Source organism: Micromys minutus (assembly GCF_963924665.1).
Source record: "Micromys minutus genome assembly, chromosome: 3".
Lineage (NCBI taxonomy): Eukaryota > Metazoa > Chordata > Mammalia > Rodentia > Muridae > Micromys > Micromys minutus.
Window position 1 is genome coordinate 29,965,214 of NC_137972.1, and position 144,179 is coordinate 30,109,392.

General features: G+C 40.5%; 3 protein-coding genes across 6 annotated transcripts in view; 1 reads left to right on the forward strand and 2 right to left on the reverse strand.

Moving 5' to 3' along the window:
• Positions 1-1,390: 1,390 nt before the first annotated feature.
• Positions 1,391-52,689, reverse strand: ZFAND4 (zinc finger AN1-type containing 4; the record flags this gene model as incomplete). The annotated part of the gene is made up of 9 exons (XM_080914084.1): positions 1,391-1,890; positions 2,845-2,962; positions 12,452-12,506; positions 12,992-14,161; positions 22,070-22,217; positions 39,093-39,279; positions 41,245-41,312; positions 42,346-42,421; positions 52,428-52,689. 9 exons carry the CDS (start codon positions 52,687-52,689, stop codon positions 1,755-1,757), a joined length of 2,220 nt encoding a protein of 739 aa, XP_080770210.1. The 3' UTR covers positions 1,391-1,754.
• A 7,424-nt stretch (positions 52,690-60,113) lies between these two features.
• Positions 60,114-108,309, reverse strand: WASHC2C (WASH complex subunit 2C). 4 transcript variants are annotated; one of them, XM_080914261.1, is made up of 31 exons: positions 108,217-108,309; positions 107,329-107,451; positions 106,559-106,723; positions 100,228-100,290; positions 98,237-98,410; positions 96,624-96,717; positions 95,774-95,835; positions 94,628-94,675; positions 94,013-94,120; positions 93,116-93,197; positions 91,670-91,726; positions 91,212-91,324; positions 90,742-90,799; positions 88,289-88,351; positions 87,262-87,444; positions 85,492-85,619; positions 83,534-83,620; positions 80,243-80,344; positions 78,395-78,526; positions 76,099-76,274; positions 73,746-73,848; positions 72,324-72,476; positions 70,645-70,827; positions 66,904-67,032; positions 66,719-66,799; positions 66,060-66,158; positions 65,102-65,164; positions 64,541-64,753; positions 62,123-62,737; positions 60,869-61,046; positions 60,114-60,441 (listed from the first exon to the last, which is right to left on the reverse strand). In XM_080914261.1, exons 2-31 carry the CDS (start codon positions 107,449-107,451, stop codon positions 60,302-60,304), a joined length of 3,975 nt encoding a protein of 1,324 aa, XP_080770387.1. In that variant the 5' UTR covers positions 108,217-108,309; the 3' UTR covers positions 60,114-60,301. The 4 variants fall into 4 exon arrangements, with proteins under 4 accessions (XP_080770387.1, XP_080770386.1, XP_080770388.1 ...); XM_080914260.1 differs by lacking the exon at positions 108,217-108,309 and adding an exon at positions 107,532-107,615; XM_080914262.1 differs by lacking the exons at positions 100,228-100,290; positions 108,217-108,309 and adding an exon at positions 107,532-107,615.
• A 17,056-nt stretch (positions 108,310-125,365) lies between these two features.
• Positions 125,366-144,179, forward strand: part of TMCC1 (transmembrane and coiled-coil domain family 1) — a 180,599-nt gene continuing 161,785 nt past the window's right edge. The window contains exon 1 of the mRNA XM_080913656.1: positions 125,366-125,454. The gene's annotated coding sequence lies outside the window, so the exon portion shown is untranslated. The remainder of the gene's footprint in view (positions 125,455-144,179) is intronic.

Sequence of the window (144,179 nt, forward strand, 5' to 3'; positions counted from 1 at the left end):
AAATAGAATATAAGATGTTATACTTCTTTTTTTTTTCAAGTAAACGCATCAAAATCTGTGAAAATGTAATTATACAATTAAAATAGTATAGTATATATACCATGATAACCATTGAATAAAATTAGTTTACTGAGAATAATTCTCAATTGTGAATAACACCGTCACTTCTTAATAATTTAAGCATGCTTGGCATAAAATCTTCAGACCCCAGTTTTCTTCTTCATCTTCTCATCTCCTACCTGTCTCACTGTCACTGAAGAGCAACCTATTGGTGCAGGTCACTTGACAGACACTCATGCACCATCCACACAAAGCATGTCTTTAGCAGAGTGTTAACTTAAGCCTATAATCCTAGCACAAGAAACTGAGGCTTAAAGGCTGCTGCAAAATCAAAGGCTTACCTGGGCTACAAAGGAAGTCAAAGATAGCCTGGGCTACATTCTGAAATCCTATCTCAACAAAACAAAACACAAAAGCATACCCTCTACCTTTAATTTAAAGGCTCCTTCCTCTATTACACTTTAATTTTTTTTTTTTTTACCATTCTCTTTAAGACGTGTATTTTACTATAGGTCTGATGGCATCTCTGTGCATAGATATTCAGTCTCTTATAAGAAATGAGAGAAGCATATCAAGAGTTCTCCAGGCAACTCTCAGTGGAGTAGGTGGTCTATGATGCATCAAAATGAGCTTTGGGAGGCCCTCAAGGAGACCAGGATGCAACCACTAGCTCAACCACCTGACAGCTGTGGCCTCACATTCAATATTAGCTTCACTGGCCCTCCAAAGTCCTGAATAGGAAATTCATTATACTTAAGAACAAAGTCCTTAGACCTTAAAATAATACTTTTTATACTGCCAGTCATTTCCCCAAGTATAATAAATCACTTATTTACCTAAGTACTTTATAAAAGAAAATGTATTATAAATAATCAAATAAAGTCATAGTGAAGTTGAATATTTATTTGAATTTCCCCCATAAAAGCATTCAATATGTAAGAAAAATAAACCAAATTTGTGAGACTTTTAAAAATATATATAGCCATTTTTGAAAAGTGAAAAGTTAGATTCTATTTCAAATGGCAACAAGGAAGACACTGTTATTTTAAAAATACCATTTAAAAAGTAGTATTTTTTTAAAAAAATGAATACTATATTAACATGATGTGTTCTCTATAGAATGGATACATGTATGAATGCCAATCTGAATATAGAAGAAATATATGTGTTAAAAATCACACTGGAAAAACAAATGTTCTTTTAAAAAGAACTTGCTAGTAAACCTCATAAACTTTCACATGCAGGATTTTTTTAAAATCCTGTTTATCCCATCCCCACAAGAAAAGAAAGAAGGACAAACTGTACTCAGTTTGAACAGAGCCATCATGGAGCCACCCACTGCTGTACAAGACAGAAGCCTAGTTATGCGGCCGACAGTAACTTCCTAAAGTGCATCTTTGAGGATCTGTCTAATAAATAATTCCAATCTCAAATATAAAATACTTAACACAGACATGCAATAACAAAACTAAATCATTATAGTGTAAAGTTTTTAAACTACTTTTAAAACTTTTGATTCACCAAAGAATAAAGACATCAATACAGTAGGCATTTTCAGTCTCCAACAGTGCACACTGTGTGCGCTTGTTATTTGGCAAATCTTTTGGAGTCGAACAAAAATAATGCAGTCTAAACAATATTTCTCTGTCAATATAATCGATTCCTCAGGCAAAGCAGTAAAGCGCAGAGAAGACTTAGATTTTGGGAAGTTTTGGTGCGTTGACCACAGGGTTTGCCTCCTGCAAGTATCTCCTCCCTGCACTTTTGTAGTCATAAGTGCAGCCGTGAGCTTCTGCATAGCGATGAGATGCACAGAAGTTGTTTCCACATCTAAAGCACAAAAAGAAAAAAACAAAACTTTATGTGAACAGTCACATATCCACGGAGGGCTCATCTCTTTAGCTTGACTTCAGGTAGTCGAACAAAGCCCTCTGGATCTCCTTAGCAATTTCTGTACCAACACTTTCCTTCCATACACTAGTATAAAGCTCCCCCCACAAAGAATAAGATAATTGTTAATTAATGATACCTATGTATGTTATTGAGGTAAAAAACAAACATCTCTTACATTAGAAAATTTGAATTCTAAGAAATTAATTAATTCTCATGAGGAAATTGGGTGATATAGAAATTAGCTATGTAAAGCTGGACATGGTGGTTTGTGCTTTTAATCCCAGCAGGAGGCAGAAGCAGAACTTTGTGAATTTGGGCCAGTCTGGTATACATAGCAAGATCCAGGCCAGCCAGGGCAAATCATCAAATTCTGTATCAAAACAAAACAAAAAACAAACAAAATCAACCAACCAAACAAAAACCCTACAAACCAACACAAAGCCATGCCATGAGAAAATTTAAAACACATGACGAGCAACAAAATAAATTATTTTTATGTGAACTGAATAAAGGCCACAATTCTTTTTAATGTTTGTCCTCACACATATGTTTTGAAATAACTGTACCAAATGTTAAAATATATAGTAAACTAATTGCCAGTTGGGTTCAGTTGTATTCAGTTTACAAAAGAAGAAGAGGGCTCTTCCAAGCAATATTAAAATGAATCAACTGGCCTAAATGTCCTAGTTCTGTGACTGTGGAGTGTCTACTTAAGCGTTTTAGAAAGTGATGCGTTTATCTATCTCTAGCCAATTAGGAATTCTTCTGAGGGCTGTTGTTAGAACATCATCTGGATGTTATTAATAGCCATTTAAACTTGTTTTATTCTGCATTATACCATGCTGAGTCCCCACAGAGAAAGCCTCTCAGCTTCTCCAGCTGGCCACTTGCCTGCATTCAAAGCTAGAGGCCAGTCCTGTTTTCTTTCCACAAAGAAAACAATGTTTCGTTATTTTCTTCTTTGTTTGAAGAGGGGCTTTCACAGGTGGAAGGTGATGCGTGCTTTCTCCTGTTTAGAGAAAGAACACCTTATTAATACAAGCATAAAATTGTACTTTTGAAAAGCCACTAAGTATAACATTCCTGTCTTAGTATCAATAGATACAAATTTAATTTATAATATTTATATCTAAAATAATTTATGAAATAAAGTGACAGCAAATGTTTTTGTGTGTCATGTTTCTAACACAGAATTGGACACTTCTTGTACAAACCAATACCATTCTGATTACCCCTGAGGGTAATTGACTTAAATACAGCTCAGCAAACATTGAAGAGAATTATGAAAAATTCTATGTGCTGAACACTCTTGAATTAACATAATCATTTGGTTTGTAAATATAAGGAAGCACCAGAATATCATGTTACTGATCTTTGACACAACAGAGAGTAAATTTCACAACAAATAAACAAGCCATTTATTTGTTTCAAAACTTTGGTTACTTGTAAAATAAAAGAATAAAGGCCTTAGCATGTAAAGACAACCTGAATTCAGTAACTACCACCTAGGTGGTAGAAAGAAAAACCTCATCCCACAACTTTCTGACTTCTACTCTGGCATACGCCTCCCCCTATTTCTCAGAGACAAAAAAGGCAAAGATGGCCTAGCCCCATTCTTCCCTGTTAAGAGGGAGGTTGGAGGTAAGAGGGGCTAGATATGATTGTATTTCACTGTATATACACATGAAAATCTCAAAAATAAACAAAAAATTATTTAAAAGAGATGCTAACACAATGTTTATAAGTGCTTTAAATGTAAATTCCATTTACATATATTAGAAAGCCTGTGAACATTTTATTTTATTTTACTGTTGTTTTGTTTATTTTATGAGTCAGGGTTTCTCTACATAGTCCTGGCTGCTTTGGAACTTACTATGTAGACCAGGCTGGCCTTGAACTTAGATATCTAATTACTTCTGCTTCTCAAGAGCTTGGATTGAAGGTGTGTGCCACCATGCTTAGCTGTCTCTGAACATTTTAAATGTGTTATAATTATATAAAATATAGTATCAATAGTTAGTGAATATATTTAGCTTAATTCTATAGTACTAGCTCTCCAAATATATTTACTAAATTCTATACCATTGTAACAATTTGACATTTTGGCTTAAAAACAGGAGCATATATATTCCTTATAATGAAAGAAGTAAATCATTAATTGCCAAGTTACATAGTTTTAAAATGATCCAAAGTGTTAATTAATGGTAGGTCTTAAGCAGAGAGGCTCAGAGCTGCTGTCCATAGCTGCTAAATGGAGCAATACAAGAGCACAGAGATGGGTGGCAGTATTGAACTGGGCAGGGCACTTTCCATGCTGCGTATTCTACATCACTGACAAGGGGGTAATATTGATTTGGTAATTAAAGTTTTGTGAGATCTTTTATGGGTTCATATTTTGGATTTTCGATTAGTGGATGTTTTGCCTTTTCTTTTTTAAGAACACAGACTGTGTGGCTATAAGCCTTAGCATAATAAAACTGTTTTATTACCTGTCTAAAAGGCACTCCTAAGTTTTACACAAAGCTAGAAACACAAAATGAAATCAACCAACTGAATGACCTGTGATCTAGTTACTGTAAACTGCTTCCTCAAATGCCACTGGAAATACCAAAACCATTTCCATTCTGTTAACAAAATAATCTCTAATTCTTAAAAAAGGAGGGGATTGCTTAATGGTAGAGCATATGCTAAGCCTTCTTATGACCCCATATTCAATCTCCAGCTCTCAGATGAGATAAAGAGACTCTTAGGCAGGACTCGGGAATCTATTACAGAATGGCAAATGAGAGCTAACTGACTAGTGACTGCTTTGAACCTCAGGCTTATATGTTCTTTCCTAACTGACTGTTGATATCACTTGGTTCAGCACAGGCACATGCTCATCTTTTCTTTCTTTTGGAATGCTTAGCTCTGGATTTTTCAGCTTTTTACATTCAAGTGCTTCTTGAATGTTCACAGACAAAACACACCTGTAACAAATAGGAGGCACAAGACAGAATGGCAGTTCCCTCTGTAACAAGTCTCTGTGGATGCTTCTGGCCATCGAGTGATAAACTATGCATTCATTAGTCGTCTGTTCAATGCTAGAAGCCATTACTAATATGTGCCATTCTGGGATTCTTTTAGTTGGTATTGACAGTAAGCATTCCCCCAGATAAAACAGCATCCATAATTCTCTCCTCTAGTAAAATGATACTTGTCCTGTAGGACATTATCAAATATTTACCCCTCTCAAGATTGTCTCATCCATGTGCTGAACATGGACAAAGTGGAACAACATTCCAGTGCTGAGTTGCTTTTCCCAATAGGTTGAAAGATATTTGGAATAGCTAACTCCTTTCATGTTTCCTAGCTAATATTTGATCTCATGCAATAATCACTCACCCAACAGAAATCCAATGATAAATTAATGTTCCAAATGCAAGCTTGATAGCTTTCTGAAGCTGATGCTAGAGCTACAACAATGGGGAAATCTGTAAGGGATGCCTGATGGTGAAGAAAACAAGCTAAAGAACTTATAATTTACTTAAAGATAAACAGATTCTCCTAGGTGCCTAGGATGACAGCATTATTGTTCTGGAAGGAAAGAGCAGCAGATATCACAGACTCTACTCTGAGAAATCATGGGTTGTTGGCAGCTCTTGATGCCTTAAACACAAATTAGATCAAACAAAAATGCTATACAGGGAGAGAAAGGATTGTTACAAACAATACAGAAGAAGCAGATTTTAAATAAAGGGGTTGGGATACAGCCTAGTGGTATAAAGTACTTGCCTGGAATGTTCAAGGCCTTAGCTTTGATCCCCACCACTGCAAAATAAACCAAATCCTAGCCAAGGAGAAAACAAAGCAAATAAAAACAAAACACCATCTATAATAATATACTGCCCCATAATTAAAGAAAAGAGATATAGGATATAATATGGTGGTGAACCATGTGCTTAGCAGAAACAAGACCCTGAGTTAGGTCTCAGCTTCATGCAGGGAGTAAAAGGGGATTGAGGGCAGAGATGATGAAAGACAAAAATCATGTAGGAGTCCCACAGCACCCTGCTGGGTCTGACCTCAGCAGCAGCAGCAGCAGCATCAGAAGAGCAGCAAGGAGATGGAAGGAGGCAATGGTGCTGGGAGCATAGGCAAGAAGGCAAGCATGACAACAGCCCAACACCAGAGACTGAAGATGCAGGCAGGACAGATCTGAGTGTGTGTTGAGGAAAAGTAACATCTCTAACATAAAAGGAAGACACAGATAGTAACTAACCACAACAGTCATACTGTCATCAACATGTGAAACAATGGAATAGAATAATGGATCTCATAAATACAGCATTACATCATATATGGTCAAACAAATTTCAAGAGGACTGTCAAGACCACTCAATGGGAAACAAATGGAGATTATAACAACTGCAAGAGAGTAAAACTGATACTCTGTGAGTGAGTCTGTCCACATTTTTCAGCCACACAGCTCTGCTTGCATTGTGTGCTAGTTTGTAGCCCTGAACACCAGGTATTAGCTCCACCAAGTCAAACCTTTCTGCCAGGGACACAGGCCAGGTACACGGGAGAGACAGGAACCAATCACTAACAACAAGACCACATATAATCACAGACAACAAGATGGCAAGAGGAAAGCAAAATATCTTACCACAGGGAAACCAAGACAACCTGGCAACACCAGAACCCAGCTCTCCCATCACAGCAAACAGCAGAATGCCAAACACTCCAGAAAAAGAAGACTCAGACCCAAAATCATACCTCAAGATGATGATAGAGATGCTTAAACAAGAACGGGAGGAAAAGCATAACAAAATAGAAGCTTTTAAAGAGGAAACAAGAAAAATACTCAAAGAAATCAAAGAACTAGAGGAAAACAGAACCAAAGAGATGAAGGAATGGAAGAAGGATCTTAAAATGGAAATGGAAACAATAAAGAAAACACTAAAAGAGACAACCCTAGAAATAGAAAACTTAAAAAAGAAATCAGGAGTCACAGATGCAAGCATCTCCAGCAGACTACAAGAGATGGAAGAGAGAATCTCGGAGACTGAAGACAACATTGAAAACATAGATAAAACAGTCAGAGAATATGCAAAAAACAAAAAGCTCCTAACCCAAAATGTCCAGGAGATCCAGGACACAATGAGAAGACCAAACCTAAGGATAAAAGGAATAGAAGAGGGTGAAGAATATCAACTAAGAGGCACAGTAAATATCTTCAACAAAATCATAGAAGAAAATTTCCCTACCCTTAAGAATGAGATAACCAGGAGCATAAAAGAAGCCTACAGAACTCCAAATAGAGTGGACCAGGAAAGAAATTCCTCCCGACACATAATAGTGAAAACGCCAAGTACCCAAAGCAAAGAAAGAATACTAAAAGCAGTAAGGGAAAAAGGTCATGTAACATATAAAGGCAGACCAATCAGAATCATACCCGACTTCTCAACAGAGACTATGAAACCTAGAAGAGCCTGGACAGACATCATGCAAACCCTAAGAGAACACAAGTGTCAGGCCAAGCTGCTATACCCAGCAAAACTCTCAATCATCGTAGATGGAGAGACCAAGATATTCCAAGACAAAACTAAATTTACACAATATCTGACCACAAACCCAGCACTACAATGAATGATAGGTGGAAAACCCAATACAAGGAGGGAAACTACATCCTAGAAAAAAACAAGAAAATACCTAAGCAAGAAAACCAAAAGAAGAATTCTACCTCTAAAAGCAAAAATAGCAGGAAACAGCAACCACTATTCCTTAATATCTGTTAACATAAATGGACTCAATTCCCCAATAAAAAGATATAGGCTATCAGACTGGATACATAAACAGTATCCAGCATTTTGCTGCATACAGGAAACTCATCTCAGAGACAAAGACATACACTATCTCAAAATGAAAGGTTGGGGAAAAAACCTTTCAAGCAAAGGGCCCCAAGAAGCAAGCTGGAGTGGCCATTCTAATATCAAATAAAGCAGATTTTCAACCAAAAGTTATCAAAAAAGATAAGGAAGGACACTTTTTACTCATTACAGGGAAAATTTGTCAGGAGGAACTCTCAATCCTTAACATATATGCTCAAAATACAAGAGTACCCATATTCATAAAAGAAACCCTACTAAAGCTCAAAAAATACATTGCACCCCACACAATAATAGTGGGAGACCTCAACACCCCACTCTTATCAATGGACAGATCATGGAAATGGAAACTGAACAAGGACACAGTGAAACTAGTAGAGGTTATTAACCAATTGGAATTAATAGACATCTACAGAACATATCATCCTAAAACAAAAGAATGCACCTTCTTCTCAGCACCTCACAGCACCTTTTCCAAATTTGACCATATAATCGGTCACAAAACAAGCCTCAATAGATATAAGAAGATTGAAATACTCCCATGCATCCTTTCAGATCACCATGGTCTAACGCTGGTCTTTTATAACAAAGACAACAAAAAACCCATATACACATGGAAACTAAACAATGCTCTATTAAACGATAGCATGGTCAAATAAGAACTAAGGAAAGAAATTAAGGATTTTATACAATTTAATGAAAACAAAAAGACAACATACCCAAACCTATGGGATGCAATGAAAGCAGTACTGAGAGGAAAACTCATAGCTCTGAGTCCTTCAAAAAGAAAATGGAGAAAGCATACACTAGCAACTTGACAGCACAGTTGAAAGCTCTAGAACAAAAGGAAGCAGATACACCCAAGAGGAGTAGATGGCAAGAAATAATCAAACTCAGAGCAGAAATTGACCAAATAGAAACAAAAAGAACCATCCAAAGAATCAACAAAACCAAGAGCTGGTTCTTTGAGAAAATTAACAAGATTGATAAACCCTCAGCCAGACTAGTTAACTAGAGGGCAAAAAGAGAGTATCCAAATTAACACAATCAGAAATGAAAGTGGAGACATAACAACTGAAACTGAGGAAATTCAAGAAATCATCAGATCATACTACAAAAGCCTATACTCAACAAAGCTGGAAAATCTGGAGGAAATGGATGAATTCCTAAACAGATACCAAGATACTAAAGTTAAACCAGGACCAGGTAAACCATCTAAATAATCCCATAACACCTAAAGAAATAGCAGTCATCAAAAGCCTCCCAACCAAAAACAGCCCAGGTCCAGATCGGTTCAGTGCAGAATTTTACCAGACATTTATTGATGACCTAATACCAATACTCTCCAAACTATTCCACAAAATAGACTCAGATGTAACACTACCTAACTCATATTTCGAGGCCACAATAACCCTCATTCCTAAACCACACAAAGACCCTACAAGGAAAGAGAACTTATAAAAGAACCAATCTCACTTATGAACATTGATGCAAAAATACTCAACAAAATCCTTGCAAACCGAATCCAAGAACACATCAAAACGATCATTCACCATCACCAAGTAGGCTTCATCCCTGGAATGCAGGGATGGTTTAATATATAGAAATCCATCAACATAATCAACCATATAAACAAACTCAAAAAAAAAAAAAACCATATAGTCATCTCACTAGATTCTGAGAAAGCATTTGACAAAATTCAACACCCCTTCATGTTAAAAGTCTTAGTAAGAACAGGAATCCAAGGCCCATACCTAAACATAATAAAAGCAATATACAGCAAACCAATAGCCAACATCAAACTTAACTGTGAGAAACTTGAAGCAATCCCACTAAAATCAGGGACTAGGCAAGGCTGCCCACTCTCCTCCTACCTATTCAACATAGTACTGGAAGTCCTGGCTGAAGCAATTAGACAGTGAAAGGAAATCAAAGGGATACAAATTGGAAAGGAAGAAGTAAAAACATCACTGTTTCCAGATGACATGATAGTGTACGTAAGTGACCCCAAAAATTCCACCAGAGAACTTCTACAGCTGATAAACAAGTTCAGTAAAGTGGCTGGATATAAAATTAACTCAAACAAATCAGTAGCCTTCCTCTACTCAAAGGACAAACATGCGGAGAAAGAAATTAGGGAAAGAAGAAGAAAGACCAAAGTGTGAATGCTTAATTCCTTCTTAGAAGAGGGAAACAAAATACTCAGGAGGAAATATAGGGACAAAGTGTGGAGCAGAGACTGAAAGAAAGGCCATCCAGAGACTGCCCCACCTGGGGACCCATCCCATATACAGTCACCAAACACAGACAATATTGCAGATGCCAAGAAGTGCTTGCAGACAAGAGCCTGATTTACATGTCTTCTGAGAGGCTCTGCAAGAACATGACAAATATAGATGCGGATGCTCTCAGCCAACCACTGGACTGAGAACGGGGTCCCCAGTGGAAAAGTTAGAGAAAGGACTGAGGAGCTGAAGGAGTCTGTTCTGAAGGAAGAACAACAATATCAATCAATCTGACCCCTCAGAGCTCTCAGGGACTAAACCAACAACCAAAGAGGACACATGGAGTGACCCATGGCTCCAGCTGCATATGTAGCAGAGGATGGCATTGTCTGGGGTCAATGGGAGGAGAGGCCCTCAGTCCTGTGAAGGCTCATTGCCCCAGTGTAGGTGAATGCCAGGGCAGGGAGGCCAGGAGGGAGTGGGTTGGTGGGAGTGGGGGGAGAGAACCCTCCTAGAAGCAGGGAGAAGGGGGGGGCAGAATGAAAGATTCCAGAGGGAAAACTGGGAAAGGGGATAACATTTAAAATTTAAATTAAAAAAATCCAATAAAAGAAAAAAAAGATTTTTATAGTTTTGTATTCTAGTAAAAGAATACAAAAAAAGCCATTGGCAAAATCCAACATCCCCTGGACTAAAGATACCAGAGACTTGCCTCAACAATAAAGGCAATTTACAGGAAGCCCACAGCCAACATTAATCTTTAAAAATATTCAAAACTAAACAGTAAATAATTAAACAATTTTACTTTTGCCACACATACCCAAAACAATTGAAGGTACACTTGCTGCATTCATAGTACAGCAGTATTATGACAGCTAACATGTGGAACCCACCCATGTGTGCACCGTCTGTGAGTGGATAAGCAATCTTTAGTCTACGTGAACAACATGGTGTTTTGAGCTTTACAAAGGAATTCTGACACATGTGATAACATAAATGAACACTGAAGATCTCAGCAGTAAAATACACCACCCAAGAAGACAAATATTACATATGAGGCACTTAAGTCATAAACTGTGGAGATAAGAAATAAAATAACAATTGTCAGAGACTATAGGTGGGTAAAAAACAGATGGTAAATTTTGTGGTGCTGTGGTTACCTTTGTTTTGACACCTTTAGGACACGCTCTCACTACAATCTCCAAACTACTTTTTAAAGGCCTAAGCCCATGTAATCCTCCTGCCTCAATTTCTCAGTCTCATCCTACCCAGGAGTTACAACTATAGGTACATGCCAGCCAGCTTGCCCACCGAGAAGTTAAATAGCCAATGAATTAAAACCTTTGGTCTGGCAAAATGAAGAGCTACAGAGAACTGGTAATGGATGCGGTCATCGCTGCCCAACATGTGACTGTATGTAATGCTGTGAAGGTACACATTTAAAAATGACTAAAATCCGTAATTGGTGGTACATGCATGGAATGCAGTATCTGATAGATTAAGGCAGGATTTCGGGATAGCCTAAGACACACAGTAGGACTATGTCTCAAAAACACAGATGTTGAACAGGACCTAGTAGCACAGAGGCAGAAACAAACCAATGGAAGTTCAAGGGCATCCATGCAATGAGTTAGAAACCAGCCTAGGCTGCACAGGCCCTGTCTCAAACAACAACAAAAATACATCCTTAAGAAGACTTTTTATGTGCGCTTTAACACAATGAAAAACCTTTAAAAATGTAAAGAAATGTGTCAGAACTTTATACCCTCAGGCCTCACAAAGGAAAAGAAAGCAAATCCTATGTGTCTCTTTAAAAAAACAAAACAAAACCCAAAAAGGTCTACAACATGGCAAACGTTTTTAAAACTCCAGAGCACAGAGAGCACACCTTGGGTGAGTTTACTGCCACTGGTCTGGGTATTAAAACACAGAAGAGGTTTTAAAGTCTTGCTTCCTTCCAGGCATTTTCAGTGTGCTATCACTGCAAGAAGAATGTGTGTTTGAACCACTTCTGCTACTGGGTATAGAAAGAGCTGGGCCCAGATAGTATCCTTGTCTTTGTTCAGAAATACTAAGTTCATCAAAAAAGTCTTTACCAGTCCACCTTGACATCAGCCCAAATCTTAAATGCTCCTCGGGGCCCACACAAGCAGCCCATTGTGGCTTTACAAGGGCCAGCCCCTAGTGAAAGGTTTAATTTTCTACAATGTCTTTTCAGAGACCACAGCCCTCCCAAACACGAAATACCAATTTGATATTGCTTGTTTCCCTGGCAGTCAAATCACAAATTGTTCTCTGGAATGAATCATTTGCAGGCATTTACCCTGTGCATGCATACCACAGAAAATGCACTTTCTCCCTCCCCTTGAAAACTCAACTGTGGTAGGCAGTGCCCTGGCTTACCTATTCTCTTCCCGGCTGCTGAGTTACTTCCACTCTTTCCGACACCGAGGGCAGACTACAATTAAAACACAGAACACCTGCTGAGGTGAGTCAAGGCAGAACCAGTCACTGCGCAACAAGTGCTTTAGGATTCTATTACTGAAATGCAGATGAGCACCCATTATATATTATGTGCTCTATTTTTGTTTAAATTAACTTGGAATCTGATCTTACTTCTGTGCTTACTGTTTATCAGTAAAAGGATAGCATTTGGTGGCTTAGGTAAGAGTCTGGATACTGGAAAAATCCTTAGTGAAATTAGGTAAAACTGACAAATACAGAGTAACAGTGAACACGGCAGTAAAGCCTGTAATTAACTCCAGCTCTCAGGAGCTGGAAGAGGACCAGAATTCAAGGTCATCCACTAAGTCCCAGGCCAGCCTAAGCATTTTAGTGAAATTTATGGAACATCAATTCAATTGTAAGCATTTTTATTTTCATAAGTAAACACTTTGAAATAGTCCGTACACAACTAACTAGAACTGAAAAGAGAATACTTACTAGAAAAAAATCTGTAGGTTCTGACTGGGGAGAACTTTTCCTACTGTTTTCATCCTGAAAATGCTGCAAGTTTTTAGACAACCCAATTCCAGAGGACCGAAGCCTGCCTGCCCCGCGTGTGCTCTGCAAACTGTCCCTGCTTGCACTCGGTGCCAGTGAAGCCAAAAAGGCATTATTGTTTACACAGCCAACAGGCTCTTTGGAAGCTTTATTAGCCATTTCTGTAATATCTCGGGCTTCCACTTTAGAAATAACGTCAGATCTTTTCCCAGGCGAATCGACTTTAACACCACGGAAGCGAGCAGTCCTAGAGAAAGAAGAATCTGCTATGGTTCGAATGTCCAATTCCCGCAGGGTTTGTGAAGTGGATGCTGAGGGGTTGCCTGACTCAAAACATTTCGACTGTCTCTGTGGCTTCACCAGAGAACTATGTAGTGACACTGGTGCAGCACAGAGAAGAGGTGATAGGAGTCTGTTCTTGTGAGAGCTTGGCTCTCGGTGGTTAAGAACTGCATTGTCTCCTGGGTCACTGCTCAGCACTCTTGCCGCATGGCTCAGAGGCTGTTCTGCTGCCCTCAGTCCTGCATCACCTTTAGTGAGTGGGAACTCTGGTGTTACCTTCCCTAACCCTTCTACACCACTGCTTGACTCCGCACCATTTCCTTCTGCAAATGGAGCAAAAGGACCTACTTCTGGCAGGAGCAACTCATCAGCTACACATTCTTCTGACCGTGGAAATAAGACAACATCATCCTCATTATTAGATGACAGGTTTCCTGGAAGGTGCTTGGTCCTCCTAGGCAGGGATGATCCAAGATGAAGAACAGAATCTGCAAGCTCTTTGTCATTTTCCAGTTCTAAATGGGCCAACTGAGGAAGCAGTCTGATACTGCTCGTGGAGTGAGACAGCATGTTAATCTCCCAATTATCATCATCCTTCAGCAGCTCACTCCTGAGAGATGACACTGGTCTATCGGCAGGAGCCTGAGCTGCAGGACTTGTGCCTGTGTTCCTGGATGTTTCAGGGAGATATGCATTCCCAGAAGGTAAACAAGACTGCCCAATCTGAGGGAGGACTCTTAACAATCTGTGCCGGGCTGCTGCTGCAGAACTGCTGGATGGCCGAGGAGCTAGAGGTGGGCGAGCTTTTACCTTGACAACTTTCTTAGGCTACAAGAAAAGAGTGCACATGTAATTCCTCAACACAGTTGTTTCCATACATCAGCAATAATCAGTGGAGAAAATGTTACTTACCATATTGCCATTCTGTTACCTCAATTTATAGTGCTCAAAAAAGCTGGGTGTGTGTGGTGTCACACCTGTAATGCTAGCACTTGGGAGGCTGAAGCAAGATGTCTGTCATGAGTTTGAGGCCAGCCTGCCTAGTTTACAGAATCCATTCCATGCCAACCAAGGCCACAAGATGAGTCGTCTTCTCAAAACAAGACAACAACGAGATGCTTTAAAATATTAAAAATCTAAAAATTATGATTGAGAAGGATTTGTTATATTACTTTATTGAGCTTAATTTTTGAAGGTGTTAAATAAAAATAATTACTCTATTTTCCTCACAATTAGTTCTTTCCAAGGCTTTTATTAAAATGTTGATTATGTAATATGGCATTCTTCCTAGTAAGCTGACTGTGGGGAAGTATGGAACTCAGCAAAAAAGCTGACCAGACTAATGTGTGACTTTTAAAGGCTGTCCTGTCTGTCTGACAGTTTCTGTGGACTTATAGTTCAGGAAGGGCTCCCACCCCAACATCACAGGACTAGTTGCACCTCTGCTACTTCCCCAACCAAAATGGTTTATACTTGATATCTCCTTTTCTTCTCAGTCTGAAATATACAGATACATACCAGGCAAAGGGTGCATATAGGAACAAGAAAAGATCCTTTTTCTAAAATGGAAAAGAATCCCTCATGTAGGGTTGCTAACAGAGTCCCCTGAGATGAGATCTCACATGTGTTATCACAGCTTCCTGATAGAGAACTCAGGCCTGTCTTGTGATGACGTTGGGAGTAGCGTCTATGATGCCTGTGCCTGCTTTGCCTGGATTTGGATCCACTTGCTCTCCCCCTGTTGATTTTGCTTTTGTTTCCTTTTGCCAGACTATGTGTCTTAGTCACAGCACAACTGCAAACTATATATATGCACCTAAAGAGTCAGCGAACCAGGGACCGGATGTGCCCTACCCTGACACAACGTTTACATATAAGTTATAGTGGAAAGGGTGAAGTTGAGAGCTCAAGAGAGGAGCCTTAGCTCATAAGCACAGGAATGGTCAGCAGACAGGATGGAAGTCTGGTGACACTCCAGCAGCCTGGCCTGTAAGAAATACACACTGAAAACTCAGGCCCATTTGAGAAAAGGAGAGCTGCGGCAGCTGCAGAGGATGGAGGTTCTCAGAAAAGTACGCTGGCTCTTGCAACCACATTTACTCTGAAGTCATTGTCTTGCAAATCTACAGCTATATATTTACAAAAAAAAATTTTTTTTAACTGAGATTGCTTTCTAGGCCTTAGAAGTCAACAATTGTTGCCAAAATCTAAATTACAACATAGCCTCCCAAATAAACACAGAACTGAATCTGAGAAGTGTGGTAATTAGAAAAAGAATGGCTCTCACAGGTTCATAGATGTGAATGCTTAGAGAGCAGCACTATCAGCAGACGTGGCACTCTTGCAGTAGGTGTAGCCTTGTTAGAGGAGGTCTTGTTGGAGCCCACTTAGGTCAGCTCTGAGGTTTTAAAAGCTCAAGCCAGATCCAGTATTCCTCCCTCTTCCTGCTGCCTACTAATCCAGACGTAGAACTCTCAACTTCTCCAGCACCATGTGTGCCTCTGTGGCACACTTTCCATGATGATGACAATGAACTAAACCCAATTAAAGGCTTTCTTTTATAAGAGTTGCCATGGTCATGGTGCTGCTTCACAGTGATGAAACACTGACTAAGACAGAAAAAGGCGTAACATTATAAAAATAAGGTAATTTACAAAGGATAGGGTGTACTAGCAAGATGCCTTTTCAACTGCAGCATAAAAAGCAAGGCTTAAACGTTTCTTATCTGAATAAACCATCACTTGATGAAATATAGAAATGGTTGTTCCAAGTGCTCTTTAAATTCTCACTTTTTTTTCTTAAGTTTTATAATTCTGAAAATTCAGTACTTACAAATCTAACCTTTCTTTCCTTTCCTTGGAATTTACTAAGATATGCACCTAACTAAAAATTATGAGGAAAGTTTTTAAAGACTCTTACCAGCCATGGCATAAACACTAAAACATCAGGGATACAAAGAAGAAATTTATTTATGTTACATTTTCTTTAAAAGTAGAACTGCTGCTCATCTAAACAATGGAGGCAGAACAGAGAAAAGAGAAAGCCAAGAAATTTTCTGGCAGTCATTTAGCTAGCATGCAGGAAGCAAAATGTGTCAGGTCTGGGGCTGACATCAGAAAAGCAAACGTTAAAGATTCACTCCAGAAGCTGGGTGGTGGTAGTACATGCCTTTAATGAGGATCTCTGTGAGTTCAAGGCTATCCTGGTCTACAGAACCCAAGACAGCTAAAGCTACACAGAGAAACCCTGCCTTGAAAAAAATAATAAAACCAACCAACCAATCAACCAACCAGCAAGCAGTCCAGGACAGCAAGCATCACTCTCTGAGCTCTATGATTAGCACAAGACTGCTTCAGATACTTGTCACATCACATAGCAGATGCTCTCTTGAGATGAACAGACCTGTCATGTGTTTTCATGAATTACAGTTCTCATTCCAGAAGAAACCAAACTGACAGAAAAGAGGAATCATCTAATCTCCAAGCAACCAACCTATAGGGCAGACCTTATTTTTATGCTGATGTTAGAAAACTATCTTTTGAATATATATTGGACACACATGGAAAATATCAGATCTCTAAACATCATATTAAAAGCAATGACTACATGAAATTCTTGGGAAATGGATGAAACTAGAAAATATCCTTAGTGAGGTAACCCAACCACAAAAGAACACACATGGTGCACTCACTGGTAAGTGGTTATCATCCTAAAAGTGCAGAATAACCAAGAAACAATTCACAGACCTTATGAAGATCAAAAAGAAGAAAGACCAAAATGTGGATATTTCAGTCCTTCTTAGAAGGAAGAACAAAATACTCACGGGAGGAAATACAGGGACAAAGTATGGAACAGGGACTGAAAAAAAAAAAAAAAAAAAAAAAGGCCATCCAGAGACCGTCCCACTTGGGGACCCATCCCACATGCAGCTACCAAACCCAGTCATTATTGCTGATGCCAAGAAGTGCTCTCTGCCAGAGCCTTACTGATACAGATGATGATGCATGCAGCTAACCATCTGACTGAGCATAGAGACCCAAATGGAAAAGCTAGAAAAAGGACTGAAGGAGCTAAAAGGGTTTGCAACCCCATGGGAAGAACAACAATATCAACCAACCAAATCCCTCAGAGCTCCCAGGGACTAAAACACTAACCAGTGAGTACATATAGAGAGATCTATGGTTCCAGCTGCATAAATAGCAGAGGATGGCACTGTCTGGCATCAATAGAAAGACAAGGCTTTGGTCCTTCGAAGGCTCATTTCCCCATTGTAAAGGAATGCCAGGGTGATGAGGTAGGAGTGGGTGGTTGGGAGTGGGAGCATCTTCATGGAAGCAAGGGGGAGGGAAGGAGACATTTGAAATGTAAATACATAAAATATCCAATAAAAAATCTAAACATCAGAACTTTAAATAATATTGTCTGATTTCCATGCAATTAAACTAAAAATTAAACACAATGAAAAGTCAAAAAAAAAAAAAAAAAAAAAGTTCAGCCACCAAAAGTTACCTAAATCTACTCAACCACTTTGGGAATAACAAGTAAATTCTAAACTGGTAAATTGAAAATATTACCAATTGCTATAATGTCTCTACTGACATATTGTATAAAGAATACAATTTTGGGTGACATTTATGTCAAATATCAATTATATCTAATCATAGTGTAACTCAGATGATTCAAAACTGATGGCTTATACTCCTTAAATATTTAATATAACTGTAGTACCTACTGCTGAGCCACCAGGCTCCAATGGACAAGTCCAAACTTATGGGTCATAGATAGCCCTGATTAAACTCAGGAGTTACAACACAAGACATATGGAGGAGAGATCTGTGGGGAGGAGGAAGATTGGACATGAATGGTAGGGAAATAAGGGAGGGTTATTATGTATTGTGTACATATCCCAAATTCTCTAAGAATAAATTGTAAGTGTGTTGTGTGAGTGTGTGTATGTGCATGTGTGTCTATGTGAGTGTATGTGTGAGTATGAATGTATGTGCATGTGTGCCTGTGTGTGTGTGTGTGTGTGTGTGTGTGTGTGTGAAGCTGAAGTCCCAAAGCAGTATTTGTACCTAAGCCAATTCACAAGTCCACTGATAGGTGAGTGAATGAACAAAACATGGTACATACATGCAGTCTAAAAAGAAAGCAGATTCTGATGTGCTGTACCATGTATGAACCTTGGAGATGTCATACTAATTGAATAATATAACCACATGTATTCTATTTCCCTTATTACGGTATCTACAGTAGACAAATGCATAAAAGTGGGAAATAGAATGGTACTTGCCTGAGGTTAAAGAGAAGGGTACTAGGAAGTTGGTCTTAAGAAATATCAACATTGTTTGAAAACAAAGGCAAAGTTCTGAAGACTAATTAAGCAAAGATAAAAACATACTTGTTAACACCAATAACAGGGTTACATTTGAAGACAATTAAAAGCTCACATGGTTGCACACTCCCATAGTACTGACAGATAAGAAATAGAAAGAAGAGGTTTATGAGTTCAAGACCAGCTTTAACTATATATTAAGTTTGAGGCTAGTCTAGGTTATGTGAGACTCTGTCAACTAAATAAATAACTAAATAAGATGAACAGTAAATATTATACATTTTACCATTATTTAAAATAAAAATAACTTAAAATACTAATTAGGTGATAGTATCCTCTCTGTAAAATTTATTCAATTTTTGCTGTATGACAGAAAAGAAAATTGAAAATCACCTCCCTCTGATTAAAAAAAAAAAAAAAAAACTCCTAAGAAAAATATTTAGAAACTAAAAGAAAAGTCATGACCAAGAGTGGGTCATGTCAACAATGCAAAATTATTTCATATTCCTAAAAGTCACTCATCCTGCATTACCAGAATTGTCTTAGCCAATGTGTGATCTATTTTGATTTCTCTTTCTGTTTCTTCTTTGACCTATGAGTTACTCAAAAGTGTTTTATTTTGAAATATATTTTTCTAGGTATCTATTATTGATTTCCAGTTTTATTTTTGTAAATAAGAGCATTTTTAATCTTTCTGAAATTTACTAAATTTTATTTTTGTATAAAATATTGTACTTTATTTTTTGTCTTTTTTTTCTTTCTCCATTTCTTTTGATAAATGTTTTAATGTATTCCCTTAAAAAGTAGTGTGTGTTCTGTTGCTGGGTGAAGTGTTGTGCAAATGCCAGCTACATCCAGTGAGTTGATAATGGTCCTCAGGTCCTCTCAGAAACCTTTCCAATCCTCTGTTCTGCCAGTCATGCTAAGAGTGGCCTCTTTAGAGAGAAGCATGCATTTCTTGTAGGTTTTGCTCATATATTTCACAATTCTATTACTACATAAATAAAAATTATCATATAACTTTCTGTTCAACTGTTCATCATATGATTAAAAAGTAAGATCTTTATACATACTTATCTCAAAAATCAAATGAATTATAGATCTAAACTAGAAAGAGATGATCATCTAAAACTCTTGGAGAAAACCATGAAAGCATTGTCTTCAAGACCTGTGACAGGGAAGTATGTCATAAAAATTATTAAATACTAATCATAGAAGCAAAACTGCTAAACTGTAATACACTAAAATTAACAATACTAATCAAAAATAAGTCAAAAAGTAAACCACATAGTATTATAAACTACAAGCCATCCATCTGACAGAGCCCTTATGACACATAAATGTATGTGTGCTGGTTGCTTTGAGATGTGTCTCATGTCACCCAGACTACATTCACTACATTCCAGCCTGCTACACTGAGGCTGACTCTGAACTCAGATGCTCCCGACTTCACCTCCCAAGGCCAGGGATTAATTACATGAGCATGTTATCAAATTTAGCTCCATAGTATACTTTTAAATGTCTATAAACCAATAAACAAAAGCAAGGTAACCTAATTTTAAAATGAGCAAAATATGTGGCAATGCACAAGAAAGAATTTTAACCAAAGAGTCAACATATTTAAGTAAACATTATTCATAAGAAAAATGAAATACAAACCACTAAAGGATTCTAAGAATGGTTGAGATGAAAACAGTGATGACTGTAAGTGTTGGCAAGGATAGGGCTCAAACTGGAGCTCTCCTGTTATTGAGGGAGTCTGACCTGCTTATAAACCTATGCAAACCATTACTGTAACTTTTGTTTGTCTGTTTTGAGATGGGGTCTTACTATGTAGCCTAAACTGGCATAGAACTTCTTTAGGCAGGCTAACCTAGAATGCATGATCTCCTCCCTACACCACACAAAGGATGCTGTGACACCCGCTCATCAAGTACCTGGATATATGGCATGAAACAGGTTCTCTTTCCTATGACTCTAAAACATAAAGTGCAAGTGTCCATCAAAAAATGTATGTATATGCATGCTTCAAGTGGTTCTGTTAATAAAAGTAATAACTCTGTCACCTGAATGCTTATCATAGGAAAGAAAAACAAAAAGGAAACTCACAGTGTAGTTTAAATAATATCTAAAATAAATTTAAAATAATTTTTACATTTTATATGGAAGAAAAATAGGCCAGAATTATATAAAAGTTTGTATTGTCTATGTTTTTATTTATATAAAGTTTTATACCAGACAAAACTTAGTTGTGGAAATATATATTAAAAATAGTCTTTATTTAGGAAAGATTATGAGGAAATTTTTTACAGAAAGAGACTGCGGAACGAGTTGTGGCCATGCATACTTTTAATCCCAGCGCTCACAAGGCAGAGGCAGGAGGATCTCTGTGAGTTTGAGGCCAGCCAGCACTATATATTGAGTTCCAGAACTGCCAGGCAAACACATTAATAGCCTACCTCAAACAAACAACGGAAGAAAAAAAGAAAAAAGGAACTACTTTGTGTTATGTCTAAATAAGTGCATTTAACTTTAAAAATTCATCAAGCAGAGCCTAAATTTTACTATTATTTTGGGGAGGTGATTTGCCATCATAGGCATGGAGTGGTCAGAGTACATCAGTCAGAAGTCAGTTCTCTCCTCCTAAGGTTGCAGGCTCGTGTGGCAAGTGCCCTAACTTGCTGATCCATCTGCCAGGCTCCAAACACTCCTTTAGAAGTTGTGTGTTTTATATGGTGAGGCACTAACAAAATGCAAAGAAGGCAAGGAACAGTGCTGCTGTGTGGGGTGGGGGAGAGGGCAGAAATGAGGAGACAGACAGACAAACTTACATCCAGTAACAAAAACAACTGTCAAGAATGTGAAAGACTAAAGTCTCATGCTGGAATGTGGGTTTTTCACTTTGGGACTACTTTAGAAAAACGGCAGTTTCTACTAAAGCTAAACTGGTAAATATCCTCTAGGCATGGGGGGCATACACCTATAATCCAAACACTCAGGAGACTAAGGCAGGAGGATTGCTGGGAGTTCATGGCAGGTCTGGGTTGTATACTAAGATCTGGACCAGCCTAGGCTGTGGTGTGCCTTTCTCAGTGTCTGTGATCGTGACGTCACACTTTACAAGTAATGACTGAAAGATGAATCTGTCTGTTAGTGCCCTTTCCATAGTACAGCTATGACATTTTAAGGACGAATTATGTTAAATGTGTATTAACCTTTTCAGGTGTGTTACAAGACTAAAAATCTCAATATTCATTTGTCACATCTTAATAAATAAGTTGAGGCCAGAAACGTGAAATGAGTAATATTTTATAGTTTCCACAGTTACCAGCAGACCTCAGTGCTGTGAGCCCTGCCAGTATAAGCGAGAGAAAAGCTTGGCCAAGAGCCAACAGCTTCACCTTTTTGCTGAGATTCATGTTCTCCATCTTAGCCTTCAGCAGCTTCATCTTATTCATAGTTATTGAATTTTCAATGATTTGTTGCCCAGAAGGAGAAGGCTCAGCTTCTTCATCCTCATCTGTATACAAATTATACACAGAACCACCACTGCAAGGGAAACAATAAGTACTTAAAACATGCTTGGTACCCACTGAGCACTAAAAGCCCTATGTACAGTAGCAGCTATAGATCCTCCCAGCTGGGAAACACTAACTTTATTTTATCATTGTAAATGATAAAAGTAAATTTCAAAGCATTTCTTTGCCCAAACTGGCCTCAAATGTGGTACTCAGCTGAGGATGGCCTTGCTCTCTGTTCTGATACTCCTGCCTCCACTTTCTGCTTGCTGGGATTACAGGTGCATGCCACCCACACCAAGTTTTATCTAGTTCTAAGGACTGAATTTAGGGTTCTGTGTGTGCTAGGTAAGTGTGCTATGTATCAAGTTACATATCCAGCACATTCAAAACACATTTTGAAGGTTAGGGACACTGGTCAATGGGTAAATTGCTTGCCTTGCAAATACAAGTACTCAAGTTCAGTTCCCCAAACCAAAGGTATCTAACTGGCTTGTTTGCAATCTGAGCACCGGAAGGCAGAGACAGGCAGATACCTGAAGCTGATCCACTGGTCTACCCTGCCCATAGCGCTTTAAGCCAATTAAAGATTCTATCTCTAAAAAAGAGGATGGACAGCTCCTGAAGGACAAACCTGAGTTCTACTTGTGGTCTCTGCATACAAGGGCACACACAAACCTACACACACACACACACACACACACACACACACACACACACACACTTAGGAGAAAACAACTGGGAAAGTGCTGCACCATCACTTAACTGCTAAGCTGCTCCAAGGTCAGTGCAGCGCATCACGGCACTGCTGACTCTGCTCTGAGTGCTTGCTCTCCCAGGCACACCTCACAGACTCTGTCTTTACAAAAACATACAAGGTAGATATCACATTCCCTTTTACAAATGGAAACTGCAAGTAACAAGTTAACTGATGGACCAACAACATGGTTCAGGGGGAAAGGAGCTTGCCCCTAATCCTGATCACTTGAGGTCAATCCAAGCACTCATCAGGTGGAAAGAGATCTCCAGAAGTATGCAGTGGCATGCACATCCCTACCCCCAGCACTAATGAGTGAAATGTGAACAGGTAAAGCCCAAAGTGGTGATGCAACCTTTAAGCCTGGCACTCAAGAGGTGGAAGCAGGAAAGGCCAGGCTAATCTATCTATACTGAGCTTGAAGCCAGCCAAGGCTACATAGTGAGACTGTCTAAAAAAATAGTTTACAAATAATATTTCTATTTAGTCTTTGTATTTCAATGTAATTTGATCCTTTTCAATACTGCCCCCCCCAACTCCTCCCAAATCATCACTCAACTCCCTATACATCCAACTTCATGTTCTCCCACTCTCAAAAAACAAACAAAAGCCATGGAGCCCAGATTGGGTTAGACTACCTGGGAGTGTGGTTAATATACATGTTTGGGTTAGCCTACACGGGAGTGTGGTTAATATACATGTTTGGGTTAGCCTACACGGGAGTGTGGTTAATATACATGTTTGGGTTAGCCTACACGGGAGTGTGGTTAATATGTGTCCTTCCACTGTAGGAAATGAATTTTTCCCTCTCCCAGAAGCTACTTGCTGTGACTAACTCCTTGGCTAGGGTGGGTCTTTGAAATGAAATGCACATATCTAAAGTGCAAAAGCTAATACTCACAAATGAGGGAGACCATACAGTGTTTTTCCTTCTGGGTACAGGTTACCTGACCCAGAATGTTTCCAGTTTCATCCATTCATCTGAAAATTTCATGGCTTCATTTTTGTTAACATGAATAATATTTCATTCTATAAGTGTACATTGTCATTATCCATTAATCAGTTGCTGGACAACTAGACTGTTTCCAATTGCAGGCTATTATACAAAAGTCAGTGAATTTAGATGTCTCTGTAGTAAGATGTATATGCTCACAAACTGTAGAGCTGGACTTTGCAGTAAAGCTATTTACCACAAACTAACTCCCTGCTGACTGGTCTCCTAGTGGCTGTACTAATTTGCATGCCTACAAGATGTGAATGTGTTCCCCTTTTCCTGCTTCTATTCTTATTTGTTTTGTTAAACTTGACCATTCCAACTGAGAAAGGATGAAATCTCAGTGTAGATTAGTGTTTCCCTGATGGCTAAGGATGTTGAACACTTTTCATCTATTGAGAACTCTCATTGGATTAATATCTCATTTAACTGCAATATTTCATTTAACTTGTAAATGTTTAGGGTTGTTGCTTTTCATCCTACAACTTTCAGATGTGTAATTGTTAAAGAATTTTTCCCTCTTGTGGGTTGCCCCTTCAAACATGGTGTCCTCTGCTGTACAGAAGTTTTTGTTTATGAGGCTCCATTTAGTCACTCTGTCTTAATGCCTGTGCAGTCAGGGTCTGGTTCAGAAAGCCCTTTCCTGTGCCTTTACGTTCAACCCTGCTCCCTTTTCCTTTTATCAGGTTCAGGATACCAGGTCTTACATTTAAGTACTTGGTCCATTTGAAACCCAGCTTTGTACAGGCTGAGAGAAAGATGTAGTTTCATTCTGACATACAACTATGCAGTTTGACCAGCACTATTTGTTAAAGATGCTCTTTTCACCAATGTGCATTTTTGGCTTCAATGTAAAATATCAACTATTCTTGGATGTCTGGAGGTCTTAGATTCGATTCTTTTGATCAGTGCCTCTTTAATTAAAAAAATGTTTTTGTGACTATGGATGCTCTAGCTGACTGTCTGTGTACCACATGCATGCAGTGTCCTTGGAGGTCGAAAGAAAATGATGGATCACCTGGAACAGATGGTTGTTGAGCTACTATACAGGTGCAGAGAATCAAATCCCTCCCTTCCTCTCTGCCAATACCATTCTGATTTTATTACTGTAGCTCTGTAGTAAAGTTAAAATCAGCAAGAATGATACTTCTGTCACTCTTTTATTATTCAGGGTTGCCTTAGCTATGGTGGAGCTTTTGTCTATTTACTGTTATATGAAACTTATTTTTTAATTTCTGCAAAATTGTGTTGGAAGTTTGAAGAGCATTGCAATGAATCTCTAGGTTGCTTTTGGTAGGATGGTCCCTTTCACACTATTAATACTACCAATCAATAAGTACGAGAGATCTTTCTGTCTTTCCGGGGTTTTCATTCTTTCTTCAATGTCTTACAGTTCTTATTAAACAAGTATTTCATTTGCTTAGTTATTCCATGATGTGTGTGTGCATGCTATTGTGAAAGCTGGTTTCAGTCTAAGTATCTTTGTCATTTGTACATAGAGCAGCTATTGATCTTTGTGTGTTGTGGGTCCTGCTATATTGTTGAATGTATTAGCATCTGTAGACATTTTCTGGTGAGTCTTTGGGGTCTTTTACTTATGAAATTATATCTTCTGTAAACAAGGATGCTCTGACTTCTTCCTTTCTTGTCTGTATCTCCTTCAGTTGCCTTATTCTACTTAATAGGCAACAGTGATTTTAGTGGAAATGCCGTGTTTAGAATGATGTTGGCTGTGGGGCTGTTGTAAACTATTGATTTACATATGTTGAACCAACCTGCACATCTAGAATGAAGCTAACTTGATCATTATGGATAATATTTTTTGATGTGTTCTTAGATTCTGTTTGTATCTATATAAAAGATACTGGTCTGTAACTTTTTTTTTTAATCTGTTAAGTAACTGATCTTTGTATCAGCGTACTAGTGACTTCATAAACAGAATTTGGAAGTATTCCTTCAGTTTTTATTTTGCAGAATAATTTGAGATGCCTTGGTGTTAATTCTTCTTTGAAAAGGTCTTATACAAAACTACTGAATCTACCTGTCCCTGCATAGTTTTTGTTGGGAGATTTTAAACTAAAGCTTCATCTCACATTATGACTGTTTATATTATTTACTTCATCTAAAGTATTTCTAACGATTTATTTATTTTATGTATGTACATATGTTTGTAAGTACACAGTTGCTGTCCTCAGACACACCAGAAGAGGGCATCGGATCCCACTACAGATGGTTGTGAGCCACCATGTGGTTGCTGGGACTTGTAAGGTTGTATATATCTAAAAATTTATCCATTTCTTTAAGGTTATCCAGTTTTGTGGAATAAAGATTTTTTTTTAATTATGGCATTATAGTTCTCTAAATTTCCTAACTGAATATTGCAACATCTCCCTTTTCATCTATGATTTTATGAATTTACACCTCTCCTTCTGTTAATTTGGCTAAAGAACCATTGGTATTTATTTTTGTTTATTTTCAAGACAGGGTTTCTCTGTTTAACAGTCCAGTTTGTCTGTCTGCCTCTGCCTGTCTCTGCCTCATGAGTGCTAGAATCAAAGGTGTATACCACTATGTCCAACCCTATATTTTTTCAAAGAACCAACTCTTTCTTTTTTTTTTTTTTTTTTTTTTTTTTTTTTGGTATTTTAAAAATGTTTTGATTTCATCCCAAGTTTGAGAATTTCTTCCCATCTGATTTTTGAGGGTGTTGATTCTTCTTGTTTCCTAAAGGTTTCAAGTGTATAAGATGTTAATGAGATCACTCCAATTAAAAAAATTGTAAGTGTTTTGTCTACACATATGCATGTGCACCACATGCATGTCTGCTGCTGAGTGTTGGGTCCCCTGAAAATGAAGGCATTGGGGGAAATTCATTCTTTAGTGTTTGAGTGTAATGTTTTCTAGATCCACTTGATTTATGATATTTAACTGCAGTTTATCTGTTTTTTTTGTCTGGATGACCTGTCTACTGGTGATCGTTGGATATCGATACTATCAATATGGACACTATTACTGTATTGAGGTAAATCTGTGGTTTTATTTCTAAAGGTGTTTATTAAGTTAGATGCTCCTGTGTTTTGTACACAAATGTTTATAACTATAATAGCCTCTTGGTGGATCCGTATTAAAGAGTATGCAGTGTCCTCTGTCTTTTCTGACTAGGGTTGGTCTCAGATCTACTTTGTCAGCTAGTACAATAGCTGCTCCTGCTTGAGATTCTGTCTTCCATCCTTCAACCCTAAAATGCTGTCTGTCCTTAATGTAAGGAGTGTTTTGTGGAGGAAACAAAGAGGGATCCTGTTTTATAATTCTCTTAAGTTTGTGGGGGGCTGGGGGTAGGGGAACAATTAAAATCCAGAGTTATTATTAGGCAGTGTTTGTGGTGTTTATGTGGATATGGTCTCACCTTTGTTATTACCCCAACAGCTGAATGATGGTTTGGTGTCCTGTTTAGTATTTTTTATTTTTATTTTTATTTTTAGTATTTAGTGTTTTAGTATTTGTCAACTTGAGGCAGGCTAGAGTTACCTGTAAAGAGGGAACTTCAACTGAGAAAGTGCCTCCACCAGATTTGCCTGTGGGCATTTACTTGATCAATGATTTATGTGGGAGGGCACAGCTCATTGTAAGCTGTGCCACCACTGGGCAGTTGGTCTTTGGTACTATAAGAAAGCACATTGAAAAAGCCATAAGGAACAAGCTAGTAATCAGTGTTCCTCCGTGGATTCTGCTTCAGTTCTGCCTTGAGTTCCTGCACCAACTTCCCTCAGGGATAGATTGTGATCTCTGAATTGTAGGCTAAAATAAACCCTTTCCTTCCCAAGTGCTTTTAGTTATGGTGTTTGATCACAGCAATAAAAACCCTAACTAAGACATTGTGTTTTCAGTCTTGGGACCCCTCTGGGATTCCAGATGAGACTCCACATGGTCCAACAGGAGCAGTGGGTAGGGAGAGAACTGGGTTTGGATTATTCTGTAGATTGTCCTGAAGCTGTTTGTATTTTAATGTTAATTCCACTTCCCCAAGAAGGGCTGCCAAGTCATATGACTCCAACTGAACCTTCCCATTTTAATTAGTAAAATAAGGGAAAGCCAGTGACTGGGCAGGGCAAGGGAGGTGGAGAGAGCTGAGAGGCCTGAGGAGGTCAGAGGACAAAGGGGGAAGGTCATGGCTACATGGAGCATCTCAAGGACCAGCTAGACCCAGGTGATATTGATTGGCATTAAAAAGCTATGAACATTAAGGATTTTACAGATTTAATATAGAAAGGCAGTTAGCATATTTGTCTATTTGATGCAATCTTGTTGTGTAGAGGGTTTATGGATTGAGAGTTGAATATATAAACCCGTATGAAAAGCTACTGGGCTATAGAGTTGTATTTGTGGAATTTTGGAATACAGAAACACCCCAGGACAGAGGCAGAGAACAGGCGGTAGAAAACCGCCAAGGGAAGGCAGTTTCGTGGCCAAGTTGGGCCACAGTGGCAACTAGACGTGACACCAGAGGTGTGTGGGGTTCCAAACTAAAATCAGACCTGAGGAGTGAGACCTCAGGGCCTATAGAGAGTTAAAGCCATTTTATTTTTTTAATATTTACTGCAACATTGTCCCTAACTGTATTTCTGGGTTGGGATCCAGAACAGTAGGTTGGAGGCTAGGAACTGAGGCCCTAGGACTTCCGTCCTTAAATTTCCAGTTCAGATTCCACATTTGAATTTCCAACAGTCTCAGATCTAGCACTGGTGGCGGGGGGGGGGGGTGACAATATGGGGGCTGGCGCAGAACTTGAAATGAAGTTTTGATTCAAACTCCAGCTCAGACTTCAAGCAGCCTCAGATCTACAGGGTATATTAGAGTGGCTGATTGTGTGAATAGAGTGGGGAGGGGAGCATAAAGTGGAGAAGAGCAAGGGAGAGGATGACCCATGCAGACACAGACAATGACTTCCAATGTGTTTAAGTAGGACCTGGGTCTGTTTCACCAGGGCACAGGGTGGGCAGGCTGGCTCACAGAAGGGGAAGGTGAAATGATGCTGAGTACCTAACTAAAGTTTTGATTCCAACTTGAGTTCAGTCCCCAAGGAGCTCCAGATTGGCAGCAGTGGGTTAAGAAGTTGAGGCAGAAGGATTTCTATGAGTTCAAGGCCAGCCTGGTTTACAAAAGAGTACTAAAACAGCCAAGGCTACAAAGTGACCCTTAAACTAGTTTTAAGAAATAAGAGGTTAAGTCATTTGTCTCAAGACCAGAAAGACAGTAGGTATTGGTCACTAGATCCAAAGAGCCAACCTGTCTACTTCCAAAAGCTGTTACTCCCTGTTACAGCATCATGCATGACAATGCATGACAAGATCAATATACATGACAACTTCTGTCTCTATGTCCACAAACCTGAAAATGCAGAAACATGAAGATTCCCATCAGATTACCTTGTGAAGTCAGAAGGAATGATTCTGCATGCTCTAGTCTTGATCATCATGAAATATTTATTTTTTCAAATTATTTTTATTAGAAATTTTCTGCATTTATATTTCAGATGTTATCCCTTTCCCACAATCCCATCCTTCTCCCCCTCCCATTGCCTCAATGAAGGTGCTCCCTTTCCCAACCACCCTCTCCTACCTACCTTGACACCTTGGTATTCCCCTACACTGGGAAAATGAGCCTTCCGTGGACCAAAGGCCTCTCCTCGTACTGATGTCAGAAAATGCTATCCTCTGATGCATATGTACCTTGGGTCATAGATCTTTCCATGCAAACTCATTGGTTGGTGTTTTAGTCCCTGGAGGCTGTAGTGGGTTTGGATAGTTGATAATGTTGTTCTTCCCATGGGGTTGCAGACCCTTTCAGCTCCTTCAGTCCTTTCTCTAGCTTCTTCATTGGGGTCCTTATGTTCAGTCTGACAGTTAGCTGCAAGCATCCTCCTCTGTATCAGTGTAGCTCTGGCAGAGCCTCTGAGAAGGCATCCACATTAGGTTCTTGCCAGGAAGCACTACTTGGCATCGGCAATAGTGATTGGGTTTATTGGGTGCATATGTGGTGTATTCCCCGGTGAGACAGTCTCTGGATGATCTTTTCTCCAATCCCTGCTCCTCTTTTTGTCCCTTTATTTCCTCCCATGAACATTTTGTTCTTCCAAGAAAGACTGAGGCATCCACTTTCTGGCCTTCCTTCTCTTTGAGCCTCATAAAAGTTCTGTGGATGGTTCCCTGGTTATTCCAAGCTTTTTGGGCTAGTATCTACTTATAAGTGAGTACATACTATGAGTGTTCTTTTGTGACTGGGTTACTTCATTCAGGATGATAACTTCAAGTTCCATCCATTTGCCTAGGAATTTGATGAAGTCATTGTTTTTGATAGTTGACTAGTACTCCATTATGTATATGTACCACAATTTCTGAATCCAATTCCTCTATTGAAGGACATCTGGGTTCCTTCCAGCTTCTGGCTATTATAAATAAGGCTGCTATGAACATGGTAGAGCATGTGTCCTCGGTATATGTTGGGGCTTCCTTTGGATATATGCCCAAGAGTGGTATAGTTGGGTCCAATTTTCTGAGAAACTGCCAGACTGATTTCCAGAGTGGTTGTACCAGTTTACACTCTGACCAGCAGTGAAGGAGTGTTCCTCTTTCTCTGCATCATTGCCAGCATCTGCTGTCACCTGAGATTTTGAACTTATCCATTCTGACTGGTGTGAGGTTGTTTCGATTTGCGTTTCCCTGATGACTAGGGATGTTGAGCATTTCTTTAGGTGCTTGTCAGCCATTCTATATTCCTCAGTTGAGACTTCTTTGTTTAGCTCTTTACTCCATTTTTAATAGGATTATTTGATTCTCTAGAGTCTAACTTTTTAAGTTCTTTGTATATATTAGATACTAGCCCCCTATCAGATATAGGATTGGTAAAGATCTTTTCCCAATCTGTTGGTTGCTGTTTTATCCTTTTGACAGTGTCCTTTGCCTTACAGAAGCTTTGCAAAAATATTTCAATTCTAAATATTTCTCTGTGCACTATGGTTTTAACTTTACCCCTTAAGAAATAGATCTAAGATGTTTCTAATACAATTTATGGTCTCAAAAAAACACACTCTTCTGTGGAATGTATATACTAAGAGAAATATTTTATCGGACACATTTTAGAGCATAAACTTATTTTTAAATTCACTTCATTTTTCAAATTGTCTTTTTGGAGGGAAAAGGATTGGACCACAGTCTCCCTCCCTATGCTGCCTTGGCTGGTCTGTAGTTTAGTATGTAGAACATTTTGAGCTTTTAGCAATCCTTCTGCCTCTGTCTCCCCAGTGCTGAAACTGCAGATGGGAAGCAGAGAAGAGGGATTTCTCCATGTTCAAGGCCAGCCTGGTTGATATAGGGAGTTCTACAGAGTGATGAATGCTGGGATTACCGTGTCTATCATTCTCTTACCAATCACAGACTCCTGAGATCAGCTAGAAGCCAATCATCTATGCTCAATGGGGAAAATCAAACTCGACTAAGATAATATATAATTTACAATTATATTTAATATTCATTTTTAAAGATTTAGATTTTATTTTTATTCATGTTTGGGAGAGGCTATATAACATGTTGGAGGGTATGTATGGAGGCACTGAGTCTCCTGAATGAGTCACAGGTGGTTGTGAGTCACCTGATGTGAATGCTGGCAACTCCATAGTCTTTTAGAATAGTAAGTACTCTTAACCATGGCAGTATCTCTAAAATCCCTATATTTAAATTCCCTAATACTCTCTTGAATTTTAATATATAAGCATTCTCTATACCCTTAATATTATAATTAAATAACAACATATGGACAAATGTAACATTTATTTCAATATGAATATTGTTCATCCCAAAACCAAATTCTAATTTGAGTTTTGCGTTTTAAAGGTAAGATCTGACGCTTTATTTCAGGTTGACCTGGAACTCACTCTGTGGGCCAGCCTGTTCTCAGATTCCCAGTGCTGGGATTACAGACCTGAGCCATTACACTTAACTTCCTCCATGGGGGTTTTAAAAGGCAAGTTATCATTTAACCTTTACAGTGTCTGCTTAGATTTCTCTCTTTTAAAACAAGGAAGCATGATTCCCTAAAATGACTTAAGATAAAAAATTGACATTCTGTATGTGAATGAATCCAATCATTCAGCAAAATATAGCAATGGGTCAATGTTGGCTTGCAACATTTTATGTGGTCTATGAACTAAGTAGTTTTTCACACTATTTTTTCTTATAACTTTGTTTAAAAAAACAGAGATACATGTACAGATTTTTAAAAGAATTTTGGCATAAAACTATATGAATATATTTTTGTCAGTACTTCATTTTTTTAAGGTTTGATAGTATGCATTGAAATCTTACTAGCTACCATGAGCATAAAGTACATGTAAAACAAAACGTAACATGGAAATAGTCAAAGTTTTCTTGGTGTGTAAAGATTAAACATAATGATTTTTAAATACCAAAAGTTGCCACAAGGCTACATTCTTAGCTTTTGAGTTATTAATAATTTAAGGTCTAAGTTTTAAAGGTTCACACTATTAAATAGCTGGGGAAAGATGAAATAACTGTATTTTTAGCACATAAATTTATACAAAATCCAGGTTTCCTGTAGTTAAGATAGAATAGCTAGTCTGTGCACTGCATATCATTCTTCTGCACAACGCTGGAACTAACAACTGTGACAGGCAACACTTAACATTGCACATCAAAGCCTATCAAGCTCCCATCACAGTGACAGTCAGTTATCATGTGTGAATGCTCTACATTGCTATTTGGTTCTCTTTTTGAAACAAGGTCTCACAGTGTAGCCTAGAATTCCCTACCTAGACCAGGTTGGCCTTGAACATGGAGACCTCTTCTCCTGCTTCCCAACTGCAGGTGAGTATCACCGTGCCCAGTGTTATTCTGTAATTTAAAAATATCAGTGTACACCAAAACATGACTTAGAGGCATACACATTACACCAGATAGAACTGAAATCGTTAGATAATATTTTAAAAACTGAATTCCTGTGTTCGAGGCTCTTCCCCAGTTTCTCTTCTATTAGATTCAGTATATCTGGTTTTATGTGGAGGTCCTTGATCCTCTTGGACTTGAGCTTTGTACAAGGAGACAAGGATTGATTGATTTGCATTCTTCTACATGCTAACTGCCAGTTGAACCAGCACCATTTGTTGAAAATGCTGGGCCTTTTTTTTTTCTCCTACTGGATGGCTTTAGCTCCTTTGTCAAAGATCAAGTGACATAGGTGTGTGGGTTCATTTCTGGGTCTTCCATTCTATTCCTCTGACCTACCTGCCTGTCTCTGTACCAATACCACACAGTTTTTATCACAATTGTCCTGTAATATAGCTTGAAGTCAGGGATGGTGATTCCCCTAGAAGTTCTTTTATTATTGAGAATAGTTTTCACTACCCTGGGTTGTTATTCCAAATGAATTTGCAAATTTCTCTATAAAGAATTGAGTTGTAATTTTGATGGGACTGCATTGAATCTGTAGATTGCTTTTGGCAAGATGGTCATTTTTACTGTATTAATCCTGCCAATCCATGAGCATGGAAGACCTTTCTATCTTCTGATATCCTCAATTGTTTTTCTTCAGAGACTTGAAGTTCTTGTCATACAGATCTTTCACTTGCTTGGTTAGGGTCACACCAAGGTATTTCATATTATTTGTGACTATTGTGAAGGGTGTTGTTTCCTCAATTTCCTTCTCAGCCTGTTTATCCTTTGAGTAGAGGAAGGCTACTGATTTGAATTATTTTTATATCCAGCCACTTTGCTGAAGTTGTTTATTAGGTTGAGGAATTCTCTGGTGAAATTTTGGGGTCACTGAGTGGGGGGCATTCTCATAGAGGCAGGATAAGGGGATAGGATAGGGGGATTCTTGAGGGGAAACCAGGAAAAGGGATAACATTTGAAATGTAAGTAAAGAAAATATCCAATTTAAAAAAAGGAAGAAAAAATGGGTTTGTATTTTCTTTATAGGTCTTAGAACAAGGGGCATCCCTCTGGTACTTTAGTCTATGGACTGTGCCCAAATTCTTCTCAGTAATGTGCAGGCTGAAGAAATATTGGACTGGTGTGTACTTGCACATATGAGGTCATTACTTCTCTCTGCTGCTGCTATAGGAATGAATATCCAGGAACTGATCATTGGGCACCCTTAACTGTACTTACTTGAGGATCAGGTGCTAGCTATGGGTTTTTATGACCTCTTTTGTCTAACTCACAGTATTATTATTGGTGTGTGTGTGTGTGTGTGTGTGTGTGTGTGTGTGTGTGTGTAGCGAATGCCATGGTCCACATATTTCGGTTAGGGAACAACTCTGTAACGTCTCTCTAGTCTTCTACCATCATGTGGTCACTGGGGAGCTACTCAGGTTGTCAGGCTTGCATCCTCAGGTGGCAAATACCTTTACCTGCCAAGCCATCCTGCTGGCTCTAATGTCCTCTATTTTTAAAGTAGAGACATTAGGTCCCAGCAGAGATGAATCACAGTAAATAGGATATAATTTCTCTTAATTAAGATGGAAAATGACTCAGCAGTAGATCATCTACACAAAGTGCTCCAAATGTTAGGCTCAGTTCCTAGACCTATCTGGAAAGAGGAGCATGCTAATACAGGCAAACCGGACACAGAAATAGTGAAAAAAGAAGAAAACTACAGTATATGAAATGTCACTACCAACTGGAATGACAGGCTAAATAATACAAAGACAGGACTGTAGAGATGGCGGGTATGTAATAGCACTTGCTGCCAAGTCTGAAAACCTGAGTTCAATATCCAAAACCCACACAGCAGAATTAGCTCCAGTTGTCTTCTGCCCACCATGTATGCACTTGTGCACACACATAAACAAAAATGAAATAAAATTTTAAAAATCTTTTAATGGTAAAATTGCCTAAAAGTTTAAAGAAATAGAAAAGGTCACAAAAAAGTCAGAAAAGTTAAGAAGAAGACTGGGGATATTATTAGCTATTGTTAAAGCAGCTGCCTAGCATGTGCTGAACCCTGGATTCTAACCCAGACAGGAGAAAAATGGAGTAAAAAGGAAACAAGAGAAAGGCAGAAACAAAGTCAATAACAAAAATAAAAAAATAATAAAGTATTAAAAGACAAAGAAAAACATAAAATAAAATACATGCACCAAATAATTAGAAAAATAGTCTCAATAAGAAAGGAAAGTATTGTCTCTATTGAGTGGCTCCAGTCAGCTCTTATCCTGTCTTGTTTAGTTCTGAGAGAGCAACAGCCAAAGGGCCTTTCTGAGGCCTACACAGAGGTGAGAGCAAGGGACTATCTCCCTGAGGAGCTGGGTATGGCAGGCCAGCAATCCAACCAATCAGAACCATCTGCTTCGTTCTTCAAGTTTCTAAGCTAGCAACCGTGTTAATGGGAAAGTGAGTTCTGCAATCTTTTCCTATTACCTACCAAGCACCACTGGCACAGAATTGCAGTATGACAGTCTCCTCTACCAGCAAACTGGCTTTTAAAGCTACTCACTGAGAGCATATTCATGTTTGTATACGTTTTTCAATGTAGAAGGGAACAGTAAAATAAAGGAGTTTTTGTTTTCAAAGCAGAAAGCTGCAGCACAGTTCTCCCTTCTCAAGAATACCACCTTCCTCACAATAACATTGCAATGTGTGCTGGGAAAGCAGGAAGGTTCTCTACCAACAGTCTGTTCTACAGATTTCCAAACAGTGGGGCTGAGACTACCCTTCTGCACCTTGCTGATTCCATGCAGGTGTGCACATGTTTCTGTCTAGGTACCTGCAGATGCTTCTTCCACCTGCTTGCTGCCACAGTGGCGCTGCATGGAGGTTCTGGCTCCCTTTGCTCCAGTCTTCAGTCATGGTTGCTTCATGTCTGTCCACTCCAACTCCTCGTGTTCTCAGTAGCTTCTCAAGAAGCTACTGCCTAATTGTTTTAATTCCAGTTTATGAAGAAGCAGGGAAGTGCTGGGGGCCTCTAGCTGTGACTTTGACCCTCACAGTAACATATATCTGATAAATTCGTGGACCCACCATCCATGTACCACTACAAGAGCAGAATCAGTAGTAAGCTTTACTTTTCTCGTGGGTTTATTGGGCATTACTTGGATGGCTTTTATCTCTGTGTTAGTCAGTTCTCCACTGCTGTGGCAAATGACTGGAGTGATTTAAAAGGAGGAAAGATTTATCTGCTTCTGATTTTACAAGTTTTAATCCATGTACACTTGGCTCTGTTTGTCCCTGGACCATAGTAAGACAAAACATTATGGTGGGAAGCACTTGGCACAGCAGAGTTACTCACCTCATGGCAGCTAAGAAGAAGAGAGAAAGAAGCAAGATCTCAGAGGGTAAGGCTCTTTCTACCAACCCTGAGAACCTAAGCTCAGTCCCCAGGACCCACAGGACTCCGGAGAGAACCAACTCCTACAAGCCATCTGACCTCCACATTCTCCTCTCCTCCTCTCTTTCTGTGTGTACCCCGTCTCTCAAATAATATTTTAAGAGAAAGACAACACAACCAGTGTTACATCTTTCCAAGGCATACCACTCACACCCCATTTTCTCAAGCAGGCCCCATCCACCCCCAATATGCTATCATGTTATAATCATCAAGAGAGAATCTCTATGTCTGAGAGCCTGGGAGTCAATCATTTTCCAAAAGACAATCAACTGATAACCAAACCCCTAAACAGGAGGCTTTGGAAATGTCTCAAATTCAAGCCATAATAATCCTGGTCTTTCTCATTATTTTTGGTGTCCTGTACAGAAAATACACTGTTAGCTTCATGACAATATTTGGGCGAAGTGGTAAACATAAACTGAAAATACAGACTAGCAAGAGGCCCCAGTAGATAAAGGTACTTTCTGTGCAGAACTAACAACCTGAGTTTCATCCCTGTGACCTTTGTAACAGAAAGAACCATCAAGATTCCCTCTGACCTCCACATATATATTCATGGACATTTGTGAGGAAAAAGTGCACACACACACACACACACACAATGTAAATAACAAAACCTTAAATTAACCTGGGGAACCAGTCCTGGTGGCACACACCCATAGTCTAAACACTTGGGAGGAAAAGGAGGATCAGGAATATAGGGCCAGACTCTGCTACATGCTGAGGTCAAAACCATCCTCATCCCCAAAGATGACAAGAAATTAGCTGGAGGAAGACAAAAGTGAGATGTGGAAATGACATTACAAGAAAATGGGAGAAGGTGTATAGAATCATGACATATAAAAATCCCTGGAAATCGGAAGATGACATACCATCAAGGGACTCACATGTGGAAAAACTGCTAAGAAAGAATTCTGCTAGTGATCCAAGGCATTAAGTAATCTTCATTGATTTTTATTGCTAACCCCTCTCTACTTCTAGTCCAAGGCAGATGTCACACTTCTAGTACTAATAAGATCTCAACCTATTATGAAAACAGCTCCCTGCACATCTTTGATCCCAACTTGGGAGGCAGGGGCAATCTGATCTCTGAGTTCAAGGTAAGCCTGGTCTAAGAAGTGAGTTTCAAGACAGAGAAGGCCTCACAGAGAAATGCTGTCTTGAAAACAAAACAAAACAAACAAAAAAATAGAAAAAGAAAGGAAAAGCAAGCAAGCAGCCATTGGTTGTTAGTCAGCCCTCCCAAAGAGCCCAGCCTTTCCCCAACACACTGAACAGAATCTTAGGGGAAACTCTCCTGGTGTCTATAACCAGTACATTCTATCCTTGAGTGTGGGTATGACTGGATCCTACTGGTCCAGCCAACTTAATGTTGCAAAAATAAAGTGATTCTTAAGATGTAATTTAGGCCTCAAATGAGTTTTTTCTGAGTTGATCAAAGGGAAGCTTGATAGAAGCCTCTAGCCAACCAGCAGCCAGGAAAACCCAGCATCCTCAATCATTGAAGTGAAAAGAGATGAATTATATCACACTGAATATGAATGTAAAAGCAGACAAGTCCCTATATATATCTATATCAAAAGTATAGAACACACACTGCCATCTGTCACCTTTAGTATAAGGTGTGGTCATTAACAAAGCAATAGCTATTCTGGTCTCAGACATCTGACCCCAAAACTGTTCTCCAGATCACAAGCTGGGTTTCCATTTGAAAAATGTTGGCAATAGATTTTTATCTCTTTGTGAGCCTAACTTTGGTTACCTTAGTAACTTTCCTCCCTTTGTCTGCTTGGCAAAATGTTCCTCTTCATTTAAAGTCACTTCCCACAGGCCATCCCTAATTCTATGTTTCATAGGAAATGAAGGCCAACTCATCTACCACAGAGATCATATCCTTCTGCAACAATCACCAATAGTATATATAGCACCAGGACCACAGCTAGCACATTAATGCCTCCAGATTAGCTAGTCACTGGCTACAGATGTGCAGTATGTGTTTAATGGCTTAAAAGTGAAGACAGCTGGACAGATGGTTTGAGCAGTCAAGGCACTAGCTGCCAAAGCCTTATTACACAAGTTCAATCCTTAGGACCCACATGATGAAAGTCGAGAACTGACTCCCAAGATGTTCTCTGACTTCCTCACGAAACATGGTACAATCATGCCAATACATTTACACAAGTAAATAATGTAATTAAAAATAAAAACAAAACTGAGAAGAGGGCTCACAGTAAGTTGAGATAAACAGAAACTTAAATCCTCTTGTCCCAACTCCTTCATTTCCCACTGCCTACCTAAGCAATCAGTAGTGTTTTCCTTCTGGTTTTAGAAATAATATACAATTTATCTCCTCTTAATAGTAACAAAATAAAAAAAGGAAGTAAAGAGATTTACCAGTTTTTAAGCCACAGAGTTTAAAATGATACCGACCTTAGGATTAATCCTTCCTGACATGTCATGGTTATGTAATAATATACTACTATCACAAAACTATAATCTAATAGATATTGTCACAAATAAATGGAAACAAACTATTTTTATGAAAAAAATATACTACAAAGAAAATTCAAATTTATAAATTATTTTAAGTATCAGTCATATGAAGGATAAATTCATAATTACTTATCAGGGAAGGGGGTGAGGGAACATGTTAATACACTACATCTACTTCAACAACCCAAGGAACACACAAACGCTTCCTAAGTCTGTTGCATATTCTCCTTTTCTAAGTGAAACATGCAAATAAGGCCTTTTACCTTAAAGATTCAGATAATGGTGTTAAAGTGCCATCTCCCCTATCTACTACACGAAAGAAATTCAGCTGATCTCCTTCCCGGTACACCAAAAATGTAACTTGTTTGTTGCAAGAGGTCTTTTCCCAGACCTCATCTCGACTGGAATCCATGTACTCAGCGAGCTCCCTGAGTGGGTCTTCCACAGGAACTACAAATAGAGAGATTGATAAACACTTTCAATTCATATCACAGTTTTGCATCTTGCTATAGCAACAGAATATATATGCTGAATGTATACAATTACATTGTGCATGTGATAATGCAATATGCTCCAAACAGATTTCTGACATTTTTATTTTTACATAGCAACCCTTGTTAATTTTTAAAGCGTTTAATGAGTTCTGCATTTTCATTATTTCCCCCTTCTTCCCCCTTTCCTCAATTCTTACTATGTCTCTCCTAAATCTTCTCAAATTCATAACTTGTTTTGTGTTATCATGAAAGAAAACATGCATCATTATGTTGCATGCCTAAAGACAGGCTTAACTAAAACCATGAGGTCTTTTAAATTCCTGCACCAGAACATGATTTGTCTATTGCTATTTCAGTTAAACCCCTTTAGCCTTCTGTGCTTTTAAATACCAGTTCCAACAATCAATCACTCAAAGGTATTATAAATCCCATTTACTTAAGATCAGAAAATAATCACAAGAGAGCGTGCATGCATACACACACACACACACACACACACACACACACACACAAAATTAGGAGACACAGTCAAGCAATTAGAGACAAGAGAGAGCTAGGGACAGAATTCACTGGGAGCGTGAATATCTAGCATGCCCAAGGTCCCGGGTTCAGTCTCTACCAGCAAAAGAAAACAACAAAATAATGCAACAGCAACAACAACTTAATCTTTTCGCTTTAAGAATAATTTCTTTCTATAACTGTCCCTTGAAGTATTTAAAAAGGCACAAGAAAGCCCAGGGAAGGACGCTGCTGTGCTAAAACTGCACTGTGTCAAAGAGTCAGTGTGTGTTTCCTGAAAGGCCCCTCTCATGACTCAGTGTCTTAGTCAGGATGTGTGTGTCCAATCAGATTCACAGAGACCTACTGGAGACACCCAACACTCTTCACAACTGGTAGGCTAGTGATAACCAGCTGTGCTCAATTTTCAACCTTGCCTAACCTTCATTACTCATTAACAAAGCTGGAACACAGCAGTGCCCTAAGTGGTGGCACCAACTGAGCAGCAGAGCACACTCCCCTGGTGTGCACAGGCTCAAGGTCCACTTGCCAGCACCAGAAAGAAAAATAAAAGAAAAAGAAACACTAACAGAAAAATGATAAATTTTGAAAGCAATAAAGTCAAAGTATCAAAGATGCCATGGTCTAAATTTAATATCACTACTTCTGAAACATAACATTTTGACTTATTCATTCACAGTCAGAAAAATGTAAACCATAAAATTATATTATCCATAGAGCTTCCTGTCTTCTCTGAGGCACCTATGTGGCCCCAGCTTATTTGTAACTTTCAATCCTCCTGCCTCAGACATGGCCAAGATGGCAGGCAAATACCACAGTAACCAGCACTATTTTCAAAATTAAAGTCTCAATAAATAAAATAAATAAAATAGCCAATAAAAGCTATTCCGAAATCAGCACAGGAGGTGGGTGTTGAGGTTGTCTGTGCATGCATAACTCTTCATAACTCATAGGGAATTTGTCATCTAAAAGCAATATAGTTTAGGATATAATTTTAGAATGAGAAGGGTTTTTTCTTGTGTTGTTTTAGTTGTTATTTTGAGGCAAAGCCTTAACATTTTAATAATTCAATCGTAACCAAAATTATGAAGTATGGAGGTATAATTTGACAAGTGGGAATAAGCCATCAGTGGAATCTATACTCAACTTCCAGTTTGTGGAGAATCAAAAAAGTCTAAAAACCTTCGAAAAACAAGAGTCACAAAGTAGAACTACTGTGTGCATGGCTCTGTGTGGTGGGGTGCAGATGACATGCCCCCAGCTCTTCATGGATTAAAACTTTGTGGCAGCTTCAATAGGAATGGCCCCATAAGCTCTTAGGTTTAAATAATGAGTCATTATCCCTGAAGAATTGTACTAAGTTATGTAAGAATGGTCGTTAGATTGTTAAATGTATGCCTACCTTTTCTAGTACTTATCGGTCCACCACGCATAGCCAATACCAGCTTCAAGGTACAACCTTCTGAAATGCTGTGAATAATTAACACAAAATAAACTAAAATTATCAAATACATTCAGTGTCAAGTGAACCACAAATTATGTGCTGTTTATTAGTGCTATTATATATTTCCTAAAATATAAAAAAGATACAGTAATATGAGTAAATGAAAGATATTAATATATTTGCCCACATGAATTAAAGAAAATTTCTAAGTTCTCATAAGCTTTGTAAAGAGGGGGAGCCCAGCTGGGAGATGGTGGCACATGCTTTTGATCCCAGGCTCCAGAGATAAAGGCAGGCAGATCTCTGAGTCTAAGGCCAGCCTGGTCTACAGAGCAAGTTCCAGGGTAGCTAGAGAGCTACACAGAGAAACCTTGTCTCAAAAATACAAAAAGAAGGACCAAGGGAAAAAAAGCTTAGTCAAAACCTAAAGAACTAGGAAACAGAAAATGTATTCAGCAAAATAAAAATAACATAGAAAATCTAGCAGCTCTCTCAAGTCCTAGTGTTCTTCCGGTTCAGTGCCACTGCTCAGCCTCCTAGTTCCTTTGTCCTGAGAGTAATAAATTACATGGCAGGAAAGAGAAAGGTCAGAAGTCAGAAAGCACATTTGGAACTACTAGTACATACAGTGTCGCCTCATAAAAAGAAAATAGGTCTTAATGAATAAAGCCTCAGTGGTCAGCAACTCTCTCATGCCCAAAACATGTGAAATGGAAAGAAAAGGAACTGGGCCAGGTGAGAATGGCTCAATATTCAAAGAAAAAAACAAAGAGGACAAGAGGTTAACACAATCATGTGAGAAGGCAGGGACCAAGAGTTTGGCATGAACCTAAAGGGTGAACTACAATTATCAGAGAACATAGGTCAGGAACAAAGATGGTATGGAGCCAATACATCTATAAGTCAGATTCATAATGAAACCTGGAATCGAAGAGCTGTCTGCAGAGGCATGAAGAAACCAGCCATGTGGAGTCGTGATACTGAGGACCTAGAAAGAAAACAGTCATGTGCAATCCTAATACTGAGTAGCTAATGCTGCTAATGTGCAGTTACACTCACTTGTAATCATTCAAGCAATAATCATCTTCAAGCTCCATGTTATTCCAAATTAAGTGCTGCTGACAGATGGGAATACCTTGAGGAAAGGTGATAATAAAAAGCATTTAAAATTTCAAATTTCAAACCACCTCTAAAGAGATACATCACAGTTTCATTAGAAAGCTAAGAACACTTATGATTTAAACAAGGGCTCTGGTCCAACAACTGCTTCTTCAAAGTATGGCTGGCACCACTATTATTTATGCTGTGGTCAAGAAAGACAACTTCAAAATGTCTTTTGTAATCTTCATCACTTTTGCCTTTAAAATCTTTCCTTTGCCCTGATTTCTTTAAATACTCATGGTTTGGTATATCATATTCACGTCCATTGCAGTGCTGGTCTATTCCCCAAGAACGTTAGGAGATTCTCAGATTACTGTTCAGTTTGCCATGATGTGGTATATCTGAGTGCTTAAGTATATAATATATGAGACAAAAACTAAGAGATCTGCTCAGAAAGCTGTTTTTTAAAAAAGCATTATAGTCTGGGTGGCTTAAACAATAGAAATGTGTATCTAGTGGCTGTCAAGACTGAGAGCCCATGGATTCAAGATTCCAAATAACTTCATTCTAAGGCCACTTTTCTTGGCATGTAAGCAGTTACTAGTCCACTGTACATTCACATGGCCTTTTCTTACTATGAGAACACTGAAAAAGAACTCTCATGTCTCTTCTTACAAAGATACTATCATGAGAACTGCACCCCTATGAACTCATACCCTAATTTGTCTAATAAGACCTCAATCTATAAATGCCATCAATCAAAGATTAAGGCCTCAACCAAAGAATTATGGGAAAATCTGAGCATGGGAGCACACATAATCCCAGTAGTCATCAGAAAACTAAAGGAGGAAGAGAGTAACTTTGAGGCTACCCTGGGCTATGTATGATATTCCAGGCCACCGTCGGCTAACTCTATAGTGAACACATATCCAAAAGAGATCAGCTGTGGAGACATGAACACTCAGTCATACTGGTGTGTATTTACATATTACAGCTTAAATATGATTCCTTTTTTTGGAGGGGTCTCAGCAAAACTGAACCTGAGACAAGTTTATTGTAAATAATCGAACTTTTTATACCTCTATCAGAAACAAAATGTAACTGTGGTTTCCAGGATCAGAACAATTGTAGTTTCTAGTATACAATGACATTTGCAAACTATACAGAGTACACAAGATTAATGTCTGAGACCAATTGTCCTGTCAAGCCTCTGTGTGCTTCACTGGCTTCTAGGGAACACAGATACAAAAGCGGCCTGAATGCTTCACTGCCTGGAAGAGAGCCCTAATTTCTTAGGAACTGAAAGGCACTAAGTGTCTCGGGAGTCACAGGCTCTCCCCTGAAAAACCTCATGATGCACACCTCTCAAGGCAGCTAGACTAGGTCAACTCTCCAATTCCTGGCAACGGCTTTCAGCTTGGAGTTTTTATGTGACTAATGAGTGTGGAAACAAGTGGGCCTCTGAATTGTTACCTACTTCATGTGCCTTTCCTTGGGCTCTTGTTTTTTTCTGTTTAAATATGATTCTTATATAATTTTAGGCAGATGTATGTTAAAATACATTTACATTTGCATTGAGAATTATGTAAGTGAAATCATTATAACTCTTGGTAGTTGAGAACAGAAATCACAGATCATCTCAAAAGACACAGAAAGGGGCTTTGACAAAGGTCTGCAACTCTTCCTAATACAAGCCCTGAAGAAACTAGGAGCAGAAGGAAGACACCTCAGTATAATAAAGGCTACACACAACATATGCACAGCCAATGTTATGCTAAATGGGGCAAAACTTAAAAGTATTGCTTCTAAAGTCAGGAACAAGACAGGGTGCCCTCTCTTGCTATTCCTAGTCAATATACCAAACAAAGTTTTAGCTACAGTAGTAAGACAAGAAATAAAGGGGATACAAATAAGAAAGGGAGAAGCCAAAGTATTTATTCCTATTTGTAAATGACATGATCCTGTACTTAACTGACCCTAATAACTCATATCGGATACATACTCACAGCAAAGTAACAGAATACAAAATCAAGATACAGTGATCAGCAAATTTCCTATTTATTAGTAAACAAATTTGCTAAGAAAAAGTCAGGAAGAGAAATTCTATTTATAATAGCTCCCCCAAAATAAAAATAAGATGCCTAAAAATATACCTAACCAAGAACACAAAAGATCTTAATAAAATAAAAAACTAAGGTAACAAAGGAAACTGAAGACACAAACAGACAGAAAAACTCCCCACACTCATGGGTTGATAGAATCAATATTGTAAAACTGGCTATGTTATCAAAAGCAACCTACAGATTCAATACAATCCCCATTATATATCTGATACTTTGATATAAAAACAATCCTAAAATTCATATGAAATCACCAAAGACCACAAATAGCCAAAGCACTCTTGAGCAAATGTTGAGGTGTCATAATACCTGATTTCAAATTACAGTACAAAGCTGTAATAATATTATTATTAAAAAGTAGGGTGGCCCTGACATAAAAAAGATATTTAGGAGCCAGCAAGATGGCTCAGCAAGTAAGCATTCATGGCTAAGACTGTTGACCTGAGTTCAGTCCTCAAAACCCACATGATGGAAAGAGAGACCTAACTGAAAGAAGAGGAAATGACTTTAAGTGAGGGAGGAGATGGATGGACAGACGGGTAATGAAACCCACATGTCATGAAAGCTGAAGGGAAGAGCTGAGAAGAGGCAGGAGACCAGCAAGGCGGAGGAAAGGCACTAGGAAAGGCAATGATGTAGGTCATCAGGGGTGGAGAGTGAACAGGAGCAGAGTGAGATTATCTATATGTAAGAAAATGTCACATGGAACTCATCATCTTGTATGCTAATTTAAGAAAGCAAAAAAAATTAAAATAATAAAGAGCCTAATTGCTATTTTAATTAGGAAGTCAGAATAATTATACTGTACTTTGAAACTATGAAAATAATTTAACCAATGAATGCTATTTTTAAAAGAAAATCATATGTTAAATAGGGAAGCTAGTACTGATCCTTACATTAATATAAAACTTATTTATTACATTTTTATTTATTGTGTGTCTGCACTCACACCAGTCCACATGTGGAGGTCACAGGGTCACATTCTGGAGTTGGTTCTCTATCATAAAGATCCTAGGGATCAAACTACTCAGGACAAGGCTTGGCAGGTGTCCCTAACTGATGAGTCATGTCACTGGCTGTCAGCTTGACAGAAAGCTAGCACTCTACACAGACATGTATATCAAGGGTCCAGGGACTGGATCAGTGGGTGATAAGAAGGAATGGACTTGGCTGCTGAAACAGCAAACCCACACTCACCAAACCACTCGCTGCTACTTCATAGCACCAAGAAGCAGCAGCCTAAGTTTCATTCATTACTGCTGAATATGTTGATACACTGTTACATGATACAAGCATGGTGTCTTCTAAGAAGGTGACGGAAATAGATACTCTAATTCTGCCTCCATATGATTGAAAAGAAAAGAAAAAGAACATCACTTAGCAAACAATAAAAATAGATCCTAAGTAGGATGAAGAATCTGATTTCCAGGATAATCACATAATAATATTCTAACATACAGTTTCATTAAATAACTGTGAATCATGCAAAGAAATAAATAGAATAGCACATTTATAGAAGAAATTAGTTAACTACTCCTGAAGAAGCACAAACATTCGATTATTAGGCAAATATTGTAAATCATCTATTAAATACACTCAATGACGACTCAGTGCCAGCCAGGTCCCCCAAAGATCAGGAAGACATCCTGTACCCAACCCAGACACCAACTTATTTAGGGCCATATGACGTGCCAGGCTCAAGCAAGAAGGACATTCTGTTTCCAGGGGAGACTGGGAACAGAGCAGGGGGATTACTCTCAATAGCCACACACCTCGGACGCTGCACTGCCAGTTAAGCAACAGCTAAGCCAAGGCTACCTCAGCAACTCGACTGAACTTTTTTTCTTTTAGTTATTCCAGCAGTCACAGGGGGGAAGAAGAGGTGAAAACTTAAGAGTGTTTTGTATCTTCAAATACCCTAATATCTTTAACTCTCACTGCACTGTGATCGTATGCTTACCTTTTGCTTCATGATTATTTTTCTAAGTGGAATTTGCTTGTTTGATATGTATACAATTGTATTTTTCTGTTATGGTGATTGTTTGATGATATATGGTATTAGTATAGAAATTACTAGATATTAAATGCATGTCTTACTAAAAATAAATTTCAATCTTAAAATAAAAGGACCAAAGTAGGTGTATGTGATCAGGTACCAGCTGAGGCTAAAAGAGGGTTTCAAATCCCCTGGAACTGGAGTTACGGATGTGAGCTGCCTAACATGGGTGCTGGCAACTGAACTAAGGTCCTCTGCAAGAGTGGCATGTACTCTTCACCTCTGAGCCATGTCTCCAACCCACCTACCCACCTCCATTTTAAAAGATTCATTTGAGATAAAAGAGCACACTACATCCTTGCATGGACTGCCAGTGTCTTGGAAATAAAAGGGAGATAGTTGGAAAGCAGCTTTCCTAACAGCAGCAACACACTACTAGCTTTATAGGAAACAAAGACTAGGAGGGAATTTTGGAAAACAACAGGAAAGAAACTCCAAATTGTGACTTGAAGGACTGGGTTCTTACTGGGACTTGCTGTTTTCCTAGAGAGGAAGGGTGTAACAGCTGAGGGCTAGAGTCTCTGCTCCAGATGACAGCCTCTAAAATTTGCATTTTATTTTCAATAAAAAAACAGCAGGAAGAGAAAGAAGGAGGAAAAGGGGGAAGGGAAGGAGCAAGAGGGAGGAGTAAGAGAGGAGACAGACTTTAAGGGCTACACCTAAACAGGGCAGGATGGTTCTAGGGAGATCCTTTCTCCTGGAAATTTGGTTGCAGCAGTGGCAGAAGCCATTTAAAAAAAAAAAAAAAAAAAAGCCTGAGCCAGCAGCTAGTCAGCTCTAGAGACAAAGGCCCTATTCTGCTCAACTCACCCTGGGGCCCCAGGACATTTGTCTGAGGACCAAGGATGAGGATAACTTTGAGCCTTAACTGCCCAGCTTCACAAAAGGTAGATATGTGGTCTGAGCTTAGACCTGGTGGACCACTTAGAGCAGGGGTTCTCAATGTGTGGGTTGTGACCCCTTTGAGATAGAATGACCCTTTCACAGGGGTTGCCTAAGATCATTGGAAAGCACAGATATTTACATTATGATGCATAACAGCAGCAAAATTACAGTTATAAAGTAGCAATAAAAGTATTTTTATGGTTTAGTACCACTACAACATGAAGAACTGACCAGTTATGAGTCTCTGCATTAACTAACCACTGCCCACTGCAAAATGAAGTTGCTCTAACTACAGATGACAGCTGTACAAAGCTATAATTATAAACACAATATTTCTAAGGAATTTTGACACAGGCCTACAAGCTCCATAGCGATGGGACTTACAGTATCAGGCATGAACTCCTCCTGTGGTGAGGGCCTCATATCCATTCAGAGAGTGACCACCCTGTCAGTCAGGCCAGAACTGCACCATTGGCCATTTACTGCAGTTCAGCATTTTAGAAGGAAGGGCCCACATCTGGGCAAGTCCAGTCATCAACAGCCCACACCCCCAGTGGCTTGCATAGTAACTTCTGGCACAATGAAGAAGTCCCTAGCTTATTTACAGCTTGATTTCTCAATGCCCTGCTAACAAACTGGGTTGTGTCCTCAGCAACAGAGCACCATCTGGTTCTGGTGGGCAACCAAGAGTTACAGAGTCAAAAAATAAGAGTAACAGTAGTAGTCTGTATTGCTTTGGGCACCTCTGAAAACTTCCTGACCAATAACTTATAAGGAAGAATAAGATATCTGGCACTGGAATTTTTGTTTAATGACCTAAGGCTTCTGGGAATAGCATTAACTACCCATCAAGTGTCGATACCTCTAGGTTCAAACTACTTAAAAAAAAATTATTTACAATCACATTTTTTTTTTTTTTTTTGCTTTTAACTACCTGCCTCTTTTAGTACTAATGTAGATAAATGGAAAGATGAACCAGTTGCAAAATATCCATTACTGTGTGGAAATTACATAATTCTATATAATTACTCTAAAATTGCAAATGATCAACCCAATATAATACCTGTAGATAACCATAGCTGTGCAGTTCTTGTGAGCAATATTAAACCCTGAGCCCTCTTCACCTCAAGTAACTTCATCTTGATTTAAAGGCTACCGGTAACAGGATTTACTTCTCTCTTGTTTTTCTTAAGCCTTCACATGTTCTATTAAGCAACACTTATTTACTTTCCAACATGTCCCATTGTTTTGCCCCAGCTGTACTGAGTGAGGCACACTTGACCCAGGTAACCAAGCCAACTTGCAGGGTTTCCTATGTGAAGCACTTGCCTTATTCTTTCGTAAGAGTGTATTATCAGTAATACAAATATCTTCATTTGTCCTCATCCACTGTCCTTGCACTTGCATTACTATGAATAAAAAGTCTACTGTTAAGTTCAGATCTTGGCTTATAATGCATTCTTTAAGTAAAAGCAGAAGACATTGCTCCTTGGAAAATTAGTTTTACTGGTCAGTTTTTGTCAACTGGACACAAACTAGAGTCATCTGTCAAGAGAGAACCTCAACTGAGAAACTCACTCTATCAGAATAGCAGGGGGAGGCCACTGGCAAAGGTGTAGCCTCAGCAACAATGCAAGCCCCGGGATTGATGGAGTTTTAGAGAAATTGAGGCTTATTACCCCAAGAAGCCAAGAATGGTTATTAGTGAAGATGCAGCTTCAGGAGCTGTGGGGCCCACAATGTCTGTGACTCTTAGAGCACTACCCAGCACAGGGGCAAGTATGGAGTGGAGCCAGGCCGAGCCTAGGAGAGAGGTGTGTGCTGTGTGGGTTATTACAGAGAGCCAGGCCTCGGACTCTGAACTGTTCACACTGTGGGATCTGATTACGTTATGCTCTAACTATAATTGTGCACTGGTTCTTCACTCTTAACATAAGAAAGTATATGCCTTGTTTTTTTTATCTTACAGGAACCCACAGCTGAGAGACTTTGGGTTTTAAAAGAGATTTTGGACTTTTTTTTCAAGACAGAGTTTCTCTGTTTAGCGTAGCCCTGGTTGTTCTGGAACTCCTTGAGACCAGGCTGGCCTCAAATTCACAGAGATCCATCTACCTCTGCACTCCCAGGTGCTGTCATTAAAGATGTGTGCAACCATGCCTAGCCAAAATTTTGGATTTTTTTAAATCTTTTTTTCCTTGTTTTAAATTGTAGACTTTCTTTATTTACATTTCAAATGTTATCCCCTTTCCAGGTTTCCCCTCTGGAATCCCCCTATCCCATCCCCCCTCTTCCTGCCTCTATGAGGGTGCACCTTCCCACCTCCCTGCCTTGGCATTCCCCTACACTGGGACATTGAACCTCCACAGGACCAAGGACCTCTCCTCCCACTGATGCCTGATAAGGCCATCCTCTGCTATATATGTGGCTGGAGCCATGGGTCCCTCCATGTGTACTCGGGGAGGTCTGGTTGGTTGATATTCATGTTTTTCCTATGGGGTTGCAAACCCCTTCAGCTCCTTCAGGCCTTCTCTTAAAAAAAAAATGGATTTTTAAATCAATGGAAAATTTGAAGACTATGGAACTTTCAAAGTTGTAATGTATATTGAAGTTATACTGTATATTATATTGTGATAGTAACATGAGCTCTTGGGGGAAAGATTATGAATTAACAGTAATGTGTTTGTGTGGCAGATTGACAAGGGTTGGACTTGCTGGTTAGTTTTTGCCAACTTAACAGAAACTTAGACATATCTGGGATAAGGGAATCTTAATTGAGGAACTGCCTCCATCAGATCAGCCTGTAAGCACTTGTTTGTTAACAGATGTAGGAGGACATAGCCCAGTTTGGATCCTGCCATTGCTACTCCAGTGGGTCTTACCACACAAGAACGCAAGCTACACAGAAGATTCAAGGCCAAGCTAAGATACACACGACTTTGTCTCAGAAAAGAAAGAAGTGGAGAAGAGGGGAGGACAAGGGAGGGCAGGGGTTTGGGGGAAGGTAGGGGTTTGGGGGGCAGGGATTTGGGGAAGGAACAGCTATTTAAGGAGCAGCAATGCCAAAGCTAAGGGCACAAGGGACACCATGGATCCGGACAGCCCCTTATGCTTCTTGGCACATACTTCTTTCTCAACTCTAGTGCAGTACATTGCACACTCCTGGAAGGTGTGTCCTTTGTAAACCAATGTTCTGGTTAGTAACCTCCTCCAGGAAGTGAGTTAGAAAGTCAAGGTATATCCTTCCTCAAACGTACAGCACATACCACATCAGGTTCTCAGAAGCACATGACACTACCTCCAGACTAAGCATTTTCCCTTGATAAGGAAAATGGGCGTTTTACATTTGGTAATTCATGTAATCCTGAGATCATTTGCAACAGTTGTAACTATCATCATTCCAATTTTGAGATTAAGAAATATTAATTTGAGGTCCAGCAAGGTGTGGTTAGTTAGCATGCAGGAATGTATCAGTGGGTAACAGTGCTTACAGCTTGCTGCTAAAGCCTGACAAGTTTGATCCCCAAGACCTACATAGTAGAAGGAAGGGGTCAGGTCCCTCAATTGTTCTCTGACTTCCATAGGTGCGCTGTGACAAGCACACATGCATGTATGTGTATACACACAAAATAAGTAAAACTGAGTTTAGAGAGTAATGTTAATTTGCTTAATGGATTTGGTGCTTCTGCCCCCTCCCAAACCTATTTACAGGTCCAGTCACCTACTGCCCATCTCTCTGCTTCAGTGCAGTCATCCTAGGTCACCATGTTCTCCTCAACCTATCCTCCACAGAGCCCTTCTACCTTCCCTCCCACCCGGCACTAGTTCTGAACTCATCAAAAGTTACCCAAAGAAAAGCCTTCTGGAGGAACAACCATTTCCTCTCCAGGACTAACTCAAGCACTGTCCCCTCTGTCCTCGCCAGCCAAATCTTGCTAATTGGAGTCTTGAGAGTCTTCCCATGTTAGCTCCAATTGACGTCCAGTGAGGAAGAACAAAGGCCATCCAGAAAAGGATTAAAATTGATTTTTTTCATGAAGACTGTTCTTTTGAAGTCTCCTGCAGAACACAATGACTGTCACTGCCTTTGTTACTTAAAAGAACAGGGATGCATGTGCCATTATTTGTTGTGGCTCTAGACTCAGCCACCCCCTAAAACTACCTTAGGGGAGAGGGACAAAGGAAAAACAAGTATTCAAAAACTCAAATACCCAGAATCTTTGATCTCACACAGATCAAACAATCACACCCACTTTTATCCTTCTGTATTTAAGTTGGCTGGAAAGCAGTTCTAAGTAGAATCTTCATATTACAAACAATCTCCAGTTGACTCTCCCAGCAAAGATCTATTGAGTGTTATATGGAATAATTTAATTTTCTAGCCTAAACTGAACAACTATAAATGGTAATTTTAAATCTGGAAGATTAATTTTAACATAAAGTTACATATCATCCAAAACCCTTGCTATGTTAGAGAAACTTTGAATATATGGAAATGTAACCCTAAACTTTCAGAAAATCTCCACATGGTACAAAAGAATTTACAAAATGGAGTTTAAAAAAAAATTTAAAAAGCAAGTTCCCTAAAAGGAAATAAATTATATTTCCCATTAAAAGCAACTCCAAAATAGTTACAGTACAATCATCCTACCTTGCTAAAAAAAAAAAAAAAAAAAAAAAAAAAAAAACTATTTTGGAATGTTTATTTTATGTTATTAACATGATGCTGGGGATCTGAACCGAGACTATCTGGTGGAGGGTAAGGCAGGAAACAGGAATACCAAGGAGGTGGTTTCTACGCTGAAGCTGATGAAGACATGGTGGGATTCTATTATCCCATCACCCTAATGTCATATGCTTAAGCGCTTACATTTATGTAAAGAAATGTAAAAAAAGGCCTTATGTTTAATCTTCATATTACAGAAACAAAGACTAAAAAACTTATAAGATGCTTAATCCTCATATTGTACAAAGACTAGTACCTTCCAATCTTTGAATTTTTCCTTTCACAGAGATAACAGCTTCAAAGGGTGAAACTCTTAGTTCAAAACATGTTCCAGTTAACGTTTCGATGAAGAGTTCCATGGTGTCATAGAAAGGAAGTTTGAAATAAAATGGTCCCACGTTATCTTCATTGAAAAATGGAGGCTCTTTTCTGTTATCCATTACTTTGACTTTTCTAATTCTTCTGGAATATGTTGCATGCAACTGTATTCCAATTCTACCCAAATCAGCTGTAAACATTGGTAATATGTATCGTTGTTCATGTTTGAGTTTTGTACCTGAAAAACACAAAAATTAGCTTTTAAAATCTGTCTGAAAGCCCATCCTTTATTCAGATTTCCTTAATAACTGGCTCACACTTGTCTTCCAAACCGTCTAAGAACTTACTTAATTGCCTTTACAAACTGTGCCTAGCAGTGAACTTTCTGTGTCTGCCTCTAAGATCACTCCTGAAGTGGACTGACCATGAGGAATAGATATGCTTTTGATTCTTTATAGCACCTTAGAGCTTTGCATTGTTGCAAATATATAGCATATGGTTAACAAACAGTTTTGCTATTATTTAAATTCAAGGTATCAATATGGTTCTGTAAGATTTTCCAAGTGTATGCACAATCTTTCTAAAGTATGTTTCTCTTTTAGGCCATATAAAATTTTAGAGTCTTTGTACATAGTTATACTGGATAAGAAAAATGGTACATCAATAGGCTCCTTTAAATTTTGAGACACTAAATAAATAACCAACAAGTACTTGGGTTTCCAAAGATGATCAGCCATTCTAGCATTAAAAAGAGGTAATTATATAGACACTAGGTGATCTCTGCTCACAAGCACGAAAGACAAACACATCAGACAGAAGCACACGGTAAATCAAGAGTGTAGAACTAGCATCAGGGCTGATACACTAAAAAGCTGTTATTTTGTGAAAACTTTATGTTAGCTTAAACTACACAAATATGTATCTTTTGGAAGAGATGAGGCAATCTTTTTTTCAAAGTAGTTTTGTTGGGATATAATTCATATACCACAAACTGACTAACTTGATAGCTAAAATTCACTTTTAACACAAAAGAGGTCCAGTTACCACAACCACTATTTTCCCAGTGACAGGGACTAGCAAGGGCTTTGAGTCTGACAACTCAGTGTTCTAGCAGTGAGTGAAACCAAAATATTCTTGTACAACATTTACAACATTTTCACCATCCCCAAAACCTTACATCCAATAGTCATCATTCCCAATGTTCCCATTCTGCCTCTAAGTCCAAAGCAACAAGTACTGTAATTTCTTTCTGACACTTACATAAATAAGTGATATAGTATATGGTATTTTGCAACTGGCAGAATTCTACAGCTTTGCAAAATGTCTCCAAAGTTCATCCATGTATCAATACTTCATTCATCTGGTGGATAAATACTATTGGATAAATACTGGATGGAGCTAATATAACTATTGCTATAATGAACAATCAGCTATGATGTGGACAAGTTTTCCTTTCTTGGTGATATATCTCCAGAAGGAAATAGGTATGCTGGGTCACATGGCAACTGTATTAAGCAATTTGTGGAATTAATTATTAAAGTGTTTTTCAAGTAGTTCAAAACCATTTCTTTTTTTAAACAAAAAAAGATTCATTCATTTAATTAATGTATGTGAGTACATTGTAACTGTCTTCAGACACACCAGAAGAGGACATCAAATCCCATTACAGATGGTTGTGAGCCACCATGTGGTTGCTAGGAATTGTACTCAGAACCTCTGGAAGAGCAGACAATGCTCTTAACCACTGATCCATCTCTCCAGCCCAAACCATTTCATAATAAACAAGTAAGGGCACAGATCTCTTCATATCTTTATCAATACTTTTTATTATCTTTTTTATTAAAGCTATCCTAGTGACTACATGGTAGTGCATTATAGTTATGATTTGCACTCTCTTAATGATTCTGAGCACCTTTTATGTGATGATAGGCCCTCTGCACCTCACTCTTGGAGAATATTTGAAGCCTTACCTAGTCTTTATTACTGGCTTATAAGTGTTATGAAAGTGATCTAAATGAAATCACCAAATAATGGGAGAGAAGTTCCAACTGGCCATTTCTTGTCACTAAATGAAGCTTCCAGTACCCGGATTGAGTTACATCTAATTGAGTTGTTGGCCAAAGGGCCCACAGAAACCCCCCAAAAAACCCTGACCAGTATCAAGACTACAGGTTTCACACTGCTGAAAATTACACCTACACAAGTCACCGGACATGGAGCTAGCAAGCTAGTGCCTGCAGAGAGCCTCTATGTTTTAGTGTCTTTGATACAGGAAGGTGCTCTTCATACTATTAAGAGAAACATAAACACCAAGCTAACCACAAACCTTTTCATCTACAATGGTATATATTATCTGCAAGATAGGCTAGGGCAATGGTGGTGCAAAGCTTGTGAGAATAACCAACAACTGTTTTAACTTAAGACTACTCCACAAGATAGAACCCATACCTGACACTGCTTGGGTAACCAAAAACCTAGCCCAAGGGCCTAGGGTAGAGCCAAATAATACCAGTTTTAAAAAGAAGGAAAAACCAACATAGTAATAAAATGACTCCTAATGGCATTCTGCTATACTCATATGAGTGGCTTGCTCAGCTGATCGCATTGAATTGTCATAGTTCTTGCAAAAAACCGGCTGTAAATGTGAGGGGCCTCTTTCCTGACTCCATTCACTGCACTGACCTGTCGGTGCATCTCCCAGTTCTGATTCCTCTAACCTGACTAAGTGGGGATTACCAAACAGCCTTCTTCTAATCTGTGCTTTTCTCAGAGACTGTGTATTAAAATACAAACCATTTCCATATCTACTGACCCTGTAGACTGCACTGTGTCTATTGTGTTCAGACTGTTTCTTAATGGATTCCTTAGGATTGTCTGTGTTTAACCATATACACAAAATAGATAGAAATATCTTTTTCTTCCTCTCCAGTATGTATGCTCCTTAGTTTTCATAGTTAACTTCCCTTAGAACATAGAGTACAGGTTGATTAGAAGTGAGGGAACTGGAAATCTTTGTCTTTTTCTTGATTACAGGAGGACGGAATTGAGCCTTTTATCATTAGATATGTCAGCTGTCAGGTTTCATACATAATTTTATCCAGGTTGAAAAGTTCCTGATTATTCCCACATTGCTTAAGAGTCTGTTTTATTTTTAACCACAAAAAGGAACAGATTTTCTAAGATACTTTTCAGTGTCTATTTAGATAATTATATGGTTTTCATTTGTTTATAACTAATATAGTATATTACATTGATTTATTTTTCTGTATTAAATCATCTTGCATTCCAGAACAAAGTCCCATTTGTGTACATAGTACTCTTTAGGTGGGTAGACAGCTGGACTTGAATAGGAAGTATCTCTTGAGGGTCCTGTGTTTAATCCATTGTTAAGAGATTTCTAAGTGTTTCTTCCCCTTCTTTCTCTTTCCCTCTCCTCCTCTCACCTGCCTTCCAACCAGCCCTTGCACTTTTAAGTCATTGTTTGGTTCTTTTTTTTTAAGGCAGGGTTTCAATGTATAGTTCTAACTATCCTGGAACTCACTCAGACCAGGCTGTCCTCAAACTCAAGAGATCATCTGCTCTGCCTCCCAAGTACAGGGATTAAAGGTGTGTGCGGCCGCCACTTCCATTGTTTGGTTCTTTATGTTTAGACGTGTTAACCTCGTAGAGCCTACAAAGTCAGCACTTTACCTCCAACAGCTGAGCCAGACCAGCAGCCCCACAGTGTTTGCTTTTCCCATCACTCCAGGCCACCGCACAGTTTTGCACTGTAGGTGTTCTGGGGTTTGGCTTCAACTGGCAGTTTCCTAATAACTAGGCTGTGAGCGCAGCTCTCCTTTGAAAATGTAAACTGAACCTATTCTTTCTAGCTCAAGGCCCTACCATGACCTCCACCATCTGTGCAGCCATGCTCAAACTCCTTGGAAAGACTTTTCAACCTACGCATTGCATCTCTCAGCCCATGTTCACTTACCTACACTCCCCTTGCAGGACCTGTGCTCTTCCTGCTTCCAGTCATAGCCCCTGTCTTATTGCTCCTGCTTTGTTCTGCTCTGGTCAACCCCACACACGGCTTCCTGAGAAGCACCTAATCTTTCCAAACACAGCTCCAAGGATAGGGGCATCATACTTCAAGGAGAATGCCTGCTTACAATGCAAAGCTTGGGCAATAACCAGCATGGCCCATCTCCCCAAAGCCTCAGCTCCAACTATCCCACAAAATCTTTTATGCTTACCTATCTTTTGCACCCATATCATATATGATACCCATCAAAACTAACTCTTATGTGTCTGTCACTCATACTGGTAAACTACAAGCATTTTAAGGAAGGGACGATGTCTCTTATCACTACAGCTGTCTGCACATATTAGCAAGAATTAAAGGCTGTTCAATGAAATTCAATTTAAGGGGGCTGGAGAGATGGCCCAGTGGTTAAGAACACTGACTGCTCTTCCAGAGGTCTTGAGTTCAATCCCCAGCAACCACATGGTGGCTCACAACTATCCGTAATGAGATCTGATGCCCTCTTCTGATGTGTCTGAAGATAGCAACAGTGTACTCACATACATAAATAAATAAATCTTAAAAAGAAAGAAGTGAAACAGTGGTTATACTCCAAAACTTTCTGAAGGGATATTGGCTTCCTCTGGAAATCACATTCTGATTCACTACACCAGAATTCATATAAATCACGATAAACATGTGTACACAGATACTTCTGCTGTAGAGGGGAGTTTTCATAGTTCTAATATAAAACATTATGAGGAAGCTTGAGATAGCTAATGCTCCTTTACAAATGGCATCCCAGGAAGGAACGCTGTTGCTGAGAGCACAGTTGTTCTGAGTGGAGTTCCACACATGGACTAATGGGTGACCAGCAGCAGCAGCGGTGTAAGGACTGTGCTGCCAGCGCTGTGGGTCACCTACAAGAGCACTCTGGTAGCAGTGGCACTGTTTGGATTTCACTACCTGCTCGTACTCCATTCAGAGTCAATGTGAAGCTTGCTGACAAGAGTACTTTTCTAGCACATTTTAGGCCCTAGGCTCAATATGCAATTTCATAAAACAAACAAGACAAAAGAAAAAAAAAAAACAGCACTATAGGGAAATACCCACAGGCAACATGCAAATTTTTACAACACACAGATCTGAAAATAGACTAGATAAAGTGACTATAAGTAGAAGGAAATCGGTGTTGCAGTAGGTGCACCATCAGCGGTTCCAGCCAGCGGGATAATTTTCAAACTACAAAAAAGGCCGAGGATGATAACCATAACTGAAAACAATTGTGTCTTATACCTTTCAGCAAAGGAAATCAATGTAACAAGATAAAGTAGGCTGTGCAGGCCAGCTAAACCACAGAATACTACAAGGCCAAGTGGACGCTCAAGTGGGCCAATGACGTAGTGTACTAAAACTGGGTCCACTGAGGATTGCAAGCATCCTCAAAGTGGCCAGTGGCCTGCATCAAAGATAACCGGAAACCAATGAACAACAAAAGCGTATAGTGATAAGTAAATAAAACCATGCTTAAATTGATAAAGTTATCTTAAAAGCTGGAAAAGAAAGATCAAAGTGAATTTCTAACTTTTTTTTTCACCTTTTGAAATTTCTAAAACCAACCAATCACAAAAGCGCAATAACTGCATTCAAGGAATGATTTCAGTACCTTGGCCTTTGCTTCGTTCTCGTCCAGAGGAACTTAGTCACTTAGTTTTAAAATTTTTCCCCCAACATACATATACCCACACTATGTTGCAGCCTTTTAAAAAGGTGACTCTTGTCTTTTTCCAGACGTGTGAAAATCCAGCTACAGACTGGAATCACACTCTCGCCTGGGACTAAGTGCCTGTGTGCTGCCCTGGGACCAGGGGCGAGGCCAGCAGGGACCACACTCAAACCCAAAGTCCGGTCAGCAGTACCCGGAGCCACGGGCGCGACCTGTTTGTCCGTGAGTCCCTAGTAGCGCGGAGGGTGTGACCAGGCTGCAGCTGAGGCGGGCGCACGTCTCCCGCCTGCCGGGGCAGCCGAAGGCGCAGCAGGCCCTTCAGCCGCCCGCCCTCCCGGCCGCGCCCCGCCCCGCCCCACCGCGCCCCTCACCCGCTCGCCCTCCGGTGGTCGCGTCCGCCCGCTCGCTCGCCTGCCCGCAGGCCGATAGGAGTGCGCGCGCCCTAGACGCCAGCCGACGCGGGCCTGCGAAGCCCCGGCCCCGCCCTTTGTGACACCGCTCACCAATCACCGATTGGCGCTGCCGACGCCTTCCAATCAGCTCGCGAGGGGCGGGGCCTAGCCATCGGAGGCTGGCGGTTGCTCGGACGCCAGGGTCGCACGGGCGTTCAGAAAGGTTTGTCGGTTGGAAGAGGCCCGGATGTTGACTATTATTAATGGCAGCACCCGACTGGGGCAAGGCAGGAAACTGGAGACGGGCTACAGTTTCTGGAAAGAGCTCAGCTCCAGAATGGAGGGCCTTGGCTGGGACACTTCTATGGTTCTTTGGGGATAGGAGGGTCCTTGGCATTTGCGATCCCCTCATGGATTTTCCAGAGCCTAGGACACTTAAAAGGATGTCCAGGCTAGTCATCCTTTTTTGTGCTCCACTTTCTCCTAACATTTCTGACTTAATTATGTCATCTGTAAAATGGGAACATTCGCGGTTTGCTCATAAGGATTTGTGACTTTCTGTATGCCTCTTGCATTTAAGCAACTACTGAAGATTATAGGTCACACAGGTCGCACCCTGGCCTCAAATCCCAACATGTTTTTGCTGTGCACAAAGAGCTACTGAAGTGGGAATATAAACTTACTGGCTTCTTACTACACATGCCTTCCATCTAGGTTGGAGCCTATTGCTTCATTCCCTTCAGAGGTGAGGACCGTGAAAGAACCCTGGCCCTGTCCGTCCTCTCCCAGCCTCATCCTCAGACTTGACTAGTCTCCACGGTTTCAGCTACTCAGGACTGAGGTGGAAGGTACAGTGAGGCCCTGGGCTTTTGTCAGCCTCCTGCTCTTAAGGACAGAACCATGACAATAGGAGAATAGTGCCTGCACTGGACATCGTGATTACAAATACCTCGCAGCACAGGCTCTAGCATCTAGTGATGAGCCTAGATTTTTAGCTTCCTTAACATTTCATTACCTCATCGAGTCACATCATCACTGTCCTGCCTACCATTTTAAGGGGCAGACATATAAAAGGGTCTATTCTCCACAAACTTGCAAGTTTAGTGCTGAAACCAACTACAAAGGAGGAAACAAAAGCTAGGAAAGACAAAATTTTGCCTACAATTAAACCATCCCATTTCCAGCAACTCAACTCAGACTTGGGTAGCCTGAATACAGCCAGATAATGTAGCCATGATGGAATGGCTGTGTTCCAATAAAATTTCTTTACAATATCAAAACAGCAGAGGACCACCCAATTCCTCTTAGAAGCCCCATTTTTGGAACTGCGTAAAAAGCTCTTCTCCCTCCTTCACCTGCGTAGACCATCACAGCATTCAGAGCCACCAACAGAGCAAAACCTTCAGGTCTGCTGTCTGACATCTGCCCACACATGAAGCCATAAAGCATTTTCTTCTGGTAGCATGCCCTTCTACACACTCTTACTGAGTAAAAACAAACCACTGTGAAGCGTTTATTTTTTATTTATGATTTTAAGCATAATTAAAATCAATGCAGAAAATATTAACTACATCGGGTAAAAGTAGAAGTGATTGTTTCAATATCTGCTGTAATCAGTGAAGGCAGTGCAGGAGACAGCATCACTAAATGAGGGATAGATGGGAGGGTGGACTGTGAAGGCCCCACATGCTCTACTGGCTTCCAAAGGCATTCAGCGGGTCGTCAAAAATGTTGGACACTTTGTGCTCAGATCTTGGTTCAGATGCTGCCGCAGCAGACTGGCTTTTGGGCTTAGATGCTTTGGCCTGGAGGCCGGAGGAGAAAATATCATCTTTAAAAAGAAACAAAAAGGAAAGTTGTTAAGACAAGCAAGAAAGAAAATGGGAATTTGAGACACATGCACACAAACTGCCAAAGGCCCAATTCTAGTAACACACTATAGAGCACCAATACGGAAGTCAAAGCTCTTGGGGTCTGCTCTCTCGCACTGGACTCTCCTTTCAAAGTCATCAGTGTTGTCAGTCAACAGCTGGGGAACACTAAGATTAATTTCTACTTCAGGTCAAATCTGAGCACCATCCTGAACCTTGATACTCAGCATAGCATACGGTTTCCACGTGAAAATGACTAGTCCACCTATATGCCGCATTCTTAGACTAAGAAGGCAAAGAGAACCTTCTAGGGACGAAGTACAGGAAAGGGCAACGTGAACGGAGGAAGAGACCATGAGCAGTGGCACAGTCGAGATAAACACTCACCTGTGTCGTCGCCAAACATGGACTTGGCTGCAACTTTCTTTTTGGGCTTTTCTTTGGGTTTTACAGTTAAGTCAGCGAAGATATCAATATTATCATCAAATAAGTTGGGTTCCAAAGTTTTCTCCTTCTCTCTTTTTTTTGGAAAAGGTTTAATTGCTTCTGTAGCAAATATATCATCCTAGATAAGTCCAAAAACATTTTTTTTGTAAATAAAAGCATTTTAAAAACTGAAATGGTTCAATAATTTATAGAAATGCACTGACAAGCACAGTCTCCCCTGAGAACTGGAAGACACCGCCCTACTCACTGCACAACTCACGCTCATCTGCTAATGCCAGCCTTGCAGTGAGGTCCTGAGGGCAGCCCGGAGGAAAACGTCCCACTGTACCCTGCCACTCTATACCACACAGTTTTGGTCGGGACATTTTGTGTCATCTGAGATCATCTTAACTACCTGCTGCTTGGTTTGGATCTCATTCCTTGAGATCTCAGGACAGAGCACATGCCCTAGCTACCCTGCCAGCACAGGACCAAGTTCATAAATATCTGCTGAGCAACTGCTATAAAAGCCTTAGCATCAAAACTCTACTAAACAGAGTCCCAGCCAGAACCAGAGCTTAAACACACTAGCAGGGCCAACAGAGGTTATATGTGGCACAGAAGGACATGCCAACAAAGCTGACCACAACACCATTCTAAAAACTGTCTAAAACAGTAAGCAAAAATAATTAAAATCATGTACACACACTATATGATACGACATGATACAATACTATATAAAAACCAAGGGCTGGAGGGATGGTTCAGTGGTTAAGAGCACTGGCTCTTCCAGAGGTCCTAAGTTCAAATCCCATCAACCACATGGTGGATCACAACCATCTGTAATGGGATCTGATGCCCTCTTCTGGTGCGTCTGAAGAGAGCAACAGTGTACTCATATTAAATACATAAAAATCTTTAAAAATCAAGACCCAGGGCTTATGCTTTGGTTCTATACAGCATTTGCCTAACATATACTGGGTTTTGAGCTCTATCCCCAGTACTACAATAACATTTTTAAAGTAATAATTCAACATTTATAAGACGTTAAAGACAGCAAGAACTATGCCTGGGTGAAATAAACCACTTCAAGTAAATTTAGTAAATTTAACAAAAAGATCTAATTAAGCTTAATAGATAGCAAACATACAAAACGCACAGCATAATCTATAGTTTAAGAAGCCAACCAGCCCAAACATGAAATACTTTTGTTACCTCAAAGATGTCTTGAGTTTTTGACACAATGTCCTGATGGCTATCAGATTTCCACTCAGTCTTTTTGCCTTTCTGATCTGCAAAGAGATCCTCCTCGTCTTCAAGGAGGGGTAAAGGGCTTCTTTTCTTGGTTGGTCTTGGCTTGACAGACTGAAAAAGATCACCAGCACTGCTGGCCTCACTGAGATCAGGAAACACCAGGCTCTTCTCCTCACGCCCTCCTGACAAGTGGGCTGGGGTCTCCCCTGCCTTGACACTTGCTCCCTCTATGGACTGTGATCCTATGCTCTTGGGAAAGATGTCCCCAGAGTCAAACAGGTCAGCCTCATTTCCAGTCTGAGGCTGAGACTTTACAAAGAAGCTTCTGTCCACTGCAGATAAAACAGGACCACCTTCCCAAGGTGGAGCTATGGCTTTCTCAGAGCTGGTCTCTCCACTGGCCGTCCTGGGCTGCAGAAGAGGTTGATGACCATTTGATAAGACAGGACTACTGCTCAACTGTGCAACAGGTCCTCTATCGACAGTCACATCCTCAACCTCACTGGACTCCTGGGCAGCCAGCCGCCGAGCAGCACGGGTCTGTGGTCTCCGCTTTCCTCTCACTTTAACACGACTCTGCAATGGCAAACACACACACACACATACCATGATATGATGAAAGTGTGTTCAAGGCTAACAGCAAAGACTAATTCAAAATACTATAATGCTATTTGGTTTACTTCAATTAGGATATTACCTAAAGTTATGGTTTTCAACCTTCCTAATGCTACAATCTTTTAATACAGTTCCTGATGTCATGGTGATCCCAAAGTATAAAATTATTTCGTTGCTACTTCATAACTATAGTTTTGCTACTTTTGTCTCAATGTAAATACCTAATATTCAGACTATCTGATATGTGACCCTAATGGGGGTGGCAACCCACAAGTTGAGAACTACTGTCCTAAAGGAAAGAAAAAGTTGTTTAATGTTCCTAAAGGAGCTATCAAGTTCCTATTACTCCAGGACTTAATCCTTCTTAACATTTTAGTATTCTCTGCTTTCTAAGCATTTTTTAGAATATATTTTAGTTCCTGTGTATTGGTATTCTGCCAGTACCATGTGCATGCAATGCCTGAGGAGGCCATAAAAAGGAGTCAGATGTCCTGGAAGTTAAGTTGTAAGCATCTCTGCGGGTGCTTGAAATTGAGCCCCAGTCTTCTAAAGCAGACAGTGCTCTCTCAATCCATTTGCATCACCTCCTACTCCTCTCATAATCTTTTGAGAACAGTTTCCTGTAAAAAGGCTCAACGTTGCTGGAATCTCAGCAAGCAGGTATGCTGGAGTTCTGTGACTCAAAACACATGTCACAAAATGGCACCTCCTCAGCCCCTAAAATTCAAAGTCAGATATCTTACAAAAAAAGAATTTAGAAAGGTTCTAGCACCAAGTTTTATCAGATCTAGGAGCAAGGAGAGATGAAGCAACAAAGAGGCAACTGATGGTGCTGTTCTCTTCCAAGTCAAACACAATTCAAGTCGTATGTAAACTGGCGGAGTGTGTGAACACTTTTCAAAAGGGGGCTCTCTGAATAACCAGGAATTAATATTTCTGATATTATCCAAAATATAAAGTCATGTTTTTGGACAACATTTAATTATGTTTGCTTGCTTCAAAGAAATATGATTTTAGGAGGCTCTGAGTGGTAAGGGTGGAAACCTGATGCAGGGTACGAATAACCAGATACATTATATGCAATACATGAACTTGTCAAGGATAAATAAAAGAAACTCTTTAAAAAACCAAAAGTTTAGGAAGTAGCTAACTTAAGCTTGAAAGCTAGTGAAAATAATAGTTTTTTGTAATATAGAAAAAATGGATCTGAAAACACTAAAAATTAATTTATTATTCAGGGACAGGTCACCCTAGGTTCTTCTGCCTACTTGAACACCTATTAAGACTTCAGAGAGAAGGGAGATTGGATAGAAAAAGAAAACTCACTAACACAGAAAGAGTCCACAGAGGACACCCTAAGCAACAGCTTTCCTTTTCCTAAGCAGGCTTGGGATACCAGAGAAGGGGGGCCCAAACTACAGTAAACAGGGAAAAATCATGGAAGTAAGGTCTGTGTGGTGCTCTAGAGCATTCTGGGAGAAGCACCAGAGCCAGTGAACAGCAACAGGATATATAACACGAGAACAGGGACTGGGGGGCTGGTGACTGAAGTATTTAATGATCAGCATGAACATTAGAACAGAAGTGGGCATCAGAAAATCAGAAGTGCAATTAAGAAACTGGAGAGGGGTAGAAGGGAAGAAGATGAGATGCAATCTTCAGAGGAAGGTAAAGCTGAACTACATCAGTATGCTGACTGGTCTAGAAAGAAGCAGCCAGGCTGGTCTGGTTAAAAGACAAATAAACAAAAGACAGTTGGATCACCTTGTTTGCACTGTGTAAGGTATCTGCCTGGGCTGGAAGATCAAAACTCACACCAGCCTCCTCACTCCCAGGAAGAGTGGGCACACTTTCCAGGATGGAGCTCCTTCCAGGTTCAGATGAAGAAAAAGCTAGTTCAGATGAAACAGGCTTTGTTCCTGGGATCTGCAGAGCCATTGAAGGCAGCAAAGCTGCTGGGTTAATTGCTAAATTTGCCTAAAGAAGAAAAATGGAACTCAGTATTTGTTCTTTGACACAGGAGCAGATTAGCATTTCTGTGACACACAATATCTGTGCTGCACACAGTGTAGAATACCAGAAAATATGAGTGCAGAAACATCACCTGACCCAGGTTCAGTGAAGCACACACTTGTGCCCATCACCGGGATCAAAAGACATTAAAGAGCAGTGCATAAGAAGCAACAATTAGGCAAGGGTGGAGGGTATGGTGTTGGTGGGGGAAGAGATGAGAGAATGCTTGGTAGCAGCTGAAAAAACAGAAAATCCACAGATTTTATAGGTGCCACAGGCAGGCAATGAAGACTCCAGATCCAATATAATTACTTGTATTTTCCCGATGCGACTGGATGGCTCTCTGCTTTTAAATGGAGGGAGACCTGAAGAATCCTGTGTGAAATTAAATTCAGTTAAAAATCCATTGAGGAAACAGGAAACAAACTGTCTCTTGGGTTACACTCACACCTGTAAGTGAACCTGATGGGGCAAAGCTGTCCCTATCTGCAGGTGCTTAGCTCCACCCTGGAAGCTCACAGCGGTCTGCTAGCTACCATTACTTTACTGACACGCCCTTCAGCATGGAGGACAGAAGGCTGCCATTTCACAGAAACACAGAGAAAAGGGAGACACTGATAGTGAGTTAGAATAGAGCAGGAGCTTTGTCAGAACACTGAGCAGTCATCCAACATGGCAAATACCAAGAAGTACATGTGCTCTCCATGACTCAATGCCCAAGTTCTAGACACAAAAGCATCTGGATTCCAGATGAGCTAAGAAATCAACCTAGTGCCTCCGCTTCCAAGCACAAGCATGGAAGCCCTAGTGAAATTCCCAGAGACAACTGGAATTGGGCTAGCTTCCTTTGTGGAGAAGCTCCACATCATACAGAGAGGACTCCTAGAAGAGGGGTCATACACCAACTATCTTGAGGCACTTAGAACAAATCAAGAAATCAGATGTCATTTGTATTAATTAGAATGTAATTCTACTCCAAGGAAGTCTGTATGGAGAAATAGAGATGCTAGTGAAAAACAATCCTTTATCCCATCTTACATCAAAATGGAAATTGAGTTTGGAATTTGGTCTAAACACAGTGATGACTAAATACAGAACAGGTTTCTCTTGTGGAGAAAAGTGGGGATAAAAGAATACAGTGAAAGAGAGGGGTGTTGGCTGCTGTTTCTTCCTTCACTAAGAATTCTCAGTAAACTCCGGGCCTGTGCAATGGAACTGTCTATTCAGGAATGCAAATCCCAGCTGATTCCCCGTGGAGCTCAGTTCTAACCTGTGCTGGCTCTGCTTTCCATGAGCTTTTCTCTTTGCTGCCCTGAGCAGATTCAGGAGGGTTGTGGTCTTTTTTCAGCGTTCCTTTTTTTTCTGGTACCTTCAAAAGAAAAGAAATACTGAAGTCAATTAATGCATCTTCAAATTTTAAATAATAATGAGCAGAGGAGCGCTATTTTTTTGGACTCTATTCTAAATGACAGCCAACCAACCAATAGGTCTCATTTCAGAAATAGCATCCTAAGCGCTGTGGTGTTTCTAGGGCTGAGACGCTGCTCAGTGGCCGAAGCATGGCCTGGCAAGCACACGGGTTGGGGGAGAAATGAACGTCAGATACACAGGAGTCCTTTCTGCAATAAGAAGGATAAAACTATACAATCCCTAGTACAGCAGGGAAGAATACTCTCAGACTTAAAGGTCTGCAGAAGACATAAAAATGTAGGTCCTTCAATAAACTTCAAAAATCAAACAAGACTGTGCCACAACCAGAGAATATGGATTAGTTAGTATTATGACCTGGGAACCACATCCTGTATACACACTGCTTTCTCTATATATGATCGGTTATTCATTTACTGATAAGCCTTACAATTCTCTGGCAATTCTCTCTTAAAACTGGACTCTCTATACTCCCTGAGCCTGACAATAAAAAGCGGGTACCACAGGCTGAGTCTTGGCAGAGCTGAAGAGATCATCATCTTCATCATCACCGAAGAGGCTCCCACCACTTGGCACTGACAACTGAAAGACATTAGACCCAGATTACACATCCAAAAGTCAATCGATCCACATACAGCTAGGTGAGCCACACAATTTAGCACACATGGGAATCGGTGGGAACTAACCCTGATTTTTTTGGTACCAGCAAAAAGATCAACATCTGGGTCGTTGTCCTTCTGTAGCTGGTGGCTGAAAAGCAGCTCTTCATCCTGGAAGACACCTGTGCTCTTAGGGCGGCTATCAGTTTTGAGACCCTGCATAAAAGACAAGATAAAAATAGATACAATAAAGATGTCCCCTGGTAAAAGTCTGACCACAGCCTATGTGCCAAACAGCAGGAAAAAGACATTCACATAAGAGAATATTATATAGCTTCCCAAAATACTAATGGTAAATAAATTATCAAAAGTAGTGGTAAATAAATTTGTAAACTCAGATAAGATATGAATAATCTTTCAACCTGCATCCAATATCTGAGTTTCTTATTACCTTTACCTTACCCACGCCCACTAAAAATGAAACCCAATCCTTACTACCCATTAGCTCCACAAGGACTGAAGAAGCACCTTCTGGGGGAAGGTGAAGGTAAAACCAAACCACACTGAGTTCTTTGTTTCATCAGGAAGAACAATGTAAAAAATCACCATGAACAATTTCTTTGGCTTGATAGAAAAAGGAGGAGGGCTATGGAGGTGGCTCAGTGGGCAAAGTATTTGCGGCACAAGTATAAAGACCTAAGTTCCACTATCCCTTCACCCAGGAACAAACCTGGGCATGGCAGTACACATCCATAGCCCAGTACTTGGCAATCTACAGGGCTTGCAACCTAGGCTTTTTTTTTTTAATTAGTTACAATAAAAGTCTTTTTTCGTTATGAAACCATGACAATCTAAAAATCTACCCTTGTATCTCACTCAACCCTCAAAAAAGGCCAAACAATCAATGGTCATGTACTTTAACTGTTTGCCCTCTCCTCTCAGCCCCAAGCAACTATTAATCAACCTTCTCTCTTCATGAGTGGTGTGCACACAAGCTCATGTGGGGAGAAACCAAGGCCAAGATCAGCTAGCTGTCTTTAGTCCCTCCCCACCTTTTCAAGATGGCCTCTCACCGAATCTAGAGCCACAATGTGGCAAGATGGACATGCTGGCCAGCACACGAAGGGAACAGACAGTTCTCTCCTTCCATTTTCACGTGTTCTAAGAATAGAACTCAGACTTGTGCTGCAAGCACCTGTTCTCACTAAGTCCTCTCACTGGCCCATGGTCTATACTTTTACATGTGTAAGTCTTGCAATGCTTTCAATAAGTATTCCTAAGTATTTTAATGTCTGTTCGTGCTGTAAATGGGATTTCTTACTTTTATTTTAATAAGACTAATCTAAAGCTGTAATATATTAATATATTGAGTGTATATCTTGCAGTGTTGCTTAGATATTATGTAGTTTTAAAGTTCCCTATTCCTCAACAGAACCAGTTTCTAACAATAGACATCTGATGTAGAGTCTCCCGCACAAGGCTAGTGAGACTGGCAAGAGAAAGGGGTCTTGTCTCACACGTGATCTCAAGGGGAAAGCCTTGTGTGCAGCCTTAAGCATGTCACCTGTTGGGTTCACAGTTCCTCTGACCAAACTGAAGATACTTCCTTCTACATTTAATGTGATGACTGACTTGCGTTGTTTTTTAATTATGAAGTGACTTGGACTTTTCGATCAAGATGACAATGTGTTTTCCACCCTGCATTTTATTAACACAAATACTGAACTGACTGATGTTTGAGGTAAACTCCCCTTGTATTCTCAGGAGAAAGCCCATTATCTCTTACTTTCCTAATTAGTTTACTACGACTATTTCAGCATTTTATCACCTACTTCAGAAAATACTAGCCTGTAGTCTTAATACATATCTGATCTTCAGGCTAGAGTGGTTAAGAGCATTGGTGGCACTTCCAGAAGACACAGGTTTGATTCCCTGCACCCCATGTTGACTTACAACAATTTGTACCTCCAGTCCCAGATAATCCAATGCCCTCTTCTGGCTTCTGTGGGCACTGGGCACCCATGGGATACACAGACAAAATACTCATACACATAAAATAATTTAAAGATATATCTTCATACACAACAATAAAATTTTTAAAAAGATGTATCTGTCTAGTTTAAGTTCACTGTGGCATCTGTTGGTGTGCACAGTGCTGGCCTTTCTAGAGCTGCTCACCTCACTTAGTATGCTGCTACTCTCCCGTTCCATCCGTGCCATCCCAACTCTATGACTTTATCTGTTACAACTGAACGGTATTCCACTGTATAGACACACCACATTTTCATGATTCAGTAATGAGCTGAAGGACATTTAGATTGTTTCCATTTTTTGGCTATTGTGAATGGAGCAACAATGACTATGGCTGAGCAGTGTCAGTGGATAGGAAGTCAAGTCCTTGGACATACACATGGGGGATGCTATAGCTAAATTCTATGAAAGACCTACTGCTATTGTTTTGAAAGTTCTCCACACTCACTTCCACAGCAGCTGCACCAATGTGCAGTCCCACCAACAGTGGTGAGGGCTCTACTTCCCCATTGTGCTCTAGCACCTGTTGTCAGTTGTTTGCTTGATCTTAACCATTCTGACTTGGGTAAGACAAAATCTCAAAAGTAGTGAGGAAAATACAGAGGGAGCCTGAGGAATGAGGAAGGAGAGTGAACAATGCTAAAGATATTTGAAAAGTCATAGGCAAGTACAGAATTTTACAGGGTTACTAAAAAATACATATTTGTACATATATATATATACACACACACATATACATATATGTATATATAATTTAAATGGAGTTATATGCATGAGGTGAAAAATGTTCCCTGCAAGAACCAAAAATTATCTAACAAAAGCTTAGGTTCTAATCATAGGAAACATCCCTTCACGTTGTTGGCTGGAGACGGAGAGATTCCAAGAGACACTCCAGACAATACAGGTTATTGCTATTGTCCTTGATTGTCTAAAAATACTTGAAGGTAAAAAAGGACCTTTCTGGAGTCACCATATACCATACCACATACTACTTACAGCACTGAGCTGGACCTGACCTAATGACTACCTCTCACACTGAAAGGTGCTATGCAAGCTGCCAAGGGGAAAATCGAGTCCTGCCTAGATGGAAAGCCTGCAAACACAAAGGTTGCCCAGCAAGACCTCCCAATTGATGTCAAAGTAGCACTTTTACTCTGGCTGTAACCAAAAGCTGTCTAATTGGGCTGAAGACCCACTCAGTACAAGGAAATGCATGCCTAGTACTGTAACCCCAGCCTGATACCTGTGACTAGAAAAACAACAGATCCTAGAAGAAAACCTACTACTGACATTTTCCTAAATTAATACAATCTCTAACTATCTTCTGAATATCATCCTTATGTCTATAGATGGATGTAGCTCTCACCCTTCATTAAGGAAGCTTCATTATGCAGCAGAGACACCACAGAGACCCAAGACCAACTGCTGATGAGACTGCAAATCTAACAGTTTTCATACAGCCGTGCTGATACCTGCTATATGTAAACAGCCATTCTACCACTAGTGTTCCTAACCCAAATGCCAGCATGACAGGAGTATACATGTTTGCCAGCTCCCCTTTCCTGCTGCGCACTCTCATAAACAGCCAAGTTTCTCAGGAGCAACAAGGTCTGTGCATCTCAGAAGAGCCAAGTGAGAATGCGAGGCAAGCTACTGATTTATTCTCAAACATCTGACTGGAGAGAATCATATATACTCACACTGAGATTTTCTCAGCACCTCAGGCCAGCACCCCTGCTTGGAAGGGCACTCCTTCCTGTCCTCTACACGCTTGCACAGTTACTAAACTTTGCTCACCGTTTCCAGTCCTTCCTGTGGTGCACAGGTGTTGCTTTCATCTTCTACTCTGTCCTCGTCCTCATCAAACAAACTAAGGACAGTTTTGGTTCTACTCTTGGCTCCTTTGTCCAATGAAGATGAAGAAGAGAATAAATCAGAAGTCCCACCTGCTTTCTGATCAGATGTGGGTAAAAGTTCTTCCTACAAATAGAAGCAAGGAGAAAATTAGTAACTAAAAATTACAATCCTATCACGGGCCTTCACAAGGTTGACAATAAATCAGTAACTGCAGACTACATGTGACACACAACACCACAGCCATCAAGAAGCTGTGCAGACAATCCACAGTTAAAGATGGTTTTTCCAACCATGTTAAGCCAGAGGCCCCTCTTCCTTCTACAAAGTGATAGGGTGTATAATCCTGATGCACACACAGACTGCTGATTTACTAAAACGAAATTCTGAATTATAACTTCAATAACTGTCAATCATTAGCAATAAATCACCTAATTCCTAGTTTTACTATGTAAGTCCCATAGGAAAATTTAACCAGCAAACTCACACTCAGAACTGTAGCCTTCCATTATTCATGCACATACAATTTCTAACAACACTAAAAATGCAAGATTAATCTATTCAATAGTATCACATTCTGGCAAGATACTATTATTATTATCATATGCATCACTAAGAAAGAAAAATGATTTCTAGTTAGTCATACCATTGACTACAGAGTGCATCCCAAGCTTCCAAGTAGAAAAGAATGTTTCATTACACACATAATATGTGAAGTTCTGCTTATTATGTGAAAGGCAATATGCCAGTGTTTATGACTAAAAAAGAAGCAAACGAATGTAATCCTCAGGAGTTCACACCTGACTGAGGGACAGGGCAGTGTAGCTGGGAGAGTAATTCAGGTCCATATGCAGCCACTAGGAGGAAAAGGTCAGAGTGATTCACTCAGGTACACAGGAGTCTCCCTACCTGTAGCTATAAGGAGCCACTGTGAGAAATGAAATGCCCTTCACACAAGCCCTTGGAGAAACTAAACCTGAGTATGGAGAGCTAGGAAAACAAGTGGCAGTGCATAGACAGAAGCAACTGTTGACATGCTGAGGTCTCCAAAGAGATATCTAACCCTCAGAGCAGAAAGTTAATGCTTAGAAGAAAACCATTTTATTTTAATCTGATTTAGTCAGCATCAACCAGAAGTAAAAGAATGGCAACCTAACTTCAAGAATGTGACATCTAACTCACAAGTGAGAAGTACAGACAAGGAAAACAGGAGCTGCAGAGAAAGGAAATGAAGAAAACAGAACAAGTCACCATGGAAATGAGATAAGGAAAAACACTCTGCAGATGGGCAAAATGCAAGATAGCACTGTGACCCAGCACTGCAACCAGTATGCACTGTGACCCAGATGGTAGTGAGATCCAGAATGCTGGTACTTCGTTCCAGCATAAGAGTAAAAACAGGAGATTTTCCTCTCACAGTGTACAAGAATTCTGCTATAAAATGAATCCAAGGGAGGATTCCCGGAACAGCAGGAACATAGGTTGTTTTCTTACTATACTCAGTATTTTCTAGCCTTTCTACAAAAACATCTACTTATGTAAAAGCACTCTCAATGTTGGAAAATTTAGGAAAGTATTACATATGTGTTACAATAGATTGGAAAGCCAAAGATGCACCTTACCTTCTGTGCCACATTGGCCACATCAGTACTGCCCACTTCCGGGGACGCTCCAGCATTATCACCCTTCAGATCCACAGGTTTCACCCCAGATGGTACTTCACTGTCCTCTTCATCACTAAACAACAATGGCACCTTGGGGATGCTCTCTTTTTTCTACAAAAAGAAGATGGCATCTACAATTATTAAGAATATTATACCTAAACAGCATGGTGATGTATAAAGCCAGCCCAAACCAGTCCTTTCAGGAATGAGCTGAGTATAGCAGAAGGGCAGATAGGATGATAACAATGGCCTTGGTATGGACGACATAACAGAATTCCTGCAGACATGTGGTCATAGACTTCACAGCTTGTTCCTCCTACCAGAACAATGACTAGTTTGTCTGCTCTTACACGTCACCTATAAGACAACACTCAGTAGCTGCTACTCCAATCTGTGCTCTTTGCACAACCCACTGTGCCTTTCTCATCTGCAGCACCTCTTCACTTGCGGTTCCTTAATGCTATTCCGGCTCTCACATCCCACACCCTTGGTTTCTCTGTTTGAAGACTACCTTCATGCTTACAGCAAGGCCCACATGCAAATGTCACCCAAGGTTTTTCTGCTTTGTTCAGTATCATTGCTTCTCTGAACAAACATAGCATTTCTTCCTTACCTGGTCCTCACTTTATTCCTTATCTACTTGTTAGTTTATCAAAAACACCAAATACTATTTAGCCAGGCACAGTATTTCACACAAAGTAGTTTTGCTCCAGTTTGTAAGAACTCCCGCTTTAGCTTGTCAATTCCTTCTTTGGAAGGCAGGCAGTTTAGAGAGTCAGAAACAGGTTATATAACCAATTTGGAGGTACCCACCACCTATAAGCTATGAGGCAGAGAAGCCTAACCAAGTCAGAAAGGCTGATGTGGGAAACTATGAAAGGACAATACTAACTGTAATTGAAAATGTTACAAATGAAAATTGGGGTAAAAGGACTTTTAGTCATCATCAGGAAGAGAGCCTTAAAATGCACAATGTATTCAATTTGAAATAAAAAACAAAATGAAAGTTCACTAAGAATGCAGATGACAGCAGGCAACAGCTTTTAAAGAAGAAGCACTCCCAGAGGCTCGGATAAGGAGAGCAGGATGCCAGCTAGTGGCACTATTTGAGGAAGTTGTGGCAACGTTAGGCCATGTGTCCTCCAGAGCTAGGACTAACCTCCCCATACCCTGTTCCTCTAGCTGCCTCCTGTCCACCATGAACTGCGTATCCTCCATTATTATGCTGTTCTGTCTTGACATAGGTGCAGAACCAAAGACTAAGGACTGACCCTCGAAAATCATGAACCAAAATGAGGCTTTCCTCATTTACGTTAAATGTAGCATCTCTACACACTTAGCAATCTTACAGGTATTTTTTGAGTCTAGAAATATGAATACCGTTGTTTCAGAAGGAATGGATGCAGGAGGAAGGCCAAATAGAGAGCTTCCACTATCAGCGTCATCTTCAAAGAGAAGGGAAGTTCTCTGGGTCTTCTTTTGGCTATGAACAAATAGAAGATCAAATTCAGGGAAAATACAACTTAAAAGCAAAACCACTCTTTTTTTTTGACCACATCTACAGTGACTATTCCCACCAGTTGTTGACTTTATATAAAGTTGGTGATTTAAAAGCCTTTAGACAGACAGAATCTGATCATACGGGCGGCAGCCTCTGCCTATCACTCTAATGCACAAGACCTGCTCCTGAAGCCCCGTCAATCATTGTCCACATGCTGCAGCTGCACTGGCTTGGAGATCTGAAAGGCAGACTGCACTCCTGGCCGTCACAAACGGAATTCTCCATCATCATCTTCTCCAGCAGAGAACCTATACCTACTTTCCATATGGCCAGGAAGGCAGCTGAGGGACCACAGAGCCAGAGTCACCTTTTGCACTGTAACCTTCTTTTCCACTCCTACTTCTTTGATTCAGAGTAGTTTTATTGGGGTGTAATTTACATAATATGATTACCGCCTTTAAAATTCACATTTCAAGAATCTTTAGCATTTTGAGAGCTGAACATTCTCACCACAGTCTAACAAGGAACCAATGCTGTTAGCAATAACTCTACATTCCCTTCTCTCCTGAACCACCAACCTACTTCCTCTCAATGGACTGACCAGTTCTGCACATTTCCTATAAATAGAATCACTCCATCTACGGTCATATGTGACTGACTTGTCAGTTAATATATTTTCTAAGCTACCTCATGTCCTACCATATATCAACATGTTTTCCCTTATTGTTGCTGCGTAATAGCCCACTATGTGGTCCTACAATCTTTTGTTTTTCTATTCATCATCTGATGGGCACTCAGGTTGCTTTCTGGGTATTTATAGATTAATACGACAGTAGACGTTCTTGTACAAGTTTTACCTGAGAATGTTTTCATTTGTCTTAGGTGTATACCAAAGAGTTAAATTACTAGATCACATGGTACCTCAGGCTTAACATTCTGAAGAAATACCAAGACCATTTTCCACAGTGACTGTAGAACTTTATATTCACCCACACCTTTGCAAAGACCTTTTTGAAATCTGTGACTTACTTTCTATACACAACATTTTATAGTAATGCACAAAACATTACTGAAAGCCAGGAACTGTGTGGCTGGCACCAAGCCCTACAAATGGGACATGTTTCAGGTCATCAGGTTCATGGCAATGTGTGTGGTAGGGCACACATGTACAGAGGATGCTCACCTACAGAAGAGCTACAGGGGGTTGGGGAGAGCAAGGACAATCCTGAGCTCTAAGCCCCAAGTTCTTCTTTCTCATATCTGGGTTATAGTAGGCTCTCAAAGAAAGGACTTACCCTGACTCTTGACAGAAGCTGGTCAGGAAAGGCAGGAAGAGTATCCCAGAACAGCAAGAGTGATGCATTTCCCTGAACTGTGATGAATGCTGCCCACAACACGCTACTGCATTATTTCTCAACAAGCTTATAAGAGATGAAAAACCTCTAGATGAGGTCTAGAGATGTTAGGAAACTTGCCCAAAGTTAGAATAACTTTCTGTAGAGCCAGAATTAAAGCTGTATTAGGATTTCAGACATTCTCTATTCTCAATCAGAGGCCACAGATACACCAGGTGCTTTTAGGTGGGAGCCTAAAAGCAGCAGCATTAAAGTCTGAGGAGATGTAACTCTTTAGAGAAATCCCAGGGACTTTAAATTTTAATCCATTTGTGAAGACCACCACCCACTGCACAGAACTTGTACATTCAGTGGACTGCCTGTTTATTCTACCCCCCATTCAGCTTCCATACAAAGATTTACAATTGACAACTCTCCAGAGGAAAAGGGTTAAATGTGGGAGTTATGCTGAATATACAGCTACCCAGCAGCACATACAGCATGACCTATGTCACTGTCCACAAGCCACCAGCATCAGCTCAGTCACCCAGACCAGAAGGCATGGTCACTACATGTCAGGAGTTCACTCCTAATATCATGTTTTTCAACATTCTCAGGATTTCTATCAAAGTAACAAACTTTTCCTTTTTTAGGGTATACCTAACTGAAAGGGGAGACATAAAAGATAACAGTATCATTCTTAAGCCCCTTGGAGAAAAAACGGTTTCAAAGTTAAGAAAATGTCAGAAATAAAAATCAAGGCAAACTTTCTCAAGGCATTCCCATGGATAAGCAAGAGCAGCCCAATCTGCGTGCATATGACAATAAAGTATCAACTCCCACAGCAGAGATTCTGTCTCACACACAAAACCTTTCCCTGCAATTATAAGCATCTCACCTGTCCTTTGCAATAGCAAAGAGATCAACTTCATCATCATCATCATCCTCAAAGAGATTGGTCTTTTTCACAGCCTTCGCTTCTTGAGCTTGGGTGGTTCCCGAGTCCCATAGCTCTCCTTTGGACTTATTGTCAGAGGCTAACTTCGTATGTGAATCAGCAATACTCCACTGGTCCTTAAGACATAAATTATGCATTAAAAACCCACAGGGCAGTGCTAACAAAATGGCTAGGTAGGGAAAGAGACTTGCTACACAAGTATGAGGAGTTGAGTTCAAATTCCCAGATCTCATGTTTAAAAGATTCATATACAGCCACACATGCCAGTATACCCAGCATTGGGGAGCAGATCTAGGTGGATCCCAGGAGCACCCATCAGCCTAGCCAAACCACACACAAACATGAGCAAGGTCCCCTCCAGTCAACATGCATACATCTCTCACACACCACAACAACAACAACAACAACAACAACAACAACAACAACAACATCATCATCATCATCATCATCATCATCATCATCATCATCATCATCATCATCATCATCATCAAATAGATTGGTCTTTTTTACAGCTTTGCTTCTTGGCCTTGAGTAGTCCCCAAGTCCAGGAATCTGCCAGCCTCCAGCCCAGCTCTGGTATGTTGAAAGAACTGGGGAGCATAGTGAGTGGCAGAGACAGATATTCTCTGGTGGCTAATTTAAATATAAAACATGAAAAGTAAAATTAGTTTACTATCTATTAAGTAACAATCAAATTAAAAATCAAGCATACTGAAAGAAAAGTCATGTCTTAAATTTCTTACTTTCTTTTAAGAAGAAATCCCAAGTAGCCTATGCTGGCCTTATATCACTCCATGGCTGGGAATAATCTTATACTTCATATCCTCTCAAATACTAGGAATACAGATCCAGGCTTTCTAAACACTAGGGTTTGGGCTTGCTTTGTGTCAAACACAAGTAAGAGTCTTTTTCGAAAAAGGAACCTTAGTTGAGAAAATATCCCCACCAAGTTGGCCTAAGAGAAAGCCTATGGGGTATCTTCTTGAGTAATAATTGGAAGGGCCCGGCCCACTGTAGGTAGTGCCCTCTTGGCTGGAGAACCTGGGTTATAAGAAAGCAGGCTAAGTGAGCCATGAGGAGAAAGCTAATATGAGGCACCCTCCCTAGCATCTGCTTCAGTTCCTGCCTCCAGGTTTCTACTCTGACGTCATGGTGTCTGATCATACCACAGAAACTCTAAGTTAAAGACACTAGGCAAGCACTTTACCAAATGGGCTGCAACCCAACTCTTTTAAAAGGTTTTGTTTTTAAAATTATTGTATTATTTCCTATGTTGGACATATAATCAAGGTCTTGTTCTTGCTGGATATAAACTACACACTAAGTTACTTTCCTAGTGCCAGGAAGATACTTTTAAACATCAGGACACTAAATTTGATTATATTGATTGCTTTTCAGCCTTCTAAGGTAAAATGTAAATCTAAATCTCATTTGGATTTATGATCTTCTCCTCAACTAAATCTGAATAATAATTAAGCTACTACTGATTTTACTAATCTCTATCCAAATTACATATTCACTGTCTTATAGAAGAGAAGTCAAACTTACATAGGCCACTGCTAGTGTGTCTACTACATTGTAGCTTAATGACACAAAGTCGTCCTTAGTAAGATAATATACAGTGCGTGGGGCACTGGACACATGGCCCTCCAAGTATGACCCCTTGGCAATGAAGAAAGCAGAGGCATCAAGTCTCTCTGACCTGACCTTTTCTCCCTAATAGTAAAACAAGAAGAGGATGTCATGGTCCTCTACTGTGAAGCAAAACCAGTGGTGTCCTCTGGGAACCTACAGGAGAGGTGGCCCCACTGCTGAAGAGACAGAGCCAAACCTTCATGAACAGAGTTTGTTAAACCCCTTCAGCTCCCACTGCAGACCACCCTCCAGTCCTATCATGCTTCTCCCAAACTTTGTTTTTGTCATACTTAGCAAACCATACCCACAGTTTCCTTATCACCCCAGATGTACCTTAGGTGTGAATGCTTTTTTTCTTGCTATCTTTTAATACAGAGCTTCAGCCATGAACCTGTGGTGGAAGCCACATAAACTCCATTTTGAATGTATTAATGTTTAACACATTACTTAAACACTTTCTGTTAAAAGATACAGTGTTACAAACACCATTGTCCCTTGACTGAGCCCCAGTGAGTACAGAACAGTAACACTGTTTGGAAAAGCTCTGACTCTGTTTTTATTCCCACTGGGACCTCATGTGTGTGGGCAAACCTTAACCTACCTCTTCATCACTGCTAAACAACGAGGCCGATGTTTTCTTTGGGGGCTGCTCTGAAGGCTTTGCTTTCTCTTGACTCTGAGATTGTAAAGATGAAATGGGCTTCTTAGCTGCTGCACTCCCAAAAAGATTGTCCTAAAAGGACAAATAGTAGGAACATACACAAAGTATCAACAACTCATATACTTGAAACTCAAGCAAGACATTCTCCCATATGAAATCATTCTCCCAGAAGGAACAGATTATATAACGTGTGTTGGGAACGGTCACAAAACCCCTGCACATCTCAGTCTACAACCTCTTCAAGTTAAAAACACTATCCACAAAAGAAAAACAAGATTACCACAAAATTCTTTTAATTAAAAAAAAAACTTAGGGTTGGAGAGATGGCTCAGAGGACAGAGGTCCTGAGTTCAATTCCCAGCAACTACATGTAATGAGATCTGGTGACCTCTTCTGGTGTGTAGGAATACAAGTAAGCAGAACACTATATACATAGTAAAGAAATAAATATTTTTAAATGCAATTATTATGCCGCATGTGCATGTATACACTAAGGAATGTGAGTCGGGGCAGTGCATATATATAGGTTAGAGGACAACTTTCAGGAGTTACTACAGAACCTAAGCCAGAGCTTGAGAGGGCAAAATCAACAAAGGACAGTCAGGATGGTAGAAACACCAGGAAGTGTGCCTTCACAGTCCATCTGTGGGCAAGAGAGCCTTGGCAGCAGCCAACAATCATACATCTCTCTCTAACAACTAGAAATTGCATTAATGACTAAAAGGAGTTTTTATAGCGAAGAAAGTTGGAGAAAAAAGTATTATTTATAATTGATTTATAATGAAGAATACAAAGGTATGGAACAGTTTGTTAAATAAAACCCTTGGCATTCTAAGGAAATTCAGTGACATTTAAATACTCTAAAAGTATCTAGTATGTAGTGACTGTGGCTTTATGTGCCTTTGATTATAGGATTTATGAAGCCAAGGCAGGAAGAATATAATTTTGAAGCCAGCTTGGGCTGTGCTGCACAATCAGCCACAAAACATCTGGACTGCCTATGAGATCCTGATACCATTCCCAACCCCACCAAAAATTCTATTTACCTGCTTTTATTAAGGTAATTGAACAAAAGTTTGGTTTATGGTACAAAAGCTCTTAACAATACATACTGTAGTAGTCCTGACACACAGATAGTACTGGACGTCTTTAAAGCCTGGTAAGGTAGAAAACGCCACAAGAATAATGTCCAATGGGACGTTAGTGACAACAGCCTTCCTCCACCATACATTTAAACCCTTTACCAACCACTGGGCAAAGATGTGACATTATTTGTTTCAGTGGCTACAATGAACCTAGTGACCTTTAATACACAGAAGATGGAGGTGCACAGGTATCTGCAGAAATTCGGGATTTGCAATGGTGGAGCTGAGTGTGGACCAACAGGCACATAGATTAACCACTGCACAGTGTTACATAAAGATTCAAATCTGGATCCTTTTACCTCTTACTTTTCTTTACCACCCCACCCACTCTCTAGACCCAGAGCAAGAAATGTAAACTTAAAGCCTGGTAGCCTCCTCTTTCCTACGACACTTTACTTAAGATATTATCATAGATTATTGGGTTCAAGAGATCTACCCTCTCTAAAAGGTTACTTATCAAGAGGGTGGGGGGTGAGTGCGCACGTGTGCGTAGTGAAAACACTTGGAAGTTATCAATGTGACCAGAAGTCAGTAACCTAGAACCTTCTCACTCACTCATTTCTACTGTACGCCACTCTGGCTATAAAGTCATCTGAAACAAATTTCTAGGTTAGTTATCTGGTGTTGCAATAACAACATTTACCTCTTCATCTTCATCACCAAAAAGGGAGACTGATGTTGGGGGCTGGCTGGACAAAAGCGATGTACTTTTTGACTTATTTAAACTTTGAGAAGAAAACAAATCCTGTTGAATAAAATCAAAGCTGCTGGTTAGCTTTAGTTTTGCAGTGAGTATAAAACACTAAAAGAACATGGTGGCTTTGTGTGTCTAGATCTGAGACCTCAGCATGTACCCTTGGTGAGTGTGTACAAGGAGAAAAGGGGAGCCACAAGGTATTTCAGGCAGTCTCTTTGTAGGCTGCAAGGCAACCATATTCCCACCCAAAGATATTTCCCAGTCAGTCCTCTCACACAAACAAAAGGCTTCCATTGTCTGAATTGTCAATGAGAAATATACAAAATTGGCTAGATTTGCAAAGGGCAAGGCTGATGATGGCTCTATTGTTAAGATTTCTCTCCCCAGAAGCCTTTGGTCCTGCCAAGGCTCAATGCCCCAGTGTAGGGGAATGTCAAGGAGGGGAAGGGTGAAGGGATGGGGGAGAACCACCCTCATAGAAGCAGGGGGAAGAAGGATTGGATAGGAGGGTTATGAAGGGGAAACGGGGAAACGGGATAACATTTGAAATGTAAATAAAATATATCCAATAAAAATAAATACATAAATAAAATGTATAAAAATGTAAAAAAAAGGAATACATCTTTAAATAAATACAAATTCAATTCCTATTTTAAAAGGTTTGGCTTGGAAGATAACTCAGTGGCATCATGTGCTGAGTGCATAAGCTACTAGTCTACTTGAACCATAACTATAAAATGCTGCAAAAGATTTGCCAAGTTCTGAAGGTGTCCTCAACATTGAATGGCCTGTCAGCTCAGAGCACAAGGAATACTCTGCAGACTGAGTTGCATGAACTAGAAACAGAAAGTAGGACAACCTGTCCCCTGGGCAGAGGGACCTCAATACAAGAGCCAGATAATTAAATAAGACAAGAACATTTCCGTGACCTCTTTGGACGCTATCTTTTTATTGTACAATCAGTGCCTACCACTCATCAGACACAAACCTTATGAGTTCACTGACCTACAAGAGAAGTCTTAGCATACTGGTTTATACCTAACTTTATGAGTCCCAGTGGTTTGTTTACAAAAAGGCTCCAGTGTCCCATGCCCCCACCCCTGCATTTTACACAATGACAAACAGGTGGGCTGTTTTAAGAATATCTAAGTAATTTACTAATTGAAGATTTCTATATTGTAATTTTGGAACTTCCTTGGTGGTGAAGGGAACATACACACATACACACACTTACTCAAATTAATTACCTCCAGATGCACCCCCCCCAATTTAGTAAAGCAAGCTTCCTGCCCATATCTGAGACACAGATTAGCACAAAGAACCATTCATTCCTTCCAGTTCAGTAATGTATGTCCCAGTCTGCCCTATGCTCCTTCTCTCTAGGATGGTGGCCACAGGGCAAAGCCTCGAGTAGTGGTTTAAAAACAAGCTTCCAGTTTAGTAAGCACTACCATCAAGAACTGAACTTGAGGGGCTAGAAATATAGCTCGGTGGCCGAGTGCTTGCCTAGAGGACAAAAGACTCTGGGTTCAATCCCCACCATCACCCCAAATCTCCAGTATTCCCACATACTCCACACACACATGCAATGAAATTTGTTTTCTGCCCCTGTCCCATCAACAAATGCAGAAGGAATAGCATGGACTTCTGTGATGTATAATTTGGGTTGTCATTTGACACATTCTACTGGCTGGTTTTGTCTGTCAACTTGACACAAGCTGGAGTTATCACAAAGGAGCCTCCATTGAGGAAATGCCTCCATGAGATCTAGCCATAAGGCATTTTCTCAACTAGTGATCAAGGGGGAAGGGCCCAGCCCACTGTGGGTGGTGCCATCCCTGGGCTGGTAGACCTGGGTTCTATAAGAAAGCAGGCTGAGCAAGTCAGGGGAAGTAAGCTAGTAAGTAACATCCCTCCATGGCCTCTGCATCAGCTCCTGCTTCCTGACCTGCTTGGGTTCCAGTCCTGACTTCCTTTGGTAATAAACAGCAATGTGGAAGTATAAGCTTAATAGACCCTTTCCTGCCCAACTTGCTTTTTGGTCATGGTGTCTCACTGCAGCAATAAAAACCCTGAGTAAGAAATGCATCAAGAAAGACAGATTCTCAAGTAACTGCCTTCATCAGACTGGACTGTGAACATATATGTAAGCTATTTTCTTCATTGCTAATTGATGTAGGAGGGCCCATCCCACTGTGGGCAGTGCCATCCCTGAGTGGTCTTGAGTTGTATTAATAAAGGAGGCTCAGTACAAGCAAGAGGGTAAGCCAGTGAACAGCATTCTTTGATCTGTGCTCCAGATTCCTGCTAAGTTCCTGCCTTGGCTTTCCTCCATGATGGACATCCTATAATATACACCCTTTCCTTCCCGAGTTGCTTTTGATCAGTGTTTTATTACAGCCACAGAAAAACTATCTAGGACAACTTCCAAGACTAAGATAAAAAAGGCAACACAGCCTCCTCTATCTGACAATCTCAGGAGCTGAGTCAGCAGAAATAGATCACACTTCCTGAAACTACTATGCTTAGAGATTCACCACACAGGAACAGGAACCCGAGCTGCTTGAGGCTTCCTAGCCACAGCCTGTCATCTGTCACCAGCAATGAAATAAAAGCTGTGCTGAATACGTATCACAATGGGAATAAACTCTCTAGTAAGTCACATTAACATTAAAGAAAGCAGCCAGTTGATTTCTTCTCACAATTGTGAACCAACAGTATTAAATTTCAGTATGTTAAAGGAAATGAAATGGATTCAAACCCAAAGTTAAAGCCTATATATATCTATATATCTCTCTATATATATATGTATGTATACTTTTTTCTAAAGATTATATATACTTTCAAAAACCACAGTCTTTTATATGCTAGACAGGTATTTTATAGCACTAATTTTATCTCCATCACAAGAGATAATTTTCTCCTCCCCCCCTTTTTTTTAAAGATTCATTTATTTTATGTGAGTACACTGTAGCTGTCTTCAGACACCAAAAAAGGGCATCAGATCCCATTACAGATGGTTGTGAGCCACCATGTGGTTGCTGGGAATTAAACTCAAAACCTCTGGAAGAACAGTCAGTGCTCTTAACCACTGACCCATCTTTCCAGCCCCAGAGATTATTTTCAAAATAAGAATTGAACTACTTAATAAAAGTCTTAAACCTCTGCTGACAGGCTAATCAGAAAGTTACTCATATCTACAGATGAACATCCAGATCTAAGAAAAGAATTCCATACCTCAGAGTCTTCTTCATCTGAAAACAAACCTTTCTGAGTCTTTGTTTCTGACACAAGCTTCAGATTTTTGCTAGAAGGTAAGGTGATCTAGTTGGATCCCACCCAAAAAAAAAAAAAAAAAAGGAAAAGAAATTATACTATTAGCAAGTAAAAGACATGGAAACAAGTTCATTTCAGAAAATGTTCCCAGCCTCTACTATGAGACAGCACCAACCCAAGTACAAAGGGACTAAACATGCCCTGGATCTTCATCTGTATAAAATTTACACCAAGATTTTGTACAGAATTACCATAACAAAGAATTTAAACACTGGTGTAAATTAATGTCACTAGAAAAATAAGTGTCTCAGGTTTCCCAGAATAGTGGGATGGTACAAACAAGATAAAGCACACAGCTTTCGTACATGGAGCATATACTGTCACACAGGCACCTAAGGAACAGACAAAGGAAAAGTTGGTTGAGAAACCAAAATGATTTTGAATGCTGTCATTTTGGTAGTTAGGAGGGTTAAATGAGGATGTGACAGTGGCATGTGTGGTGGCTACTCTTGTTGTCAACTTGACTATAACTGGAACTAAAACCCAATCGACAGGGCACACTTGTGAAGGACATTTTTCCTAATTAAATCTTTTAAAATGGAAAGATCTATCTTTAATCTGGATCTTTTGGAGAAGAAAGATACACCTTTAATCTAGACCTTTTGAGATAGGGAAATCTACTTTTAATCTGGTCTACACCTTCTGCTGGCAGCATAGATAAAGGACATGAAAGGACGCTTGCTCTCTTTGCTTGTTCTTGCTCTCTACCGAGTCCATTCCTTCACTAGCACTAGAGCCTACTTCTTTGGGATTCCAGTGTATATTGAAGACCAGATGTACAGCCTGGCAGACTGAACAACTACTGGATTCTTCAACCATCCATTGGTAGACAGATATTGTTGGATTAGCCAAACCACAGCCTCTAAGCCATTCTAGAAAATCCCCTTTAAATCAACAAACCCCCTAATAAATCAATACACACACACAAATACATATATGTAAATCCATACATATATGTACACATATACACATACACTAAAGAAAGAAAAACCTATATAGGACATCTGTAGGATAAGATGTTCCACAGAAAAAGACAGAATACAAACTGTATAAAATTATTTTAAGTCAGTATTGTATTGGGTATGATTTTATAAAAGAAATTATATGGCAAACTGGAGCCTCCCAAATGCAGACTGCCATTATATTCTTCTAGAGTTACTGCCAACCCCTGGCCAATGATAATGGCATCTGGTAATAAAACAGTATTTCAAGAGCTGCCTAATAAAACTTGTAGGGTGGTAAAACATCATAATGACTACAAATCACTTGCAAATAGTTCTGAACACAGTATGCTTGCACAAAGGTTCAGGCATACATTTGGCAAATCCTCACTAATCCCACAAATCTGATTGGAAGTTATTTGGAGTTTCATTATGTCTTTCAATTTTATGTTCAAAGTTCATAATATAAATGTAGTTGCTATTCTTGATTGTCAACCTGGCACATCTGGGAAGTTGGAACCTCAATTGAAAACTGCTTCCATTAGATTGGCTGGTGGGCATGTCTGTCACACATTTTTCTTGGTTGCTAATTGTGCAGCACCACCTCTGGGCAGGTGGGCCTAGGCTGTGTAAAAAAGGCAGCTGAGCAAGCCAGTAAAAAACTGAAGTCAGTCAGCAGTATTCTTCCACTGCCTCCTCCTTGAGGACTTCTCTTGGCTTCCCTCAAGGATAGAGTGCAATCTGTAAAATAAACCTTCCCCTCCCCTAAGTTGCTCTGGTCACTGTTTACCACAGCAACAGAAAGCAAACTAGGACAGCAAACATAAAAGAGAAAAGAACTCTACGTCCCTCTGAGATCCAGATAAATGGCTACTGAAAGTTGCCCAGGCCAATATCCCTCTATCCACCTCTACTCACCGCTTTATCTGCCTGTGTTTTGTTTTCATCTGTATGACTCACAGAAGCTGCTGGCAAAGCTGCTGCTTTTTCTTTAAAAAGATCTCCTTCCTCATCATCAAAGATAATGGCAGTGGACTTGACTTTGTCTTAAAGAAACCACAGCATAAAAATTACACCAAGGTTAAAATCCTACTGCAAAATACAAACACACACACACACACACACACACGCACACGCACACGCACACGCACACGCACACACTCTAACTCTCTCCCTCTCCCATTCTCTTCCAAAGATAACACAGAAGGTGTCTTATTTCTTGCTCATTTACAGGGAATTACAAAGTAAATGGAGCCCTGCTCTTCCTTTAGTGCTGCTTCCTTTCATTCTCCCTGCAGTTCTGAGGGCTGACTGGGGAGGGCGACACTGAGCTACTCTCCCCTGTCCCATCGCCCTGGTACTCAGAGAGCAATAGCAGTTCAAATAAAGCAAAAGGCACTAACCATATGAATGAACCTTCTCCAGACAGAAGACTCCTAAGCTAAGTACATCCAGAACGGGATTAAAAAGTAATCATCACTTTAAGGATCCAAAAAGTCATTAACTGTAGGATGGAGACCTGAAGAGTTTCATTAAGAACCAAACTATGCAGAAGTAGATGAAACCAAATGCTGGCATTCCCTCATCTCCACCTGCCCACCCAGACAAGACAGACAGAAGAACTTGGAATACACACTTCCAAATCTTACCTTATGTTTATGTCAGCTATCCTAAGATCACAAAATTTGAATAATCTGAGTAAAATGACCTACCATTTGTGTTTCCCAGTTACTGTACAATGGAAACATTCCAGGGTAAAAAGTGAATTCCTCATTCTTTTTACAAAAATTGTATTTATTTATTTATTTGGTTGCATGTGTGTTTGCTCAGGTTTAGGCATGGGTGTGTGCATCTGTGCATGTTCACAGAGGTCAGGAGGTGTGCAGTGTCCTGTTACTCTCTACCTATTTCTTTGACAGGGTCTTTCCCTGAACTTGGAGCTTGTGTTTTCTCCACTTGACTGGAAGCGAGCAAACCCCAACGATCCTATCTCAGCCCTTCCACAGCTGGAGGTCTGGGCATCAGTCTCTAGGACTTGTAGACAGTACTTATAACATCTGAGCCATCCCTCCAGCAGCTCATTCTTTTCAAAAGTTTGCAAAGGCCCACTAAACAGAAAGACCCCAGCTTTCCAGACTCAGAAAAACCTGAGTATTTCCCTACTACTGTTCCCCACGAATAGCTGTATCAGAGAGTAAAAGCCCAGGAAAGACTTCAGTATGGATTTCAGAAAAAGAAAGATCTCTGAGGAGGAAATGTCAAAAATGCTGGAGGTTGGGGTGTGGTGGGGAGAGGATGCTCCAAGGCAAAGGATAATCTGAGCTCTCTGACAGAGAATAGAGAAGCTGGGAATTAAGCAACCATCATGCAATGTTCCGCTTATGTAATTACTCAGAGCTGCTAAGAGGAAGTATGACTAAATTTCTGTCTATAATTTGAAAGGCAGAAGCAGAAACTTCAAGAAAAAAATATAAGAGAAGAAATTCAGCTCCCTATTGAAGAAGTTAGTTAACCTGAGTAATTCAATCCCAATGCAGAAAAGATTGGCCTGTGAGGGACCCCCAAGGTTATGCCAGCAATGTTCAGTAAGGGATTCTAGAACTGCAGGAGACACTGAATGTGAAGAACTGTGTCTCCCGAAGTCCAATTTTCTTCTCTAAGTTCCCAGAATTAGCCTGAAAGTGGTACCGGTCTTAGAAGGCTTGCTAGAAGACGGCATAAAAAAGTTATCTTCATCATCATCGTTATCATCATCATCAAAGAGACCAGCAGAAGTTGGCAAATGTGGGTTCTTCCCTGGAGTGGGCTGCTCATGTTTCTGGAACTCCTTCAGTGATGGGGCAGAGGTGGACCCAGCCCCATCAGTATACCCTGAGGATGAAAAGATAATCAAAAGCTATGTATGACCCAGTGGGAGCCTCCTGACAGCACTCATGAGTTAGGTTCATCCACAAAACACTGAGAAAATAAAATAACCTTTGTGCTAGTGTTGGAGAACTAAGCCACACTGCAGGGCTGTCTGGCCCTCAGTGTTGGAGAGCTACACTGAACTGCAGGGCTGTCTGGTCCTCAGGAAACTACACTGATACCCTCACTCCTTCCCCCTTGCTGTCTGTCAATCTCGTCCCTACTTCCCTCTTTTCTCCTTTCACTGACACCTGCAGCCCTCTGCAGTCTTAGAGAGAAAACCAGAGCCATACACATACAAAACAAGTGCTGAAGCCTCTGAATTCAAACAGAATGTGAGCTCAGAGCATCAGGATCCGGTGTAGCTATAAACACTTCAATGCCTTCTTGAGTTTCTGGGTACCCACCCCCAATCCCTAGCCAGTCCTTATAAAACAATGACAAAATGGATTTGTACAGTGCTTTAAAAAGAGCGCTGGGTAATGGCTCAGCAGGTAAGTCCTTGATCTGAAACATGAGGACCTCAGTTCAAATCCTCAGAACTCAAAAAAAGCAGGGTGTGGCTGGTACCTGTACCTGTAACCCCAGTGCTGGCACAGGCATGTAAGGCTCTTTAGGACTTACTGGCCACCAGCCTGGTTCCAAGTTAGGTGTGAGACCCTGCCTCAAGGGAATATGGAAGAGCGCCAGGGCAGGACATTTGTCACCTTGCCTCTGCACACACATTCACATGTGTGTACAACACACACACACACACACACACACACACACACACAGACACACACACACACGGGATAAAACCTGTTACCTAAAAGTACAGAAACAGCCCCTGCTGGGATTTTCTTTCCAGGTTTAGGGGACGGAGGCAATTCTAGAAGAAGAAAGAAAAGTCAATCATTTCACCAGATATGCTGAGCATGATAGGACACACCTGCAATCAAAAGATTTAGCAACTGAGGCAGGAGGATGGTCCTGTAGCAAGAACAACTCAGGGCAACAAGCTAAGCACCAGATCAACCATGACTACATAGCAAAACTGTCAAAAAGAAAAAGAACCCACCCCTTCTCTGGAGTGTGGCACAAACCAAAACAGGCTTCTTTTTAAAGGGAAATTTGTTCCTACATAAGTCTCCTTAAATTGTTTTATTTTTTTATTTTTTTATTTTTACTGATCTCAGCAGCTTTTTCCTTACGATTAACACAGTCTAAACTATGACTCCCATGGAAGACACACTGAGGCTAAGCAGCAGCAATGAAGATATCTGGGGAAATCAGGAACAGAGCAAGCAAAGTCTTTTAAAATAGGTCTAATGCTACCCTTCCAGCTCAACAAGATACTGGTGAAAGGGAACAGCAAAAACCTGTGAGAAAGTTGTGAATAAAATGAAATGAATGAATGAGGAAAACAAGAAAAGTGAGATGACGGGACAGCAGGATGAGGAAAGCCCAACACGGAACACATCACACGGGAGAACACCCCAACACAGAACACATCACACGGGACACCCCAACACAGAACACATCACACGGGAGAACACCCCAACACAGAACACCTCACACGGGACACCCCAACACAGAACACATCACACGGGAGGACACCCCAACACAGAACACATACATCACACATGAGGACACCCCAACACAGAACACATCACACATGAGGACACCCCAACACAGAACACATACATCACACATGAGAACACCCCAACACAGAACACATCACACTGGAGAACACCCCAACACAGAACACATCACACATGAGGACACCCCAACACAGAACACATCACACGGGAGGACACCCCAACACAGAACACATCACACATGAGGACACCCCAACACAGAACACATCACACTGGAGGACACCCCAACACAGAACACATCACACATGAGGACACCCCAACACAGAACACATCACACATGAGGACACCCCAACACAGAACACATCACACTGGAGGACACCCCAACACAGAACACATCACACATGAGGACACCCCAACACAGAACACATCACACGGGAGGACACCCCAACACAGAACACATCACACATGAGGACACCCCAACACAGAACACATCACACATGAGGACACCCCAACACAGAACACATCACACTGGAGGACAGCTCTAACACAGAACACATCACACGAGAGGACAGCTCTAACACAGAACACATCACACATGAGGACACCCCAACACAGAACACATCACACTGGAGGACAGCTCTAACACAGAACACATCACACGGGAGGACAGCTCTAACACAGAACACATCACACATGAGGACACCCCAACACAGAACACATCACCCAGGAGGACAGCTCTAACACAGAACACATCACACGGGAGGACAGCTCTAACACAGAACACATCACACATGAGGACACCCCAACACAGAACACATCACCCAGGAGGACAGCTCTAACACGGAACACATCACACCAGAGGACACCCCAACACAGAACACCTCACACAGGAGACATCACATGAGAAGACATCAATTAGAACAACTTATTTCTAGCAGGAAATTTTACTGGGAATAGTATCACTAAAAGTACTTTAAATCTAATGCAATGAAAATTGTAAGCTTTTAAAAACTACTTTGGGCTTTTAAAAAATTCCTACAGATGATTCTGAGGAAATGACCAAGTGATATTCTCAACACAATGTTCCTGTGAATTAAATTATAGTAAAGCTAGCCTCAGCAGAACTACCAAATACTTTCTCACTTTGACGTTTTTTTTTATCATCTCTAAAAGGTAAATGTGTGGTGTGGGTCTACAGATGGTATTACTATCTGTTCCTAAGACAAAAATTATTAAAGACAAACTGTCTTCAACTGTTTCATGGCAAAAACAGCTTTTAGCTTAACAGAATTAAACCTTTGGGGTGTCCTGTCTCACAACAGAAAGAGCTTTCGGACATGTTTGCCAGGTAGTCTTTTGTCAACCTGATACAATCTTGAGTTAGAGCAACTCTCCATTGAGAAACTACCTCCAACAGATTGGCCTATAGGTAAGTCTAGAGCACGTTCTTGATTAATGACTAATAAGAGAAGGCACAGCCATCCCTTGGCTCGATGGTCCTGGGAGAGATAGATAAACAGCTACACAGGAGCCTGGAAGGCATGCCAGGAGGAGGGACTATAAGGTGCACAGACGACATAAAGCCTTCCCTCCCACGCTGCTTTTGCCATGTGATTAAGCACAGCAACAGAAAGCAAACTAGCAAAGCAGGCAAGGAGAAAGCATCCGCTCCCATGCCTACCTTCATTAACAGGAGCTTGTGCTTGGCGATCCCGGGGGGCTTCCTTGAAGAGGTCACTCTGGTTGTGGTACGACAGGATAATTTTAAAATGCAAAGGTAAACAAGGCTGGACTTGAATATTTCTAAGAAGCATCCTATACTTTGCTATATCCTTACTGTCCTGCCAGAGAATCGGTGACTCGGTGCAGACGAGAGCAAAGCAAGGCAGGGATTAAATAAAGCCTGGGAGAGGACTGGATACTGGTGCCTCAAGAAAATCCCCACTATTGATACTCCACAGCCTCTCCTCACATCAAGGAACAATAGGACATCAGGATATATAATATTTCTCACTCTGTGGTTCTGACTTTAACATGTCCCCAAATATAAAATGCCTAACTAATAAGAAGCGTCTTTTCTCTAACAGAAACACAGCTTTCTTCCCCTCATGCTCAGTGACACAGAGAGCTTTATTCATTTGCCCAACTCACCTCATCTTCATCATCAAAAAGGCCCTGCCCAGCACTGAACAGACCTCCTCTAGAGCCAAATGGTGAGAAGTCTTCATCAGTCAGTGCAGGGGGTGGGAACAAGATGTCTTCATCTGTCAGAAAGTGACATTGCACAGGAAGTGTTAAACTGGTGTAGCCTGTGGTGGTGGCACACTGTAATTCCAGCATTCAGAAGACTAACATCAAGGAATCAAAATTAAGGGCAACCTGGGCCAGCTTCAGCTACATATAAATGCCAAACTAGCTTGGGCTACATGGCAATATTTCCCCTCAAATATACAAGAATTGGGGTGGGGGGTTCTCTATACCTGGCAAAGGAACACATAGATGTCACTATGTGTTGTACATATAACTATGTCCCATAGTTACTATGGAAGGCTCTTATACAATCTTTACTGAAACTTTCCATAAAGGCTCCTAATGAGCAAAGGGCTTACCATCTGGAGAGGTTCTCCTTTCCTTCTTCTCCTTCACTGTCCTTTGAGGTTTTCCATCTGTGGAGGATAACTTATGACATCTCAGAGGTTAAACACTATTTAGCATTCTTGTTACAGACACTGATTCACTACTCAAGACTGCATCCTCATGACAGGCCAGGAGCCCTGAGGACAGCAGTGTCTCTATGTCTCTGCAAGGCAGAAGGCTGCCAGGTAATATGCATACCAGGGTGTCACTCAAGGAAGAAATTACTCTACCTTTCTACTCTGATGAATAACTTGAGTGCACTGAAGAGTGTATTTTTATTAGTCAAAATTAAAGAGTAAATATTAAGCCCGAGATTCACAATCTGATGTTCATAGTTTTCTGAGGTTCCCATATTCCATGCATGTAAGATGTCACATAGATATACACATGTACTGGGGGAGGGGAGAAATAGGATACCCATGGTATCTAAATATCAAGTAGAATCCAAGAGCCACTGGCTGAAAGCAGCCTTTCAGAGGGGTCAGCTAAGACCACAAGAAAACACAGATTACAATTCACTAAAAAATTCACTAAGAAAACAGAAAAGTTAGTTATAAAGTAGCAGCAAAAGTAATTTTATGGTTGGGCATCACCACACCATGAAGAACTGTATGTAATAAAGGGTGAAGCACTAGGAAGGTTGAGAACCTCTGGCTTAGAGGGTCTAAGGGCTTAGCACCAAGCCTGACAACCAGAGCCACAAGGCGGAAGGATAAAATCAGTTCTGCATATACATCAAGACATACACATGTCCCTCAACACCAAGTAAATGAATGTCAAACAACAATAATAAAGTAGTCTAAGAAAACACAACAAAAGATCAATAACTATGGCTTGGGGAGATGGCTCAGAGGTTAAGAACACTGACTACTCTTCCAGAGGTCCTGAGTTCAATTCCCAGCAACTGCACAGTGGCTCACAACCATCTGTAATGGGATCTGATGCCCTCTTCTGGTGTCTGAGACAGCTATAGTATACTCACATACATAAAATTAATTAATTAATTAATTCTAAAAAATAATCAAGAATTAAACTTTAAGGGGTTGGGGATTTAGCTCAGTGGTAGAGCGCTTGCCTAGCAAGCACAGGCCCTGGGTTTAATCCTTAGCTACAGAAAAAAGAAAAAAAAGGAAGAAAAGGAAAAAAAAATTAAAATTTGAGCCCATCATGCCTTAGAAATCAGCGAACCCCATGTTTGGTTATACTGGCTATGTTTCTGACCCACAGCACTCAAAGGAGGGAAGCAGATCAGAAATTCAAGGCCACCCTTGCCTACATCTCGTATTTGAGGCTAGGATGGAATATATGAAATCCTGTCTCAAAAAAGGAAGAGACAGAGACAGAGACAGAGACAGAGCATGTGTGAGGTGGCACACATGCACCACAAGCCATCCCATCAATCTGCCTTCAGAGCTCACCTATTTGTCCCTCTTTCCGCTGGTTTGAGATGTCTCCTTTGATCCGAGCAGCCAGTTCGTCAGCAAAAGACGTAGGTCTTTTCTACAAGCAAAAAAAAAAAAAAAAAACCACACATACACATGCATGGAGCCCAAAGCTCTAGTAAGTAACTTATTTTTTAAAATAAATTAAAAACCTCAGTAAGAAAACTAACATGAATATAGAGAGGGAGACAGGAGTATTTGACCTCAAAATCCTGGAGCCGACTATATTCCCAATGAGCTGACTAAACCATCCTCAGCATTAAGGAAAGAAGCAGTAGTAAGGCAATTGAAGATACCAGGACATTTACTGCTCTTTATAAGCCACCAATCAAGGGACAAGAGAGACGAGCTCATGTCAGGTGTCTTACAACATCCTGTAACTCCAGCTCCATGAAATCTGATAACCCGACATGTGGTCTCCCTCGGAACCCATGTACATGTGTGCAAATACAGACACACGGATACACCAAAAGCACATTCACAGACAACCTTTAAAAGAAAAACCAAGTTACAAATATAGGGGCTGTGGAGATAGCTAACTCAGGACAATGCTTGCTGCATAAGTGTGAGAACCCAAGTTCAGAACCCTAGCACTCACATAAAAAGCTACAAGTGGATAAGTGTAATCTCAGAGCTGGGAAGATGAAGAGAGAACCCCTGGGGCTTGTTGGCCACCTAGTTTAGCTGAACTGGTAAGCCCTAGGCTCAGTATGAGAGCCCGACTCAAAGATCAAGGGAAGAGTGACTGAGGAAGTTGTCTACTGCTTGCCTCTGGCTACACACACCATTACAAATAAAGAAATAAAGGGTCAATATTAAGGAACAACGTGAAACACTATTTCTAAGACCTCACTGAGTAACAACTATACTTACAGACTTAGCATTTTCCTCAGTGTCCTCAATATCATCCCCCTCCTTCTCAGAGTCAGCAAAAAGGTCACCATCATCATCCTCTTCTTCATCACTCATCTGTGTGGTATGCTGAGAAAGAAGAACAGAATTTCTAGATGCACTATCAACTTTTAATCTCTCCCTTTAAAAACGTCACCGCACTGGGAACATATTTTCTAGATAATTTATAAGAAACTAAACAAAGTATTTACTTTTTACTAAGAAAATAAGAACAAAATTATCAAAGCAAGATATTAGAATTTCCAAATGTTCATTATTAGAGGAATATAAATTAGTCTTAACAAGAAGCAATGGTTAAAAGAAGCTGTTCAAAAGGAGCAAAATTTGGAGAAGGTAATATCCAAAGGAGATGGCTAACCTAAATACATGACATAACTGGGAGAAAAATAACTGTGAGCATGAAAATCCTCAGGCATCATTCTGAAGTCACACCAGTATCATGCAGAGCTTGCAAACATGCCTAAGACCCTAGCTTCAATCCCTAGCACCAACAGCAGGAAGAAAGGTGACTTTAGTATATGCATTATGCTTCAACTAAAGCTTTTAAATGAATTTATTTCAATACATGAGCTTTACCTGGTTTTGATCATTGTCACTATGACTGGCCAAATCTTCATCTGACTCCTGTGGGTGAAAAAGTTTTGCTGTTAATGCAGAAAAGATCTTATCAGTCCCTGTGGTTAGTGACTGTGTCAGGCAGAAGAAATGCTTGTACTCTCAGTCACCTTAAGAAGCAGACAAGGTGAATTCAGGCAATAATGCTACAACTGTCTAGTACCATAATTTTTGTGTTTCATATAGATAATTCTAATGATTCGTTCATGTCATTTACATTTCCCAATTCTAACCTTCAGATTTAAAGAAAGAACATCATTTAATTAAATCATAGGACGTTGGTTTGTGTTGCTTTACATCTTGGACTACAATCTCTGTGCTCCCTCTAGAAGGATAACTACTTCATCAAGCTCAAAAACCGAAGGAAGGTCAGTTTGCTACCAACAATTACTACATGGAAAGCTAAGAACAAAGGACCCAACAGGCAATTATCTGCAGCAAGGTAACAGGCTTTCTACTGCTAGGATTGCCATTTCAGAACTGGGGGAAGGCATGCAGGAGAGGGAGGGCAAGGGCAAGAACAATAAAGAAATGAAAATCAGACACCAAAAATAGTCTCTTTTTAGAATCTCATACTCATTGTCTGAAGAGCAACTCGAAGTGCCCAACTCTGGATCAAGCTTGTTCTCTGTGGACCTTTAGACACTAGCAATTGAACATGAAGTAGATGCTTACATTAGAGGGCTTAAAAAATTCGAAGGCACTGCACACACAGGCACACGCCCGCTGCACCATCAGCATATCTGCTGAAAAGTTGTTGATTACAGCTATTTATTTTTTCCTAAGATTACTCAGACAGACACAATCCAAGACTTAAGTTTTAGGCAGAGACAGTGCTACAATCCCTAAGCTGTTCTCCCCTCCAAACAGAGTGGAAAGTGAAGGAATTTTATAGAAAGGATGAGAGGTAAGTAATGGTGAAAGGGATCAAAGCGGTTTCCCTACAAATTGGAAAAAAGAATTTCAACCCTAAAAAAACCCCTTCAGATTCTGCTCCATAAGTTTTATGAAATTAGTTCCCTAATTCTGAAGCATGTTACACACCTAGCCTGCATCATACATCCTAAGCCTCCTGCCCACCATGGCCTGACCAAACCATGTCCTCACCTCCTCTTCTTTCTCGTCTTCACTGTCCACAATGCTCCCACGGTCACTGCCCACAGAGCCTTCTGTCAGGAAGAGTTGCAAAAGTCAACACCAATTTCACCAGAAAATGTCTGAGGCTCCTTCTCCAAGTAGCCAACCACAACAGTATCAAGGAGACTTCAATGAAACTATTGACATTTAGTGGAAGAAAAGCACCTTTGCAATTAATAAAATCTCAAAGTATCTCCGATGAATTTAAAAAGTCACAAATTGGCTTTATTTTACAAGAATGTCAAGGTAACAAGAAGAAGAAGACACTATATCAGATTGGAAGTCACTGGTGATGATAGTCTAGTCTTTACAATGGGCTCAGTCTCTGGAATTCACAGGATAGAACAGACCCCAGAGGCTGTCATCTAACTTCCAGAGCCACACACATACAGTAAATAAACATTAAAAAAATTAAATGAAATTAAAAGGTGACTAGAGTGGTTTAATGACCAAATGCTTTAAGTCTTAGCCCAAAGAAGGCGGCGGAGGCAGTAAAGGACTTTGATGGGATAACAGACAAAACCTGAATATAACCAAAGATTAGGTAACAATGCAATCTCTGGAAACTGACCATTTACAGAATGGTTAGAAGAAAATGCCCTTGCTCTTAGAAATATACAGAGAACATTAGGACATTGGGGTTGTGGAGATTCAGACACATTATAAGATATAAACAGAAAACAAAAGCACAAGGTAAACATTAGCCAGCGCACCTGAGTAGGATCTATGTGCACTCACCACAGCTCTTGCAATATTTTAATAAAGTTGAAATTATTTTACCATAAAAGGTACATGACAGAAATATGGTGAGAAAGCGTACCTTCACTGGACAGTTCCCCAAGTCCTACGTCTTCCTGCTCCATGAAGAGCTTCGACCCGATGAGGTAGGGTAAAGGCCGGTCAATGTAGAGATCCTTCAAGGAAGGAAAGGGCACAGCCATTAAACACACGGGTTGAAAATAAAGCTGAGTGTTCTACTTGATGTCCTGCTGTATCTACTATCTCAAACAGGCTGAGGTGAGAAACCAAAGTAGAAAACAAGGAAACACGGCAAGGTTAAAAGTAAACTTTTAAAATGTCCAATCTGACCAGGCAGTGGTGGTGCACACCTTTAACCCCAATACTTGGGAGGCAGAGGTAGGCTGATCACCGTGGATTCAAAGCCAGTCTGGTCTAAGAAGAAATTTCCAGAAGTCTTCCTCAGCACAAGTCACAGGGTATCTGCTCCCTAGGAGCTTCCCTAATTCATCTGATCCCAACCCAAAGCTCCTTTTTGCCCTAAAGACTAGAAACAAGAGGGAGAATGGTTGGTCAAAAGGCACAAAAGTTTCAGTTAGCCCTAACATAAGCTGAGCAAGGATGACTCCAAGACCAACCAACATGCCAGACTGCATGAGCCAAAGGCCTCACTGCCTAAACCTTACACACAGAACTGCAGGACACTGAGGAAAGTTCTCAGGGGAAAGGAGTCCTCCCATGGGAAGAGCACACCAATTGGTTCCAGTGCTAAATAGTCTGCCCTGAAAACATACATGTAAGTGGCATTATATGGACTCAGCAGGTTGTATTTAGGAATGTGTATGTTATACCAATACACATATGACTGCAATAACGATTAATGAGAAAGAGGGCATGAATTTGAAGAAGAGCGGAGAGGTATAGGGGAGGATTAAGGAGGAAAAAAAGATGAAACATTGTAACTCAATTACAATCTCAAGAAAAAACGAACAACTCCAGTGAGAAGAAATAAGACCAAAAGCTAAAAATATAACAGGATGATTACAGTTAATAAAATGCATTGTATTTTTTTAATCATTGAGCTATTTTAAGTGTTCTCACCATGAAATAAATGTGACACATATACAAGTTAGAATAAATCATTCTTCAAAACATGTTATATATATATACATATTATATGTTTTTCTAATAAACATTAAAACAAGTAAAACTTCAGCCTTAAAATAAAAATGAGCCACAAAACAGTGGGTGGGTAAAGGCCTACAAATCCCCAGCACCCACGAGAAGGTACAAGGAGAACCAACCCCACAGCTATCCTCTCTCAGCTGTATACCATAGAGACATGTGCCTCATACTAATGTTAAATATCAAATTTAAAAACCAAGCCAAATTCGGTTAAAAATCTCACCCCTCCCCTTAACTTCTTGGCTATTAGTTAGTTTTCTTGCAGAGTTCTGAGAATGGTCCCTCATATAAATGCCTCCCTCCCACAGACTATACACTACAAACCTTAGAGAAAGCAGAGGTATGCCCTGTAACTTTCACCTACCTTGTACCCCTGAAATGCTCAGTGTGTCAAGAAAGGCTCTTGGAAGGAGTCAATTTGGGAATGCCAATAACATACATAGCCCAGCCTTACACATCCTGTGCCCAGCAAAGCAGTCAAGACACCAGCGTACTGTAACAATGCTTTACCTTTGGTTCAAGGATCAATTCCACCCGCTCATTGGCATCATCCTCTTCAGAGTCTGAGTTCCCTGCTTTTATGTCAAGTTGCTCAAACGCACTATCCAGGACCTGTAACCCGTAGTTCACAGCCTCCTGGACTTTAGGAATGAGATCTATTTCTTTCTGTTCCCGAGTCTTCTCCTACAAACAAAACATCCTTCAGCATGTGTCTCCAATATACCAATTCTAAAGACACGCTTTCCCAAAAAAAATTTTACTTCAAAATGTTAAGAGTCACACTCTACTGAAGTCAATGCACAAGCTTTACATCTTAGTTTTGTCACTTTCTGGACATCAACCAAATGTCCTAAACTCTAGAATTCCAAGTTTTCATCTGGAAAATCAGATAAACATTAGAATTAGAAACCAAAATTGAGCCAGGCGGCAGTGGCACAGCCCTCAGGAGGCAAAGGCAGGGGATCTCTGTTCCAGGTGAGCCAGGACTGTTACACAGAGAATCCCTGTCTCAGAGAGGAGGGGAGGGGAGGGTAGGGGAGGGGAGGGGAGGGCAGGGGAGGGGAGGAAGAAGAGAAGAGAAGACAAACTAAAACCGAGCCTGTAAAAGTACATCTGTGGATGAGCGTCCTCAATGACACGCACCGACTGCGTGAGCAACTAAGGCTCTGACATCTAGTCCTATGGCATTCAGAAAACATTTTGCTGTAGCCTAACCACTTTTAAATGTAACGCTGGTTTGATATAATACTATTTATTTGGCTGAGAAGCAAATGCATGATTACTATTAATAAAAATTCACTTTCCTAAAAATACTAGAGCAGAAAGAACCATAGCTGGTTTCCAATCTCTGAATCAACAGGAATTCCACAATAAATGGTTGGACAACCTGCCATTCTTTCTGTCATGAGAGGGCAGTACTTGCTAGAGCACACAAAAGTGAATAAAGCCCACAAGCTTTCTTGGGTGTGAACTCCAAAGTGAGATAAGCAAGGACGTGTATGCAGAGGTCACATGGAAACCAGGGAGCTGCTGTCCTCTCATCCCTTGGCCTACTTTCCAAAGCACTAGGCACTCATCAACTCTCTTCCTTTCTCTCTTTTCCGGGAATGGGGATGGAACTCAGTAGTAGAAAGCTTGCCCAATGTGCATGAGGCCCCTTGTGCAATCCCCAGAGCACAGAACAAAGCAAGAACCTGAGGCCATGGCCTACTCTTGTTAACAAGGCCTGTCCACTGCCTTTTACTCGGGCCTTCCTTCTTCATCTGAATAAAATCTCATCCTTGAAGATTTCCCAGCTGGTTTAACAGCAAGTGTCTCCTTGTGCAAACTTTCAAAACACTTACCAACCATGCAATGTAGTTCAGATCAATAACCAATGGCCTCAACAGACAATGAAGCCTCTGAGAGTAAGTGTCCTAAATCATCAGTGCCCTGCAGTCCCATGACAGAGTCAACACCTGCTCCCTGCAGTCCACTCTGTCCTAACACATCTTGTACCCATGGGCTCCTCAAATATACACATACTAAACCTATATTCACCTAGCTAATTTTGATATGACAGAAACAAGAATAAAAACAATCACACACACACACACACACACACACACACACACACAATATGAGGAATCTGGGCCTTCAGAAACCTCACCTCTATGACATTCATTTTCTAACACTCAGGAAGTAGGTGTTTCTATATAAACTGAGAAGAGTGGCTTCTAGATCTTTAAAGGATAGGAGGAGGTGAGTGGGGAAGGAGGAGGAGGACAAGACTATGTATGCTTCCTGTGTCCTGTAAACCTGGATGGTTTACTCTGTTTCACATTTATGCCAGAATTCAGCTATTTTATCTATGTACTAACAGGCTAAAGTCCAGGAAAAAATGGAAACATTTTCTTGGGCCACTGCCAAGGGCCATATCTCCCATGTTCCCAGTCCTTACCACCCTCTTTATCACTTCTCCAGGTTAGTAATTCAAAGAAAGAAATATTTAATACAAGTACCTGCTCTGTTTTTTCTGCCTCTGCCTTGAGCACCTGCTCCTCCACTTCTTCATCATACACCCGCTAAGTACGGAAGCAAATCCATTGAAAATAGTTAAGCACTGGAATGGAATTACAGGTAAATCTCAATACAAAAAACTAAAACAGAAATACCAAAGAGCAGACACAAGCTGAACACACATAAATGTACCAGAAGTGCAGTAGGTTTTGCTATCGGTGCCAAACAACTGGGGTGAGGGTTATCCTTAAAGCTGTATGTCTTTGGAATACATCCCTAACTGGACTGTATCTAGCCTCAGTGAGAGAGGATGGGTCTAGCCCAGCAAGACTAGATGTGCTGGGGTAAGGGAATACCTAAGAGGGCCTCCACCCTTTCAGAGAAAAGGAGGATATAAGGGAAGATTGTGGGAAGGAGGGCCTAGGAGAGGGCAGTAATCGGATGTAAAGTGAATAAAGAGGGACAACCACATGAACAAATAACAAAATAGTAATTTACCTGAAGTTAAATTGTAGAAAAAGACATAAATGACTAACAAACATAAGGAACTATCTGGCTGATCAAAGAGTTCTAAAAACACTATTATCCCAACTATACATACTTTGATTTAACCTAATTTAACCATAATTCTAACAGGGAAACAATACAGGTACCTTTCTTTACCCAAGGCCATTGTTAATATCAACTGGCATAATTTACCAACTAGATAAATAACAATTAGGGCAAGAAAAATAATAAAGGTAAAATGTACTTTTATTCTGTTGCTGTAAACTGTTAAAAGTTTTGTATACTTATCTCATATGAATCAAAGAAAAAAGGTAAAATGTATCAACAAGTAGCCAGAAGACACATGGCCAAGGAAGAGCCTCTTTTACAAGATGTATCTGTCAGTTGTAAAACTCACTGCAATTTTTTTAAACTAGAGTATAACATATTTGTTATAAAAAGCCAATATAAGTGCAGGTATGATGTCTAATCTTGGTTGTCAACTAGACTATACTAGACTCTTGTGAAGAATTTTCTTGGTCATATCATCTAAAGCAGGAAAACCCAATCAAAATCTAGACCACACATTCTTGTGGAAGCCCAGATAAAAAGACATGGAAGAAGGAAATTTTGTTTTTTGCCCTATTGTGCTCATTCTTGCTAGCAAGTTCATCTATCTGTTGCTAAGGCATTCCTTTGCTGGTAGAACCAACTTCTTCAGGATTCTGTGGAGACTCTAAAGCAATCCTCCAGGCCTCCAGCACCACATGGTGACTGCTGGGATAGGCAAGCGCCTGGTGAACAACTACTCCACTCTCAAGCCATTCTCTTAAAGCATGACAGCCATTGTTGGACAATCTCGAGCATATCCTGCAAGCCAATCTATGACTCTTCATTTTATATGTTACAGACAGCGGTGAGCTGCCATGTGGGTGGTGAGCCTTAAGCCCAGGTCCTCTGGAAGAGCAGTTAAATGCTCTTAACTGCTGAGTCATCTCTCCAGCCCCTCATTCTTAATTTCCCTTCCTAACTGTCCATTACCAAACATTTCCAATATAAAAAACAACAATAAAAATACACGAACCTTTAAGTGGGATTTTAAGATAGGACAGTTACTGGAGTCATTTCTAATCTATATGACAAGACTCTTGACCTGAAAAGGCTGACTTTCTGGCCGAAGTGTAAAATTATCAATACTGAGCATTTCCCCCATCACTAAAATCTACCCCTCAAGATGTCAGCATCCAGGGGATAGTAAGTCCAAGCTGACATCTAAAACACCAACCAGTTTAGGAAGACCTAAAGGCCATGAGAACTTTGAGGATAGAGTAGCCAGTAACTGAAGGGAGTCAGTGCTAACTTCCTCAGCCTCCATGGGCTGAGCTCACAGCTTTAGTTCATGAGCATTTAGATAGGTTTACAACAGAACTCAGGAAACTCTTCCTCATTTGGAGAAGTGAGATGCATGACCTGAGGAGCAAGTGACAAAGATAAGGGTGGAAATTTAAAATTACACACAGCTCTGGGCCTGTTCAGTTATGTTTGCTCATTCAGTTACTTAAGTATCCAAGGTGTCTGTGTATCCAGACTGTGCCAAGATCTATGACTATGTTTAGCTAGAGGCTACAGCTTATTCTGAAACCTTAAAATTAGGATGGCTAGCATGTCATGTGCACTTGTACAAAAGCACCATATAACACATCACATACAACGCACATGTATGATGAAAACTTTTAAAAAATTAAGACTGTTGTGGATGGAGAGATGGCTCCATGGTTAAGAGTATTCGTGGCTTCTCCTTTAGAAGACTGGGGTTTAGGAGATCTATATCCCACCAGGCATGCATGCACATGGTACACATATCTGTGCATGCAGGCAAAAGACACATACACATAAAAAGCTATAAAGAAATCTTTAAAAAAAAAAATAAGACTGCTAGACTGTAAGCAAATGACATGAGGACTAAGGACGAAGCCTATGCCTTTAATCCCAGAAGTCAGGGAGCCAAAGGCTAGCAGATCTCCATGAGTTCAAGGCCAGCCAGGTCTATATATCAGGTTCCAGACCAACTGGGCCAAACGGTGAACCCTGTCTCAAAGGGTATTGACTAGCATTGAGGTGAATCTGGCAGACAAAAATAATTAAAGGGCATACAGAGCAATCTAAAAAAAAAGCATGGTAGCAAAAGAAGCTCCAAGGCATTGAGGCTACTTTGTCAAAAGAAAGCACATCATTTCACTTTGTAAAAATGAGGCAGGCTGGTGGAAGGGAATAGCATCTGCAGGGGATTATGGGCTGATAAGGTTCTGAACTTTAACCCCAAATCGTTGAGTATGGCAATTTAGTAATGACATCCATTTCCTTAAAAATGGGGTGGGAGCTGAAAAGGAAGAAAATGATGAAAAGGTAATTATTATAATTAACAGAATGATCTGGGAAAATCAATTTAAGTTTCTTTTTAAATTTTTTTTTTCACAAAGTTGAAAATTCTCTAATTGGCTTTTTAAAATTCCTTACGGTCTTTCATTTTTTAATGTATACAGACAGGTGTTTTGCCTACATACATATCTGCACACTATGTGCCAGAAAAAGTCAATATATCTCCTAGAAATAGTTACAGGTGGTTGTGGGCTGCCATGTAGGTACTAAGAATTGGACCCAGGTCCTCTGGAAGAGCATCCAGTGCTATTTAACCTGAGCCATTCATCTCTAGAGCCTCCTATGTTCTTTTAACAAACTAAAGTCATTAACTAGGACTGCTGAGTCTGAGGTCAGCCTCTGCTGTAGAATGAAACTCTGTCTCAAGGGGGGAAAAATAGGCAAAGGGTGGTACCGTAAGAACTGGGTCCCTTTCTGCTTAGAATTTAAAACACAGGCCAACACTAATCAGCTGCTCTCTTTCAGGATTCCCTCTTGAGCCCTTACTAATGATTCTGTGTAACTCCTATTACCCTCCAAAGTCCTGACTGTTCTATTGCCCTAGAAAGTCCAACTGGCTTCACTAATTGTAAAACATAGTTTGCAATTATGGGGCTGCCTCTGAGACTAACAAAACCCAGCTGACTTTAATCTCTCAAATGAATTTCCACAAACCTAACTAGCACCAGCATTGTAATCCATGAGGATCAATGTCAGAGTTTGAAGAAAACATACAGAAGAGCAGACAAATGTAATAGGCATTATTGTGAAGTTCTTTTTTTTTTTTTCTTCCAGTTTTCTGAAGCACTAGCTACTCTCCAAACATCACCAGCTGCTCCTCCACAATGGGAAGACACTGTATGTACCAAGTGACAGTGTAAAAGATCTTGGAAGCACTTTTGCTTAGTGTAACCAACACAGTCCAGAAGAATCCTGGTGGCAGACTGAAAGGGGAGAGGAGTGAGGACTTACCATTAAGGGAACAAAGACATGGACAGAAATACAAAATCCACAAAAGTAGACATAAAGAACGATTTTTAAAAGTTTTCACGAAACCTAAGCTATGAGAAATTTTAAGAAAACTTTGCCAGAAAAAGCTAAAAGAGGGAGACTAACTAATTAAAGTCTATGATCAAAAAGTGAAGTTTTTCATGCCTCCTCTGATGGAAAACAGTGTGGTCTGGTGCCAGTCTGGTACAGATACATAAAATACAAAAGAAAATTTTTCAGATTTGTTCCTTGCCCATCTACATTACAACATTAACTACAGGAAGAAGTGAACATCTGATGTAGCAAGAAAGGTTCACAATAAGAGCTGCACATAAGAACAGCACATAAGAACTGCACATAAGAGCTGCACATAAATGCACATAAGAGCTGCACATAAGAACAGCACATAAGAGCTGCACATAAGAGCTGCACATAAATGCACATAAGAGCTGCACATAAGAACAGCACATAAGAGGTGCACATAAGAGCTGCACATAAATGCACATAAGAGCTGCACATAAGAACAGCACATAAGAGCTGCACATAAGAACTGCACATAAGAGCTGCACATAAGAACTGCACATAAATGCACATAAGAGCTACACATAAGAGCTGCACATAAGAACTGCACATAAGAGCTGCACATAAGAGCTGCACATAAATGCACATAAGAGCTGCACATAAGAACTGCACATAAATGCACATAAGAGCTGCACATAAGAACTGCACATAAGAGCTGCACATAAGAACTGCACATAAATGTACATAAGAGCTGCACATAAGAAATGCACATAAGAACAGCACATAAAACCATCCACTCTAGCTTGATGAGAAGTGGTGGGAGCTACTGTCATCAACAAAGGAGAGTACAGTGCCCTCACTGACCATTCCAGGGAGATTAGGTGCTCAGGTTGGCCAACCAGGTTCTGTGCACATCAAAAAATGTCTTAAGCTCGAGCATGCCAATCCAAACCTCTGAAATCCAAAACTTTCTGAGCAATGGCATGACATTCAAAGAAGTTGGACATGGGGCTGTTTAAACTTAAGGATGCTGAACCTTTAAGTTTTCTGTAGATTCTACATCTTCTGAAATATGAACAGCTTCTATTCCCAAGTATCCCAGATATACATTCATCTATATTGGATTTACTTGAATTCCTATTATGTTTCAAACCCAAGAGTTTCTCCTTGCTATTAAAGAACATCAATGGTGGCCTAGTCAGCTTAATGAGCCAGGTAGCTAGTGTATGCCATAAAGAGCCCTTAGCAAACCCCATGTCTCAAACAAGATGGAATGTGAGATATGTCTCTTCAGCTTGCAACACCAACAGCCCACATAGCACTCCAGTACTTTTATAATCCCAAATCATGGGCTTTATTGTCTTAACCATTTATGAAATTCTGTTTATTACTTTTCACCTAACAATTTCAGGAGTCGTACTTGAGTAAATTCTCTTCTCACTGCTCGGTGTAGGGCTGTAAGTCTGCAATTTCAAGTGAGAATTTCTCCCCAAATTCGAGGCCAGCTTGCTCTACGTAGCAAGTTCTACACTAGTCAGAACTAATGATGAGCTAAAAACAAAACAAAACCCTCCAAAAAATGCCTTTCCACAAATTAATTCAGAAAGACATTCTTTGATCAGATGAACTAAGCTCCCTCCCCGATCTCAATACCGTCCCTTCCCTTTGCTAGATGGCTCCAGGCACACCTGCTTCTTTACTATAGTAGTTTTACCAAGATAATTTATCTGTATTCCTAGCAGCTCGAAGGAACTCACTACAGAAACAAATTCACATATGCTTTAATTAAAGGTCAGGAACATTTTTACTACTGACTCTTGTCATATATTCATCCAAATGAAGAAGACTGGCACTGGTCGGACAGTAGTGGACCACACATTAAATCCCAGCACTTGTGAGGCAGAGGCAGGTAGATTTCTGTGAGTTTGAGGCCAGCCTAATCTACAGAATGAGTTCCAGGACAACCAGGGCTACACAGAGAAACCCTGTCTCAAAAAACAGAAGAAGAAAAAGAAAACTGCAATTGACAAAATGCAAAGCAGACACCTATGTCCACTTACACAACTGATGAAAACAAAGTCTACAGGACTGAAGGTGAATGTTGGGCATACAGGTCAAGCCAGGCACATAGCTGATCATACCAAATGAGCACAGTGGCTTTTTTGAGAGGTATACAGTTCTGCTCAAATGGTAATTGCCCTCACAACTAAAAACAGAAAAACCAGCAAGAGGCAAACCTTATTATTAAATTTTTAAAGGTTTGTAAAACAAACTTTACAAATAAAAGACATTGGTATCAGAGAAAGGAGCCAATCTATTCACCAACTTAGAAGAAAACCTAATTATCGTTATAAGTTACAATAGCTCTTACTCCCCAGAAGGGATTATTCGAAAGTCAGACTCCATAAAACAACTCACATTCTCAATAAACTGGGTATTAGACAGCATGAGGAAGTCGTTGAAGACATTATGCAGACGACAATGTGTGGCTTTGGTCTCCTGAATTAATCCATCCACCTGCTTCTTGATTTCGTGAGTCCTGGAGATCGTCTGCTGTGAGAATTCTTGTAGAAACTGTAGTAGCTATTTTGAAAAGAAACATACAGAAGTATCAACACTACATGTGGATCAAAACAAAAAGGAACCCCTTCCCTTTCTTCCAGGTGTTATGAAAAAGGGAGGATGCTTTTGATCTGGGGTAAAGTGGCCCTGGAAATCATTAAGAAAGCTCATCAGATAAGTGTGTCCAGCAAACAAACCCTGTAACACATTTCTAGAGGGATGTGCCCTGTTTGGTTATCACTCTCCAGAGACCAAATAGCTTAACATAACAAAACTATTATATGTAAATTACTGAGCTCCTAGGCTCCCTAAGTGAGCGGCCCTACTCAAAAAATATGTGCTGCCCCATTCAGCCCAAATTCTAATACAGAAGGGCTTCCGTAGAGACACAGCAGTCCTTGAATAAGACAGAAACAATTCTGCACAGCAGGACGGCGCAGAAAGCAAGGTTGAAAAGACTAGGCACGGAAGGAAACCCGCGTCTGCGCGGCGGAGTGCTGGGCAGAAGCCCACAGGGCCGCCCTCCCCGGTGTCTAAGATTGCGCCTTTGGTACTGGAGGAAGCACGTCCCCGAGAAGGAGTAAACGCAGCTCTGTCCCTCCCTTGGCCCCGGGTCCTCCGCTCACACCGGCGTCAGCCGCCAACGACCAGTTCTGACTGCTCCTGCGGATCTCCTCCACCGACCAGGGCCGTTCCCACACGGGTTCGGACGCCGGAGGCCGCTCGGAGTCGGGGCTCGTCCGGTTCATCTGCAGCGGGAAGAACGAAAAGAAGAGCTGAGTCTGGGGGCGAAGGATCCAGCCCCACCCTCCTGGGCCACCGTCCTCACCACGACGACACCACCACTCCGCAAGCTCCTAAGTGACTGCTGGAGCTACTACCACACCGCCTACCCAGGGCAGCGGTAATCACATGGTTTGCGTCACGTGGTGACGTCTTCACGTGACCTGGGCGCAGCCTCTGAGAGGGAGTCGTGGGTTTACAGTTCCTGGGTTTTGGGGTTTTGTGTTTTGCAGACAGAATGTACTTAAGCAGCCAACCCCAGGGGTGTGGAAGAAATAGGTGATACCAGTTGGGCCCTTGCTGAGTAATCCAATGCCTTTCAGGTGGGAGGCAGAAGGGAAAGGACTGCAGAGGACGACTTCCCGGATGCGCAGCGGCTTTGTTGATTATGCATGTGGTGTGTTACTGGCCCAGACTCAGTGACCCTCAGATGTTGTACCGGCTTGGTTTCAATTCAGTGTGGATCCTCTTTAAATCCTTTACCCTCAGCTGAGTTTCAAGGCCAATTTCTACACTGCTGCGGGCAGAAAATGGAGGATGGTATCCAAAGCTCGTCTGGATAACCCCTTTCTGAGTTGTTCTTGCCCAGACCAACTTTTAGAAATAACCCCGTTTCTTTCCTTTTTGTGTGCGGATGAACAAGTTACTTAGCTTCTATAAGCGTTCTTCTGCATATAAAAGAAGTGATAATAGGTGTAATCAGAAAGTACTTGGCTATGGTGAGTGCTCACCTTAGATCTTATTGCGCCTGTGCAGGTTATTTTTCCAACTCTCAGATTTTGCTTTTGGGCCACCTCTGTTGACACCTCATTAAAGATTTCTCTTTGGTATACAATTAAGACGAATGAAAACCTGCTCGGATTAAAAAACAAAACAAAACAAAAAACCTGTACAAGAATGTTCACTGTAGTGCTGATCTATACCCAGAAAGCTAAAGCAACTCAATCTCTATCAGGTGATGGATCAGGTGATGAATGGATAAACAAAATGTTGTAGAACCACACAATGGACTATTCGTCATCAAAAGAAATAAGTGCTGATATATAATAGGGCATGAATTAGCTAGAAATATATTAATGGAAAGAGGCCAGTCATATACAGAAATATCCAGAATGGATCAATCCAGAGAGAAGAGGTAGGATGATGGCTGCCAGAGATTGAGAAAAGAAGGGAATGCAGAGTTAACTGCTTATGAGTATGGGTTCCTTGCATTAATCAGCAGTGAACTACTACAGCTAGGGTAAAGCTAGGGTCACTTTAGTGTTAATGTGATATTACAGTGTTACTGTTAGGGTTAGCATTAAGATAAGGCTTAGGACTAGTGTTAGAGTGTTGCTTGGGTTAAGGTTAGGTCATGGCAGAAGTCCTCACATTAGTTTTAGGGCTAGAGATAAAAAAAAGTGTTACAGATAGACTTTAGATTTACGGTACAATTAATACTATGGTTATGGTGATATTTTGGGAGTTAGGGTTAAGGTGACTATTTTAGTTATTTTCCTGTTGTTATAATAAAAATTACCTCGGAAGCAATTCATAAAAGGAAGGGTTATAGTTAGGATTTAGTGTTAACAGTTAATGCTGAGATAGTTGTGAATTAGGTTTAGGATATGGTTAGTCTTAGGATGAATATAAAAACTGATGGAGATTTAATTTGGATTAGGTTTAGGGCAAGCTTAATATTCATTATACAGCTGGGTATGGTAGCACACAACTTTTTATTCCAACTCTGGAGAGACATATCTAAACAGATACATGTTTGTTTGAAGCGGCCTGGTCTTAGAGTAGGATTAGTGTTAGGGAAAGGTGTTTGACTAAGATTAGGTTAAGAGTAGTTTTAATAAAGTTTAGAATACAGTTTCAAGTAATCAAATCCCTTGAGACCTAATACTTGAGAAGCAGAGGTAGACAGATGATCTGTGAGTTTGAGTTTCAACTTCTCTACATAGAGAGTTCCAGTCTGGTCAGAGCTATATAGTAGTATGATGTCTCAAAAAAAAAGGTTATAGTCAGAACTAGAATTATAGTTAGGCTTAGAATTATAGTTAGGCTTCAGATTAGGTTAAGAGTTAGGGATTACAGTTAGAGTTAAGGACTAGTTATGGTAAAATATAGTGGTAAACTTTAAACATAATCCTAACCCCTAAACATAATGCTAACCAGAACCCTAATACAACTCTAACTCCATCCCTAATTCTTTTATTAAGATTGATTTATTTATTTTATGTATGTGAGTACATTGTTGCTGTCTTCAGACACACCAGAAGAGGGCATAGGTTCCTGTTACAGATGGTGTGAGCCACGATGTAGTTGCTGGGAACTGAACTCAAGACCTTTGAAAGAGCAGTCAGTGCTCTTAACCACTTAGCCATCTCTCCAGCCCCCAACCCTAATTCTAACCCTATTGTTAAATCTATTCTTGGCCCTAACCATTATCATAAATTATAGTATTAAATGTGGTCTTAATCAGAACACTATACATAAAACTAACCATAATCTTATTGTTAATCTTAACCCTAACCAAACGCTAACCCTTAATTATGACCTTAAACCTAAGTTACTGTCTTAATTAGAGTCACTATTGCTGTGATGAGATAGCATGATCAAAAGCAACTTGGGGAGGAAAGAGTTTATTTCACTCACAGTTCCATAGAACAGTTCATCAAAAGCAGTGAGGGCAGGATCTCAAGCAGGATAGAAACCTGTAGGCAGGAGCTGATGCAGAGGCCATAAAGGAGTGCTGTTTATTGGCTCGCTCCTCACAGCTTGCTGGGCTTGCTTTCTTATAGAATCCAGAACCATCAGTCCAGGGGTGGCACTGCTCACTGTAGGCCAAGCCCTTTCCCATGGATCACTAAGAAAATGCCCTACAGGCTGGCCTACTGCCCAATCTTACGGGGTCATTTTCTAAATTGAAGATCCCTTCTCTCTGAAGACCCTAGTTTGTGTCAAGTTGACATAAAACTAGCCAATACACTTACCCTAATAATAATTATTACACTAACATGATCCCAAAATCTAACCCTAACATTAACCTTAGACATAATCCTAAATTGAACCCTAATCAAAACCATGAGCCTAACCCTAAACTTATATGGAACAGAAAAACAATGCTCATATTATTCATAATTCTAACAAGCCCCTTCCTATCATGTACTTCTAATACTAACTCTAGGCATAGCTCCAAACAAACTAAAACCATGGCTATGACCTTAATACTGACCCTAACAATGACAAACCTAACACTTATGATAACCCAGACCCCAACACAAACCCTATCCCTAACCCTAACTCTAAACATCATTTATCTCTAAACCTAATCCTACATCTTAAAGTAACTAGAGCCAGAAAAGCCAAAGTAACCATAATTGTAACCAGAATCCTAACCCTAGCTTACTATAAAAATCCTAATCTTGTACCCTAGCCCTAAAATTAACCCTAACCTCTAACATCTAATAATAAATCAACCCTAACTTTAACCTTACTCCCTAACTTAGCTCTCTCATAGGTAGGCCTATAAGTGCAACTTTATAAACACATGTATTTCTTAGCTCTGTAATAGGTGTATATGTGTAGGTTCACAAGTACCTACATTCCTAGCTCTCTTTTAAGTACAAATGTGTCCAGTGGCTCACATACATAAATGTATTTTCTAGTTTTGTTACAGGTCAGCCTGTATGCATATTCAGATACATGCAGTTTTTATGCATGGTCATGTGTTAGCCTGAATGTGCATGTTTACAGACATGAATTATCTATGCATGGTCACATGACAGTGTATACATACATGTTCCCACTCATGCAATTTCTAATCCCTGTCATATATTGTCATATTTTTGCGTGTTCTGCCTATGTCTGATCATTCTCTTATGGTACAGTGTATATGTATGTTCACATTCATGCAGTTTCTGAGCATTGTCATATGATCTGCATACTGGGTTTCACATAAGCTAGGATATATAGTGAGATTCTGTCTCAAGAAAAAAAAAAGAAAGGAAAAATGATTGGACCTGAAGATGAAGATGTAGCTAACTTCATAAAATGTATGCAATGCATACATGAGACCCTGGAACTGACCCTTCACAGCATAAACCAGGTTTGGTGTTGACATATACTGTAATCCTGGCACTGGAGAGGTAGACAGGAGGACCATGAATTCAAAGTCATCCTTGTTGACATTCTACGTTTAAAGTCAGCCTAAGCTACATGAGAGTCTGTTTCAAATTTTTTCAAGTTTTAGGAATTAAGAGAATAAAAAAGCAACCACAGTTTGGAAGAAAATGTTTACACATCAATATCTGATAATAGCCATGCACAGAGCAGGGGGACACCAAATTTGAGACCAGTTGGGGATATATAATGAATATCAGGCCAGCAGAGAGCTAGGTGGCAAGATCAAAAACAAACGTGAAAATTAAAAACAAAACAAAACAAGGAGCTAGATATATATTCCAGTGGTAAAGGACTCAAAGTGTCTACAGTATGATATAATCAATAAGCAAACATAGGGTTGACTCTGTATAGTACAAAATTAACCTCACTAGTGGGAGGCAGCCATATGTCACTTCTACTCCATGTGATCTCCCAAAAGGATCACAGCAACAATTCCAGTGTCCTCACTGCAATGTAAGTTTTCACTTAAACATGAAGAGACATCAGATGACGTCTCTTTGAGATGCTTTTCCTAGATAAATGGTCTCTGCTCTTTAGCAATATCAGTGTCATGCAAGATGAAGAAAGACCCAGGAGCTGCTGAAGACCAAAGGGGTTTAAAGACATGGCAACTCGGTGCAGCCCAACTCTAAGGGAAAGAAAAAATTCGGAGGGACACTGAGACAATGACAACAGTGTATAAACTATCAAATACACAGCACTGGTACTGGTTTGGGGATGTGACTCAGTTGGTCCAGTAATTACTTAGTATGCACAGATCCTGGGTTGAGCCCCAATACTAAATAAACCAAGTGTCATGGTGCACACTTGCAATCACAGCACTGAGGAATTTCAAGGTCAGTCACAACTACAAAGTAACTTTGAAAAATGGGAGAGATGACTTAGCAGTTAAGAGCACTGGCTGTTCCACAAGAGGACCCAACATTGGTTCCCAACACCTACATGAAGGCTTACAAATATCTGTAAGTCCAGCTCCAGGAGATCTGACTCTCTTGTGGCCTTTATGGGCACCCATCCACGTGTTATTAAATAAATAAATAAATAAATAAATAAATAAATAAATAAATAAATAAATAAAAATTTAAAGAGTGAACTTGAGGGCATCCTAAGATACTCAAGACTCTTTTTCTTTAAGTATTGTTATCAATGTTAGATTTGCTGAACTTGCTAATCTAATTTGCTTTCTTTGCTGTGGTAAAACACTGACCAAAACCAACTTGAGGAAAAAACTTACTTGGCTTATAGGTTACAGACCATCATTGAGGGAAGCTAAGGCAGAAGAAACCTAGAGGCAAGGACTGAAGTAGATTCCATGGAGGAACACTTCTTACTGGCTTACTTGCTTCTGGCTTGTAGAGCTTGTAGTGGATCCCAGCCTGTTGTCTGGGGCCTGATTTCAGGGACCCTAGCCTGTGACCACTTCTCTCATAGGACTGTCCCTGTGGCATGAGCTGAGTGTCCTGTCAAGAAACAGGATCCAGGGTTTCTCTGATGTCTCCTCCAACTCCTTGTTGAACTTCTGGATTTCCATGCTAATCCTCACTTCTGGGTCACTGGCATTACATTTCTTCAGAGGGCAATTCATCTGTCATCTATCTCATTATCACAGTTACAATATCTGTCCTACTTAATGGCAATTCTTTTTTGGGAACTTGCTCCATTTGTGGGAATGTGGGGAGCAACTTTGTGATTCTGGGAGATCACAATGGTCCACTCTCATGACCACAGGAACTTGGTCTAAGGATAGGCGTGGGCTCACAAGAAGACAGTATGAGATTCCTTTGGATGGATTTAAAGGAAGATAGGCCCAGGCCATGCTGTGACAAGCCCCCAATGTGAGGCTCAGGAACCAAACAGCCACTTTCCCAGGCAGGAGGAGGAAGCTGGTTGGATAGAATATAAGAAATGTGAAGCTGAGATCAAATATCCTCAGGTCCAGGTGTTTCTGACACACACACCCCCACTGTATTCTATAAATATGTCAGTCTTCTTCCAGGAATTGCTCTTATTTTGTGTCAGTTTCTCCACTGTGCATGCCTGTTACTTGAAAACAAAATCAATATATCTGGACCCTGGTCACTAGCTGTGCCACTTGCAGGCCCACCAGAATGGCTCTGCTAGGGCAGGAGAGAGAACAAAAGAGGTGCTGTAGAGGCTATCCTCCTGTCTCCAGGCTTCGTGGAGGAGCACTGGTCTTAATAACTGTGGACAAGGCTGCTAGTGTTCTCTCCTCCATCTTACCTGATATGACGGTAATTCTTGGTTATCAACTTGACTATATTTAGAATGGACTACAATCCAGAAATAGCCGGCACACCTGATCCAGATCTTAAGGTTGGAAAACATCAGCTTTTGATCTGTATCTTGAGGTGGAATGACACAGTCTCCTCCTTGCTGCCTTTGAGATGTAGAACTCTTAACTCCTTCTCCAGCACCAGGTTTACCTGGATGCTTTCCATGCTTCCCATCATGACAATGAAACAAATCTCTGAAACTGTAAACCAGCCCCAGTTAAATCTTTGCCTTTATAAGAGTTGCCTTAGTGATGGTGTCTCTTCACAGCAATAAAACCCTAAGATACCTGCCAAGTCTTCTGGAACATGACCATGTCTTCCTCCTTCCAAGTAAGATTAGGACATCAGACAATATCTGTGATTTATTGAATATCATTAAAAATAAAGAAGGAGATGAAGCCTCATCCAATCTTTCCTCAGAGATACTCTGTGGCAGTCAAAGAAGAAGCTAGAGGGAGGGAGTTGTTACAATCCCTTTCACCTTTTCATCTACCTCTACCCACTTTTTGATGCTGTGGATGGGACACGGGTCCTTACATATTTTAAGCAAACACTCGGCCAAAGATAGCTAGCCCTCAGTGCACAAACACAAAGAATACATTTCTGTACACACAGTCATCTGCATAATCACTACCAAGATCAACAGACTAGAACATCTCAAGCAACACCCAAAACATTTGCATACTGGTTCCTAGTCACCTGACTTCTGTTCTGACCTACCTCTGTCATCAGTGGTTAGTGTCCTCCTTGAACTTCAGGTCATAGGACCACATAGAACATGCTGCTTTATGTCTAGTTCCTTTCATTCAACACACACACACACACCAAAAATGAGGATGTTGACTTTTTACAAAAGATTTATTTTTACAATCCAATGACTATGAGTGTTTTTTGTTTTGTATGCCTGTCTGTGCACAGGCCAGGAGAATAAGATCCTCTGGAACTAGAGTTATATGTGATTGGAAGATATGATGTGGATTCTAGAACCCAAACCTGGGTCCCCTGCAAAGCAGTCAGTGCCTTTAAACACTGAGCCCTCACAGTAACTCTTTACTGCTGGCCCTGACACTCAAGACCCCTTTTTCTTACCATTTGTGTGTAGTGCTCACAGAGGCTGGAAATGGACACCAGGTTATGGAACAGGAGTTATAGATGGTTATGAGCCAGCGTGTGTGTGCATGGAACTGAACCTGGTTAAAAGGAGCAGGGCCTTCTGAATCTCTGAGCCATCTCTCTAGCCCTAAATGCTCATGCTTTTCATGGTACTCTATGACAACAATCCCTATTTCTTCACTCCCCCAACCCTTAGGTACTCTGCTCACTGGGCTACATTACAAGAGCAGCAGTTTATAGAACAGGGGCCACTCCTTTTGGTTTTACAGATATTGTTTTGTGTTAGTTGCTGCAGGTAGACTGAGCAAGTTTTGGTTTTGTGTTTGGTTGGTTGTTTTGTTTTTCTAAGTAGGGTTTCTCTGTAGCCCTGGCTGTCCTAGAACTCCCTCTGTAGACCAGGCTGACCTCAAACATAGAAATCTGCCTGCCTCTGTCTCTCGAGTGCTGTAACTAAAGGTGTGCCCTATCACCATCTGGGCGTTTTTTTGGTTTTTTGAACAAGCATTCCAACAGTTATGAGAGTCAAAATCAACTAATATACTTAGCTTAAAAATAAAAATCCAGGCAGTCCATAGAACAGGACTTGCTTTAAGAGTAATCCAGAGTTAGTTGGAAAACAGCAAAGTGCTGATACCTGCTGGGCCAGCATGTGTTCTCATGTTGTCCCAGCAACCATGCCTACAGAAACCTTTGCCTCTAAGAGGATGATGTCAGAGTATACCATTTTTGGCCTTCTGGTGGGCTTGGCACTGTGGTATAGTTAATGACATGATGTGATGGGGTACTGTATACAGAGGCTATGTTACAGGCGCCTTGCTGGGCATACCAGCTTGGCTGGAGCAGGCACCTCTCTTAGAGAATATGGGTAACTGGAAAGGGGAAGAGCAGCTGGGCACATGGCCTTGGTGGGGGAACAGTACTGTTGGTACAGCACACCAGAAGTGTAGCCTGTTTAGAAGGTAGGTTTTGTCCCAAAGCCTATCAGAATAGATGAAGACTGCTGCAGCAGAGTGGTCTGGGTGACCAGTAAACACTGTCCTGAGCTAGCTCAGGAGATAGCTCAGATGAAAACTGATCTGTCTCTCTGCCACCTTTCAGAGCCCCCACTCTTGTCACCAAGGCACACCAATCCCTTTCAGAGCTATTCATGTTCACCTTAAAGCTCATAATAAAGATCAGGACCACTGTAGAAGCAGACAGTACTGAGGTTATTATTGTTCAGGTAGAGTAGCAGTATTTGTAGAGGAAGACAGGACATCCACTTCTATTCCATGCTTGTCTCTAAGGGGCAAGAGGTCCTGAAATGCATTTTCAGGACTGAAAGAAGCTAAATGGATATATTTAAGACTTTAGAGGTGCAAATGAGACAATAGAAAAATGAGTTAAAAAGAAAAGGGGAGGGTCTGGAGAAATGGCTTAGTGGTTTAGAATGCTGTCTGCTCTAGATGATTGGGTAGGCTTACACTGCCTGTACTTCAAGTTCTGGGGGATCTGCTGCTGCCCTCATCTGGTCCCAAAAAGTATCAGCACAGACACACCTTTTCTTTTCTTTTTAAGACTCAGCCAAACATTAGGAGTTATTAAAGGGAATAGAATCATTATTAACTTATTTGGTAATTCTCTGCCAAGATCTGCAGAGGGCCAGGGGGCTTACAACAGCTGAAAGTTCTCCAGGTTTCTAAAGTTCATCATCCAGAGATGTTTAAGGGGGAAGTTACATGTGTGATGGGCCCAGAAAGGGGAAGTTCAGGGATGTTTTGAGAGTACTTTGTGGAAGAAGCTGAGGTCAGCAAAAAGTTCCCTGAAGAAGAGACACTGAAGGTGAGAAAGTTGTACTGGACACATGGATGTTATGTGTGTGCTCTGAGATGGGAGAAAAACTTGCACAGTAGTTAGAAATTCAGAGTTATTAGCATATGGTAAATTTCTTGACTTTATGGAATATTTCACAGTTTTTTGTAACTTTTCTCTTTCAAATTTGAGTGGTTTTGCCTGCATGTATGGAACTTTAGTTACAGATGGTTATAAGGCACCACATGGGGCTGGGGGTTAAACTCAAATCCTCTGCAAAATCAACAAGTGCTCTTAATCCCTGAACCATCTCTGCAGCACCCCACTGGTCCCCCCCCCAATTTTTATTTATTATTATTATTGTTGTATATGTATATGGCTCACAATGTATGTGTGAAGGGAGGTCAGATACAACTTCTAGGAGTTAGTTCTCTCCTTCCATCTTTTTGAGGAATGGTCAAACCAATTCTCTTGTCTCTACCCGCCATCTCACCACAAGAGCACTAAGATTATAGACATGTGCCATTACACCATGATTTTTACTTGGATTTTTCAGACTAAATTTGGGTCAACTGGTTTCTGCACATTTACTCCCTGAGTCATCTTGATCCACCCATTTCCCCATTTCATTTAGAGACAGCTCTATGTAGACTGGACTAGCCTTGCACATGTAGTAATCCTCCTACTTCTATCTTCCCAGTGCTGGGATCACAGGTGAGAAGCATCTTACCTGGCTTATCCAAATACATTTTTCTGGACAGCTTTAATTCTTCCCTGTTCCTATGTACTGTGTCTACTGAATAGGTCAATTTTCTTTTGGTTTTTCTAGATCTTAAGCAGTTTCTACTCAATTTAATTGTGAAGCTATATTCTTACCTAGTTACCCACACTAGCAAGCAAAGTACATATGACAAACACAGGTCTGGAAAGACAAAACACTGATGTGTTCTAGCTGCAGTGATAATATTTCCTGGACAAAAAAAAAAAAAAAAAAAAAAAAACAATTTAGCTCACAGTTCCAGGTCACAGCTCGACACTGAGGGATGTCATAGTGGATGAGTTTGAGATAGCTGGTCACACTCACAGTCAGAAGTAGAGGGACAGTGAATGCATGCATGCCTCTAGTACTTTGCTTACCTGTATAAAGTTCAGCTCATAAAAAGGTGCTGCCCATCTTCAGGGGAGGCCTTACCGTGTAATTCAGGCAATTAAGAAAACCTCTCACAGGTGACTATAGACCAACTTGATCTAGAAGGTTCCCAATGGACTTCTCTTTCCAGGTGATTCTAGATTGTGTCAAGTTAATAACTAAAGCCAACCAGCACAAAGGCTTGAAAAATGAATGGCTCTGAAATTAAGAGTGCTTGCTGCTTTTCCAGAGGACACAAGTTCAGTTCCCAGCAACCATGTTGAACAGCTCAGTCACACACACATACACACACGCACAAATAAATATGAAGCTGGGGAAGATTAAAAGCACCGTCCGACCTTGCAGAGGACTGTTTCAATATCTAGTACCCACATGTCACCTCACAACCATCTGTGCTGAGAGCCATGCAGGAGGAATGACAAAGGATTTTAAAACCCACGCAATGCCACCCACTGGCTAGCACAGTCACGATGGGTGAGGCCCCAAGGACTTCATGCTGTTATGAAGTTCTGCTCTGCTTGTTGCCTTCACATCCCTCTTAATCTAGGAATTGTATAGAAACTCTAAGAGGCTACAGCCTCTCACTGAGGACTGTCACAGGCTCTCACAATAATGTTTGTTCTTTTTCAGGCATTGCAGCTGGAACAGATTAATGATTCAGTCACCACCCTAAGAAAGAACTTAGAAATGTAGATTGTCAGCAATGACCACCATACTTAGAAAGCATTTGGAAAAATAAAATTGTTACTGAAGCTAGATTCAGACATATTTTACTACTGGCTCTGATGTAGAAAGTCTTAGGGAACAAATTAAAGTTCAGAAAGGCACTCTTACTAGGTAAGCCAGGGGCTTTTTAAGTCAAGGAACAAGAACACTGGCTGACATGACTCTCACTGAGGCTGAACTGGTGATGATTGACTTCTTATTCCCATTTTTGCCCTCAGCTTCCTGATGTGATTTATTAGGAATTGCTGATGAGAAGGTGTGCATTCTGAGGATTTAAAGTAGATATGACTGATTTGTATAAACAAGTTTAGATTTGTGATTCTTTTAAGATCCTTATAAGGTTACTTTTAAAGATAAATAATAAAATAACTAATCTTTCCTTTGTAACCACAAATTTCTGCCTGCCAGTAAGAGAAACTGGCTGAGAAACCTACCTTGCTTACTCACACTTTGTTAATCTATAACAACTTGCTTCTTCAAAAATGTATGTGGCTTCTCAGGAATAATCTGTTTTCTTTACCTGCACTACACAGTGTTATTTCTTCTAAAGGTATTGGGGAACATGCTGTTTTTTTCATAGTCAGTCACTAGAAAGAAAATAGGATGTAATCACATTATAATTTTATACTGCTTGAAAATTTTGCAAGGACATATAAGCTATGGGAGAAAAATTAAGTTTTTGGAAGAAAATTAAAGTTGTTGGAAGAAAAAATAAAGTTGTTGGAACCCTGTTTTATACACCAAATCTGTATGTATGTATATGTATACAGCTGTGTGGGTGTGTGTTGGAGCTTGCTCTACCCAGCATGTATATGGGTTTATGTGCATGTATGTGCTTGAGAAATGTTTGGAGCCTGTGTGTGTGTGTGTGTGTGTGTGTGTGTGTGTGTGTGTGTGTGTATGTGTGTATGTGTGTGTGTGTGTGTGTATGTATGTGTGTGTGTGTGTGTGTGTGTGTATGTGTGTATGTGTGTGTGTGTGTGTGTGTGTGTGTGTGTGTGTGTGTGTGAGAATTTTCTCTCTTTCCTTTTCTTTCTCAGCAGACCCTAAAAGTTAAAAGAGTTCAGAGTTTTTTGATGGCCACAGAGAGGGACAGCACCAGTGAATCAAGCTTTGTTTCCTCAGAGAAAAGTCTGCTGAGTAGTTTCTCTAATAGTTGGCTGTCACTAGTCATTCTAATTGATTTCAGCACTGACCCCATCATTGATGCCATATTTTGATGCTTGCATTGGTTTACCCTTAGGTGTCAAAGCTGGTCCTTGACACATCTGTAACTCCAGTTCCAGAAAATACAATGTCCTCTTCTGGCCTCTTCAGGGATCAGGCATGTACAGGGTGCACATATATTATGTGTGTGTGTGTGTGTGTATGCAGGCAAAATTCATACATTTAACTAAATAAGAATATATTATGTGTGTGTGTGTGTGTATATGCAGGCAAAATTCATACATTTAACTAAATCTTCTTATAAAATTACCCAGAGTAGTGTACACGGATTTTGCAGTGATTTAGTGAAAGTTCTAACATATGTGAGCAACAACGTAAGCTTTTAGTTTCTCCATGTTTATTTTCTATAAAAAGTATTATCAAATAACTTTGTTAGTCAACTTTGATGATACTTTTATTTTTTTAAGACAAGGTCTCACTAGTAAACTAGGCTGACTTCAAATTCCCTGAGATCTGTTTGCTTCTGACGTCTTAATGCTGGGATTAAAGACATATGTCACCAACCCAAGCTAACAGTGTTCTCAGAATTGTACTGCACATGTGAAATGCTTGTGTGGTCCTGTTAAAATGAGGACTTCAGTACAGGGCTGGGATGTTGCAATTCTACCTGCTTTCAGGTGATACTCTGCCGCAGGTCCAGGGACCACACTGTGAATAGTGGGGTTCTAGACAGGAACTGAAAAAGTGATTTTCTTCAAGAATTAAAGAAATTCGTGGTGTGTTTAAGGCGGTCCTAGGTATAGGGGTCGTACAAGCATGCTACCATAAAACTCTACCCCAGCTCCTGTATGCTTTAATTTGTATACTCACTTTGTAGTCATTAGAGATTTAACTGGTAGTTTGTGTCCTTAGAACACAGGATGTCCTGGGTTCCATATGATTATAAAACACACACACACACACACAGCGGAGGAGGTAGGGAGTGCAGTGGGGAGAGGGAGAGATAGATAGGGAAAGGGGGGAGAGAAAGAGGGAGAGGGAGTCTGTGGTTTACAATGTAGGATAAGAAATTTTAAGTTTAGGGGTTTTGTTGTTATACATAGGGTGAGGAATTACAATTGAAATCTTCTTTTTCTAGTATTTTCCATGTCGGAGAGACTGGAATGAATATCCAGCTTTCCAAGTTACTTTAAAATCAATATTTTTTTTCAGTGTTTGGGATGAAACCCAAGGCCTTATGCCCATTTAAGCAAGCCCTCTACTACTGAGTTTCGCCCCCTGCCCAGGAAAAATGGGAAAAACTATTTTTAAAAATCTGTACTTATTCTTATCATGGCAGAAGGATCACCAGTAACCATGATGCACATGTGGGGGGTCAGACGACAACTTTTAGAAGCTGTTTGCCTCCTTCCACCATGGCACCTGGAGACAGAACTCAGGTAGTCTGTCTGGTGAGGCAAGCACCCTTACCTTCTCTGGCCTAGGAATACTGCTTGGTTTCAGACCCCTTGACAAGGTACAGGGGTGCATATTTTATATATCAACACAAACTTGGCCTCCAGGTTCTCCTAGCATCCCTTAGTTCCTACCTGGTATACCCTGCCCCCAACCCTGAACTTTCCAGCCCAGGGACTGGGCTACCCTTCCTGCAGAGGCTCCTTCCTATAAAATCCATACATTTTGGTCTCCTTTCTTCTTCTTCTCCTTATCTCTCTGCTCTTTCTCTTCCACTTCCCCTCTCACTCCCCATGGCTACTCCCCTGGCCTCAGTTCTTGGGGCCAGTGAACTCACCAGAGAGTAGCTTCCCAATAAACCTTCATTTAATATACTCTAATCTGGCTTGAATTGGCTCTTTTCATTGGCAGAGAAATACAATCTTAAGAGCTTTATAAATTGGTGCTGAGGGCTGGGTGTGATAGCTCATGGCTTTGACCTCGGTGAGAGGCAGTGGATCTCTATGAGCTCCTGAAGAGCCAGGGCTACATAATGAGGAGTTCTCAGATAAGACTAAAGTTGCTAATGACCCTGTTTCCATAGGTACAAAGAGGATTGAGGAAACTGGTAGTCTACGGCATGATAAGCTATTGGATATTCCTAATTAAATACTGGCAGTAGGGAGGTCTTGAATGAATGGCCCCGGATGTCTTCTTAGACCATTACAGGGAAACAAAGGCACAGAGTGGCTTTGGCTATTTGCTGATTGCACAGAGGTCATAGATTGAAAGTCCAGCTTTCAGGTATGCTTAGATGACTGGAGACGCTGAGATTTACCCTGGAAGAAACACTCATGATCAAGATTTCTGAAAAACTAACTAGAGCTTCAGTGTAAGGGAGTGTTTAGAGCCATAGGCAGGCCCATGAGGGAAACTGCAGTGCAAATTCTTTGAATTTGGGAGCAAAGCCCTTTCTTCCTCTGTGGATAAATGCTCTCTTAAGAGATACCTCAGGCTTGATCAGCACTGAATACTGACCCACAGAACAGCTAATTACAATGATCCCTGAATTTAAAGTCAGTGTTAGCCAATCCAGAGATCACATTGTAAACACATAATAGCTCAAATGGACTTTGAAGATCTAAGTTGTACAAGGAAGTGGCTCCTATGCCGTGTCTCTAGCAGCCTGTATCTATTTCTTATGAACTGTTAACTGTGGAAGACAACAGTCAGTCTGGGTCTCATTCCTAGTGTACAGTAGTAGTTCTGAATCATACACAGGCACCAGATAAAGATATACAACTGCTTCAGGGCTGGAACTGAAGGATAATGGTAACTGGCAGAACAAGAAACATTCCTTGACTACTGATCTCATCTGGAAGGAGAAATGGCCAGCTCTTCTAGTCCCAGGGTCTTGGTGATGACAGGAGACACTGGGTTACTTTTGTCCTTTCAATAGGCAAAAAAAAAAAAAAAAAAAAGTCCTGTAGAGGCTGTAATGACTAATCCTTATTATTTAGGGGAAAATGAAATTGCTATGGCTTAATGGAGACATATTCCTAAGTTAACTTTGTACCATAGTATTATATTAATGCTTTTATCTTACAATTATCAAAGGTTGGGGAAGAAGATGATCTAAGGACTCTGCATTCTCTTCTGAGGAAAGCACTGCTGTTTTGTTGTTTTTTCCATTATTTCGTGTTACATGGAAGCATGACTCACCATGGTGGGTTAAATGAGAACAGTCCCCATATACTCATGTTTGATGGTGGTAGCAGTACTTGGGAAGGATTGGGAGATATGTCTTTGTTGAAGTAGGAGTGGCCTTGTTGAAGGAAGTCTGTCTCTCTCAGGGCAGGCTTTGACCTTTTTTTTTTCCTTTTAAGAGCCAAGTAAGGCCCAGTTGCTCTATCTTTCTGCTGCTTGTAGAGCCAGATGTAGAACTCTCAGCTACTTCTCCAGCACCATGTCTGCCTGCTACCTGCCTTGCTGATAGTGTACTAAACCTTGGAAACAGTAAGCAAACCTAAATTATGTTTTCTTAGAGTTGTCTTGGTCATGTTGTCTCTTCACAGCAATAGAACGCTAAGTAAGACATTTAGCTTTTTATTTCTTTTCTTTTTTTATTTTGCTTTTTAATATTAAGTATGGCTGAAGAGGAGAGTGTAACAGGTAGGTCACCAGTCTTTAATTTTAGCTACTCAAATGGAGGTGTGTATTTTGTGGTCTGTATCTGCAAATCCCTAGATGAGTAAAATGTTGCCTTTTTGTTGGTTAATGGCCATTTTTACATCTTGCCAAGTACTTACCAAAGCTTTTTGCCTACTGTTTAATTGTTTGTCTTATTATTTAGGGCAGAGGGAGTAACTGTGAAGTTTAGCACTTACTTGGCAGGCTGGTTCAATCTTTAGCACTGAAAGAAAAGGTCTCACATACCCTGGAGACAAGACTTTCCTCAGATATATTCTAGTTCTGAGTTAATTTCTCATCAATAATTTGCTTTTTTAACTAGTCAAATGTTTATAAACATAAGTCAAATAATGTCATTTATGGTTCTTGCCTTTAAAATAAATCTTTGCCTAACTCAGGGATACAAATACTTTTCTACATTTTCTGCTTTCTTGTCAGTTTTTCTTTAGGTTTAGCACTCATTTTTTAAATTTTAGCTTATTCTTTCACAATGGCATACATGCTTATCCCTCATTTTCTGATCACTTTCCTTAGTGGCTTCATTTACGCTGCCCTTTATATCTGCAAGCTGATCCTCACCGCCTTCAAATCCGGGCCAACTCTGCCACCTCCTCCTTCACCCTTCCTTCAATCCATCAAAACTTACCCATTTCACCCGCTCACTCCCTCCTTGCCTTAAGCGTCTTGCTAGTTGCTTCCTGATTGACTTCCCTCACCCAGGCCACTTTTCACATGCCTGCGTAATAATTTAAGATCAGACGTAATAATCAAGTTCATTATTGATTGTTGACGCAAACGGCTGAAGAAAACCTCAAAAGCTTCCTGAGACTCTGAGAAGTCCCAAACCTGTTCCTACCCTTGCTTACCTCTTTTCACGTGCAGTCTAGGTCACAGGTCTGCACCCTGACCAGTGGCCCTTTAGCTCCCCTTCTGGCCATGCTAGGTCCTCACCCAGTGCACTCTTTCCAACTGAAGGATTGTTAAATTGGACTGTAGCTCCATCATCCCCAATTACATTTCGCCCATTTGGTCTCCACCAGCTTTCAAACCTCACGAGGCCCAGGACTCTGTTTATTTCAGTCTTGCACTCACAGATCCTCCAACACGGAAAGAAGCTTCCCCATCTGAGTGATGGACGATTGAGTTAGAGACATCCCGATAATTAAAGAGATGGGCTGGGAGCTACTAAGGATTTCATTGGTGATATCTGACGTAAAGTCAGTCCGCTTCGTGGAAGGCCCTGGAAGTCAAAGTAGAGAGAATATTGTGCGACTCGGGGAGTGGGACCCAGAAATTGGCCTCAGCCGGTATCGCAGGGCAGCTGGTCTGAGTTACTGAGGCATCCGAAAAGCAGAGAGTGGGGCTGAGAGGATACGTGGGGTCCAGAGGCTGAAGAGCCCACGGTCCGAGGGGTTGAGACTCAAGGCTAAGGATAAGAGAACAAGTCGAGGGGCGAAGAATCGAGGTGCTGAAGTGCTTCAGCTTCGGAACTGCAGGAAGGGATAAGAAAAACTCACGTGGAGGACGCCGCACCACCGGCGGCGCCTCTGTGTACTTGACCCGCGCCCGTGTAGGTGGGCAGGCCTGAGGCGTGGCCACACCTCTGGGTCCGGCCACGCCTCCACGGCGTGCGCGTTCCCGCTCGGCACCGCCTTGCGCATGCGCTGTCAGCAGGAGGCGGAGGTTGTGGGCGGCTGTGGCGACGGGGCGCGCGTTCTCGTTCTCGCTATCGTTCCCTCGCGCTGGTTCGCGCTCGAGTGCCGGGGCCGTGGCAGCGGAGGCGGTGGCGGCTGAGGCGGCGCGGGGGGGGCGGGCCGGGAGGGGGGGTGGTCGGGGTGGGGATGGACCCGGCGCGGCGGGAGCTGCAGGAGCCGGCGCTGGAGACCGAGCCGCGGCGCTGGCGGAGACGCCGGCTGTCCGTCGTCTCTCCACCGGTGAGTGACTGGCCCAGGCCGTGGGTTGGGACTGGCCATCTGTTTAGCGCGGCCCGTCGCGGCGGCGGGGCCTCTTAGAGGCCTGGCGCGGCTCGGACCTTTGGCCGCTCCGGTGGCGCCGAAGCCCCCGGCCTCCGGCTAGACCCCGCGTCTCCGGGCTTTCTGCCTGTCATTGGGACAACCCCCGCCCCCGCCCGAGCACTCTCCCCGGCTCCCCTTTGGGCCGAGTGAGCGAGGGGCGTGTGAGGATTCGTGCCCAGGCCCAAGGCCTCCAAGCTAGCGAGTCTTCGAGCCCTCGCTCGTCCGGCCCTGCGGTCCCCATAAGTTGGCCACCAAAAGTCTACCCTTGCCACCTGAAACCAGTCTTGCGCCTTTTGTTTTGATTTTGAACTCATGATTTAACTTGGAGGAGAAAGCCCACTGTCCTGCGGAGAATAGGTGAGGTGGGAGTCTAGGTGGGCCGGGCTTGGCCCTTGGGTGCCCTTTATTAACCCTTTCTGTGGAGAGCAGGGTGCCCCTCAGTGAGATGCATTTCGTTACAAAACCTGAGATTTCAGCCTCAGCCAAAGTGTGGATGGTGTTGGTCCAGTAGGTCAGTGTCTGTCCGACTCCATCCCTGGATAGCGTTGATGGAGATTCCCCTAATGGATCTGCTGCAGGGGCTTCTGGAGGTAGCCCACTGTTGGAGAATATCTTTCTTTGCTTTGGTGTCACGTTTTACCTTACTTAGTCTTGGGTCTTGGTAGGATCGTAGCCAATGTCCAGGCTTAGGTTTTATTGGGGGTGGCGGGAAGACGACCATGTACCCCATCTAAAATGGTTGTTGTAAGCCTGACATAGTTGTCAAAAGACTCGTGCACATGCGTCCCTGTGAAAGGCTGGAATTTCTAAATTGGCTTTTCTTTTAACACACACAATAAAAACCCCAAGATTGAAAAAGCAGGTAACAACTTGAAGATATAGCACAAGTTTGATTTGTTCTGTCTCTGTCCAGTATCTTAAATTTTAGCAGTTAAACTAAATCTTTGTCTTTGAGTGTGTAGAATTTGTGTATAGAAATTCTCACAAAGCTTGGAGGAAAAGAACCTTAGTGGAAATGTTAGTGGTGTAAAATTCCTCCAGGGGGTGGGGTCTTATTCTCCCACCTTCATTTACAGATTGGAAGATTGAGACTGAAATTGTGAGTGAGTGATAGTTTCACCAGTGTCATAACAGAGATACTTACAGGTGGGATTTTAACTCAACAGTACTTTGCCCTCCACCAACAGAGCTGGTTGGTGTTTTTTTTTGAACTCACACACCCACTCAGGCTAGTAGAGAAAGATTAAAAAGCTGCTTCTGGTTTGTGGGTGGTAACCTTTTAATTTCTAAAGGATTTTCATCTGCTTACAGACTAGATAGTTGATGAGCCCCACAGGAAAATTCTAGATATTAAAAATTAATTAGCACATGATCTAGATCTCTTGTAATTGTGGATGTTTGTTAAAGATTTGACATGGTGTCAGTGCTGTATACTCTATATTGGAAATGAGATTTCTCAGTGTATTTGCATCTTAAGATAAACAGAAGCACAGACAGCTGACAGTGTTATGTCACCTTTCAGTTGTTGAGTCTTTGATGAGCATAAAGATCCTGGAGTTACAGTTGAACAAGTTGGTGAACACCAGTCATTTGAACTGTTTGGTTTAACTCTACAGAATAGTACCCCTTTTCTGTAGGAGAAAGCACAAACTCAGTGACATTTATGGACCATTCACTTATTCACCAGATATTTACTGAGCCTTTACTTTGGCCCAGAATTCTTTCTGGATTATAATAAAGGAACAAAACAAAGCTTCTGCCTCAGTAAGCTGCATTCTGGGTGTGGAGCTGAGGAATACATGACAAATAAGGAGACAACTACCATTTTAGGGACTATAAGACAGTAGGCAGTAAGCCCTTTGGGCTTGTTGTTGTGTTTGTTTGTTTGTTTGTTTGTTTGTTTAGAAGAAAGTAAATATTTTAGCCTTTGAGACACACAGCTTTTGTTGTAGCCATGCAGGTATTGTTTCAGTATGTTTTTCCACTTAAACTTGAACACTAATTTTACTCAGTTTTCACATGTCATGAAATGATCATTCTTTCCTCCTGCAACAATTTAAATATTTACAATTTACAAGTCACTTAGAAACCTGGGGCAAGCTGAAACTGGATGTGTGTGTGTGTGTGTGTGTGTGTGTGTGTGTGTGTGTGTGTGTGTATGTGTGTGTGTGTGTGTGTGTGTGTAAAAGGTAATATGACAAGTAACTAGGGGGGGTTATGTGGGGGCTGCTCAGAGAAGCCTTGCTAGGGAGAACTTGATTTGTGGCCTGAAAGATGGAAGAGCTTCACAGGTGGAAGTGTGAAGAAATGACTATGTTCCTTGCATCGAATTTCCCCACACACCATGCCATTTTGCTTTTGTGCCTGTATTATTTATTTATGCTTCCATGTGTATGGAGGTCAGAGGATAACTTGTGGGAGCTGGTTCTTTCTTACCAAGCTTAGCAGTAAGTACCTTTATCCACTGAGCCATGTCACTGGCCCAACCTTTGAGTCTTTTTTTGTCCTGTTGCATTCAACTAGCTTATTGCTGTTCCCCATCAAATTAAAAAAAAATCTTGTTATAGAATATATTTTGCTTGTTTTTAAGTCAGGGTTTCTCTGTGTAGCCCTGGCTGTTCTGGAACTATGTAGAGCAGGCTGATCTTGAAAAGCTCAGAGATCTGTCTACCTATGCATCACCATGCTTAGCTATTATAAAATCTTAAGACTTGAAAGAAAATTCTCACTTAGTTATTTTCTTTAAGTGCTCAGCATGGTTTTCTAGCCTATATGTAAACAGGTTTAATGACAGAAAGTTCATGACTTCCAGGTAGTCTATGCTGTTCATAAATGTAATTATTAGACTTTGTTCTGTGAAATTTGATCTTTTTACCTGGGAGGGAACCTGCAAGTGGTTGTACCTCATTCCAGGCTTAGGCTCTAGCATTGGTGTGTGGACAGAAATCACTTACATAAGTGCAAACTACTTGACAACCGTCTAAACTGCTCAGAAAATAGCGTGCATTTTATGTATATATAATCATTTAGAGTTCTTATGCACATTAAAGACCAGGAGACACTGAGTTTCACTGGAAGAAGAAACAGGAGAAAGGAATTTTTATGATGATATGCAAGCTTCCAAACCCTTTGCTTTTTAAAAATAGTTACCTAATCTCTAGCAGAGTGTGGGAGATGGAGAATTCCAATGGATTGCTAGCTTCATTCAGACTTTAATTCAATTGTTACATTAAGTCTACATCACATTAATAAATGTTTATAGCTGTACTGTGAATAGTAAGGTGACTTGTAGGTAAGGACACCCATGGGACAAAAAGTAGCCAATATATATACCCTGTCCTGTGGAAAGCACTTGCCACCTGCTTCCTGTCTTCCCTATTGGTATTTCCTGTTATGGCTCTAGGGAACAGCTTTTACTTTCTTTGCCCTTGAATATTGGTCACATCTTACCAGAAGTCAGTGGGTATGTTAAATGGGTGAATGATGATTATTTTTGCCACATGGCTCTTAAAGTATTCGAGCATTGCCTGTGTGTTGCCATTCAGCTTTTTACATTTTAGGGATGCTTTGTTTTTTTTGTTTATCAATGAAGGCAGTTTTACATTTTTTTTTCATTTCTGGTTTTCCTTTTCTTGTTCCTTTACCATATGGATTGTTCTTATATATATGTTCCTGTTTATCACTTCTTTACTCTGGTACCCTGAAGTACATATTATGATGCAAACTCAAGTTTGATCTCCTTCCTCCTTCTCTTACAACTCAGACCTTTATATTCCTACCACTTCTTAGACTTTTGGTTGAGATCAGTGTAGAGTTTGTTTCTCCACTGTCACTTCTGCCCTTTAATGCTTTCTTGTATTCTGTACTGTTTTATGTACACTGTCACTACTTAATAGTAAGACCTTCATGAAGGCAAAGATCATATTTTAGGCGTTTTTCTTTTCTTTTGTGGTTCTGGGGATTGCACCCAGAGCCTTGTACTTGCTAGGCAAACACTCTACTATCAGGTAACATTTATTGCCTTTGGGGTGTGCGTTTGTGTCTCTGTATGTGTGTTTGTTTCTATATGTGTGTCTGTCTCTGTGTGTGTTCCAGATCCATTGAGTAAAATTACAGACATATATTTCATCATGAAGTGTTGTTGTTTTTTCTTTTAATTCTTGAAAATTAAATTTATCTTAGAGATACTATTGGATTTCCAGAAGTATTATAAAGCTAGGTAGGACTGAGAGTCCTTGTCTCTCTTGTACTGTTTTCCCTTTTATCAACATCTTACATTAATGTGGTACTTCGTTACACTTAATGAACCAATATCAGTAGATTATTACTAAATCCACTCTTTCCAGCCCTTTTCCTAATATCCCTTTCCATTCTCTGGATCCACCAAGGATACCTCATTATACTTAACAGTTCTTCCATTTCTTTTCTCGTTTGCTTGGGGCAATTTTCCAGACATTCTTATACTTTTGAAAATGACTGCTCAGATGTTTTTGTAGCATGCCTTTCAACTAGGATTTGTCTGTTTCTGTCATGGTTAGACAGGTGTGTAATGTGGCTTTGGAAGGAAGATCACAGAGGCTAAATGTAATTTTTTAGAAAGATTTATTTGTATGTGTTTGGGTTTGGGTATGAGTATATGCACTTGAGTGCATTTGCCTGTGGAGGCTAGAAGTAGACATCAGATTCTCTGAAGCTAGAGTTACAGGCAGTTGGATGTGAGTCTTCTACATATCCTCTTAACCACTTAGTCATCTTTCCAAACACCTAGAATATTATTCTTACCATCTGTCAGGACTGTAGCTTATCAGTGTTGATGTTAACCTGCATTACCTGCCTGGGGAAAAAAGTCACTATGCCCAGGCCTCAAGAGGGAAAAGTTCTATCACACATATTTTGTTTGTCAGACTGTTCTAGTTCCGAGGGCTTTTTTGCTTGGTTCCTTTACATATCCTACTGTTGTATATATTTGTTTGATATCTCATTTTCCTACAGTATAGAATGCCCAAGACTCAGCCTGTAGGTTTTCTAGTCCAGTTCTATAAATTAGTTGCCTTGATCCTTTCCCTTGGAAAGAACCATTGGAAGCCATGGTCTGGGTATTGTGTGTGCTTATTGCTCCTGGAAAGTTTTTGCTCCCAGGCTCTCTCAGATGATAAAGGAGTTGATGAAGTATGAATAGTCTTTGACACCATGTTATCACTATGGTTTTTATGTATAATTGCCTGTGACTCTATTAAAGCAAACAGAAGGGCCCAATGTCCATAACTTTTAATATTTTACCATACCCTCCCCCTTGTTATTTGTGTATGGGTGTTTCATCTGCATGTCACATGTGATCAGTGTCCATGGTGACCAAAAGAGAGTATTGGATTCTTCTGGGACATTGTAGATGATTTTCAGCTATGGTGTAGATGCTGGGAATGGAAGCTGGGTTTTATATTGCTTTGGCAAGTATTGTGAAAAACAGCAGAACCAAGGATTGGTTAGGAGACTGTTAGCTGTCAGCAGCCCTTTCTTCTTAGGTTATAGGCTGGAATAGCACCTTAAATTCTAGTCTTGAATTTTCAGAGGGCCTTAGGAGAGCCTTTCATGTTATTCTGTTGATTCTCAATTAGAGAATTCATACTTAAGTATTCAGTGTATGTGGCTTATATAGATAAGCAAAGTGGTCAGGGGTGGCTAGATCTGGTGTGGTATAAACCTTTATGAAGACTACTTTTTCTTTCTTTATTTAAAGGTACTGTTGAATACTTTAACATCTGGTGGTTCTGTTCTAGGTTTTTAAGATATAATGTGTAAAAATTTGTGTTTTGTTAAAGTTTATGTTCTAGTGGATATGCAGTAGCAGATTGAGGCCAAAATGAGTTTGTAGACTTTGGCTAGTACTGTCATAATGCAGTGGACTTCAGAAAGCCCAGGGAAGGTTGTTGTAAGTTTCTTTCTTAGACATTGTGGGGAAATCAGAAAGCCATTAAGCAGTTTTCTGACAGATGTGATTGTGCCAGGAGACTAAGGTCACCAAAGTTTATTCTCTCCTTTTTTAAGATTTTTTTTTTTTCTGGACAGTAGCAGTTTATGAGGATGATCCTGTGGCAGTTCAAATCAGCAGCAAGATATCATAGGCAAGACACTATGCCAAATGATAGTATTCAAACAATAGTATTTAAAGATCTACTTGACAAATCTTTCTAATGCATAATGTAATTCCTAGAGTGGGTTTGTCTAAATTTTTATACATTTATTTTATGTATAGGCATCTTTACCTGCATTCATGCTGCATGTGTGTGTGCGCGCGCACCTAGTCCCCACAGAGGTCATCTTGGGTCTCCTGAAAGCAGCAAGTGCTTTTAACTGCTGCATCATTTCTCCAGCCCCCTGGTTTGAGAGGGCATTATCTCCACTGGAACCTGAGTAACAGATTCTTATGAACCACCATGTGAGTGTTAGGAACCAAACCCAAGTCCTCTGAAAAAGCAACAGATGCTCTTAACGATTGAGCTGTCTCTCCAGCCCTTTCTTTGTTTGCAGTTTTGTTTTGTTTTGAAAATTTTTACACACAGAATCTCATATAGTCCTGCCTGGGCTCAAACTCCTCATGTAGTAGAGGATGACTTTGAAATTCTGAACTCCTACCTCTACTTCCCTAGTATGGGATTATAGACCTGCCCCACCACACCTGGCTTATGTGGTGCTAGGGAGGGAGCCCAAAACCTCATGCATGCAAGGCATGTGCACTATCTACTTTACATCCCTAGTACCAAAAGTGGTTTTGAGATTTAAATTTAAAATAAAATAATAAATTTATATGTGTATATCTGTGTCTCAAAGTCCAGAAGACAGTGTCTGATCCAGTCCTGGAGCTAGAGTTGTGGGCAGTTGTGAGCCACCTAATGTGGGTATTGGGAACTAAAAGCAGCAAGTGCACTTAACTGCTACATCATTTCTCTAGCCCCCTAGTTTGAATTTTTTATTAAACTACACTTTCTTTAATGTAAGTATGTCTTGAGTAGGGCATGTGCATCTGTCTGGAGAGCAAAAGACAGCCTACAGGAGTTGGCTTTTTCCTTTTACCATGTGAGTTCTGGGTATTAAACTCAGGTCATTAGGCTTATTGGCAAGTACCTCTACTTACTTGCTGAGCCCTCATACTGGTTGTTATTCTTTTTTTTTTTTTTTTTTGTATTTTTAACTTTGATTTGAGTAGGTATACCAGAATGTTAAAACAGTTCAGAAATGACACCTTCCTTTAATCTCTGATTCCCAACACAATTTTAAATCAGTTTTTGTGTCTTCTAGATATTTTACGTATATACACACATCTGCATTTATATTTTACCTTTTAAAAAATCCTCAGAAGCCACTTACTCAAACACTCTGACCTTTTGAGGGTTGTTGGTTTTTGTTGTTGTTGTTTTTGTTTTATTTTGTTTTAATTAAGATAGATTACTACTGACAAACTTTAATCTTTTTAAAAGCTGTGTACTATATCATGTTACATATTTATATGATTTTATCTTTTTAATTTATATGTGTCTTAGTGTTTTATTGCTGTGAAGAAATATCATGACTCCATAACCAAAGCAAGTCCTTTTGTTGTTTTGTTTTGTTTTTTTAGACAGTTTTTCTGTCCTGGGACTCACTCTGTAGACTAGACTGGCCTCAAACTCAGAGATCTGCCTGCTTTTGCTTCCTTGGTGCTGGGATTAAAAGGATATAATGCTACCACCTCCAGGGATGACCAAGGCAACTCTTTTATAAAAGAAAATATTTAATTGGGGTCTGCTAACAGTTTCAGAGGTTTAATCCATTTTCATCATGGCAGGAAAATAGCTCATCATGAGTCAAAGGCATACATGTTGCAGAAGTAGCTAAGAGTTTTACATCCACAGGCAGCAGGAAGAGAGAAACCCTGGGCCTGGTATGGGCCCTTAAAACCTTAGAGCCCTCCCCTAGTGACACACTTACTCCAACAAGTCTAGATCAAACATGATCAAGCATTCAAATTTATGAGCCTATGGGGTGCATTTTTATTCTAACCACCATAATGAATATGTCCCTGTACAAGTTTATGTGTATCAGGTGCATGCAGGAACCAGAGTAAGAGGCAGTATGAGCTTCCTGATTGTAGGTGCTGGGAATCAAACCTAGGTCCTCTGAAAGAATATAATAAGTGCCTAATAAGAACTCTTAAGCTGTGATCCATCTCTTTAGCCTAGAACATTTTATTTTTTAGAGTTTTTCATAAACAATCTATTTTTGTCTTTTTTCCTTGATTTTGTTTTTTAAATTAACATCATGAAATAATTTTTCTGTAAATTAGGTTATTCTTAAATAATGAGAGAGAACCATCCTCCATTTAATCAAATTCTGCTTTTTGCTAATTTTTTTCAGATAGTTAAATGTATCTAACACCTACTTGTTAAGTTTAAAGTGCTTTTTTTTTCCTGCTAACCTTTTAAAAACATGTGTGCGTGTGTATTCATGTGTTTGTGAATGAGTGTGCACATTTGGAGGCCAGAGGACAGCTTTCAGGAGTCAATTCTCTCCTTCCACTATAACTCAGGTCATCAGGTTTCTTGGCAAGCACCTTTACTTGCTGAGCCATCTTGCTGGCCCATTTCTGCTTTTCTTTAGATCACTAACAAATCTTTGTACCAATCTAATCTGCTTCACTGGAACTGCTGCTCTATTGATTCCCATCAACAGGAATGTACCACTTAGGATATACTCAGTAGTAAACAGTCACAGCAAACTAAATTCAGTTACTGATTGAGACAGTGAAGAATTAATGATTTCATTAGAGCAGATGCAAGAAGACAGATAATTCAGAACTAGTTTACCATCTTAGTAACATAGGAGTTAGATAATGTATTTTACCTCCTTTTATCCTGGTCTTAGGTCCATACTGGCTTTGCAGCACCCCCATGTCACCATATGTTTATAAAATGGTTGTCTCATCTGTACTTATCATACCTAATAGCATTTAATGCAGAAATGGAGGGCAAAGTAGTTTTCTAATTTCAATATAAATGAAGAGAAAATTCTGGAAGTCTGTCAAACTGTGCTCTGTGAACTCCAGTGTTAAAACTCAAATTCAGGGTATCTTGAGTTTGGAATGGGTCTTAAGAATTTGTATTTCTATCATATTCCCATAAGATCCTAATATTATGGACCAGCAACCATGCTTTGAGTTTGGGTTTAAGTTATGCACTACCCTGTATAATATCTCCTACCTTTCCTTGGGGATTGAATTATTGTTCTTAACCCTGAGTGTGTCTGGGAAATCAACCACCATGAACAAAATGTAACTTTTTACTAATAAGCTAACAAATGGTAATACTTCTGTTGTTAGTAATAATGCTTCTGAGTGCCAAAGATAGATGTAGTTTATTTTTTTAATTTTTTTAATTTATATTTTGTGTGTGAGTGTTTTGTCTGGTTGTATGTCTGCGTACCATTTGCATGTCCAGTATAGAATTCCCCTAGGAGTTACAGATGGTTGTGAGACATTATGTGGGTGCTGAGAATCAAAACTGGGTTCTCTGGGAGAGCAGCGAGTTCTCTTAACTACTGAGCCATTGTGTGGTTAGATCTTTCTTTTTCTTTCTTTCTTTCTTTTTTTTTTTTCTTTTGAGAAAAGGTCTGTTACTGTTTGTACAGTGAAAAATATATGAGAGAATTTCTCCTCTGCTATTGGGAGTAGGATCAGATGTTTAGAGTTTTGTAGTTCTGGCTGTCCTGGAATTTGCTATGTAGACCAGGCTAGCCTCAGACACAGAGAGATCCTTCTGCCTCCTCCTTGTGAGTGCTGAAATTAAAGGTGTACACCACCATGCCTGGCTATAGTTAGATTTTTTAATAAATATTTTCAAATGGTTTTGTAAACAAGTGGAAACATTTTGCAATTGGTCATCTCCAAGATCTCTTATTTTCTTTCTTTCTTTCTTTTTTTTTTTTTTTCTCAAAACCAAAATATGGTATCAAACATGTTAGTCTTTGCTATCCTGCTTTAGAAACACGGTCAACTTTTTGAGTGTGCTGGGGATTTGCCTGAAGGCCTTGCAGGTGCTAAGCAAGTACTTTGCTATTGAGATACACCTTCAGTTATTGTTCATTATTTTCTTAATTGAGGTTGCAGATCTTTCCTCCCACATGAAAAGGGTGACTTAGTCTTTCCTTTGCTGTCAACCAATAGTAACTGGCTATTGGTTGTTTCTTTTTATCACTATTAGTCACTTGTTCTTTTTCTTGAGAATTTGTAGAAATCAACCTATTGTTAAGGATGTTGCCTTTGTCTTTGTCAGTTTGCTAATCATTGAGATAGTTTGCAGGATGTAAACTCTGCTGCCGTAAAGGTCTGTAGCTCTTGATCTTAAATGATAGTAAATATGCTTGCCAAAGATTTGCAAACACTACTCAAACAGGGAGAATTAGCTAAGTGTTTAATATGTAGCATCAAAGAAAGTGTAGCTAATAAAATCAAGATGGACCCAAGCAGATAGAAGTATAAAAGCGGCAGGGTAGGTGTAACAGAAATGTAAGGGTTGTTACAGAGACCTTCTGGCTCAGAGTGAATTGATATGTCATAAAAATGAAATTTGTGTGCCAAACATTTAAATTCTGCAGTGTGACTTGACAAGAACATCACTTTTCTGATAGGAATAAGTTTTATTTCTCTTTAAAAATAAAAATTACATTGTGTGTGTGTGTGTGTGTATGTGTGTGTATGTGTGTGTGTGTGTTATGCACATGTCTCAGTATACATGCATATGGAGGTTCAGAGGACAATTTGTTAAGAATTGGGTCTGTCCTCTATCATGTGATTAACAGGCCTTCAGGCTTGGCACTTGTCCTTAGCCACTGAGCCATCTCTCTAGCTATTATTGCTCAAATAGGTCTTTTTTTTTATGATTTCAAAGCTACATAAGGTAAATTGTATGATGCTGTGGTGTAAAGGGCAAACATGAGTATTTACAGATGTATGGAATTAGATAAAGAGATGGTATGACCTTGCACTTGGCTTTTCCAGTTTAATTGGACAGTGATTACAAGACAGAATGGCAGGAGCTCTGGGTAGTTTCTCCAATGAACATTTGAGGAATTAAATGTTTTTGAAACAAGAGGGTATAGTCCTCTACAGAGAAAAGATAGTGGGCAGAAGCTTCTGAAGAGGTAGCAGTCATCCCACTGTGGAAAAGAGCTTTCTACTAGTAATAGTATGTCAGTCTGTGTTTCTGCCTAGGTGATGGGTTGCTGGAATGTTTCAAAATGGTGCTCAGTCCCAGTCCAAGTTCCTCAGGACAAGAAACAGCAAGATCTGGGGTTGATGTTGTGGTTCTCAATCTCCTGTGTACCCAGACACCACTGGGGACTGTGAGGACTTGAGAACAGTAGTTTTCAACCTCTTGTGTACACAGACACTGCTTGAGGGACAGGGGTCTGCAGGCCCACACTTCTACGAGCCAAGCAGTTCCAAGTGAGTGCCGAAAGTATGAAGGGGCTGGAAGAGAGGCCTTTCTCGAGAGATTTAGGTGTGCCTCCTTACAAAGCTGCCCCTCCAGTGTCAATTTTTGATGAAGGAGATGGTCTTTGCTTGTCTAAACTGCTTAATTATGGTGGAGGTAAATGTATACATCTTACTCAGGGTTGAACCAGGAAGGGATACCCAGGAAGAGAAGCTCATTGGCTAAACACTTGGAGCCTATCTAGATAACCTCAGTAGCATGGAGAACTCTAGGTTGTATGCTTTCTTAGTGGTGTATCATGATTACATGTTTCCGGACAAGTAGAGCCTGGCTGGGAGCTGTTTCTAATGCCTGCTGTCCTCAGTTATGAGATTTACTGGGGTTTTGAACCTGCTCAACTTTACCAATTCTTCTGTCTGGTGGCGTGGTCCACTTGCCCCACAATAGTATACCAAGTCCTGAAGGTTTCTGCTGTAGGCCCAGTGACTGTTGTGGTGATACTGTGAAAGGTGTCCGATAGGAACATAGGCTACACTATAGCTCCTCTCCCTCCAGCTCTTAAGATTTTCTGATCTCTTTTCTAAATGGTCTCTCATTTCAGTGCTAATATTGGTAATGATGAGAAACTAATGATTACTGACTTTAATTCCTTAGTAACTAGGGATGAAAGAAACTGAAATTTTCAATTACCATTGAAAGAATACAGTACTTTAAACAAAAAGGCAGTTTTTTAAAAGTCAAAAATAGGGTCTGTAGAGATACTCAGTGTTGTATGTAATTTTAAAAACACCCCCTTTCTCTTTCCTGGGAGCTCAACCTCGTTCTGACCTCTCCTGGTTCCCTTTACTCCATTTGGCTTTGCCCAGAATCAAACACAACCATCCCCCAACCGGGGAAAGCTGGGAGCTGCTGTCATCTCTCCCATCAGCTCCCTCTCAGCTTCTCTCTTGTTCCTCCCAGCTAGCTTCACCAAGCCACCAGCTACTGCCCTGGCTTCTCTCTATCTCCGCCTACCTTTGCTCGTCAGAAGAAAAACATTCAAACAGATTTATTATCCTAGAATTTGCCAGATAGCACAATTGCTGTGCACAGAATCTCCTGGCCCAAACTTATCAGGTATCTGGTATCAGCCAGCCTCCACTGACCTCTTTGGTTAATGGCAGTGGTGGAGGCTGCCCGTTCTAGTTTTCCCAAGATCTTATATGACTGCTGCTTTCTTCTTGTTCCAAAGCCTGTCCAAAGACCTCCTCCCTTTCCTCGAATCTCTTTTTCCTCCTGGGACCCAGAAGTCCCATCTTTACCCTTCACCCAGCAATTGGCTCCTGCCTTCTTTATTGACACAGTCAAGAGCCAATTAGGAAATCAGCACCTCCCTCTACATCTCAGGTGTTAAGAGACCTTGCTGCTCTTTGCAAAGGACTTCAGTTCAGTCCCTAGCACTCATATTTGGCAACATATAGCTGCCTGTAAATTAATCTTCTGGGGGTTCTGAGCCCCTTTTTCTGGCCTCCTTGGACACTGTGATGGTTTGAATATGCTTGTCCCAGGGAGTGGCACTATTATTAGGAAGGTGTGGGCTTTAAGACCCTCATCCTAGCTCTCTGGAAGCCAGTCTTTTCCTGTTTGTCTTTGGAACAAGATGTAGAACTCATAGCTCCTCCTACACCATGCCTGCCTGGAAACTGCCATGTTCCCATCTTGACGATAATGGACTGAACCTCTGAAGCTGTAAGCCAACCCCAATTAAATGCTGGCCTTAGAAGAATTGCCTTGGTCATGGTGTCTGTTTACAGCAGTAAAGCCCTAATTTAGAAGTTGGTACCAGGGACTGGGATATTGCTGTGATAGGCATAACCACATTTTTGTTTAGAAAAATATGGATTTGGGGATTTTGGATTTGGAGATTTATGGAATGCTTAAATAAGGCTTAATGTGCCATCCTAGTAGGAATATGGAAGACAGTAGTGCTGAGGGTGATTTGAAAACTATGTAGACCTGCTGGCCCAAGAGGCTTCAGTGGAAAAGAATGTTAGTATGTTGTCTACAGATTGCTTTTGTGATATTTGGATAAAGAACATGGCTGCTTTTTACCATTGTTCAAAGAATCTGAGACTAAGGTGAAAAGATTTAGATTAATTGCTTTGGACAAAGTCTCAAAACAGCCTGGTATAAACTGCTGTGTGGTTACTAAAGTTAACTCTTATGAAGAGAGCATTTTAATGAAAAGGAGCAAGCTGAGAAAGGAAAAATATGAATGTATGGTTCAAGTAATAATAAATGGGTACCAGGAAGTGAAATGGAACTGAATCCTGTGTTCAAGGAAATAAAGAGATGATGGGAGTGGTGATCTCTGGTCAAGATCCCAACCACTGAAGCATATTGTTTATATTTGTAAATGAATAAAAAATAGTTTGGACTTTTAATTTGGAATGAAATACAATCCAGAAATGGAGGGCACACTTGTGATCCAGATCTTGAGGCTGGAAGACTTAGGCTGTTGATCCGGATCTTGAGGAACTGTGGCCATGAAAAGCTTAGGCCCAGGCATGGTGGTATACACCTTTAACCTCAGGACACAAAGGCAAGCAGATCTCTGAGTTCAAGGCCAGCCTAGGACAGAGCAAATTCTAGGTGAAGAAAAGCTTAAATCCAGGAGTGGTGGTACATGCCTTTAATTCCACCATTCAGGAGACAGCCAGGCAGATCTCTGAGTTCAATCGACAGAGAAGCTCCAGGATAGCCAAGTTTAGGCAGTGGAGGAGTTGGAAAACAGAAAGCTGGTGATAATGTAATAGAACAAGGGGGGCATGCTCCAGCTCCAGCAAGGAGCAGAACTTGGCAGCTTCAGCTATGTGATTCTGGCAATAGAGTCAAAAATAGGAGGGACTACTAGAACAATTGATGTTGGTTAGCTGGAGCTAAGAAATTAGTAGTGATTAAGAAGAGACCAGTATTGTTGAAATGAAATCTGGGAAGTGTTTTCTGAAAGCACAAAGAAGGTGTGTTCCAGAGATAGCCAAGGTTGTACCTTGTGCTGCAGCTGGACTTGGTAATGTGTAAGAGTCACCCTGGTGTTACTAGTTTTGAAGGTATGTAGGAGTCATGGAGAGCAGCTGAGGCTTGGCACTATGAGAGGCTTGGGAAAATCATTGGTGAAGGTACAACCACAGTTGCAGTTGATAGCCCAGGAATGAAGGGGTCATGCAAACAAATTTGGCTTGGCACCATGAAGAGAGCCTAGGAGAGGCTATTGGTGAAGTCTAGTTGCAGTGGGAGATCCCAGTGTACTGGAGATGCCAGTACCATAGGATGATCACCAAGAACAGCAGCAGCAGTGGGGAAGAGTCAATCAGCCTAGAGTTCTACAGAGGGCAGAGCTGGAGTCGTGATGCAAGACCTTTGGAGGAGCCCAGAACATTCTGTGTGGATCCCAGACATTGCAACAAGCAGCTGTTGAGGTTACCTTGGAGACCCCAAGATGTTTGAGATGCTAGAGCCGTGGCATACCTGTATCAGAAAGCTGCTAATAGGAAGTGGAACCAGCCCAATTTATTGCAGTCAATGAGATAAAAAAGGAGTTGGAAATCTGAAGATTACTTTGATATTAGACATGGAAATGCAAAGTTTTCCAGCTGGTTTCCTGTTTTGCTTTGGGGATTACAGTTAAGTGATTTGGATGAATGTCAGAAGAGACTCAGAACTTGGGACTTTCAACATTGTTAAGCCTGCTATATACTGTGGGTACTTTGAAAGTTGGACTAAATGTATTTTTTATTATGTTATGGCCAGGTGTGGCCCACATAGACTCATGTGTTTAAACAAGCTATTGGGGGCCAGGAGTGGAATGTGTTGGTTTCAGTAGGTTTGGTCCAGGGAGTGGCACTGTTTGGAAATGTGACCTTGTTGGAGGAAGTGTGTTACTGTGGGTTTAAGACCCTCCTCCTAATGATGTGGAAGCCAGTCTCCTAGAGGCCTTCAGATAAAGATATAGAACTCTTAGCTCCTCCTGTACCATGCTCCTGCCTTGATGATAATGAACTGAGTGTCTGAACTTGTAAGCCAGCCCCAATTAAATGTTTTCATGTCAACCAAAATTTAACAACCATCTTCCTCAGTGAAATTCTTAGGAGTCCAGTGGTATGGGGCATGCCAAGATATTTCTTCCAAGGTGAAAAATAAGTTTATTGCACCTGGCCCCTCCCACCACCAAGAAAGAAGCAGTGTTTAGTGGGTCTTTTTGGTTCTGGAGACAGCACATTCCTCACTTGGGTGCAAAACTGCTAGCTTTGTGTGGGGCCTGGAACAGTAGAAGGCCCTTCAATAGTTCCAAGCTGTTGTACAGGCTACTCTACCACTTGGACCATATGATCCCAGCTTACCTGATGGTACTTAAGAGATGTTATTTGGAGCCTCTGGCAGGCCTCTGTAGGTAGATTACAGAAGAGACCTTTGGGATTTTGGAGCAAAGCTCTACCATCATCTGTAGATAATTATTCTTCCTTTGAAAAACAGCTCTTGGCCTGCTATTGGGCCTTAATAGAAACAATGTTTGACAATAGGACACTGAGTTACCATGTGACTTGAACTGCCCATCCTGAGCTAGCTGGGTGTTGTCAGATCCTCCACGCCATAAAGTAGGATGTACACAGCAGGAGTCTATTATCAAATGGAAGTGTTATATACATGATCAGGTTCAAACAGGCCCTGAAGGCACAAGCAAGTTACATGAAGAAGTTGCTCAAATGCCTATGGTTTCTACTCCTGTTACAAGGCCATCTGCTGCCAAGCATGCATCTATAGTCTCATGGGATGTTCCCTATTATTGGCTGACTGAAGAAGAGAAGACTAGGACCTGGTTTACTGGTGGCTCTGTACATTATGCAGGCATTACAACCCCTTCCCGGGACAGCCTTCAAAGATACAGGTGAAGGAAAATCTTCTCAGTGGGCAAAACAGTTTGTTTGGAAGAAAAAATGGCCAGATGTATGATTGTTCACTGACTCATTAAGGGATTGGCTGGATGGTCAGGGACTTGGAAAGGTCATGATTGGAAAATTGGTGAGAAAGATATCTGGGGAAGAAGTATGTGGATAGATCTCTCCAAATGGGCAAAGGATGTGAAGATATTTATGTCCCATATAAATGGTCACCAAAAGGTGACTTCAGCTGAGGAGTTCAGTAGTCAAGTAGAAAAGATAACCCATTCTGTGGACAGTCAGCCTCTTTCCCCAACCATCCCTGTCATTTTTCAATGGACATATGAACAAAGTGGCCATGGTGGCCAAGATGGAGGTTATGCTTGGGTTCAACAACATGGACTTCCACTTACTAAGGATGACTTGGCTACAGCTACTGCTGAATGCCAGATCTGCCAACAGCAGAGACCAACACTGAGCCCCAGATAGATAGCCCCAGGTTGACTACATTGGGTCACTTCTTCTATGGAAAGGATGTTTTGTTCTTTCTTACTGGAGTAGATACTGGTTATGGATTTGCTTTTACCCCATGAAGTAAAATATGAGGTCTGTACATGAAATTTCATTTTATTTCTATGTTTTTTATGACATAATCAATCTCTGAAGACTAGCCTTTTATAGGTATGCTTTAAGATATATTTGCTTAGTAATTATTAGAATTTATAATTTTATACTATATAATAATAAATGAAGGCTACTATAATGTGGACAGATGGCGGGGATTAAAACTGCATTTAGTTCCTACTTCTGTTATTTGCTTGTATAATAATAATAATAATAATAATAATGAGGTCAATTTCTCCTTTGTTGTTGGAGATGGGATTAGAGTTTTAGAGTTTTTGCATACAATTTTGCACATAATTTATGCTAAGCTTGATGCTTGGTGCATTATGGTCTAGAGTTAATACCTTCTCCTTTTAGTAGCAACTGTTCTCATAGCATTGCTTACATTCTTTGTGCTTTTTATTTGCAAACGATGCAGCTAGGTGAGCTAGGAGGTTATGTCAACAAATCCATTGTGTCTTTTAAGCTTTACAAATGAAGACTAGAAATTACTGCTTAAGAATTTTTTTCCTCTCAGGTCATTACTGCTTCTCTTCATTATTCAGTGTTTACTGAATATCTCAAGATTCCTTCAGTTGTTACACTGTCTGCCTGGAGTTACCATCAGATTCTTTCAAAGTATGACATCCCATAAGACTGTTCTACTCCAGCTGCCAGTAACAAGTTCATGACTACTCATATTTTTGTTCAACTTGGTTGCAGATTCTGAGGTTCCCATTAATCTTTCCTCTCATTAAATTTCTAGAGTAACTCACAGAACACTGGAAAACATGTTGCTTAAATTTGATATTTACTTTAAAGGATGCAACTGGGGCAGGCAGATAGAAGGGAGAACAGGCCATATTGGCTGAGGGGGTTGCGCTGGGCGGGGGTGTCCTGCAGAGCTTGTGTGTCCATCTTGTCATTACCTCCTTATCTTCACCTATGTTCAAACTCACAATGTTCCATCAATTAGTTCCTTTCCAGATTCTCTTTTTTTTTTCCCCAACCTGGGTAGAGGTATTAAGGGACACCTCTTAAGCCCCATATATAGGTTTCCTGGCAACCAGCCCTATCTTAAAACTATCTGAAGGTTCACCTAATTAGTAAGCATAAACTCCAGTAAGGAAAGGTTTAAAGGAGCTGATATTTGTAGAGGTTAGTCTCTTTATTGCCAGCTTGACTAGATTTGGAATTATTTGAAAGACACCCCTTTGGGTGTGCTTGAAGACCTTTCCAGAAAAATCTGGGGAAGAAAGATCCATTCTGAATGTGGGTGACACTGTCCCTTTGACTGAGATCCATACTGAATAAAAGGGGGTAAAGGAAGAAGCCAGATGAGTGCCAGCATTCATTTTTCTCTGCTTGCTAACTTTGAATGTAATCTGATGAACTTCTGCCTTCTTGCTTTCATTTGCCCTGATGGACTGCATCTTCTCAAACCATGAGCCAAAATAACCCCTTCTTTTCATCAAGTAATCAAATATAGCAGTGGGAAAAGTACCTAATATAGTACAAAAGATAGTCTTTTCATTCAGAAATATCCAAGGGTGTTTAGGAAATTTAGTCATGAACTAGGAGAAAACCCACATATATCATGTTCTCTTCTGTAAAATCTTGTTTTAAGGGCATAGAGCTGATTTCCGATATTAAATTCCTT

Bases quoted from the DNA above. Each gene is read 5' to 3' on its own strand.
- WASHC2C (XM_080914261.1), bottom strand. From the start codon at position 107,451: ATGAACCGGACGAGCCCCGACTCCGAGCGGCCTCCGGCGTCCGAACCC. The intron at 93,198-94,012 runs GTAAGTATAGTT...TTTTGCTTGTAG, and splicing joins CTGAGGAAAATGCTAAGTCT to AAAAGACCTACGTCTTTTGC. The intron at 66,159-66,718 runs GTACCCGCTTTT...TTTCTTTTGAAG, and splicing joins CTGCCAAGACTCAGCCTGTG to GTACCAGAAAAAAAAGGAAC.